General features: G+C 44.0%; 1 protein-coding gene across 1 annotated transcript; it reads right to left on the reverse strand.

Annotated features, from left to right (window-relative positions):
- Positions 1–2,091: 2,091 nt before the first annotated feature.
- Positions 2,092–74,584, reverse strand: ITIH2 (inter-alpha-trypsin inhibitor heavy chain 2). The gene is made up of 21 exons (XM_073589033.1): positions 74,398–74,584; positions 65,169–65,222; positions 51,984–52,007; positions 49,938–50,110; positions 47,135–47,239; positions 42,685–42,847; positions 42,473–42,580; positions 40,989–41,114; positions 40,611–40,727; positions 40,200–40,368; positions 38,419–38,544; positions 36,467–36,648; positions 24,385–24,573; positions 23,770–23,909; positions 19,461–19,633; positions 18,000–18,170; positions 7,781–7,894; positions 6,141–6,339; positions 5,512–5,684; positions 5,051–5,162; positions 2,092–2,432 (listed from the first exon to the last, which is right to left on the reverse strand). Exons 1-21 carry the CDS (start codon positions 74,485–74,487, stop codon positions 2,285–2,287), a joined length of 2,856 nt encoding a protein of 951 aa, XP_073445134.1. The 5' UTR covers positions 74,488–74,584; the 3' UTR covers positions 2,092–2,284.
- Positions 74,585–144,179: the final 69,595 nt, after the last annotated feature.

The following is a 144,179-nucleotide window of genomic DNA, read 5'->3' on the forward strand; positions in this document are numbered from 1 at the left end:
AATCCATACTGGGCCTAACACCGTCTGAGCCTGCCTCCTGAGACATATATTTTGAATGTGTACGCTATTCATACATGTTATCCGGGGAAACGGTACCCTTTCTAACCTTTGTGCAATCACGTGCAATCCATACTGGGCCTAACACCGTCTGAGCCTGCCTCCTGATGTTTAGACATATATTTTGAATGTGTACGCTATCCATACATGTTATCTGGGGATACGGTACCCTTTCTCACCTTTGTGCAATCACGTGTAATCCATACTGGGCGTGCGAACGGCTGGCGAGCTGTTAAGCAAGCTACAGCACCTGTGGTTTGCACACGTAAGTTTTTCATTTTTTCAGGAATGACGGTTAGGCCTAATTCCGGAACTGCGGTTGACCTGCACTTACTGGGAAATCATTGTTAGCGGGTAATAATTGTAATCAGTGATCCCCATCACTAACGTTGTTCAGCGGATTATCTGCACCTGTAAGCGACAAACGCTGGCCTTTTCAGTGTAGCGCACATGCAGCCACGGACATGTAAGGGCATGACACACCAGTTATTGGCCAATCTCGTGGGAATAACGCCGCCCAATCAGTTAACCTGCTAGAGAGATCCTTCGTTGCTCCCAAGCATGACATCACACTCCCTAGGAAGAAGGTAATGCCACTGTGGCGACCGTAATCCTGGGGGCGACACAAGTGCACTGATGCCCAGCCACTGCTCGATGAATCTGCTGGTACATTGACCCAGACCACTACATTCCCCTCGCACGCTACACGACCTGAATCTGACCCTGATGAAACTCAGGTTACCCTTCCCATATACAATTCCATCTTACACGGTGACAAAGATGAAGCTGCAGATGAAAGTGCAGGTTCGGCCCACCCGCCATCAGACACACCACCGTACTATCAGGGGCCCTGTGCCAGTGCCATCGCCAACGAGTGGGCCCCCCCTGCTTGCCCAGGATCACAGCACTTGCAAAGTTGAAATACTGTGCAGTGAGATGGAAGATGGGGACGACGAGGAGTCCAGACAAGTACATGGATTCCCTAGCGAGGAGACTTATTTGATTGTTTTCAATGTTGGGACAGCAATTTTTGGGGAGCACTATACTCTGGAGAATGATAGATGGGGCCCACCATACACTGGAACATTCCAAAGGTGGACATCAGACACTGGAGCAGCATTTACAGGGCCCATTATACACTAGAGCATTAGAAATGGGGCCCATTATGTTTGGAGCATTATTTGGGCCCATAAGACAGTGGAGCTTCATCCATGGGGACCAACATATACTGTAGCATTATGTGGAGCTCATCATATACTGTTTCAAACATTATATGGGACCAATGATTCTGTATGGAGAAATAGATGGGCCTCGTCATGAGATGTAAAAAGTGAGGTATTTTTCATTGTACTTTACCGCTATTTCTCTGCCGTATCGGAGCATGATGAGTTGTGGTATGTGTTAAAGGGGCGCTCTTTCGCCCAGGGCACATGAAAACCTGCAGCCAGCCCTCCCCCCCCACAACTTTAGCCAAATAACCCCCATTTTTCAGTGCGTAACTTGTATTATGAAGTTAATTAAGGTTGACAAGCTTAAGTAAGAAGAATTGTTGCTTTTGGCATTCAAATGGGCACTGTAGGTGTGTTTCCTGTCCTCCTCTCACTGCCGACTTTTATTCCCCTTTGACTTACATTGGGTTTCGTGTTTTGGGACGACCCCGACTTTTCCCTATAATCGGACGATCTTGCTCGACCCGACTTTTGGAAAAGTCGGGTTTCACGAAACGAAACGCGACCCTAAAAAACCAAAAGTCGCTCAACTCTAGTGACGAGTGATCAGGGTGGTATTTATATATACAGGATTAAATTTACCTTTTTGAGAGCTTTAGATTTCATAATTTCTACATAGTAAAAGTATAACAATTAAATAAATGAATAAAAAATAAAATTACATGTTCTATTTGGTTGGTTAAATAGATTTCAATTGCCAAATTATTATCCTTATTTGCCAACCCAAAGATCAACTAAAGCCTTTAACATGACCATGATATATTGAGATTCACTAGGAAAAAACATGCATGAACAGTACAACAAATCCCCTGTAACATGTCCTTTATTTTACATCGATCTCATGCTTTGGGATGATGCCATCTGACGGAGATAAGAATATAATATAGCATATTGTCATATTGTCCACTTTTGATATTTTTTCTGTGTAACACCATGACTAACTTTATTTTATCGCATTTTTCTTAGCACAATTTGTCACTTTTTTATAACAACGTTCTTCAATGGAGTTTTAGGAAGCTGTAGAGCTGTGGCACCATGTAGTCTTTATAGTGTCCATCGATGAAACCCTTTCCGCTGTTGTGCACAAACCAGCAGGTCACTTTTGTTCCATCAATTCTGTTGTGGTGGAACTCCTTCTGTACACCTCTGCATAGAGAAAAGTAGTCAGATCATACTCCGCGGCACCAGTTATTCATTTTTTGTCGTATTTGCTAGGAATATGTATTTTTTAGATAACTTATCTGCGATTGCCTCTAAAACTTTCTTGCCTAACCCAATATTGTTAAAGGGGTTTTTACCAAGTTTGGAAGTTATCCTTTACCCATAGGATAGGGGGTAATTTCCCTGTCACTGGAAGTTGAGCTGCTGAGACCCCCACTCATCCCGAGAATGTGGCTCAGAAGAGCCATGTTTGAATGTAGTGGAGATCAAGCATGTAAACCTTCATTCAATTCATTACCAATTGAACCTCCAAAAGTAGGCGAGCGCTGTGTTCGACTGGTCTTTGGCACTCCCTTTTAGAATGAATGGCTCAGTGGTCACATGCTTGATATCTCAGAATCGACGCTGTGCAATGGTCCAAGCGATCAAACCCTTTCTAACAGTTTCTCAGTAAAATCTGTGACTTATGCCATTGTATAGTTATACAGTAGCATAAATCAGTTATAGGTTCCATGCATAAAGAAAAAAGAACACATGTTTTGCTATGGCCTTCACCATAGGAAAGTGAAGGTTTTCTTAATTTCTTTTATATAGTGAAAAAAGGCACGCTAACACATAATATCCCAGCTGAGGTTAAAAAGACCAAGATAAATGGAACCTATCGTGATGTTTGAAGCTTTTGTCTCAAGCTTTTCCTGGAATATATTTAAGACGTGCACCTCAAACATAGCAGAAATCTACTGTCAGGTTCCCTTTTAAGATGTTCCAAATGTATAGACAAGGACAGAATATTGACAAGTAGAGATGCGCGAACCCAAACAGTAGGTATTTTTGATAACCAGTTCAGGCAAAACTGTCAGCTGTGGGCTGCAACCCCCAGCTTTCATCTTTATTATGGCTGGTTATCAAGAATAGAGGGGTCCTACACCATGTTTTTTAATTAAATAAAAATAAAAAAATTAGTTCCCCCCCACTATATTTCATAACCAGACAAGCTAAAGCAGAGAGCTGGGGGCTGGTATTCTCAGACTGGTAAGAGTCCATGGATATTGCCCTCACCCAGCCTAGAAATTGCAGCGTGCAGCCACCCCAGAATAGGCACATCTATTAGATGAACTTTCTCACGCAGCGGGCGGTTTCATAAGTGAGGACACAGTTGTTCATCAGCTATGGACTTCGGTGACCGTTCTCATGTCACCGCTACACACTGCAGGAGCATAATAGCTCTTCTGTCTCAGTCTGAGCCGGCTGGCATGGATAGCAGTCGCATCATTGATGTGACCGCTGTCTAAATCATCCGGCTCTTCTTAGGACTGATATGGATTATCTTCAACAGATAGGCGAGGGATATGGTTATTATTTTTCTTCTTTTACGGGGGACATGTGCATTTGTCAAATAGGCGTAAAGGTGAGTATTATGGTTGTTTATTTTGTGTCTTTTTCAGGTGACAAGAGCTTCAGTTGATTAGATGTAAAGGTGAGTTATAACTGCTTTTTTATTTCAAATAAAGGAGTCTGTCATTATTTCAATTAAAGCATTTTATTCTGGCTGTGTTTTTTTTTTGCAATCTAACTATGGGGATGATAACACTAACCGGCGGGCATGATGTCAGCTGACAATATAAACCTCACAAATATTACCCCACTTGCCACCGATCAGGGCAAGTGGGAAGAGCCGGGCAAAGCACCAGAATTGGCGCTTCTAATAGATGCGCCTCTCTTGAGGTGGCTGCGGGCTACTATTTTTAGGCTTGGGAGGTGGGGGGGCAATATCATTGGCCCCGTACCAGTCTGAGAATACCAGCCTTCAGCTGTCTGCTTTAGCTTGGCTGGTTGTCATAAATGGGGGTGACCCCACATGTTTTTTTTTTAAATTATTTAAATCATTTAAAAAAATGGCATGGGACCCCTCTATACTTGAATACCAGCCATGATAAAGCTGACAGCTAAGGGTTGCAGACTGCAGCTGCCAGTTTTGTCTGTACTTGTTATCAAAACTAAAAGAGGCCCCACGTAATTTATAAAGAAAAAAAAGGATTTGTAGCACAGATGCCGGCTGATGAATACTCCCATCAGCAGAGTCTTAACGACAGCAGGCATACGCTGATGACAGTAGTACCCACTGATCAGCCAATGGCAGTGACCGGCAGTAACCTTTGCTGGCTCACGCTGTCAGTAATGATCTTACTGACAATCAGAGCCCATGTTTGCCGTGCTGTGACGCAGATGACAGCATGACAAACTGGATGTTCAGGCCCCCATTCATCTGAATGGGGTCTGGGATTGGGTGCCATTCTTGTACCCAAACCAAACTTTTTTTTTAGATGTTCAGCCGAACCCAGCGGACCCGAACATCCACGGGTTCGCCCATTACTCTTGAGAAGCTAATCACTGAAGCTGGATTAGATAATGTAGTGCAGAATTGATGTATACCATGCAAAGTGTCCCTATACTGTAGTCCAAATGATAGATGATCCCAGCAAAACATAGAAGAGAAGGATGAGACTCTTCTAGATTAATCGTGTGATGTACGTTGACTAGATATGTATATTCTTGGATTAAATGACGTACAGTGTATATAGCTTATGTGTTCTTATACAAACCTTGTTACAGTCAGCTGCTTTCCTTTAACATTCATTGTAGCGATTGGTTTCTCAGGATCGGTTCCAGGTCGCAGATCATAGACACTGACTTCAGGATCCTTCATAAACTGGCCTAGATAAAGGTGTAGAGCGCAAATTTTATGTGTATTGATATCCTTCCATTATTTATGCTATTTAACAGTTTTTTTTTAATTTTTTCTGAAATTTTTGAGCCTGCAAACAGAACCCGAGATGGCAAAAATAATTTTGTAATGTCACGTTGCTTTATGCTTTAAACTTATTCTGTATGAAAGCGTCAAAATTCAGCTATAACTACTTATAATCTACAGTCATCCGTGTAATTTTTAATTTCTTAAAACATTGTCTCATATGTAAATAGTAATAATCACCAAACAGAAGATAATGATGAAAATTTGGGTGGTTTACCAGTAAGTTATCAAAAACTCTAAGTAATATACTACCTATCAGACCGTGTGCTGTATCGGAGAATGTGTCACTGGAAGGAAAGTATAAACCAAGGAAGTCCACGTTGACAGGGTGATCCTTCCACACACGATGCAGAATAATAAGGAATGACAAGTCATTGTCCACAGTGATGGTGATATTGCTTTCCTTCTTCATTGATACAACCAGTCTGCAATAGCAACAAATTCAGAATGAGCAAGTGTTGCCTTTACTAATTGCTCAGAATGCTATGGAGTGATGTTTATTTACAATGCTTAACACTGAAATGCATCTTGAAATAATTTTTTTATGCTGTGATTGTCTAGTGTGCGTATTGGCAATCTGTGGGGGTCCCAGTAGATCGACCCCACAAAACTAGAAGTTATTCTCACTTATCTCCAATGGACACCACTTTGAATATATACTATATATTGTATATATTGTATATATTCAATCACATGTGACAGACCCCAGAATATTTCGTACTTGTATACATACTATTGTGCACTTCAAAGCTGGGGGTCCCCCTATGCCATCATTCATCATTTTAACTGGTAGTAAATAAATTACTTGCAATGCAAAAAAGCATTTAGGAAATGTTTGCCGTTTTCAGTCCACATAACAAACTATGTAATGATTCACCCACCTATTATATGTCAGAGTACTGGACTCGGACCACTTCATCACTCTCATGTGAGATGGATCTTTCACTGTTATTTGCTCAGTGCTTACTTCTATCTTCATGTTCAGCTGCTGGAAATACAAGCCAAACGTGCCAAAGTAGGTGTTTAGCTTGCCATCCTTTGCTTTCTTAGCAGTCACAATTTTCCCATTAATTGTAATACCTAGAGTAAAAGGAAGCAGATATAGTCACAGTGTTCATGGAGAGTTGACAGTTTACTGAGATCCTTTCTTGTATTCCTTCTGTTACATATACTTGAAGAAAAAATGCCAGCAAGACTTCAGTATGATTACACCATAGTGGGCAAACACGGCATCCACAGGGCTCAATACGCTATCAGTTGTGTCCAGGTCCAGCTCAATGCAACTTTCAGGACTGCTGATAGATGTGAGTCCAAGTGTAAAGGTGTCAATTTTGAAAGTTACTGTATCCGCATCCACAAGTTAGTGATATTTTGGGTTGCTGGTACCCCTACCAATGCTGAATGTGAATGGAGCCATGGTTGATCAAGCACACTGCCACTTTAGGCCGGCTTCACATTTGCGGTTTAGTCCTCTGCGTTTGATGAGGATGTATCCGCATGCGTCCTGCGTACCTATCTTTAACATGGGGTACGTAGGGACATGCGCTTGTATGCGTTCGTTAGCATACGGTTGCACCATTTTGTGGTATGCGGCGGGGTGTGCCAAACGCATCATGTTGCATTTTTTGCGGCGTCAAATATCCACAGTCATCCGCAATGTGGGTTACTGCGGATGACTTGCGTAAAAAACTGCATTACTGGCTATGTAAGCGCAAGCGTATGCAAGAATTTACATAAGATAGGCTCATTGGGCGTGGCTTATGTAAATTAAAAAATGGCACTTGCCTATCGTCCGCAACCGCATGCATGCATTTGCATGCGTTTCCAGTTGCGGACTCAACCGCAAATGTGAACCTAGCCTTATTTGGCTATCTTCAGCCGTCTCTTTAAAAATGAATAGAGTGGCAGTAAGCATAACTGACCTCTGGTCCATTCACACAGGGCTCTTCAGAGTTCTCAGGATCAGTGGGGTCCAGGCGATTGGCAAGTTCAGCCCTATCCCATGGATAGGGAATAGCTTTCAAACTTGGAAGCTATACGCTCATTGAGTGGTTGAAATGATTTTTAAGATTGCTTAAAAATCATGGTTCTTGGCAGCACGTCATCCTGTGTAAATATGTGCTTCAAAGAACAATGTTTTATCCACACAGAATATCAATCATATAACCAAGGATCTGTAACTTTGGGTACCTTGTCTATCTGTCTAAACAGACTATTAAACAACCACCGATCAGCTTGCATGTAGCGGTCGACTAGGATCACACTTCTGGAGAATAAAGTGCAACTTGCCGCTTTTTTTTTAAATAGAATTATGGCCTCCCAAACGTAAACCAAATGGACACCATTATTATAAATGGGGTCTGCCTTGAGACATCTTTATCCATTATAGAATGGATGAGATTTTTACAACAGTTACATTTTTCTGTTTCTACAAAAAACAGAAAAACTAACTCTAGTGTGAACCTAGCTGTAAAGGCATAAGGTAAGGCACATGTGTATTACCAGCGTACAATTTCCTTACCTAATTTTGGATCTGACATCATGTTCAGGATACTTCCAGCCTGTGCATCAATATTGAAGCAGACATCTGTCTGACTCTTTGGTAAATTTATAATGAAATGGGGATCGTTGTCAACTGGAAATACATAAGTATCAGCAATCTATTATACATAGTCCTGCAAATTTGGGAACGGCAAGGCTAAAATTAAAGCTGCTACTAAATAACGCCTAGCGACGCTAATGGTTATAATACTACATAAAATACACTTTTTCATAACTTTTGAATGACAGTTTAGGTTACTCAATGGCTGCGGATTTTAATTCACATTGCAGAAGTTAAAAAGAACCTGTTACATTGTACAGTACTGATCCGTGGACAGCATGTCATAGAGAAGGAGAAGCTAAGGAGAAAGAAATATAGGTTTATGGGAAAAGATTCAGTATAACTTGTATTTTTGTATTCTATTCATTGAAATCAATGGAGTCTATGTATAGGAGACCACTGGGTGGTCCTACAAGTGATTGACAGCTATCTCTTCATGCACAGTCATAGAGAGAAGACCGATAATCACTGAGTAGCACCACTCTTTGGATTCGCATGCATATAAACACCATGATGAAATATGTCTTACGAAATCCTTTACCACAAAATGTATATTAATCTTGGACAGGTTCTCTTAAACCCTTTAGGACCGAGCTACTTTGTACATTAATGACCAGGACTCATTTTTTAAATCAGACAAATATAATTTTATGCGGTAATAACTTTGGAACGCATCACCGTATACCAGTGATTCTGAGAATGTTCTTAGGATATGTTGTTCTTCATGTTAGTGGTAAATTTTGGTCATATTTATTGCATTTATTTATGAAAATATTGAAAATTTTGCCCCAAAAAAGTGAAAATTTCACAATTTTCAGACTTTGAATTTGTATGCCCTTAAACCAGATATACCACAGAAGATAGTTAATAAATGACATTTCCCACATGTCAACTTTACATCAGCATCATTTTTTAACCAATTTTTTTTGTTAGGAAGATAGAAGGGTTAAAATTTTATCAGCAATTTCTCATTTTGCCAACAAAATTTATATAACTATTTTCTTAGGGACCTCATCACATTTGAAGTGACTTTGAGAGTCCTATGAGACAGAAAACACCCTAAAGTGACACCCTTCTAAAGATTGCACCCCCAAGCTGGCCAAAACCACATTCAAGAAGTTTATTAACCCTTCAGTTGCTTCACAGGAACTAAAGCAATGTGAACGGAAAAAATGAAAATGTTACTTTTTCCCACAAAAATGTTACTTTAGCCCCAAATTTTGCATTTTCACAAGGTTAACAGGAGAAAATGAACCATACAATATTGTTGTAAGATTTCTCCTGAGTACACCAATACCACATATGTGGTGGAATAACTGCTGTGTTGGCACTCAGAAGGGAAGGAGCACCATTCGACCTATGGAAAACAAAATTGGCTGGAATTGGGCACCATGTTGCATTTGGAGAGCCCCTGATGTGCCTAAACAGTGAAAATAACCCACAATTGACCCCATTTTGGAGGCTAGACACCTCAAGGAATTTATCTTGATTGTGATTTTCCCACAAAAATGTTACTATAGCCCCAAATTATGCATTTTTACAAGGGTAAAATGAGGAAATACACAGTCCAATTTGTTGTGCAATTTCACCTGAGAACGTCAGTATCCCATATATGGCGAACAATACTGTTTGGGCACGGTATTATTTATTTATGCTTTGCTTATAGAGCGCTATCTTATTCTGCAGCGCTTTACATACATTATCATTACTGTTCCCAGTGGGGCTCACGGTCTAAATTCCCTATCAGTAAGAGTACCGTTACACATAACGATGTCCCAGCGATCCCACCAATGATCCGACGTGGATGAGATCGCTGGGACATTGTTAGCTGATCGCTGGTGAGCTGTCACATAGCCCCTCCAGCGATCAGGACCAGCGAGCACGCTGGTTACCAACGTAAACATCGGGTTTCTAAGGGCCGCGGCGCCCCTAGAAACCCGATGTTTACCCTAGATACCAGCGTGCACTGCAGGCAGAGCGACGCAGACAGACCAGCGTAGCTCTGCTATCTGCTACTCCGGTCTGACAGACTGGAGTAGCAGATAGCAGAGCTACTCCGGTCTGTGCGCCGCTCTGCCTCCACCTGGCACCTCCCGCCCTGCCTGCAGTGCACACTGGTATCTAGGGTAAACATCGGGTTTCTAAGGGTCCCGCGGACCTTAGAAACCCGATGTTTACGTTGTAACCAGCGTGCAGCATCGCTCATCGCTGGCTCCTGCTGCCACACGCAGCGATGCGCGCTGGCTAGCAGGAGACCAGCGATGAAAAAACGGGCCAGGACGATCCAGCACGATCAGCGATACCCCGCGGGGGGGCCAATCACCGCTGGATGTCACACCCAGTGATCTCGCTGGAGAGATCGATGATGTGTCACAAAATCAGCGATCTGGCCAGCGAGATCACTGTGTGTAACGGGCCCTTAAGTCTTTTGGAGTGTGGGAGGAAATCGGAGAACCTGAAGGAAACCCACGCAGACATGGAGAGAACATACAAACTCCTTGCAGATGTTGTCCTTGGTGGGAATTGAACCCAGCACTGCAAGGCTGCAGTGCTAACCACTGAGCCACCATGGGGTAGTCCTTGGAAGGGAAGGAGCACCATTCAACTTGGAAAGCAAAATTGGCTGGAATTGGTAGCAGAAGCCATGCTACATTTGGAGAGCCCCTTATGTGCCTAAACGGTGGAAACCTCCCATAAGTGACCCCATTTTGGAAACTAGACCCCTCAAAGAATAGAAATATTTAAATTTTTTCATGAAAATGTTGTTTTAGCTACAATTTTTTAACTTTTGCAAGAAGTAACATGAAAATATGGACCAATCAGTTTGTTACCCACTTTCTTCTGAGCGTAGCGATGTCCCACATATTGTCAAAAACCTCTGTTTGGACAATTGGAAGGGCTCTTAATGGAAGGAGCACTATTTGAATTTTAGAACCCAAATTTGACTGATCTAGAGTTCTTAACATGCCAAAACAGTAGAAACTCCACAACTGATCCCACTTTCTAAACTGCACCCCCTAAAGAATTCTTGGCTCTTCCCACTTGCCCTGGTGTGGTGGCAAGTGGGGTAATAGGTTTTGGGGTTGATGTCAGCTGTTTTATGGTTGCTGATATCAAGCCCAGGAATTTGTAATGAAGAGGCATCTATAAGATACCCGCATTACTAAGGGCCCCGTCACACACAGCGAGATCACTGATGCGTCACAGAATCAGCAATCTTTCCAGCGATATCGCTGTGTGTGATGGGGATCAGCGACCGGCCCCCCTGCCGGGTATCGCTGATTGTGCAGGATCATCCTGGGCCATTTTTTGATCGTTGGTCTCCCACTGGCCAGCACGCATCGTGTGGCAGCGAGAGACCAGCGATCAGCGACACTGGATGCTGGTATCCAACATAAACATCGGGTAACTAAGAGCCACGCAGCTCTTGGATACCCGCTGTTTACATTGGAAACCAGCTTGCTCGCTGGTCCTGATCGCTGGAGGGGCTGTCTATGTGACAGCTCGCCAGCAATCAGCCTAACGATGTCCATTTATGTCGGATCTTTGGTGGGATCGCTGGGACATCGTTATGTGCAACGGGGCCTTAACTCCATAAGTTTAAGTAAAAAGACACACAGAAAAGTGTGTATGTATGTATGTATGTGTATATGTATGTGTGTGTGTATGTCCGGGATAGGCATCCTCACCGTCGCAGCTACAGCCACAAAATTTGGCACAGTCACACGTCTGGACCCCGATAGCGTCCTAAGCTATGTTGTGAGGCAAAATTTTAACCCTGCGCCTTCCAATTAACCAAACAATTTTGCCCCTATCTACATACTGGGGAAAAAGTGTGTGCGTGTCAAGCCCCGCCCCTCATTATGATGTCATAATGCCCCTATTTGCATACTGGGGAAACAGTGTGTGCGTATCAAGCCCCGCCCCTCATTATGATGTCACAATGGTTGCCATGGCGACGCTGATGTCATCATAGGTTGCAAGCCCCGCCACTCATTATAATGTCAGAATGGTTGACTATGAGATGGAGGATGTGTGATGGGTATATGGGCACTGGACTATGGGATGGTGGATTTGTATGACGGGTATATGGGCACGGGACTATGGGATGGAGGATGTGTGATGGGTATATGGGCACTGGACTATGGGATGGAGGATATGTATGACCGGTATATGGGCACGGGACTATGGGATGGAGGATGTGTGATGGGTATATGGGCACTGGACTATGGGATGGAGGATATGTATGATGGGTATATGGGCACTGGACTATGGGATGGAGGATATGTATGACCGGTATATGGGCACGGGACTATGGGATGGAAGATGTGTGATGGGTATATGGGCACTGGACTATGGGATGGCGAATATGTATGATGGTTATATGGGCATGGAACTATGGGATGGAGGATGTGTGATGGGTATATGGGCACGGGACTATGGGATGGAGGATGTGTGATGGGTATATGGGCACTGGACTATGGGATGGAGGATATGTATGACGGGTATATGGGCACGGGACTATGGGATGGACGATATGTATGATGGGTATATGGGCACGGGACTATTGGATGGAGGATGTGTGATGGGTATATGGGCACTGGACTATGGGATGGAGGATATGTATGATGGGTATATGGGCACTTGACTATGGGATGGCGAATATGTATGATGGGTATATGGGCATGGGACTATGAGATGGAGGATGTGTGATGGGTATATGGGCATGGGACTATGGGATGTAGGATGTGTGATGGATATATGGGCACGGGACTATGGGATGGAGGATAATTATAATTTGCTATAACTAATGACAGTTAGTTACTATGCCCGGGCAGCGCCGGGCTCTTCATCTAGTTTGAAATAAAACTCCTGATCCTCTTTTACCCATGTATTCAGTAAAAATAATAATCCATCCTATAATCCATTAGTCCCATGAAGAGCCCAACTCTACTACATCTGGATATATTGCTGAGAAGTGGCATGATGTGACCGCTCAGCCTGGCATCCAGGACACCCTGAGCTGAGTGTGGGATGGTGGCTGAGTGACCAGCAGTAACCACAAAGTTGTCACCGCTGGTCACTGAAGCTGTGTTCTCATGCTCCGCTCAGTGTATCCTGGATGCGAGGCTGAGTAGTCAAATCATGCCTCTGCTCAGCAATATATCCAGATGTAGCTGATTTGGGCTCTTTGTGGGATGAATGGATTATTGGCAGACAATGGGTGAAAAGGGTTGGGGAGTTTTTATTTCAAATAAAGGACTTTACTCTCTGTGTGTTTTTTAAATTAAATTTACGGGGTTAGTAATGGGGGAGTCTCATAGGCGCCTCCCCATTACTAATCCCTGGGCTTGATATCAGCTGACATCAAGCCTATAAATATTACCCCACTTGCTACCACGCCAGGGCAAGTGGGAAGATTGAGGCTAAGCACCAGATTTGGCTCATCTTATGGATTTGCCATTTTTAAGGCAGCTCTGGGCTAACTTTCTTATGACCATGGCTCCTTTCTAGGCTATTAGTATTCAGCCTCAGCTGTCTGTTTAGCCTTTGCTGGTTATGGAATATAGGAGGTACCCCATGTTTTCTTTTAGGGTTTCTTCCCTATAACAACCAGTAAATGCTAAGCAAACAGCTGTAAGCTGATATTAATAGTCTGAGAACCTTGACAGCTATTGGCTGCTTCCGAGAATATTGACATCATCCCTCAACTGTCGGCTTTCCCTCAGCTGGTTATGAAAACTACAGGGGACCCCACACCATTTTTTTTTCTTTCTTTATTTTTATTTAGCACATGTAGTATCTACATGGATGCTGTGGCAGAAGAAAATTCTGGCATTCATGGATTGTATGATTCTGTGGGCACCCGATCGCTCTCTTGCGCTGTCTGTTGTGAGTTCATTTTTCCCTTCACCAGTGAGGTCTGATGAACTCCCTCTTCTGGCGAAGGAAGGTAGTGAGGCTGATTACCAAACAGCTGAGCAGGTAGATGATGACTGGGTCACAGGAACTGATGACTGGATATAAGGCAGCCGACGCCCTGCTGCCTTGCCGGTGATTTTCCTGCTGGATTCTTGGAGACCAGTATGATTTCTGCTTCTCAAAGCTAAGTTTTGCTCTGCCTTTTGTACACTTTAGTTCTGGTTTTGTTTGCCTTGTTTTTTTGGAGTTCGGCCATCCCCGGCCGGGGGTGAGCTGAATTCCATTTTTGTCTCTGATCTGTTGATCTCTGGCTCTGTCTTCAGAATATACCTGAGTGCTGATATAGTCTTTTGAAGCCTAGCGACTTCAGGGCCTGTTTCTCTTATCAGTCTGTTGGTACATTTTTGGATAGGGTTTCTGCGGATTGCAGACAGCAGCTTTTCTATCCTGTCCTATTTAGTTAGCTTGGGCCCCATCATTTGCTCAACCTATCTTTCTATCAGTGTTAGTGTTTTTCATCTTGCTTCACAGTCATTATATGTTGGGGGCTGCCTATTGCTTTGGGGTCTGCTCTGGGGCAGTTTAGATTTCCCCTTTCTGTCTTTAGGCTAATTTAGTTCTCCGGCTGGGATCGAAGGGTCTAGGGCACCATAGGAACCCCCCACGGCTACTGCTAGTTGTTGTGGATAGGTTCAGGGGTCTGCAATCCGATAGCTGCCAACTTCTCTGGTTTTCTGGACTTAGCTATTATTTTTGTTTTTTCCTCCTTCGGTGACTCATCCATAACAGCTGTCTGTATCTGAACTGATCATGGTGTAAGCCTCATCTGCCCTATACAGAAGTGTAGCCATTGCAATATATATATATATATATATATATATATATATATATATATATATATACTAGCTGAAGAGCCCGGCGCTGCCCGGGCATAGTAACTGTGGTTAGTTATAGCAAATTATAATTATCCTCCATCCCATAGTCCCATGCCCATATACCCGTCATACATATCCTCCATCCCATAGTCCAGTGCCCATATACCCATTACACATCCTCCATCCCATAGTCCAGTGCCCATATACCCATCATACATATTCGCCATCCCATAGTCGAGTGCCCATATACCCATCATACATATCCTCCATCCCATAGTCCAGTGCCCATATACCCATCACACATCCTCCATCCCATAGTCCCGTGCCCATATACCCTTCATACATATCCACCATCCCATAGTCCAGTGCCCATATACCCATCACACATGCTCCATCTCATAGTCAACCATTCTGACATTATAATGAGTGTCGGGGCTTGCAACCTATGATATCAGCGTCGCCATGGCAACCATTGTGACATCATAATGAGGGGCGGGGCTTGATACGCACACACTGTTTCCCCAGTATGCAAATAGGGGCATTGTGGCATCATAATGAGGGGCGGGGCTTGACGCACACACACTTTTTCCCCAGTATGTAGATAGGGGCAAAATTGCTTGGTGAATTGGAACGCGCAGGGTTAAAATTTCGCCTCACAACATAGCTTAGGATGCTCTCGGGGTCCAGACGTGTGACTGTGCCAAATTTTGTGGCTGTAGCTGCGACGGTGCGGATGCCTATCCCGGACATACATACATACACACTTTGAGCTTTATATATTAGATATATATATACAGTGGGGAAAAAAAGTATTTAGTCAGTCAGCAGTAGTGCAAGTTCCACCACTTAAAAAGATGAGAGGCGTCTGTAATTTACATCATAGGTAGACCTCAACTATGGGAGACAAACTGAGAAAAAAAAATCCAGAAAATCACATTGTCTGTTTTTTTTTCATTTTATTTGCATATTATGGTGGAAAATAAGTATTTGGTCAGAAACAAGCAATCAAGATTTCTGGCTCTCACAGACCTGTAACTTCTTCTTTAAGAGTCTCCTCTTTCCTCCACTCATTACCTGTAGTAATGGCACCTGTTTAAACTTGTTATCAGTATAAAAAGACACCTGTGCACACCCTCAAACAGTCTGACTCCAAACTCCACTATGGTGAAGACCAAAGAGCTGTCAAAGGACACCAGAAACAAAATTGTAGCCCTGCACCAGGCTGGGAAGACTGAATCTGCAATAGCCAACCAGCTTGGAGTGAAGAAATCAACTGTGGGAGCAATAATTAGAAAATGGAAGACATACAAGACCACTGATAATCTCCATCGATCTGGTGCTCCACGCAAAATCCCACCCCGTGGGGTCAGAATGATCACAAGAACGGTGAGCAAAAAACCCAGAACCACGCGGGGGGACCTAGTGAATGAACTGCAGAGAGCTGGGACCAATGTAACAAGGCCTACCATAAGTAACACACTACGCCACCATGGACTCAGATCCTGCAGTGCCAGACGTGTCCCACTGCTTAAGCCTGTACATGTCCGGGCCCGTCTGAAGTTTGCTAGAGAGCATTTGGATGATCCAGAGGAGTTTTGGGAGAATGTCCTATGGTCTGATGAAACCAAACTGGAACTGTTTGGTAGAAACACAACTTGTCGTGTTTGGAGGAAAAAGAATACTGAGTTGCATCCATCAAACACCATACCTACTGTAAAGCATAGTGGTGGAAACATCATGCTTTGGGGCTGTTTCTCTGCACAGGGGCCAGGACGACTGATCCGGGTACATGAAAGAATGAATGGGGCCATGTATCGTGAGATTTTGAGTGCAAACCTCCTTCCATCAGCAAGGGCATTGAAGATGAAACGTGGCTGGGTCTTTCAACATGACAATGATCCAAAGCACACCGCCAGGGCAACGAAGGAGTGGCTTCGTAAGAAGCATTTCAAGGTCCTGGAGTGGCCTAGCCAGTCTCCAGATCTCAACCCTATAGAAAACCTTTGGAGGGAGTTGAAAGTCCGTGTTGCCAAGCGAAAAGCCAAAAACATCACTGCTCTAGAGGAGATCTGCATGGAGGAATGGGCCAACATACCAACAACAGTGTGTGGCAACCTTGTGAAGACTTACAGAAAACGTTTGACCTCTGTCATTGCCAACAAAGGATATATCACAAAGTATTGAGATGAAATTTTGTTTCTGACCAAATTCTTATTTTCCACCATAATATGCAAATAAAATGAAAAAAAAAACAGACAATGTGATTTTCTGGATTTTTTTTTCTCAGTTTGTCTCCCATAGTTGAGGTCTACCTATGATGTAAATTACAGACGCCTCTCATCTTTTTAAGTGGTGGAACTTGCACTATTGCTGACTGACTAAATACTTTTTTTCCCCACTGTATATATCTTACATTTTTTTTTTTTTTTTTTTAATAAAACACAAATTAACCCTAACCTAAACTGTAGCTAACTATGATGGATGGATGGAGAGACAGACAGACCAAAAAATTTAAAAAAAATAATGACATAGGTGATGGGAAGAAGGGTCAAGGAGACTAGAACACTAGGACAAATGGATGATTTATAGACTTTATAGAACTTTTCTTACAGCAGCACAGCGCCGATCACTGACACAGTCACTGACAGAGTGAGGAGAATTGGAGCTCAGTTGCTATTTCCCAAACTGGAAACATGCTGTGATTGGATAGTTGCATTTACTGTCCAATCACAGTCATCAGAGAGCAAGGGACGCTGTCATTGGTCACTGTATTCTTAACAACCTTCCAAATGTCACAATTGCTTTCGATCATGGCATCTGAAGGGATAATCAGCCAGGGGCATTGCTGGCACAGTCCCTGGCTGGTTCTGTAGGAGCTCAGTTGTTAGCTGCACCGAGCTCCTGTGGTGATCATGCTGGAAGTGCTGATACTTCAGCTGGTCCTGCATGATCATGCTGTGATCAGTCAGTCAGACTGATTGACCAATCAAAGCAATCTGAGTGCAGTGACTGATGGGTGTTGGCATGGAACTGTCACTGTGTGTTTACACACAGTGACAGTTTTAATCCTTGACGGACATAGCACATCATGATGCAAGAACAGACACCCGCTCATAACCTGCTATGTCCGTCATTTGTTGTAAAGGGGTTAAAGAGGTTATTAATCATTATGGAAACATATGACTGCTGTAGAGGAAAAATATCAGCCATCTACTACTAGCAGCTATCTATTCTAGTTTATAACAGTATGGTATATGGAATGGGGCGGTCCTCATGAGAGAATCCCTTCATGAACTTCAGGACAGGGTTATATATTTCTATACATAAGCAGGAATACATACCACAGTTTGGTGGAGCATTTGGATTGTTTCTGCAGTTTGGAGGAACAGTTATTGACTCAGTTGGGTTTGCTCTGAGCTCTAAACCAGGAGGAGCTTGTGGAGGACACTCAAGCTCCTTTGTTACTGTTGGTGCAGGAGGTGCTGGAGTAGTCTTCATAGATACAGCCAATGCTGATTTAAAGCAAAAGTTAAAATATTACTATACAGGTATATATTATAAAACAACTGACAAACTTTCTATCTCTTTGCCTGGATGTCGGTGTAATGTAGCATTCATGTCGTAGTAAGCGCTTTTCACTACATGCTTGTCTCTACTTATCAGGGCCGGACTGGCCATCTGGCAATTCTGGCAAATGCCAGAAGGGCCTGTCTGGTTGTGATCCGCCTTGTCTGCTACGTTGCTAACAGAATCTGTGTTCTCAAGACACTCATACTGTTAAGAATTGTGACGGAGAACAAAGTTGCCACCGGTATAATTAGAAATATTGGTCTTGTAGAAAATCTTTCCTTCTTCCATCCAGGGTAATATTAGTAATATATCCCATCTGGTTCATGGGGACAACATGGGCCTGTGTGATTTCAAATGCCAGGACTGAATTTCAGCCCCAGTCCGTACCTCCTACTTATATATGATATATGGTAGACTCACATATTACTGTTTCCTTGACTTTCTCTAACTTTAGACAGAGGTGTATCATTTTTCAGGTGACAAGGATTAAGTGAGAAGACATTTTGTACACCAAAAATGAAGTCTGTGCTGAATAGAGTCTGGCAGGGTTGGATTATAGTAGGTAGTAGTGACCATTATTCTATTTCTACATTCTCAACCCTACCTCGTCCACTATGCCTCGCCTGTACTTCTCTATTTCCACTCCGGTGACAGATATGTCCTTAGACTTCAGTCAAGAGGATGACTTGTAGGATACAAGCTAATTCTAGCTGCTTGTGACTCAATTGTATGCCCTTTAATTTTTTTTTTTGTCAGATGTGGTTCTCCTTTAAGCAACTAGATTATAAAAGGAATGATCTAGTGTGAGTGGTGAAGGACCCGAGTGGTGTTGGTTTCCCATGTGCCTTTCCTATAATCCAGCTTTGCAGCCAGCCATCCTGATGCCATCACTGACATTTGCCGATATTAAGTGTTATAGGCAGTGCAGAGATGTATACAAAAATGTCATTTTACTTAGTCACAATAGTCCAATTAAGTACTTAATTTTGCCTTTCAACCAGGTATTCACACATTTGCGAACAAGCCCTGCAAACTAGAATGCAAAGAGAGCAGAGCTTAGCAAAACCATGCCCAAAGGCGGGTGTTTTGTGGGTGTTCCTGGTCATTAGGAAAGCTTCCCAGAACAATACTACAGGTGGGGTCTGAAATATAGTTAAACAGTCATACATGGACTGAAAGTCTGAAATATTATCCTGTTGCAAAGAAAATGTATGTAAAGTCATTACACTGACTTTGACAGCAAGCTCCTTTGAGGGTATTTGGGGAATCTGCCAACATTTTCTCTTTTCCATCTTCACTCTCGATCAACAAGGATGTAAAAGGGGTCACAAAATGGTGCGTTATGGACAACTGCATAATTCTCTTAGTTAGGTTGCGTTTGGCTTCAGCTGTGGTCGCCAAGTTCCTGCACAAGAAATCAGCATTGGTAAAAATACACTTTTATTTCCAAGGTCACACACAATTTGAAAACTGAAAAATATTATTTTGTGGGATTTCAGATCTAGATTGTGTCAAGTACCTATGTTAAGTCATTCTCAAGCCTATTTTTTTTTATTTAACTGAATTTTTATTGAATTTTTCAAAAACAAAGTTAAGAGTGAAAAGAGTTAAAGAGTAAGACATGAAAGTCAAGGTATTAGCAAACAATACTACATAGTTTAACTTAATAATCTATCAGCAACAATGCATGAACTCACCACAGAAGAATTCATCTTGTACAGTAATTACATTTGAACATGACCAATGACAAACTAAGACAAGACAATGACACGGAAAGAAGCAGGGAAGGAATTAAAGAAAAGTTCTAATTTGACACCTACTGTAAAAACTACTATACATAACCATGTTCATTAACAGTTCTTTGTACCCAATATGTGTTCCAAGGAGTCCAGGGCGCTTCAAAGTGCTCAATTGTGTTATTTAAAAAAGCTCTTCTATCAAAGTTTGTATCCTCGTAACATATTGCAATCATCATAATATATAGCACTGTGTACTTACAATTGCTCCTTTTCCCTTTCTACCCAGCTAATTTTTCCCTTTGCTCTATGTAGAAACAGGAAGTCTTTTTTCCGAGAGTAAATCAGTTTAAGGTTATGTTCACACATTGCATTTTGGCTGAGGGTTTTTTTTCACAGGTAATGTCTGCTCTCTTGGCAGCAAAGAAACTGCTTACAAAATGCTGCAAAAACGCAATGTGTAAACATATAAAGCTAGATTGTAATGTATCAAAAGGTAGTAAAACCCGGCCTAGAGTACATATCAATTCTATCTGCAAAGCAAAAAAGTTGCTTATTTAACCATGGTCAGGTAAAGTTGTTTTTCAGGCTATTGGGTATTGTAGGATTAAATAGGAAGGAGGTCATTGGAGGGTGTTCAGATATTAATGGGAATTTTTTCGAACATGTATCCCATGTCGTTTACTGAAAGTCATTGGGTGGAAAATGGGAGAACCTATTTTAGTTGAGGTGGTCGCAAAAAGGTAATAATTTGGGTGGGTTAGGGCTGGGCATAATTTACCATCCATCCAGAGCAGTGGTTCCCAAACTCCAGTCCTCGCGGACCCCAACAGGTCATGTTTTCAGGATTTCCATAGTGTTACACATGTGAGAGAATTCCTGATGCCTTGATGATACTTCCATCACCTGTGAAATACTAAGGAAATCCTGAAAACATGACCTGTTGGAGTCCACGAGGACTGGAGTTTGGGAAACGCTGATCTAGAGAATGCTCTAAGAGTAGGCCAGGCTGGAATGTGGAGAAGATGGGTTGCCCAATAATATTTAATAACATTCAGTATACCCAGCCCACCTCTCACTTTACTCGTTAACAATATTTTATTCTTAATTCTATGCCTTTTATAAGCCCAAATGAATTGGAAAATAGATGACTGAACGCTTAACTCCCTGTAGGGAACAGAAAGTGGTAAAGTTGTAAACAAGTCTTGAAGTTTAGTTATTTTGACTGCTAAAATACCACCAAACATAGAGGAAGACTGATCCATTTATTAAGTAATCATTTGAGTTCATTAAATAACTGAGGATAATTATGATGATATAATTATTTATATCTGGAAGTCAGTAGCACCCCCAAATATTTCAGAGAAGCGTCTTTCCAATTATAGTTAAAGTTTTTTATTGACGAGCATAATTAGTAATTGTGTTAGAGACATTGAGAATGAAGGCTTCAGTTTTTCTATTGTTAACCTTATAGCCTGACAAATAACTAAATAGACCTAAGAGAGCCTGTAGAATAGGAAGGGTAATATATAATTGTGTTACTGTCCATAAAACATAATCTCCAAATAAAGACAGTTTAAATTTCTTGTCTGTGAATATTGGATTTGGGTTTAGGTACATGGCAGTGGCAAGGGGCTCTATACACATTGTTAAAAGCAAGGGTGATGAAGGACAGCCCTAGTGGGTACCATTATGAATTTGAAAGGGTTCAGTTAATGTGTGCTGTCAAGCCTATTTTATTAATTGACCAAATACAACTCAAATGAGAAATTAAAGGGAACCTGTCAATATGTTTTTACCGTATAAAGCAGGGTTCCCCAACTCCAGTCCTCAAGGCCCACCAACAGATCATGTGTTCAGGATTTCCTTTGTATTGCACAGGTGAAGCAATTATCACCTGAGCAATATTAAGGAAATCCTGAACACATGATCTGTTGGTGGGCCTTGAGGACTGGAGTTGGGGAACCCTGGTATAAAGTACGGCCAGCACCTGTAAGACCTCTGTTACACCATTTTAGAAAGCTGTATATAAGTCCCCAAGGCGCTCTACATAAAAAGAAAAAAAAGCTTTTATTATCCTCACCTATGGCGCAGTATGGTCTGATGGTCATCGCTATTCTTGATCCGGCGCCTCTTCTCTTCTTGTAGTTGCAGTCCTCCTCATCTGCTTTGTGTGGATGACGCATTCTACATCATTCACACAGTGTCCTCTGCTTGTGTTTCTGAGCAAAGTATTGTAGTGTGCATGCGCCAACGCTATTTGGCCTTTCCCCGCGTATGTAGAAAACATCATGCACATGAAGGAAAAAGAGAAGAGGCGCCGGATTAAGAAATCGGACCAGACCGCCCCATAAGTGAGTATAATAAAAGCTATATTTTGTTTTCTGGAGAGTGGATTGGGGGGTTTAATACAGCATTGGAAAATGCTGTATATGAGGATGTATACATACTGGCTCTACTTTATATGGATGTCCAATCACCCCCGGGATCTCTGCTTGCTGGGGAACGGTGTGCTCCTTAGATATTGACCATTCAGGTCAGCAGTGCTTCTTTTTCTAGGAAACTTGCTTATTCCTGATACACTGTAGAGGTTCCCAAGTTTTCAGGCATACTTGATAAGATAGGCCAACATAGCGATTTAGAACGCAGATTTGCGATTAACAACAATCTCATCCACAAATATACAAAAAAATGGAAGACTTGGAACAACAAATTCCATATCAAATAGACCTATTAAGAGGTATTATATTTTGAGGCCTAAGCATGGCTGTTGTAGTACCGGGATGTTGTATCTCCTTCCAAGAATGTAACTCCATAATAAGGATTGGCAATTTTCTTTTCCTTTTATGTTGTTATTCGCTATATGCTATTTAATGCCTATTTGTGGGTTCTCTAGTTTTAAATTTTTTCCGTACCTGTACGAGGTTCTTTATTTCCCATTCCCTTTCCTCAATTCCTACCTTACTTCCCTTACCCTGTTTTAATTACTAAAAACCAATAAAATTATTTGAAAAGGAAACATAGGCAATGAGCAATGCACAACAGATTTAAAAATCCTTCTGTTCTTTAGAACAGAGAGAAATTTAAAAGAAGTAAATTGCATATTTTTACAAGCACTTTGCACTTTAAAGGGTTATTCCTAGAACTTTGTAATGGCTGTATCTGATCACACCACAGCTGCTGGGTGGGGCAGAATGCAAAAGAGTATACAGACAGGACAGCAGGGGATCGCAGCTGATTCTTTCCTTGAGGTAAAATGTCCTGTCTGTATAATCTCTTTTGCTTCCTCCCCTGCCCAGGAGCTGTGGTATGATCAGACCATGTTCCTGTACAGTCAGACACAGCCATTACATAGCACACAGCAGGGGCACATTTATAAGATTATCTCGGCACAGGAACATTTTTTTAACAAATTAAATTTTGGAAATTATTATTATTACAAGATCTATAGATTAAAATGTAGTTTGTGGAAATCCCTGTAAACAGATCTGAAGTTGTCTTTGGGACCGAGAAAAGTAGCCGAGTAGAGGATGCTGCTATTTCCAACAGTCCTGTAGACAATGAATGGAGCGGAGGCTGAGCATGCGCATCTCCACTATATTTAAGATGGAGCTCTGGGAATGTGAGTGAGTAAGGGGGGTCTATATATTATATTGTTCAGCGATTTTTATTTCAATGTAAAGGCCCGGCATCATATACAATATTGGGACTGGGGCACTTTTATATGCTTTTCCATCTGAATATCAATGAATTAAACTGAATAGCGATTCATTCATAAAGTATGGGATATCGGTATTGTCCTCACCTCTCGGCTAGAAGCTGGTTAATGGTTAGCTGGGCCCAATATTGCTTGGCAAAATCAGGAAATGCGTGTTTACTCTGGGCAAAGAAGTCATTCAATGCTTCAATTTCTGAAATGGTTTCTAGCAGGAAGTTAACGTCATCCTGAATAAAAATATTTTAAAACATAACATAAAAAAATGTTCATTACATTCCATTATTGTTGAAGTTTTTTTTATATCTTCCCTAAAAACTAAAATAAGTAATAAAGAACAGCTATGAAATCTGTCAATGATTATGACTGAGATAGCCATAAACCTCTATGGAACAGATGCAGTATATAGATGCCAACAGACTTGTTGCAGTCACTTTCCATTACAAAGGCTTCCTGTATATTGTGCTAGAAACATTGTTTATGATGAGTGTCAGTGGCCCACTATGGCTACGGTTGCATACCTCTGGGCCGTGAGTTCAGGATATACACACAGAATAATAGAACAAAGCTTAATAAATACCTTATTGTCAATATATACTGCAGTATACAGGAAGAAAAACTATATTTGTTTCAGATATTAATAATATATTAAAAAATAATATATGTATTTTGCAAGAAATCCCAAAAGGTTATTTGAAGACTTACAGCAGATGTTGCAGTGATGAAGCTTTCTATGGGTGTTTTCTTTTCAGGGTCAACTTTACCAGCTACAACAATTTCATCACCTCCAAAATAATGGTGGAAACGATTATTCGTCATATCAGAGACTCCATTTGATGGGTACTCAAACACAATGTCTTTGAGAAGAGGTGTGGAGACCTTCTTATAAAATTCCTGTAAAATAAGATCAGTTAGAGTAACTCTTGCTGAGATATATACACATAAAGTATACATATGTATATACAGTTGTGCTCAAAAGTTTACATACCCCTGCAGAATTTTTGCTTTCTTAGCCTTTTTTCAGAGCATATGAATTATAACACCAAAACTTTTTCTCCACTCATGGTTAGTGGTTGGGTGAAGCCATTTATTGGCAAACTACTGTGTTTTCTCTTTTTAAATCATAATGACAACCCAAAACAGCCAAATGACCCTGATCAAATGTTCACATACCCTGGTGATTTTGGCCTGATAACATGCACAGAAGTTGACACAAATGGGTTTGAATTGCTACTAAAGGCCCCGTCACACTAAGCGATGCACCAGCAATCCCGACAACGATATGACCCAGTCAGGATCGCTGGTGCATCGCTAAGTGGTCGCTAGTGAGCTGCCAAACAGGCAGATCTCACTAGCGATGTAGAGACGCAGCAGCGGTCGCTACTTACCTGTCAGGCGCGGCGATGAAGACGTCCTCTCGCCCGCTTCCACGCGTCGCTCGTCGGCGCCAGCAGGAAGCCCAGCAGGAAGCGGCCGACGAGAAATGGCCCAGGACGTTCTCGCGTGATTAGCAATAATCAGCGGGGGAGCCGGTCGGAGGTAAGTATCACACATAGCGATATCGCTAGCAATATCGCTGCTGCGTCACAAAATCGGTGACGCTTTAGCAATATTGCTAGCGATATCGCTTAGTGTGACGGGGCCTTAAAGGTAACATCCTCACATGTGACGAATGCCAGGAAAGCCAAGAAAGCAAAAATTCTGTCAGGGTATGTAAACTTTTGAGCACAACTGTATACAGCAGGTGTATATGTATTTTCTAAGTAAATATATTTCTGAAGGTGCTATAGATATGAAATTCTCAACAAATATGAGTAACAGCCCACAACTCATCCAATCGACACAGGCAAAAAAAAAAAAAATTTAACCATACATGTCCATAAACTAAGTCTTGTGTAATAATTAGAGTTGAGCGATACCGTCCGATACTTCAAAGTATCGTATCGGATGGTATCGGCCGATCTTTAAAAAAAGTATCGGTATCGCCGATTCCGATACCGGAAGTCCCATTCAAGTCTATGGGACTTCCGGTATCGGAATAAGAAAAACCCTTTCCTGCCCTTGTACAGCCTCTCTGGGGTCTGTACGGGCCTTTCGGGGGGCTGTGCCGGCCTGCCAGGGGGTCTGTGCAGGCTCCGGTGGTCTGTGCCGGCCTGCCGGTGGTCTGTGCAGGCTCCGGGGGGCTGTGCCGGCCTGCCGGGGGGCTGTGCCGGCCTGCCGGGGGGCTGTGCCGGCCTGCCGGTGGTCTGTGCAGGCTCCGGGGGTCTGTGCAGGCATCGTCCGATGGGACTACAAGTCCCATCGGGCGATGCCTGCTACCATGACAGTGATTGACACATTAGCCAATGATGGGACAGTAGTAGTCCCATCATCCGGCTAATGTGTTAAATGTAAAAAAAAAAAATAAAAAAAAATTACATGCTACATACATACAACATGCATACTACATACATGCTACATTCATACTACATACTACATACATGCTACATACATACTACATACATACTACATGCAACATACATACTACATATATACTACATGCATGCTACATACATACTGCATGCTACATACATACCACATATATACTACATACATACTACATGCATGCTACATGCTACATACATACCACATACATACTACATACATACTACATACATACTACATGCTACATACATAACACATATATACTACATGCATGCTACATACATACTACATGCTACATACTACATACATGCTACATACATACTACATACTACATATATACTACATGCATGCTACATACATACTACATGCTACATACATACTACATATATACTACATGCATGCTACATACATACTACATATATACTACATACATACTACATGCATGCTACATACATACCACATACATAACACATATATACTACATGCATGCTACATACATACTACATGCTACATACATACCATATACATACTACATGCATGCTACATACATACTACATGCATGCTACATACATACTACATGCTACATACATACTACATATATACTACATGCATGCTACATACATACTACATGCTACATACATACTACATATATACTACATGCATGCTACATACTACATGCTACATACATACTACATATATACTACATGCATGCTACATACATACTACATGCTACATACATACTACATATATACTACATGCATGCTACATACTACATGCTACATACATACTACATATATACTACATACATGCTACATACATACTACATGCTACATACATACCACATACATACTACATATATACTACATGCATGCTACATACATACTGCATGCTACATGCATGCTACATACATACTACATACATACTACATGCTACATACATACCACATATATACTACATACATACAATACATTCATACAATACATACATAGACATACAGTACATATAACATAGAGTAACATACTTACCAATACTTGTCACATTGTTCCCCGAAGCCATTGTCTTTTCCGGAATAAATATTAACATAACAAACCACAAAAATACTCACCCACGATCCGAAGCAGTCCACGAGTGTGTCCCACGACGATCTTGGGTAGAGAACTGCAGCATCAGCTGTTGCTGCCGTTCTCTACGGGCTGCAGGAATCCAATGACGGAAGGTAGGTATCCTTCCGCACTGTATTCCTCCGCCACTTAAAAAAAAAAAAAAAGTCCCTAGTCTCACTTTATGCCATTGCTGTGTGGGAATTTCCCACGCAGCAATGGCATAAAGTGAGACTAGGGACTTTTTTTTTTTTAAGTGGCGGAGGAATACAGTGCGGAAGGATACCTACCTTCCGTCATTGGATTCCTGCAGCCCGTAGAGAACGGCAGCATCATCTGATGCTGCAGTTCTCTACCCAAGATCGTCGTGGGACACACTCGTGGACTGCTTCGGATCGTGGGTGAGTATTTTTGTGGTTTGTTATGTTAATATTTATTCCGGAAAAGACAATGGCTTCGGGGAACAATGTGACAAGTATTGGTAAGTATGTTACTCTATGTTATATGTACTGTATGTCTATGTATGTATTGTATGAATGTATTGTATGTATGTAGTATATATGTGGTATGTATGTAGCATGTAGTATGTATGTAGTATGTATGTAGCATGCATGTAGTATGTATGTAGCATGCATGTAGTATATATGTAGTATGTATGTAGCATGCATGTAGTATATATGTAGTATGTATGTAGCATGTATGTAGTATGTATGTGGTATGTATGTAGCATGTAGTATGTATGTAGCATGCATGTAGTATATATGTAGTATGTATGTAGCATGTAGTATGTATGTAGTATGTATGTAGTATGTATGTGGCATGTAGTATGTATGTAGCATGCATGTAGTATGTATGTAGCATGCATGTAGTATGTATGTAGTATGTATGTAGTATGTATGTAGCATGCATGTAGTATGTATGTAGCATGCATGTAGTATGTATGTAGCATGCATGTAGTATGTATGTAGTATGTATGTAGTATGTAGCATGTATGTAGTATGTATGTGGTATGTATGTAGCATGTAGTATGTATGTAGCATGCATGTAGTATATATGTAGTATGTATGTAGTATGTATGTGGTATGTATGTAGCATGTAGTATGTATGTAGCATGCATGTAGCATGCATGTAGTATGTATGTAGCATGCATGTAGTATGTATGTAGCATGCATGTAGTATGTATGTAGCATGCATGTAGTATGTATGTAGCATGTAGTATGTATGTAGCATGTAGTATGTATGTAGCATGTAGTATGTATGTAGCATGCATGTAGTATGTATGTAGTATGTATGTAGTATATATGTAGTATGTATGTAGCATGTAGTATGTATGTAGCATGCATGTAGTATGTATGTAGTATTTTTTTTTTTTTTTTTTAACATTTAACACATTAGCCGGATGATGGGACTACTACTGTCCCATCATTGGCTAATGTGTCAATCACTGTCATGGTAGCAGGCATCGCCCGATGGGACTTGTAGTCCCATCGGACGATGCTTGCACAGACCCCCGGACATCAGCACAGCCCCCCGGCAGGCCGGCACAGCCCCCCGGCAGGCCGGTACAGACCCCCACAGGGTGCACAGACCACCGGCAGGCCGGCACAGCCCCCCGGCAGGCCGGTACAGACCCCCACAGGGTGCACAGACCACCGGCAGGCCGGCACAGCCCCCCGGCAGGCCGGTACAGACCCCGGGCAGTCCACACAGCCCCCCGGCAGGCCGGCACAGCCCCCCGGCAGGCCGGCAGAGACCCCCGGAAGGCCCGAAATGACGGCGCATCATGATGCGCACACACCGCGCATCATGATGACGTCAGTCTGTCAATCAACTTTGAACTTCCGATTCCGATGCCGAATTCCGATATTGAAAAAATATCGGAAGTCGGTATCGGAATTCCGATACAGCAAGTATCGGCCGATACCCGATACTTGCGGTATCGGAATGCTCAACACTAGTAATAATGAGAAATGACACAGGGAAAAAGTATTGAACACACGAAGAAAGACAGGTGCAAATAGCCATGAAAAGTCATGACACTAGCTGCAATTTAACAGAAAGCAATCCTGCCACTTAGTGAAAAATGTCATGATCCCAGTGCAGGTTTTGACCTGCACATCAGGGGTTAATGTCTTGAGCTCAGTGCAGGCTTTGACCTGCACACCTGGGGTTAACTATTGTGGCCTCTCTTTGGTTCAGGCAGAGCTTTTTATTGCCCTGAGATACTCCAATCCCTGTCAGTTATACTTTTGCCTTTGGCCGAGTGTTGTGACCGATGTGTGCCTGTTGGTTGTCCTATAGCTTGCTTATATGGTTCTGATCCGTTCTGTCCCCCGTTGTGAGTTTGCCTGTTGATTCTGTACTGTATATCTGCTTCTCTGGTTTCTGACTTCTTGGCTACGTCTTGACTATCCGTTCTGTCTTGCCATTTGGTAATTGTCATGCTACCTCTGGGGATGAGAAACAGAGGGTGGGAGTAGTTATGTCCCTCCTTAGGGGGGTCCCCACAAGCCTGGGCATTTTCTCTTTCCTCTTCTGCCCCAGAGGATGACTGTGGATGCATTTTTTGAGGCCTTAGGGCTTATTTACGATGAGCCAGATAGAGTGAGTTTGGCTGAGGACAAGGTGATGAGTGTCTGTCAGGGGAAGCACTCGGCCGAGTGGTTCTGTTCTGAATTTAGGTGTTGGGCAGCTGAGGTTTCTTGGAGTGATGCCGCCCTTCGGGGGCTGTTCCGTAGAGGCTTGTATGAACGTCTGAAGGATGCCCTGGCACTCCATCCTCCACCTGACTCCCTGGAGGATGCCATGACCCAAGCGGTTTGCATGGATCGCAGACTGCGTGCAAGAGGTGTTATGCAACTTGAAACATTATTATTCTCCAGTGGAATTGAGACCCAGACTCCTCTGGTGGCTATGGAGCTGAGCGCTGTCACCTGTGATGAGAAGGAAAGAAGACGCCGCCGGGAGAAGCAGTTGTGCTTCTATTGTGGGGAATCTGGACATTGGAAGAAGGACTGCCCCTTCCTGTCCATCATCCTCCAAGGTGGCGGGAAACGACTAGGTCTGGGTAGTAGTCGAGGAGGCTACCCAGACCTTCAGGTACCTTTTTCCTCACTTGCAAAAATTGTGTTTCGGGTGGAACTGCAACTTGGTGATGGTCCTGTTCAGACTATCGCCTTTGTTGACTGTGGCTCTGCTGTTAACCTGATTGATGCCCGGATTATGACTCTTAATAAGATAGGGACAGTCAGGCTTCAGGATCCTGTTAAACTTGTGGCAATTAACTCGTCCTCTCTTACCCGGGACGGTATCTGTTTCAGGTCTGAACTTTTTTCTCTGAAAGTGGGTTCCATTCATGTGGAAAAATTAACTTGTCTTGTGTTAGATAACTTGCCTGCAGGACTGGTACTGGGGATGCCTTGGCTACAACGCCATAATCCTACCATTGATTGGGTGATGGGGGAGATCACTCAGTGGGGATGTAAAGATAAGTGTTGTAACCTGGGGCCTTTTTTTTTTAACTCTGTTAAAACCGTATCTGTGTCGTCTGTCGGTCTGGAAGGAATTCCGGAGTACCTGAAGGATTTCGAAGACGTATTTTCCGAAAGTGAGGCTGAGGCGCTGCCACCACATAGACCCTACGATTGTGCCATTGATTTAGTACCCGGAGCCAAGTTACCGAAGGCTCGATTGTTCAATTGTCCGGGCCTGAGCGCCAAGCCATGAAGGAGTACATAGCTGAGAGTCTCCGCAAAGGGCATATCAGGCCTTCTGTGTCACCCGTGGCAGCAGGATTCTTCTTTGTGAAGAAGAAAGATGGTGGTTTGCGGCCGTGCCTCGACTTTCGGGAACTTAACAAGATAGCGGTTAGGAACACTTATCCACTTCCCCTCATCCGAGACCTATGTAACCAGTTATCTGGGGCCCAATGGTTCTCCAAATTAGATCTCCGGGGGGCCTACAACCTGATAAGGGTTCGGGAAGGGGACGAGTGGAAAACTGCGTTCCTCACATCTGAGGGATTCTTTGAAAACCTGGTTTAACCCTTTGGGTTAACTAATGCCCCCGCTATTATCCAGAACTTTATCAATGTTGTGTTTTCTTACCTGATAGGCCATTTTGTTGTCATTTATTTGCATGACATTTTGGTGTATTCCCCGGACAGTCAGTCTCACTTACAACATCAACAGACAGTTCTCCAGAGACTCAGGGAGAACCACCTGTTTGCTAAATTGGAAAAATGTTCATTTTTTGTACAGGAACTGTCTTTTTTTGGGCTGATTGTATCTTGTGAGGGGTTTCGTATGGACCCTAAGAAGGTGCTGGCGATCGCAGACTGGGTTCAGCCTCATGATCTCAAGGGGCTCCAGCGCTTCTTGGGATTTGCAAACTATTACTGGAGATTCATTAAAGGTTTCTCTTAAGTGGTTAAACCACTCACAGATCTTACCCAGAAGGGGGCTGATGTAAAAAAATTGGTCGGAACTCTCGAAGGAGTCCTTCTCAGCTCTTAAGAAATGTTTCATGTCCGCCCCGATGTTGGTCCAGCCAGACCCGTCGAAACCATTTATTGTGGAGGTGGATGCTTCTGAAGTAGGGGTGGGGGCAGTGTTGTCCCAAGGTCCGGCCATGCTTACTAATCTCAAACCCTGTGCCTTCTTCTCCAAGAAGTTCTCATCCGCTGAGAGAAATTATGATGTAGGCAATAGAGAACTTCTTGCCGTCAAGCTGGCATTCGAAGAATGGAGGCACTTTTTGGAAGGGGCGGCTCACCCTATCACTGTTATCATGGATCACAAAAATTTGGCTTACCTTGAATCTGCTAAGAGGCTTACTCCAAGACAAGCCCGTTGGTCACTTTTTTTTTCACACTTTCAATTCTCCATTAATTTTCGACCAGGGTCCAAAAATGTTAAAGCGGATGCCCTGTCCAGAAGTTTTGACCCAGTGTCCCCCCCCCCCCCGAGCCGCCGTCCTCCATTCTTCCCCCAGGGGTGGTAGTGGCGGGGGTCTCATCAGAGTTGGAACAAGAAATTTTGAGGGCTCAGTTCCTAGCTCCGACGACCAGGCCAGGGGATAAATTGTTCCGGATTTATTGCGGCCTAGACTTCTGCAGGAGTTTAATGAGTCTAGGCTGAGTGCTCATCCTGGTATCACGGCCACTAGAGAGGCAGTAGCCAGGATTTTTTGGTGGCCTTCACTGGGGTCCGATGTCAAGAAATTCATTGCTGCTTGTGGAGTTTGTGCCCGTTCCAAAAGCTCGCATAACCGGCCGGCTGGGGAACTCATACCTTTACCGGTCCCTGATAGAACATGGACTCATCTCTTCATGGATTTTATTACCGGTCTTCCACCTTCCAGGGGCAATACAGTGATCTGGGTGGTGGTGGATAGGTTTTCAAAACAGGCCCATTTCATTCCCTTGGCAGCACTACCCTCAGCAGAAACATTGTCAAGGTTGTTCGTGCAGCATGTGGTCCGATTGCATGGGGTACCCCTGAATGTGGTGTCTGACAGAGGTGTGCAGTTTGTGGCCAAATTTTGGAGGGCATTCTGTATGAAATTGGGCATCTCACTCTCCTTCTCGTCGGCATATCACCCGGAGAGTAATGGTCAGATGGAACGCGCCAATCAATCCCTGGAACAAATTCTCAGGTGTCTGACCTCCGCCAGACAGGAGGATTGGTGTGATGCGTTACCGTTGGTGGAATTCGCTTTTAACAACCGGGTGAGTCAGTCCACCAACATGTCCCCATTCCTAATCAATTATGGGTTTAATCCTCATTTTGGGGAGTTTTCACGGGTGGATTCCGGTTGTCCAGGGGCAGAGGGGTCCGCCCAACGGTTAAAAAACCTCTGGGCTGAAGTCCAGCGTAATATCTCTCGGGCCCAGGGGAGGTACAAATATTTTGCTGACAAAAAGAGGGCCCTGGGACACATGTTTCAGGTGGAGGAGAAGGTTTGGCTTTCCACACGTAACATAAACTTGAAGGTACCGTCAGCTAAATTGGGACCAAAGTTCATTGGTCCGTACGAGATTGTGGAGCTAGTCAACCCAGTGGCATATAGGTTGCGTATCCCCGCCTCCTTAAAGATATCCAATGTGTTCCATAAATCTCTGTTGAAACCCGTGGGGTCTGTCAAGGAGGACTCCGAGTCTGTTGTTCCTCCAGTGTTGGTGGAGGGTCACTTGGAGTATGAGGTTGGACATATTTTGGACTCTCGGCGGGTGCGCCGCTCTTTGCAGTACCTGGTCCATTGGAAGGGATATGGACCGGAGGATCGCTCGTGGGTCCCTGCTCACTCTGTACATGCAGGTCGCCTGGCTCGGGCTTTCCATGCCAAGTACCCGGGGAAGCCTGGGGGTGCAGAGGCCCCCCGTTGAGAGGGGGGTACTGTCATGATCCCAGTGCAGGTTTTGACCTGCACGACAGAGGTAAATGTCTTGAGCTCAGTGCAGGCTTTGACCTGCACACCTGGGGTTAATTATTGTGGCCTCTCTTTGGTTCAGGCAGAGTTTTTTATTGCCCTGAGATACTCCAATCCCTGTCAGTTATACTTTTGCCTTTGGCCGAGGGTTGTGACCCCTGTGTGCCTGTTCGTTGTCCTATAGCTTGCTTATATGGTTCTGATCTGGTTCTGTCCCCCGTTGTGAGTTTGCCTGTTGATTCTGTACTGTATATCTGCTTCTCTGGTTTCTGACTTCTTGGCTACGTCTTGACTATCCATTCTGTCTTGCCCTTTGGTAATTGTCGTGCTATCTCGTGCTTTGACCCCGGCCTGATCTGGTTTATTTCCCTGTCTATGCCTATTAGTAACTTTGTTCCGTAGTTACCATTGTAGGAGTTTTCCTGCAGCTCCTAACTCTCGGGAGTTTAGGCCACGCCCCCAGCAGTCACATGCTTCAGGTCCTGTGGGTCTGAAGCACGCATCTTCTCTGCTGCTGCCCGCTCCACAGGTATCTCTGAGCACAGGTTGTCTTACTCAGGACACGTGCACTGGCTCAGTGAGCAAGTGCAGTGCGGTGTTCCTGGCAAATAATATCAGCTAGTTCAACTGCTGGCCTATGAAAAGGTGTCTCTTTACCAAAGTGCCACGCAAGAAACATCTCATGATGGGTAAAATCAGTGAGCTGTCTCAAGACCTTCACAATCTTCTTGTTGCAAAACATACTTATGGCATATTCAAGCACGTTAAGTTTGCCCAACAAGATTTAGGGTACCATTACACCTAGCGACTCACCAGCGATCCCGACCAGCGATATGACGCGGTCAGGATCGCTGGTGAATCGCTAGGTGGTCGCTAGTGAGCTGCCACTCAGGCAGATCTCACTAGCGGCATCGCTGGGGACGGGGGTCGCTACTTACCTGTCAGACGCGGCGATCCTGCGTCCTCCCGCCCGGCTCCACGCGCCGCTCGTCATCACAGCAGGAAGCGCCGCAGGAAGTGGACGACGAGAAATGGTCCAGCAGCTTCTCGCGCGATCAGCGATAACCAGCGGGGGAGCCGGTCAGAGGTAAGTATCACATGCAGCGATATCGCTAGCAATATCGCTGCAACGTCACAAAATCGGTGACTTTACAGCGATATTGCTAGCGATATCGCAGTGTGTAACGGGGGCTTTAGACAAGCCTGTGCAATACTGGGAGAACATAGTCTTGTCAGATGAGACCAAAATCAAACTCTTTGGATGCCATAATGCACAACATGTTTGGAGGCCAAAAGGTACTGCATATCACTCAAAACAACATACCAAAAGTATTGTTTAGAGGGGGGAACATCATGGTGTTTTTCAGCATACAACACTGACTAGCTCATGTAATTGAAGGAAAGATGAATGGACAAATGAACCTATACATTCTTGATAAAAATCCGCTGCTATCTACCAGGATGATGAAGATGGAACGAAGGTGAACATTTCAACAAGGCAATGATCCCAAACACACAGCCAAAGAAACTCTCAATTGGTTTCAGAGAAAGAAAATAAAGCTGCTAGAATGGCTCAGCTAATCACCTAACCTGAATCCTGTAGAACATTTATGGAAGGAGCTAAAGCTCAAAGTTCATAAACGGAGCACACAGAACCTTCTGGATTTGAAAAGTGTTTATGTGGAAAAATAGAACAAAATCACACCTGAGAAATGCATGTAACTAGTAGAAACTATATACAAGTGGCTTCTTGAAGCTGTAATCTCCAACAAAGGCATTTGTATGAAGTATTAAAGGGAACCTGTCACCAGGTTTGGCCGATACAAGATGCGGACACTGCCTTTCAGGGCTTATCTACAGCATTCTATAAAGCTGTAGATAAGCCCCAGATCTGACCTGCAAGATGAGAAAAATAAGTTTTATTATACTCACCCGGGGGGTAGTCCGATGCGGTCCGGTCCGATGGGTGTCTTGCAATGCTGCCCTCCTGCTTGCTTCACAGGCTCCCCGATATCACGCTCTTGCGCAGGAGTATTTATGTGCCCTGTTGAGGACAGAGCAAATTCCTGCATTGCGCAGGTGCTGGGCCTCTCTGACCTTTCCCGACCCCTGTGCACTGTAGTACTTTGCTCTGCCCTCAACAGGGCAGAGAAGTACACCTGCGCAGGAGTGCGATGCCTGGGAGCCATGAATCAAGCATGAGGGCGGCATCGCAAGAAGATGGGAGGTGCCGGACCCGGACCTGCGACACCCATCGGAACGGATCGCCCCCAACAAATCTTATTTTTTTTTTATCTTTCAGGTGGGATCGGTGGCTTATCTACAGCATTATAGAATGCTGTATATCAGCCCTGAAAGCCTGTGGCCATATCTTATATCGGCCAAAACTACTGACAGGTTCGCTTTAAATACATTTCAGTAAGTGCGTTCAATACTTTTTCTCGGAGTAATTTCTTATTATTACTACATATAGCTTAATTTATGAACATCTAGGGCTTGATTTCCTTGCCTGTGTGGATTGGATGGGTTGCTATCGACATCTGGTGAGAATTCCATGCCAATAACACCTTTAGAAATATATTTATTTAGAAAATTGGTGACGTGTTCAATACTTTTCACCTGCTCTATATATATAGTTTATGATCTATAAATCAATATATGAGATGCAACACTAATCTGTTAATAAATTATATAAGTTTAAAGTGGATTTCTAGAAAAAAAAATTCTTTAGAAAACTATTTTGTATTTCATTATAAACCAAACAGCTTAGACTTTTGCAAATGTTATTTATATACCTGGCTATGAACGTAAATAATTAGTTAAAGATAGAAAACCTTGAGTTGAGCAGCTGTATCTTGGTTTCCAAAAATCCTCTGAGCCAGCCCATGGTTCTCCTGGGCCAGTCTTTCTAAGAAGTCATAGTCCACATCAAACCCAATGCCAAGGGAGTGAACAGAGAACTCATCGCGATTATTTGCTTTAACGTTCTTAAGAATTTTAGACAGTTTTAATTCACCTGGAAGAACACGACAATAAATGAAATTATTTGAAAATAACTACCTATTTATCATAAAAAAGGAAAATGTACTGCTTAGAGAGTGCAAACAGATCCCAAGCCCCATCTCCTTCTAAGTAGTAGATATAAAAAATGTCAGCAGAACTCCAAAATGTAAAAAAAGTGCAGTACTTCATTCACCCATATCAAATATGACATGTCATTTGGAGCCTATCTCAAGTTGAGGCGTTGAGCTATGTGAACAATTAGTGTAGTCCATTGCTTGCATTTCTACTTAGTAACAGGCCGAGATCTCAATCTGAGCATGCGCCGCCCCGGCGGCCATTTTCCCGGAGGCCACCGCATCGCAGTAATGGATGTGTGATTGGGGGGGCTTCGGGCTTTCACAAAATGTCGGCGGAGCCCCCTGTTTCACAGAGCACTGCAGCCATTTTCACCCACAGTGGCACACATCAGAACATCCCCTCATCCCAGCCTGCGGCCTGCAGCAATGCGCCACTCTTGCCTCCTCCACCAGCGACCCTGGGACCCCACTTTACCGCAGCCACCACCCTCGGTAAGCAATAAGACGCATGGATTATAAGAGGCTCCACCATTTTATTGAAAAAAGTTTTTTTCCTATTTTTCGCCTCAAAATTTGGGGTGCGTCTTATAATCCGCAAAATATTTCTTGACCTTTCTGTAACATCAGTATGGGTCGCCCGAGTATGGGGTACTCGGTACCGGGCCGGTGTCAGAGGGATGTGTCACAGCAGCAGTAACCCGGTCCGTGGCCCTGGGCGCCCAAGTAATGGTGGTTTGGTGTAATGGTTTATATGAATAGTTTGTGACGCCACCTGTGGTGTTCGGCAAGGGAGGTGTTAAGCCGATGTTGCATACAGATCCGCTGGGACTGATGGTGTGGTGCAGCAGGGTTGTAAAAGCTTCCCACAGGTGAAGCTATAGTCCCAGGGCAGTGTAGATGTAGTGGGCACAGGGATGTAGCAGTGCCGGAAGGGTAGGAAGCAGACAAGATACAGCGGGTGCAATTTCTGTACCTTTACTTGAGAACTGCAGTCCAGGGTCCTGATTACAGATGGTACCGGAGCAGGCTAGCCTGGAAGCAACTCAGGGTTCTCTCTCAGCAGACGGGCTGTGCAGTCTCCTTTCCTAGCGCCTTTAAGTGTGAAGTACTCCAGTCATAAGTTACTCTGAAGTTCCTCCTGTCAACTGTTCCCAAGAACCTCACTTGCACAGCAGACAGCTGTAGCCTATTTAGGGACTCCTCTATCTCTGCTGAATCCCGGCTCTCTATCCAAACTGCTGTTGTGCCCTCAAGTCTTTGATGGGAGCAGGGCATTTACAGCCTCCTACTCCTCTGGTATCTGTGGCAGGACCGTCAGTATCCGTACCACCATGGGAGACCAGGCTCCAGTTCTTGTGCTCTAGCCGTGAGGGAGCTCTCTTCCTTCAGTTCAACCTCCACGCTTCTCTCACCACATCTGCACACTTCACCCTCCGCAGACTAACTGACCACTCTCCTCACTTGGCCCTCAGGGAGCACTCCTCCCTCCTACTCTGGTTCAGAGTTCCCCCTGTTGGCCTGGAGTGGAACTGTGTTGCATGTGTAGGTAAACTGCTGGAGAGACCCTTCATTGCCTCCAAGCCTGGCATTACCCTCCCCTGGAGGAAGGCAAAGCCAGTGTGGCGACCATACTCCTGGGGGCGCCACAAGTAAAAAATATCAGCACCAGAGATTTTAGTTTTACCAGGTGCAGATGTCTAACTTACCCACAGTTGGGTCGCCATCTGAGACTAGCACAATCAATGAGACGGAGTTTGGATCCAGCAGTTTTTGCTCACTAGCTTCTTTCAGAATAAAGACTGCTCTCAGGAGTGCTTCATTGATGTTTGTACCTGTTAATAATTAAATCACATTGAATAAAATTGTCTTTATATTTGACAGATGTAGAGTGCATTTTCTGTATTATAGCTCAATATTTCATGTCCAATGTAAATGTGAAGCACATTTGAAAAATAAGTCCTTTTACCTAATAGGAGACATAAAAAATGCACTAGACTCATAGTTATGAGTTCACCATATTCACGGAGGAGCGCACTCGACTGTTAAAAGTGACCGATGGCTGACTGCTGTGTACGTCCATCAATCATTGGGGACATTATCTCAGACCCCTCACACAAATGATTGACCGATGTGTTTACCAAGGCAGGATAAGTGACGCCAATGCTGATTGAGTGCCGGGCTCACGTGTCATAACAACAGCCCGGGAGCCCCAGGGAGAGCGAGTGCCGATGCTCAGAGAACGATGCCGGCACGGGAGGTGAGTATAAGCTTTTTTATTTTATCGGGGCCAAGTGAGGGGTATGACAAGGAGTTGTCAAAGTAATGGACAACTTCTTTAAGTTGACTCCACATACAGCAGTGCGATTTACTTCATATTCAAAATTCTCTCCGTTCTTAAAAATTGAATTATTTTTTATTTTATAGTTTACAGCTTATTGCCTAGTTTACCAACCACCTCTGCAGTGACTGGTTTCCTAGTCAAGGAGCATGTACTTGCTAGATGTTTGTTAAACAGCCTGTATATGTGAAATTGCCACTATTTACAGCAGAGAGAGCCCAGTTTGGGCCAATGGCTCAGCCATGTCAGTGGTGTGAATTGTCAATCTTCAGGAGATGTGCGCTCCTGAGGAACAAACATGAGACCACCCCTTTAATATATTATTTATGGAAAAAATTCAGTATAATTTTTACTTAATTTATATACCGTAATCTTTGCGCATATTGGGCTTAAGTGGTCCTATTAGTGATTGACAACTACCTCTGCATGTACAAAATTCAAGGGAAAGCTGTAAATCATTGAGTGAGACCTTCTAATGGACTTCTAAATGTAAAAAGAAAGATCAGACAAGTCAATTTAATACAAGATATGATGAATCTCTTATCCTAAAGTTACCTTTAGAGGAACCCGTCAGGTGAAAAAACACTATTAACCTACAAATATGGGGTTAATCTGCAGGTTAATAGCATTCTGAACCTGACCTGCTTCAACACTTAGATCCTCGCTGTGAGAAATTGAACTTTATTCCTCCCATCAGCTTTCGGCTTCTAGTTGTAGGGGCGACGCCGTGGATTCAGTGACCACTCTGTGTGTAGAAAGCAGTGGCTTTAACCATCTCCCGGCACTGACTGACAGCTGCTCCTAATGCTGAGCGAGTTGTCAGTCAGTGATGGGGGTGCGGTTACAGCCTCCCGCTCTTTATACACAGAGCGCACCGATGACTGAAACCGGAATGGTGCCAGAATAAAGTTAATTTATTAGACCGGGTGGTCTAAGTGACGGAGCAGGGCAGGTTCAGAATGCTATTAACCTGCAGATTAACCCTATATCTGCAGGTTAATAGTGTTTTTTTTTTCAAGTGAAAGGGTCCCTTTAAATAATTTTTGTTCTAAATAAAAGGATATGAAATGGATTTTTACATTGATTTTTTTTGTAGCTAGAAATTATTAATTGTTTGATACTATGAAAGGCACATATTTTTTAGTTTACCTCCTATAGGTTGTATATTCTGTACATATTTCTTGGCACTTTGTACTTCAATGGGGGATGCAAAAACAAGCTCGTCTTTCCAGCACCGAACATTATGGTTGAAGTCTACAATGCCGAACTGATCATCATGACGAAGGTCTTCTAAGATAGCTTTCATGGCTTCGATTGTCTAGAAGAAAAAAACAGCATCATAATGTGTGAGATTTCTCAGAATGATCCGACATGATTATTATGGCAACTGTTGTGAGGATTATTATTTTATGCACTTTTTGGAAGCAACTTAAAAAAAAAAGCAAAAAGCACAAGTGTTCAAAGAATGCGAAGGATAATCTGTCATAAATGATAATCTGTCCTAAACCTCTGTATTCCCAGATCGGAGGAACTATATAACTATTTCAATTTAACACTTACCTGTCTCATTTTAATCCCCCACATGGAACCACTGACATCAATCACAAATAAAATATTCTTTGGAAGTGGTGGCTGATTTTCTGGAGCAAAGAAATGGAGGAAGTATCCATTGAACACCTGAAATTCACAGAATAACCTCTTATACGTGCTGAATATAGTGAGATTCAGTTTCATGATTATCTTTGTGCCACATACATTCAAAAGTCATGTTAAATACTGTAGTTTTCCAAAAATGACATTCACACTTCTGTCATCCTTTCTGTTTTTGATATCTCGCTAACTGGTATGACAGATCCATTTTCACACCGATCTCAACTGCTCCTGATGAGCCCCTATGACATATAATGGAACCTGTCAAGTTTCTGTCTGGTATTTTACCTGGAGTTGACTGGACCTATCCCTCTTTACGTCATATTTTATACTTAGTCTTCCATTCACCGCAGATGTCACACAGGAGGAGCACTCACGCTGTTGATCCACAGTTGGTCTGAAAGATATATGGGCCTGAAAAAAAGATTAAATATTGAAAAGCAAATGAAAACAGTATGATAATCAAAAAAACAAAATTAATGATATTTTGTATATTTATTTTTACAGATTATTCATTACAAAATACTATGGCCTTGATTCATCAAGACCGTCTTGATAAGACTAGTAGTGGATATACAGCACTGGGCAAGGGTTCCACTCCATGAAAGAATAAATATAGCGAGATACTCGGCACTCCGAAATTTGTGATATGTATTTTTATTTGTACTTAGGCAATCCAAAAGAATACATTTGTGACGTTTTGGCCCTAAGGTATGGGTCTTCATTAAACTCGGATTCCTGGGAATATGGCAACCTTGAAAGTAGCAGTGCAAACAAAAGGCAATATAAAATTGCGAGGTATTGAGCACTCAATACAACGTAATTTCATGCAGTCTTTTACTGATAAATCTAGATAGTGAGAGAACATCACAGTTTATAGTTTGGCTTAGAGATAAGGATAAAAAAAGCAAAAACATTGAAGAAGCTGCACAGATAGTGTGTGACAGTCAAGCAGTGAAGGCGATCAATGTATAAAGAATAAACTGTTGGTTAACATCTGCTTACCTAAAGCCATATATTAAAGAAGTTGTCCACTACTTGGACAACTTCTTCTCATACCCCTCGCAAAATAATAAAGCTTATGCCCACCTCCTGTGCTAGTCCTGTTCCCACGGTGTCTGCACTCGCTCTCCCCAAGGTGCTCGTGCGATGTTGTGACACGTGAAGCTGGAGCTCAATCAGCCTTCGTAGGAATTGAGCATGAAGAGGAAGTCAGCTGCAGCCTGGACTTCCTCTTCATGTTTGATTTGTCCGAAAGTGGGGATAGTTATGCCAGTGCTGATTGGACGCCGGGGTCATGTGTCACAACACCGCTTGAGAGTCCCAGGAGCGCGAGTGCCGACAACGCTGGTACGGCGCCAGCAAGGGAGGGAAGTATAGGATTTATTATTTTATCGGAACTAAGCATTTTGATCCTGAAGGGGTTGTCCTAGTAGTGGGAAACCCCTTTAAGGTTACTTTGACAATTTCTTGAAATGGGTTTGATAACATTTTAGGAGATCCAAAGTGTTATCCAGGTATTTTCAGGGCAATTGGAGGCTTTACAGTACTTGCTATTCGCAATGAATTGACATGCCTTGATTCAGATTTTTGAGAAATTTCAAAAGATTCACACATCCCTAATATTTACCCTTTAAGGTTCAAGAGTTTCAGGTTTCATAAATCTGAATGTGGTTATGACAATCTCAGAGTTATTTTTTTTTTTTTGTCTCTGGTTTCTTTACATAACCTGTCTTCATACACGTATAACATAAAATTAATTTTCTTTTTACCTTTTGGTCTCCCAGGTCAACATTAATGATGTCAGCAAATTGTTTTGCAACTGGGTTAACAACAGTGAGACTACTGATTCCTTCAGGCTCCAAGACATAGATGTCCACCTGGAAACATAAATGTACTATTATGGTAAACAGGGTGAATTATGTATGTAGTCATTTTAAAAGCTTGATATTCTGTTTCCTGTTAAATGCCCTCCACTTCTTACCTCAAAATGTTTAGCCAACCGGCCTGGCTGGAGATAGAGAACATGTTCATAGGCACCTAGTTTCCTCTGAAGGGCTTCCTGGTAATGAAGTTCAAATTGAACTTTTGTTCCTCCGGGAACATTTAATTCAGCTTTGAAATTTTCCATGTCTAGGGAATTAGTTCTATACCGGAAAAAAGGAGATATTAAGATATTGTCATTTATCATATATATGGAAAAGGTGGTAAGACTCTGCTAAATCGTTTTGGCAGCAACCAATTCCCCTGGCTCAATAGAAGTAATCATGCACGCTTGCGAGATAGCTTTATCTCTGGATTAACTGTGGCCTGTTGGCTAGACAGGAACAGCTGAAAACAGCGGAGTACTGCCTGCAAGCTGGGGGAGCCTGTTGCCGAATGGCATTGCAATCCCTTCAACGTGCTTATTGATTTCGGCATGATGGACTAGAGAGCCATTGGCTCCTTGTTCCACCATTTAGCCTGTACACTTGCGTCTCGGCATAGCAGGTGCAATGATGTCACTCGATAGGGTATATCGTGTAGAGCCTCAGTGCATACACTGCACAGTGCGTCCATGAAACGGCACAAGGTGAGTAGTATTTGTGTGTTTTTTCATTGGCAGTCAGTACTTGTGGGGTGAAACTGTGGAGGCATCATACTGTGTATGGGGGCAGGCAGATATCATACTGTATGGGGAGATGTGGGGCCATCATTCTCTGTTGGGGGAGTGTGAGGGCCATCATACTGTGTATAGGGCTGGCAGATATCATACTTTGTGGGGAGATGTGGAGCCATCATACTATGTTGGGGGGAGTGTGAGGGCCATCATTCTGTGTATGGGGCAGGCAGATATCATACTGTGGGGGAAGATGTGGGGCCATCATTCTCTGTAGGGTGGAGTGGACCATTATACTGTATGTGGGAGGTCTGTGGGGATGTTATACATTTGGGGAGGCGCTGTTGGGTTATTATACTGTGTAGGAAACTGTAAGTGCCATTACATGTTGTAGGTGAGATACTGCTTTTTGTGTTATACTGCTTTTTATAAACGTTATAAAACAGAGGGAATTATATTGTTTTTTTATTAGTTGATACTGATAATGATACATGCTACAATAAGCCATAGCGTATCATGTATTAGGAGAAATAGCTCCTCAATATTAACCCTTTTGCGCCTGAGCCTGCTTTTGCCTTCGTGACCAGGCCAATTTTTTCAATTCTGACCAGTGTCACTTTATGAGGCCATAACTCTAGAACGCTTCAACAGATCCTGCTGATTCTGACATTGTTTTCTCATGACATATTGTACTTCAGGATAGTGGTAAAATTTCTTAGATATGAACTGCGCTTATATGTTAAAAAAATCGAAATTTGGCAAAAATTTTGAACATTTTGCAATTTTCAAACTTTTAATTTTTATGCCCTTAAATCAGAGAGTGATATCGCACAAAATAGTTAATAAATAACATTTCCCACATGTCTACTTTACATCTGCACAATTTTGGAAACATAATTTTTTTTTTTTTTGGAAGTTATAAGGGTTAAAAGTTGACCAGCGATTTCTCATTTTTACAACAAAATTTACAAAACCATTTTTTTTAGGGACCACCTCACATTTGAAGTGAGTTTGGGGGGTCAATATGACAGAAAATACCCAAAAGTGACACCATTCTAAAAACTGCACCTCTCAATGTACTCAAAACCACATTCAAGAAGTTTATTAACCCTTCAGGTGCTTCACATGAATGAATGGAATGTGGAAGGAAAAAATAAACATTTAACTTTTTTTCACAAACATTTTACTTCAGAACCATTTTTTTTATTTTCACAAGTGTAAAAACAGAAAATGAACCACAAAATTTTTTGTGCAATTTCTCCCAAATACGCCGATACCCCGTATGTGGGGCTAAACCACTGTTTGAGCACACGGCAGAGCTCAGAAAGGAAGGAGCGCCGTTTGACTTTTTCAATGCAGAATTGGCTGGAATTGAGATAGGACGCCATGTCGCATTTGGAGAGCCCCTAATGTGCCTAAACAGTGGAAACCCCCACAAGTGACCCCATTTTGGAAACTAGACCCCTTAAAGAACTTATCTAGATGTGTCGTGAGCACTTTGAACCCCCAAGTGCTTCACAGAAGTTTATAACGTAGAGCCATGAAAATAAAAAATCATTTTTGTTCCACAAACATGATCTTTTAGCCCCCAATTTTTTATTTTCACAAGGGTAACAGGAGAAATTGGACCCCAAAAGTGGTTGTCCAATTTGTCCTGAGTACACTGGTACCCCATATGTGGAAGAAAACTACTGTTTGGGCACACGGTGGGGATCGGAAGGGAAGTAGTGACGTTTTGGAATACAGACTTTGATGGAATGGTCTGCGGGTGTCATGTCGCATTTGCAGAGCCCCTGATGTGCCTAAACAGTGGAAATCCTCCACAAGTGACCCCTTTTTGGAAACTAGACCCCCCCAAGGAACTTATCTAGATGTGTGGTGAGCACTTTGAACCCCCAAGTGTTTCACTAAAGTTTATAATGTAGAGCCGTGAAAATAAAAAAATCATTTTTTTTCCACAAAAATGATCTTTTAGCTCCCAATTTGTATTTTCACAAGGGTAACAGGAGAAATTGGACCCTAAGAGTTGTTGTCCAATTTGTCCTGAGTACGCTGGTACCCCACATGTGGGGGGGGGACCACTGTTTGGGCACACGGTGGGGCTCGGAAGGGAAGTAGTGACGTTCTGGAATGCAGACTTTGATGGAATGGTCTGCGGGCGTCATATTGCATTTACAGAGCCCCTGATGTACCTAAACAGTGGAAACCCTCAATTCGAATTCCAACCCTAACCCCAACACACCCCTAACTCTAGCCCTAGCCCTAGCCCTAACCCTAGCCCTAACCCTAGCCCTAACCCTAGCCCTAACCCTAACCCTAGCCCTAGCCCTAACCCTAGCCCTAACCCTAACCCTAGCCCTAAACCTAGCCCTAACCCTAGACATAGCCCTAGCCTGCCTACCTGCTTTTTTTTTCTTTACTTTTTTTTTATTTTTGTGTTTTTTATTTTTTGTATTTTTGACTCATAGTAACGCCACTTCTCCTCTGATCTCACACTGGCAGATGATCAGAGGAGAAGCAGCGTTACTATGTGACAAGATCGCTTCCCGGCACATAGTAACGCCACTTCTCCTCTGATCTCACACTGACAGATGATCAGAGGAGAAGCAGCGTTACTGTGTGACAAGATCGCTGCCTGACACAGCTGTGCCAGGCAGCGATCTAGTCACACTGTAACGCTGCTTCACCTCTGCTCATCTGTCAGCATGAGCTCAGAGGAGAAGTCGCGTTATAATGAGGGAGATCGCCGGGAAACAAGCAGCTTTCCCAGCGAGCTCTCTCATTGGCTGCTGTGACGCGACGTCATCAGGACCTGAACCGATCAGGTCTCGATGACGTCGGGGGTCCCAGCATGCATTGTGCACCGGGATCCCCGCGTTATAAGGTATGAGGGGGTCCTGGGGGGCACAAAACCGCCGACAGTAGATAAACGTCGGCGCTGCACAAAGCCCAGCAAGCGCCAACGTTTATCTACTGTGGGCGGTCGCGAAGAGGTTAAACAATAAAATTAATAAATATGTTAATAATAATATTTCTATTAAGCAGCATTAATTTCAGTCTATTGATTCAGCCCTCCACAACAGATACAATCTCTTACATGGCCACTCAGGAAAATACATTTCCCACCACTGGTCTATGGCACATTGTGTAATGCACCTTTCATTGATTTGTATCTCTCACTATCACCATCTCTCCCAACTCCACCACACACAGGAGCGCTCGACTGAGCCTAATGTGTATGTGGGACATAAAGGGAATTGGTCAGCAGGTTTTGCTATGTAATCTGAAAGCATCATGATGTAGGGGCAGAGAGCCTGATTCCAGAGACATGCCATGTGTTGTTGTTTCAATAAAGTCGGTGTTATAACAGCATGAGATTATCACTAGTTTTCTCTTGCAATGTACTCCTCCTGCTCTGTAAGACCCTGCCACTGATTGACAGCTTTCTGCCTATGCACAGCATACTCAGAAAGTTGCCATTCAGACGTGTGTGCGCGGTTATACACAGCTCATAATAAAGAGAACTGCTAGATCTGTAGCAGAGATAACAGTGATTTTATCAAAATGACAGCAAGCAGCTCAGTAAATTATCCATGTATACACCATGGAACCAGAGCCTTTGTTTCATCTAGATTTGGAGTTAAACAATTGCATGGTTGAAGAAACCATCATGTTCTATACACTATGGGACATCTGGGTACATGAGCGTTGCTTTTCTTAATTTTTGAGGGTTTTGAATATTTTTTAGATTGTATGCTTAAGAAAATATTACATTGATAAGACTTGAATGCATATCTACATAAAAAATGGCATTGTGCAATAATGTTCCTCTGACCTTAACAGTCCGGCTGATTTGCCTCTTGCTCTTGCTTTGGAGTACAAGCTTCTAGCCTCTGACTTTTCTCTTATTGAGCCACTAAATGTAATGCCATTGACATTCCTGAAAGAAAGTTTTATACAAAATAAATATTACATTAGAAAGTTACATGGGTTGAGAAGAAACCTAGGTTCAATCTTTCTTCATTAATTATAAATTCTTTGTCACTAAATTATCTATAACCCACAATGTTATGTGTACTAAGGAAATCATCCATCCTTTTTTTAAAAGCTGTTATAGTGTCTGCCAATACTACCTCCTGTGGTAGGGCATTCCACATTCTAAGTGATCTAACTGTAAAGAACACTTTACTGTTTAGCTATCGGAATCACTTTTTTTCCACCCGTAATGAGTGCCCCCTGGTCCTTTGTATGGTCTTTGGATGGAATAAGTTATGCGCCAGACCTTTGTACAGACCACACATTTATTTATTCATATTAATGAGAACTTCTCTAAAGCGTCTTTTTTTCTAAGCTAAGCAAGCCCAACTTTTCCAACCTCTTCTCATATGAGAGGCCTTCCATACCTTGTAATAATCTACTTGCCCGCTTTTGAACTTACTCTAACATCTGAATGTCCTTTTTAAAATGTACAACCAAAATTGCATCCCGTATTCTAGATGTCGCCTCACAAGTGATTTATAAAGGGGTAATAATACATTGGGATCGGGGATTTTATCTCTCTTTTTATACACCCAAAAATCTTGTTTGCTTTTGTGGCTGCTGCTTGACATTGAGTACTGCTGCTCAGCTTACTTGTAATCAGAATACCCAAGTCCTTCTCCTGTTCTGTAGTCCCAAGGATACTCCCATTTAATGTATATGCAGCAATAGAATTACTCCGTCCTAGGTGCATTACTCTACGTTTATCTACATTAAACCTCATTTGACAAGTGTTTGCCCATTCAGACATCTTATCCAGATCGTTTTGCAATATTGTACTGTCAAGTATCCTACATAGTTTGGTGTCATCAGCAAAGACTGACACTTTACTCTTAATCCCATCCAAAAGGTCATTAATAAAGAGGTTAAAAATAATCGGTTCTAGCACAGATCCCTGCTGTCTCCACTGCTCCCAGTACAGATATGTGCAGTCCCCACTGCTCCCAGTACAGATCCCTGCAGTCCCCACTGCTCCCAGTCAGTACAAATCCCTGCAGTCCCTACAGCTCCCAGTACAGATCCCTGCAGTCCCCACTGCTCCCAGTACAGATCCCTGTGGTCCCCACTGCTCCCAGTACAGATCCGTGCAGTCCCCACTGCTCCCAGTACAGATCCCTGCAGTCCCCACTGCTCCCAGTACAGATCCCTGCGGTTCCCACTGCTCCCAATAGCAAAAAATAAAAAGAGGCGGAGCGCACTAAGGAGGAAAATGAGGGACACCAGCGTGTTTAACAAAGGTAATCAACTCACCTGATGTGGTTGTGAAGGGTCACAACCACCTAAGGAAGTTTTGGCCGCTGCAGATCCCAGGATGCAGATAAAACAGTAAAGAAGAGAAAAGCCGGGGTTCGTCCGCGCTAGACCACAAGGAATCAACCGAAGATGCAAGCAAACCTTTATTCACATTCAAGCCAACACGTTTCATGGCCTCCTGGCCACTTCATCAGGGCAGCAATGTAGAGAAGAGAAAAGCCAGGGTTCGTCCGCGCTAGACCACCAGGAACCAACCGAAGATGCAAGCAAACCTTTATTCACATTCAAGCCAACACGTTTCATGGCCTCCTGGCCACTTCATCGGGGCAGCAATGTAGAGAAGAGAAAAGCCAGGGTTCGTCCGCGCTAGACCACCAGGAACCAACCGAAGATGCAAGCAAACCTTTATTCACATTCAAGCCAACACGTTTCATGGCCTCCTGGCCACTTCATCAGGGCAGCAATGTAGAGAAGAGAAAAGCCAGGGTTCGTCCGTGCTAGACCACCAGGAACCAACCGAAGATGCAAGCAAACCTTTATTCACATTCAAGCCAACGCGTTTCATGGCCTCCTGGCCACTTCATCAGGGCAGCAATGTAGAGAAGAGAAAAGCCGGGGTTCGTCCACGCTAGACCACAAGGAATCAACCGAAGATGCAAGCAAACCTTTATTCACATTCAAGCCAACACGTTTCATGGCCTCCTGGCCACTTCATCAGGGCAGCAATGTAGAGAAGAGAAAAGCCAGGGTTCGTCCGCGCTAGACCACCAGGAACCAACCGAAGATGCAAGCAAACCTTTATTCACATTCAAGCCAACGCGTTTCATGGCCTCCTGGCCACTTCATCAGGGCAGCAATGTAGAGAAGAGAAAAGCCAGGGTTCGTCCGCGCTAGACCACCAGGAACCAAACGAAGATGCAAGCAAACCTTTATTCACATTCAAGCCAACGGGTTTCATGGCCTCCTGGCCACTTCAGCAGGGCAGCATTGCCCTGATGAAGTGGCCAGGAGGCCATGAAACGCGTTTTCTTGAATGTGAATAAAGGTTTGCTTGCATCTTCGGTTGGTTCCTTGTGGTCTAGCGCGGACGAACCCCGGCTTTTCTCTTCTCTACTGTTTTAACTGCTCCCAATACAGATCCTTGCAGTACCCACTGCTCCCAGTACAGATCCCTGTGGTACCCCACTGCTGACTATATCCCATTTAGAGAACGCACCATTTATGACACTTATTTTATTACGAACCACAAATCTGTATGAAAAATAAACCTTTAAATAATTGACAATATATTTTAAAAATCTAAAAGTCGTATCACAGCATGAGAAACAGATTGAAATTATGCTTACATCGTGAAGTTATTGATCAATGCACCTTTTGGTATCTGGATATCAAATGAGAGACTCTGCCCGTGTTTGGCATTGTTTTCCACTTTGCTTTGTATCATGGTATTAACAAAGTGTGACGTGATGGATGATTTCACCTTGTAGCTGTACAGGGAGATTGAGTCATGGGACGGCGCCTGGTAGGAGGAATTATGGACACACTATTGTCACTCAATTGTTGCATTATATATGGAGACATTTTAATTAAACAGTAATCAAGAAATACATAGGGAGTTTTAAGAATATTAAAGGGAGACCATCATGTCCAGAAGCAATATTTACATTCAGATAAGGGGTTCATCTGGGGCTAAATAGCGTTAATATTGTGTTAGACCCCCATAAGTGAAAGCAGCGTGTACAGGGAGAAAATTAAGTTGGATTTTCCTTGTAGCTGCTCACTTCACGTCATCAAGGCAATGCAGGGAGCCGTTATAGTCTTTGGTTACTGAGTAACGTGGCTTGGGGCAGTAGCTGAGGGTGAGGTACTTGTCTCTTACGCCTCAGCATATTACATGAAGGTAGAATTCCTGGCTGGGTGTGTGGACTTGTGTCAGGACGCTTTGTCCTTGCAGGTCGCATGTTGCCAATAAATTTGGCTGGCCAGGACCAGATAATTGACAGTTCAATGAGCGAGACCACCAGTCAAAAATTACTCAACAATAACTGGAGGTGAATTATATACTTTAGATAGAGGGGACACAAATTGATGAACATTTCCTTCACAATACGTAGAATTTTCCACACATGGTTTCAATTCTATTTCTCTTTGTCTCTGTGTTTACCGGTCCTCTTTACTTCACTACAGTCCAGCTCAGTACTACAGTCCAATTAGCAAGACTCCTATTCTCAACCCATGGTTCGATGTCTTCCTCTCCTTTAAAAAACTATAATGCCAGTATGGCCGGTACTGATCTCTCTATTCCTGATGGTCTGGAACTCCCACCCAGGGTACTCTCTGCGATTTACGTACTCTGTCCCGTCTAGGTCTATTACCTCTAAGTCATTAACTCTGGGCCAAAAAGCTTAGGCGTACTGACCCAGGACCTGTCTCCGATCGATCACTCTGTTTCTTTGGTTACTTCTCCTCTACTCTCCACTAAGATGTTGCTATCTGTCTCAGTCTCCTCACGTTCTGGACACCCACGTCACTGCTCACATTAGACCTTAGGTCTGCTTTTTAGGTACATTGGGCCCTGTCTGATGTTCTGACAAGAAACTGTTTCTGTCCCTTCAACTTAGTTCCCCCCATTCTGGGCTAGTCTCAAACTGAACTTAACTCTCTCTATGGTTGGGTAGCACACAATATTAACACTATTAATGCATGTCACTGTACACATTACACAACATAACATTACACATGTTCTTCAAGAGGGGAGCGTGGGCAATATGTCCATTTCTCCACAAGTGCATGGGGCATTTTCATTGATGACTAGTTCTGCAGCATTTGTGTGCAGTATATGTATGCACAGTAGGCTGTCAATCAAACTGATGTGGAGTGATAATAGTGCACTCACAGTATAGTGCCAGGAGACTGTAACCGCTCCCTGCACTGCCTCAATGACTTTAAGCAAGCATACACAGCGATGATATAAGTTCATTTTCTCTCTTAGCCACTGTTCCAGTAAGGCAGGCATGGTTTTAACGCTATATTTGCAAGAAAATAGCATTTCTGGATGTGACAGGTTCCCTTTATACTATGAAATAGCTCTAGCGAGACCTATGATATAAAATAAATGTAAAGTAAAATATATAAAAAAAATGTTACCATCTATTTCTACTCAAATACACAACATTTCTAGTAGCATTTATGAAACCATTAACTCTTCTTTTTTATCTTTACTTTAATACAATTCTTCTACTAAATGGCTTACACAATTATCCTATAAGCCCTCCTTAGCCTCTCTCGCCTGCGTTCTTTTACATGGTCCATGTCATTGACCTTGCAGTTAAAGAAACAGTCAACATTCAGTTATCTATCTCTGACCTTGTGGGTTCAGCAGAAACACCTACCTTTTCACTACTATCTTCAGATCGCTATAAAACAAGAATATAGAAAATATTTGTCATTATAGGGTTAACAGTTCACAAAGTAAGCAAGGAGCATCAAATGTTCATTTTCAGATCAGGTTATTATTTTATTATAACAGCACAGACCATATCTCCCACGGTCCACCACAAGTAGAATTTCCTTATGCCAGAAACTTTTTATAATGGAATTTAAATTATTTAAATAATAATTTAACATTTATTTATATATTGGGGAAATTAAAAAATGATTTATTGGGAAAAGTTTGACATTTTACTGCGTGTCATATTTGCTTTAAAGCGTAATCGTTTTAGATGTGTAAATTATAGCTTGAATTTAATCCTGCTCAAATCAGTAATAGAATTGTATTTCTGGAGATTTATTAAAATGCGTACATCCCCAAATAAATTTGGAATGTACATTGATTACAAAAGCCCTCCCATCTATACATTTTTTAAATTAAATGTAACTGTGTATATATGTATGTAATAGTGGGAGAGGATTAATATATTCATTTACCACTGTATTCTCCGTTATCCAGCGTCGTTCTGCTCCTTTTCTCAGTGATGTCACCGCTATTGCGACTTTATAGTCACTTTATACTCTATGTGTGGAAGCCTCTTTTCTATTTTAAGCCTATGGAGCCGCGTTCTGATGCTTCACAGACTGACATATACAGTACATTACTTACATATATATTAATACACTCACACTACATTACATGCATATATATACACACATACAATAAATAAATGGTAGTGCTTCTTTAAGGGTCTTGGTTTGGGTAATATACCGTTCTGGCTACGATTTGTGTGCCTCCCCATATGTCTTTACATCCAGCGTATGGTTATTGAGCATGGAGCAATGCTGGTAGTACTTGAGGTGGCTGCTGTCCATTAGAGGTCTAATTAATCAGCACTGAGCACTTTATTACACATCACTATTGGGTAAGCCACTTCCCTCTTTTTGGCATCATACTAAGAAACAAATTTTATTTTCATAATTTTTTACCTAAGTTGTTACATTTCTCGTTGCTCCTATACAGTCATATGTTAAAGTTTGGGCACCCCTATTAATGTTAACCTTTTTTCTTTATAACAATTTTGGTTTTTGCAACAGCTATTTCAGTTTCATATATCTAATAACTGATGGACCCAGTTATATTTCAGGATTCAAATGAGGTTTATTGTACTAACAGAAAATGTGCAATCTGCATTTAAACAAAATTTGACCGGTGCAAAAGTATGGGCACCCTTATCATTTTCTTGATTTGAACACTCCTAACTACTTTTTACTGACTTCCTGAAGCACTAAATTGGTTTTGTAACCTCATTGAGCTTTGAACTTCATAGTCAGGCGTATCAAATCATGAGAAAGGGTATTTAAGGTGGCCACTTGCAAGTAGTTCTCCTATTTGATTCTCCTATGAAGAGTGGCATCATGGGCTCCTCAAAACAACTCAAATGATCTGAAAACAAAGATTAGTCAACATAGCTTTTCAGGGGAAGGATGCAAAAAGTTGTCTCAGAGATTTAACCTGTCAGTTTCCACTGTGAGGAACATAGTAAGGAAATGGAAGAACACAGGTACAGTTCTTGTTAAGCCCAGAAGTGGCAGGCCAAGAAAAATATCAGAAAGGCAGAGAAGAAGAATGGTGAGAACAGTCAAGGACAATCCACAGACCACCTCCAAAGACCTGCAGCATCATCTTGCTGCAGATGGTGTCACTGTGCATCGGTCAACAATACAGCGCACTTTGCACAAGCAGAAGCTGTATGGGAGAGTGATGCGAAATAAGCCGTTTCTGCAAGCACGCCACAAACAGAGTCGCCTGAGGTTTGTAAAAGCACATTTGGACAAGCCAGTTACATTTTGGAAGAAGGTCCTGTGGACTGATGAAACAAAGATTGAGTTGTTTGGTCATACAAAAAGGCATTATGCAGCATTCCAAGAAAAACACTTGCTACCCACAGTAAAATTTGGTGGAGGTTCCATCATGCTTTGGGGCTGTGTGGCCAATGCCGGCACCGGGAATCTTGATAAAGTTGAGGGTCGCATGGATTCAACTCAGTATCAGCAGATTCTTGACAGTAATGTGCAAGAATCAGTGACGAAGTTGAAGTTACACAGGGGATGGATATTTCAGCAAGACAATGATCCAAAACACCGCTCCAAATCTACTCAGGCATTCATGCAGAGGAACAATTACAATGTTCTGGAATGGCCATCCCAGTCCCCAGACCTGAATATCATTGAACATCTGTGGGATGATCTGAAGCGGGCTGTCCATGCTCGGCGACCATCAAACTTAACTGAACTGGAATTGTTTTGTAAACAGGAATGGTCACAAATACCTTCATCCAGGATCCAGGAACTCATTAATAGCTACAGGAAGCAACTAGAGGCTGTTATTTTTGCAAAAGGAGGATCTACGAAATATTAATGTCACTTTTATGTTGAGGTGCCCATACTTTTGCACCGGTCAAATTTTGTTTAAATGCAGATTGCACATTTTCTGTTAGTACAATAAACCTCATTTGAATCCAGAAATATAACTGAGTCCATCAGTTATTAGATATATGAAACTGAAATAGCTGTTGCAAAAACCAAAATTGTTATAAAGAAAAAAGTTTAACATTAATAGGGGTGCCCAAACTTTAACATATGACTGTATGCCTAATTTAGCTAGTGTCTATATATGTAGCAATTCTGTACAATAAGGGACACTATGTGCCTCCTTTCTTGCACCCCTGCTGTTTACTTGCTGATCCATGGGTATGCACTCATACTGATGTGTACTGAGGTAGTTACTTTCGGCAAGGACCAACTGATTATGCACTAAGCACATTACAGGAGATATTAACCCTGTTGTATCTACCTCAATTCATACTGTATGAACGTACCTTAACACCACTTGGTACAATGTTGGTTCTTTAGGCATCAAGTGTTCCTTCTTAGGTGCTTCATGGGTACCATATTGAAATGCTACAATTTCTGGCACACTCTCGTCAGTTTTCTACTTTTTGTCCTATGTATTGACATCATCTCCATTTTTAATTATTTTATGTCATTTATGTGTTCAATGAAGTTTGCTATTATTCTGAAATTACATTTGTAAAAGGTCCTTTATTTTTTAGGAATCTAACTTTTCATTGTCACAGCTGTCTATATAAAGAAATAATCATATTTAATAAGTAACAGAGACCACATGAGGAAATTAGCCACTATTTATTTACTCAGCCTGATTTTGGCAATGTCCATGTTTTTTTATTTGATCTAAAAATACTGCGCAATATCACAGAACAGAATGTAATTGGCTGTCTGTGAAAACTCTGTGCCGGTTACCACTTTCCTGCAAACTAATCATGTGGAAACTATTGAGATATGTGGTCCTTTTATATTCTTATCTATCATTATGTATATATTATTATTATTTATTTATATAGCACCATTGATTCCATGGTGCTGTACATGAGAAGGGGTTACATACAAATTACAGATATCACTTACAGTAAACAAACTAACAATGACAGACTGATACAGAGGGGAGAGAGGATCCTGCCCTTTCAGGCTTACATGCTACAGGATGGTGGGGAAGGAGACAGTAGGTTGGTAGGTTGCAGCAGTTGAGGTCTTGGTTGAGGTGATATCACCGGTAGTGGTGAGATAGATGGAGGTAGCGGGGTCATTGCAGGCGGTAGGCTTTCTTGAAGAATATATATAGTAACACAACTCCACTATCTATGGACGGGGAGTACTCACTTAGCCGGTCGTTGAGGCATACGCTGTGACACTCTCAGGGTTAAAGCAAAAAGTCCATTCAGATTATTATCACACATCATAAACTGAATCTCAGGTACTTGGTAACGTGCAACAGCCCGTGCACCGTCCGGCAGCCATTCGGATCTACAGTACCCACGGTCCTCGCTGAGCCTTGGTGTGGCTAACATGGATTAGTGTCTGTTAACTGTCCGTGACGACCCCACAGGTTCCTGGATACCTCTTATCCTAGAGGTGTCCTCCCTGGAGGTATTCCACAGACCTCCTCTCTCTTGCTCAGCCTAGCCAGCACTGCCCGTGCACACACAGACTCCATCTTGGATGTTCAGACACACCCCCTTGGGTGGTGTATGTAGGTGACTAGACCCACCCATCTCTCCAAGTCGCCTGGAAGCCTTCCCAATGTATAGCAAAACCCTCAGCATTAGATCTGCTGAGCAAAACAAGCCCAGGCTTCCATCACAGGGCCACCCATCTCTGTGATACATACTGCCCCTTAACCGCAAGACCAGTCGCAATACCACATTTTGCCCCCGTTCCTAAAGCCGCAGGGCTTGTCAATTTTCGTTATCCAACCAGAGACCCTTCTCTGTCGCCTTTGAGAGTCAAACTGTCAACATCGGGCCCTGTCACTGAACCCTTTTGGAACCAGTCACCATCTGACTCCGTCACCTCCTCTGATAGGGTTGCCCCTTTGTCAGACCACCCCCAACCGAGGCAGTCAGTACGGTGTTGTGATTCCCTGGGAACCAGGCCTTCTGTCTGGTCTGACTCTTTGTCCCTATGTCCGCTACAGGTTCTCCCGCTTAGGCCACTATGCACAACAGAAGAGCTAACAGCTAACAGAGCTAACAGAAGAGTCACCACCTCTACCTCTTCCTTCAGACCAACTTCGGTTGTCTCTCTGTTGGCACTTTCTCCTATTGTTTTTATTCCCCAGAGAGCAGTCATTCCATTTAGCTTCAGGTTGAGCACTTCCACCCTTTAGAGAACCCCTCTGTCTCTCCATACCTCGGGTTGAAGGTGGCCGCCATCTTCTTCCTGCAACTGTTTATTAATTTGCAATCTCTCAAGTCTTAGCTGCTCTAAGGAGTATTCGGATATTCTTAAGGCTCTCCACTGATCTGACAGCGAAGAATGGGACCATCTCATCTTCAACTACCTGGGCTTCGACTTCAGCCAGAATCCTCACTCTCGCCACACCCGACTTATCTACAATATCCTGCATGACTCTTCCAAGTCTCCCAATAACCTTTCTCACCAAATTTCTGGGCACTTGAACTATATCCTCCACCAAATCCAACCGACTTTGAGCTTTCTTTGCATGCTCCAGCTGTTGAGCGGCTTCCTCATTCCTCAACAGGATCATCCATTTGATGCGAAGACATCTCCAGTGCATGTCACTCAGGACAGCTACTCTCTAAGCTGTGACATCAGTTGTGGACAGTATAACTAACAGTTTAGTTTCTGGGGTTCAGTACACCTTACACACCCCCACCACCTTCCTAAAACCTTCATGCACCCCCTCACTGGCACAAGCTTCTCGCATGTCCTCGGGTGCCTCAACTATGCATTTGAAGAGCGAAGTCTCATTCTCTTCATGGACAGACGGCTCCTGTTTTGCCTTGGACATTTCCATCAAGTCATCTGCCACGACCAGGTGATTGTCTTGTTCAGCTTTTAGCGCAGGCTCTCCCTGTGCTTCACACTCTTAAGACCCCTCGCCAATGTGGGCATTTGCAGCTCTGCTGCTTTACTACTCTGGCACTGCTGTTGTAAGTCTGCGACCACCATCTCCTTCTCCTGTAGAAGTCCTCTTAATGCTTCTCTGAGCACCTCCATATTTTCCAATATGGCCTTGTTCACAGATTGACACGTTGACAGGTGACATCTGAGCTCAGAGACTTCCTTCTTTAGCTCATCCACTCTGTACTCAGCCGCTTGTCTCAGGACCTTTTCTCACTCCATATGGTCTCTTATTGTCTCTTTAAGCATCTCCACTTCATGATCCTGTTCCCTTTTGGCTAGCACGTGTCTCACCATAAATTTTTTAATTAAATTTTCAGATGGGGCAGCTTGGCCACCCACTCTCTGCCGCTTCAGAGTTCTACCTATTCCTTCATCAGCAGGTTCAGTTTTCTTTTGGGTCTTCGCTCCATTACCTTCAACCACCTCTAGGCTCTCTGCTGCTGGGCTCTCTGAAGAGTCACTGTTCTCGCTCCCAGACTCCATCATTCCAGCCTTGTGATCTCTGGAGTTCTCCCCCACTTCCAGAGTTTTGGCGCAGTTGTCATCTTCTGCCACCTTGGAGGCAAATTAACCACTAGTCCGCTCTCCATGACCTTTGTGGGTCTTCACTCCACCTGCGCTCTCTGGGATTTCGCCTCCTACCGCGATCTTTGCTGATGGATCTCCACCGTCACAAAGTGTCAGTTTTATTTTCAGCACATCAGCAGCTACCTCTGTGCTGGGGTTTGTCAGTGGCAATGTGACCTCCTTATCTAGGACATTAAGTTTGTTTGCAACTGACTCCATCTCTTCTTCAGAGGGCTCAGCCTGGCCTGCCTTCCTGCGGCCGCCGTTTCCCCGGTGACAAGGGGAACCCTTGCCATTTTTACTTGGGTCCACCTTACCGCACTCTCTTTCCCTTGCATTAGTGTCAAAGTCCGAATTGGAGTCACCACTACTCACTTATGTCCCCCTGGAACAACAATTCCCCACTTAAACAGGGGTCAGACCCCTTTCTTAGAGCTACCCCGTTTTTAATGGTCACACTGTTGGTCATCTCTGCTAAGTCCCAGAGCTGGTCAGACCCACACTTTTCCCCGGTCACCCCTAACTCTGGGACGTTGACCTTAGGAGTGCTACTGCCTTCTCCCACAAGTCTCAAAACCATTTAAAGTCCCGGCCTATTACAATAGAGAATGACAAGTCCGGGACTACAGGGACATCCTGGCTGGTAATAATAGTGGGCATCTCAATGATTACCCTGGACACGGATAATCCCTAGTGACCTCATGGACGCAGAGGACTTCCATCTTGTTTCCATCCATTTCTGGGTTCTTTTTGAATTATGTGTGACCCGTGACCTAGGACACAAACGCAGCTTTCTGACACTGGGCACTACATTGTGACCCAAAATCCTTTGGTAATTTTCAGATTTCATGATGAATTGCACACAGTCAAGGCACTCAGTGCCAGAGGGAGAAAGACAACCCCAAAACATTTTTGAGCCTCCACCATGTTTGACTGTAGGTACTACGTTCTTTTCTCTGTAGCCGTCATTATGCTTTCAGTAAACAGTAGAATGATGTGCTATATGAAAATGCTCTATCTTGTTCTTATCTGTTCACAAGACACTTACCCAGAAGGATTTTGGATTACTCACGTACATTTTGGCAAACTGCAGGCTATTATGTCTCTGTGACAGCAGTGTGGTCCTCCTGGGTCTCTTGCCATAGCGTTTAATTTCATTCAAATGTCGACGGATAGTTCGTGCTAACACTGGTGCAGGACAGCTTGGATTTCTTTGAAACTTGATTGTGGTTGCTTAACCACTATTTGAACTATTCTACCTTTCATCAATTTTGCTCTGCTGTCCACGTCCAGGGAGATTAGCTACAGCGCCATGGGTTGTAAACTTCTTGACTATGTTGCGCACCATATACAAAGGAACATCAAGATCTCTGGAGATATACTTGCAACCTTGAGATTGTTGATATTGTTCAATAATTTTGTTTTTCAAGTTCTGAGGCATTTTTCTTCTCCTCTTTCAGTTCTCTATGCTTAGTATGGCGCACACACAGACACACAATGCAACGACTGAGTAAACTTCACGCCTTTTTATCTGGTTTCAGGTGTGATTTTCATATTGGCCACACCTATTACTTGCCACAGGTGAGTTTGAACGATCATCACATGCTTGAAACAAAGTTGTTTACCCACAATTTTGGAATGGTCATTTTTGGGTTTTGTGTGAAATTATGTCCAATAAGCCCTTTTTTCTTTGCTTTTTTTGTGTTGCTCTAATACACACAAAGGAAATAAACGTGTGTATAACAAAACATGTGTAATTCCAATAATTTTCTATGAGAAATACTTCATTTTCTGGAACAATTTCAAGGGTGCCAACACTTTCGAACATGACTATATACAGCTCTGGCCAAAACTAAGAGACTACCACATCAAATCCCTGTCATGGGCAGCCCATTCTCCAGACCTGAACCCCATTGAAAAACCTCTGGAATGTAATCAAGAGGATGATGGATAGTCACAAGCCATCAAACAAAGAACTGCTTAAATTTTTTTGCCAGAAGCAGCGTGAAAGACTGATGGAAAGCATGCCAAGACGCATGAAAGCTGTTTTTAAAAATCATGGTTATTCCACAAAATATTGATTTCAGAACTCTTCCTGAGTTAAAACCATTTTTCTTTGTCGGAAAAAAAAATACAAAATTTATTGCTTGGAAATTTGGAGACATGTTGTAAGAAGCTTATAGCCTAACTAAAAGAACAATTGACTAAAATATATACCTATAAAGAGAAAAATCAGACAACATGAACATTTGAAAGTGGTCTCTTAATTTTTGCCAGAGCTGTATATATTTATATAACACACTATACAATCATGGACAAAAGTTTTAAGAATTACACAAATATTATATTTTCACATGATCTGCTGGCCTCTGGTTTTTATGTGTGTTTGTCAGATGTTTTTATCACATACAGAAATATAATTGCAATCATATTATGAGTAGCAAAAGGTTATATTGATAGTTAGAATGAGTTAATGCAGCAAGTCAATATTTGCAGTGTTGACCCTTCTTCTTCAGGACCTCAGCAATTCTCCCTGGCATGCTCTCAATCAACTTCAGGATCAAATCCTGACTGATAGCAGTCCATTCTTGCAAAATCAATGCTTTTATTTTGTCTGAATTTGAAGGTTTTTGTTTGTCCACCCGTCTCTTGATGATTGACCACAAGTTCTCAATGGGATTAAGACCTGGGGAGTTTCCAGGCCATGGTCCCAAAATCTCTATGTTTTGTTCCTTGAGCCATTTAGTTATCACCTTTGCTTTATGGCAAGGTGCTCCATCATGTTGAAAAAGGCATTGTTGATCGCCAAACTGCTCTTGGACGGTTGGGAGAAGTTGCTCTTGGAGGACATTCTGGCACCATTCTTTATTCATGGCTGTGTTTTTAGGCAAGACTGAGAGAGAGCCCATTCCCTTGGCTGAGAAGCAACCCCACACATGAATGGTTTCAGGATGCTTGACAGTTGGCATGAGACAAGACTGGTGGTAGCGCTCACCTGGTCTTCTCCGAATAAGCCGTTTTCCAGATGTCCCAAACAATCGAAAAGGGGATTCATCAGAGAAAATGACTTTACCCCAGTCCTCAGCAGTCCACTCCCTGTACCTCTTGCAGAATATCAGTCTGTCCATGATGTTTTTCCTGGATAAAAGTGGCTTCTTTGCTGCCCTCCTTGAGACCAGGCCTTGCTCCAAGAGTCTCCACCTCACAGCGCGTGCAGATGCACTCACACCTGCCTGCTGCCATTCCTGAGCAAGCTCTGCACTGCTGGTAGCCCGATCCCACAGCTGAAACACTTTTAAGAGACGGTCCTGGCGCTTGCTGGTCTTTCTTGGGCGCCCTGGAGCCTTTTTGGCAACACGGGAACCTCTCTCCTTGAAGTTGTTGATGATGCGATAGATTGTTGACTGAGGTGCAATCTTTCTAGCTGCGATACACTTCCCTGTTAGGCCATTTTTGTGCAGTGCAATGATGACTGCACATGTTTCTTTACAGATAACCATGGTTAACAGAAGAGAAACAATGATGCCAAGCACCAGCCTCCTTTTAAAGTGTCCAGTGGTGTCATTCTTATTTAATCATGACAGATTGATCTCCAGCCCTGTCCTCATCAACACCCACGCCTGTGTTAATGGAGCAATCACTGAAACGATGTTAGCTGGTCCTTTTAAGGCAGGGCTGCAATGATGTTGAAATGTGTTTTGGGGGATAAAGTTCATTTTCTAGGCAAATATTGACTTTGCAAGTAATTGCTGTTAAGCTGATCACTCTTTATAACATTCTGGAGTATATGCAAATTGCCACTAGAAAAAATGAAGCAGTAGACTTTGTAAAAATTAATATTTGTGTCATTCTCAAAACTTTTGGTCATGACTGTACATAAACTGCTCAAAAAAATAAAGGGAACACTAGGCACTCTTACTGAGCAGACACATGGATGTTCGTGACCTTCCTCTCATTTCTACCTGTTGTTTACTCCATTGGCACAACAGCAGGAGAAACTGAATCACAATCAGGCTAAGTGCACACGTACCGGAACTCTCGCGGAAATTACCGCGAGAATTCTGGAATTCCATTCCGCGGGAAAATCGCATTTTAAATTCCCGCGATTTTCCCGTGGAAAAACTAGCATTTTGCAAGCGTAATTAGCTTGCAAAATGCTAGCGTTTTCCAAGCGATCTGGAGCATCGCTTGGAGAACTGATTGACAGGTTGGTCACACTCGTCAAACATAGTGTTTGACGAGTGTGACCAACTTTTTACTACTGAGGCCGCCTATGCGGCCTCAGGAGTAAAAGATAGAATGTAAAAAAAAAAAAAAATGGTGTTATTCTCACCTTCCGACGTCCCGCGCAGGCGTTCCCAGTAATCCTTTGCGAAAATGCTCGCGATGACGTCCGTTCTCGCGGGATCGCGATGTCTCGCGGTAATTCGCGATGACGTCGCGCGAATGACCGCGAGACTTCGCGATCCCGCGAGAACGGATGCCATCGCGGGCATTTTCGCAAAGGCTTACTGGGACCGGAAGCGTGGAGAGAGGCGGGAAGCCTGCGCGGGACGCCGGAAGGTAAGAATAACAATATTTTTTATTTTAAATTCTATTTTTTACAGGGATATGGTACCCAAAGCCCGGAGGACAGTCTCCTCTCCTCCAGACCGTGGGTACCATCCGCAATTGTTCTGCTTACTTTCCGCTTGGTGTGCACAGCCACATGCGGGAAGTAAGCGGAGCAATGCATTCCTATGGGTGCGGGATCGCCGCGATACCGCAAATTAATGAGCATGCTGCAGTTTTTACCGCGAAGCGATTCCGCCGCGGTACAAAACGCAGCATTAGCACAGCATTGCGGAATCCCATAGGAATGCATGGGATGTTTATTTTTTGCGTTTTCGCGGCAAAATCGCGCGGTTAAAACCGCCGCGGAAATGCGAAAAAAACGCCACGTGTGAACTCAGCCTCAATGTTGATTTCACAGAAGTGTGACTGACTTGGAGTGACATTTTGTTGTTTAAGTGTTCCCTTTATTTTTTTTGAGCAGTATATATATTGACACAGTTGAAACTAGAAGTTTACATACACTATATAAAAAGACACATATGCATGTTTTTTCTCAATATCTGACATGAAATCAGAATAAACTTTTCCCGCTGTAGGTCAATTAGCTTTATCGTAATTATTAATATTTGCCAAAGGCCAAAATAATGAGAGACAGAGAGAGAGAATGTTTTAAGGCATTTTTATTACTTACTGCAAAGTCAAAAGTTACATACACTGTTTTCTATGTCTTTAAACAATTCTGGACTGCCCATATGATGATGTCATGTGGTTGTAAGCTTCTAAGTTAATTAGAGACACACCTGTGGATGTATTTTAATGCACACAATTAAACCAAAGTAAAAACAAGATAGGAATTTCCAACTATCATACCGCTCAGGAAGGAGACGGGTTCTATGTCCCAGAGATTAACGTGCTTTGGTCCGACATGTGGATATCAACCCAAGGACAAAAGCAAAAGTCCTTGTGAAGATGATGGCGGAAGCTGGTAAGATTGTGTCAATATCCACAGTGAAACAAGTACTGTATAAACATGGGCTGAAAGACCACTCTGCCAGGAAGAAGCTATTACTCCAAAAGAAACATATAAAAGCCGTATTAATGTTTGCAATTGCACACAGGAACAAAGGCCTTAATTTTTGGAGACATGTCCTGTGTCTGATGAAACTAAAATTGAACTTTTGGGTATAATGACCATTGTTACGTGTGGAGGTAAAAGGGAGAGGTTTCGAAACCTAAGAACACCATCCCAGCTGTGAAACACGGGGGTGGCAGCATCATGTTGTGGGATTGTTTTGCTACAGGAGGTACTTGTGCACTTCACAAAATAGATAGCATCTTTGAGAAAATAAGATTATGTGACAATACTGACGCAACATCTCAAACCATCAGCCAGGAAGTTAAAGCTTGGTCTTCCAAATGGACAATGACCTGAAGCATAATGTCAAAATGGTGACAAAGTGGCTTAAGGATAACAAAGTCAATGTTTTGGAGTGGCCATCACAAAGCCCTGATCTCAATCCCATTTAAAATTTATGGGCAAAGCTGAAAAGGCAGGTGCGAGCAAGGTGACCTACAAACGTGGACCAGTTACATCAGTTTTGTCAGGAGGAATGGGCCCAAATTCCGACCAACTATTATGAAAAGCTTGTGGAAGGAAATCCCAAACGTTTGACCCAAGTCATTAAGTTTAATTTAATTGCAATGGTACCAAATACTAATGAAATGTATTTAAAGTTTTGACTCTGCAGTAAGTAATAAAAATGCCTTAAAACATTCTTTCTCTCTCATTATTCTGGCTTTTGGCAAATATTAATAATTATTGTAATCCTAATTGATCTTAAACGGGAAAGGTTTATTCTGATTTCATGTGAAAAACTGAGAAAAACATGCAGATGTGTCTTGTTATATAGTGTATGTAAACTTCTGGTTTCAACTGTATACACACTCACATACACACACACACATACTGTATATACTGTGTATCAACCATCTTTGCCTAACTAATTGTTATCTATCTATCTTAGTCCATTGCATCTGGACTATATTACTAGTAAGGTTCTAGATTATAATAATGTGATAATTCGGCAGATAGGAATTTAGATAACGATCAATTGATTTATTGATCAGCTTAAATAATATACAGTTTACCCATTTGTAAAGTGGATGGTGTTCCCGTTCTTCCTGCTTTTGCCCATTACCTAGCATATTAGTGACCCTAGCGACACCTTGGACTGTGCACCCTGACAGTGGTGCATTACATGACCTTGTGTAGGTTGCTTTATCTACTTGGTAAACATATAGCACATATCAGAACATTATGTTATTTATAAGCTGGAGTTACAGTTAATGTTTGTGCCCTTGAAGTACATGCTATGGCTATATAATATATGGTCTGAGTGTGCTTAATTACCGAAGTGAACGGCTGTTAACGATTTTTAATTACCATAGCAATCTGTAATGTGTCTTTTTTATGAAGGTTACTATAAGTTTGCAGTGTATATTGGAAAACACGTCCATACCTTAAATCTTTCACCATGATTACTTTCAAGCCCTGGGATGAGATCACCAAGATCCTAAAAAGTAAATTTACAATCAGAAGTGTAACTTAACTGCTATGTACATGGCCCTTCACATATCATATCACGCTATATGATTTACATACACTGTGAAATGGATGAACTGCTTAGTATAATGGATTCATGCCATCACATGAAATGATACTCTATAGTTATTAAGTCATCACAACTCTGTACTGGCTACTTATGGTGTCACATTTTATGTATCAGGATGGACAATAGTCCTCCAGGCTTTATAGCAGGTGATACTTGCCAAATGAAAAGTACTGGCTTACAAAATATTTTGCATAGATTATTGGACCAAGGCATTTAGGCATACTTAAAGTGGTTTTACAGACGTTCAATATTGATGAACTATTGACAGCATATATATATATATATATATATATATATATATATATATATATTGCCAGTTCCCTATTGCCAGTTTGCTATTACCAGGGATGATGGCAATACATGACATACCAACTGCAGTGGTCATGTGGCTAAGGACTATGGGTTGGGGAAAGATCTGGTGACATAGCCCATAAAACCTTCTCCATGAAACTCTATGCATCAGAATCAATATCAAACTGGCCTACAGAGTACCCAAGGGTCGGACATGACTAATGGATAGAGGATTTACATAGGTTCCCATACAGATGAAGACTTTAGTCTAAGTGAAGATTGGCATTAGGATAGGGTCCTGGAAAATGAGAAACGCCTTAACGTGGCTTCCAGGAACATATAAATTGGCTATTTTATGCGCTAAGCTTTCTCAATTTTTCATATTTCTAATGCAGTAATGCAATTCATTTTCATATTTCATGTTTGCATGCTATGGCACAACAGAGTGCTTCCTTTTTTGTTTGAGTGTATATGAGTTGGTGACTCTAGGTTAAGCACCTGTTCACATTTAGTTTATGCTTGGATTTGATGGTCAGTTTTTTAAAATGGGTTGGGGAAAGACTTGGGGACATAGCCTATAAAACCTTCTCCATGAAACTCTATGCATTAGAATCAATATCAAACTGGCCTACAGAGTACCCAAGGGTTGGACATGACTAATGGATAGAATCAGTTGAAAGGTTAGATCACCATTATCAAATTGGGTCCTCAGTTCATATTCAGTTAAATCGGAGGTGAGCTGCAGCACCTGATCATGTCCACTGAACAGCAAACTAAGATACGCTCTTCTGGCTACATACCCCGCAGCAACTGAACACTGCTGATTGTGGGGGTGCTGGATCTTATACTCACCGATCTGACATTGCTGAACTATTACAAGAAGAAATCAATACCTTAACATCACAGAAAAAAATAGGCCACACTTATTAACACCTGGTTAAAACACCAATATACTGCAGGACACAGACAGGTCCCGATAATATTAGGTGCACATGGCATAGGTGCAACTACCTCCACTGGACATCACTGGGGCCTGTATGCATCTTACAACATATTGGTATTATAACCAGGTTTTGATAAGTATGTTTGTTTGGATTTGCTGTCTTTTTCCATAAAAAGCCATCAATACCATAAGGATGAAAACCCTTTTCTATTGCAAAGTTTTAAATTATTTTTTAAGAGATATATAAACAATGGCATAACATCAGCAGTAATTGTAAATCTTAGCAGCCTGGAGAGATTAATATTTTCTAACTGCAGAAATAGGAAATGAGATAGATGAAGAGAGTATTACAAAAACTAAAGCAAGGTGTATTTGAGCTCCTAAAGATTCTATGTGTGCTCAATAGTGGAGTCAGATATAATGAGATGTAACTGGGGAATAAAGGAAGGATTAAGAAGAGAAAGATGAGTAACTGAACTTTCACAAATCTTTTGACATCTCATGGAGACATGCCAAAAGTTTAGATTGTGGGAGCCTGTATGCTAAGACCCCCACTGATTGATAGCATAGAGGGGCAAAAGTTCTCAGTTGAGTGCTACTCTCCTCAAAGACCAAAGGTGGGCTATGCAGAGAGTCTATAAGCTCATCTTCAGTCTCAGAGGCTGAGATCTTCGGCCCTTTGTCTTAGCAATTGTTGGGGGTCTCAGTAACTGGTCACCAACCAATTACTACTTCTAAATGTCTCTATGACATGTCAAACGTTTTATGACAATGCAGCTGCACTTCAAAAAACTAATTCCTGATTGCATTATTTCACAAATTACCTTCCAAATCAATATTCCATAACCAGTAGCTGAAGAGCAAAATGTGGCTCCGAGACCTTCTCCATGTGACTTCCTAACTGGTGGCAGATCTAAATAATGCTGTGCATCATTGGCACCAGGCATATCATATAGAGACTATATCTATAGCAAACAGCACTAAAATTACCACCATATGACTCCTAATAGACTTTTAGCCTATCATATCTAATGTGGCTGAACATGATATGTCATAATTGAAAGTATATTTGTTCTGTAGTGATCAAGAGCCACTAGTTATGGTTTGCATGCGTTCACATGTAATTCTATATTGAAAATGTATTGAAGGAAATAATTTGTTTAGACATATTAGAAGGCCTTCATAAAGAGAACCTGTCACTAGATTCATTCTGCCTGAATGTAAATCCAAACGAATATAAACGTCATATCATCATAAATAATGATCCCTTCAAACTCAAATCATAACACCAAAAGAGAAAACGAAGGAGCAAAAGATCCAAAAATACCAAATTTTATTAAACTATGAATAAAAAGCATATTTCATAGCAACACCATGTACTAAGTTATAAGATACAGAGTACATAAGGGGAGGAAAATACCTATCCCTAAATACAAAAGGTCATAGTTGTGAATAAAGGAAGAACTGTAAAAGGGTCACAATAGCCAGATCCAAAAGCAGCAATGGCCCATAATCTTAATGGCCCTCGATGTGCACCATATAAAAGGATTAAATATCCCATATAATGAGAAGTAGGCAAGTTCCAAAGTGCAACATATCACCATACCGTGTGGCACATAGAAGAAAATCACCATATATATGCTGCCAGTATACCTGTAGTCATGCTGCCGCCTGGTTATGTGAGCCTGTAACACACCTGTTCACCGCCTCTGCAGTTTCATCAGGAGGTAAGTAAGCACCATATCTGGCCTCTTATATAGCCCCCACATAAGTCTCTGACCACCCACAGCTGTGTACGGCGCGTCACCACCATGTTGTGACGCGGTGAGGAAGGAGGCGCTCAAGACGCGTGCCACAGAGTCACATGGTCCGGTCATGTGACCGGGCATGTTGCCATGCACTGCGACGCCCTCTAGAACACCGGACGCCTCACCGCAGCACAGCGCATGCGTGGTGCGCGCTCAAGCCTGTGGTATCAGGAAGTATCTAAGTCCGTTCTAAAAGGAAATCCTGGTGGGAAATGGCTGAACCTAATATCGCACCCATATATCAACAACGGAATGCAATAAAAGGGCTAATATTAACATATATAAACATACATATTGCCCCATCTTAATTGACATACATAATCTATATTTAGATCTAAATCCATAATGGACAATTACTTCGTTTATTAGTACATTATAAGTGCATAGACAATGCAACTAACTACCACATCACCAGTGGTTCCAACATTGTATTTGACACCAAAAGTTCATAAAGATATGAATAACTCACCGGGCCGCCCCATCGTCTCGGGAATAGGTAGCCTTAATGAGAAAGTTTGTAGGTTCATCGACTTTTATTTACAACGATGTGTGGAAACCCTGCCTTCGTATATTAAAGATACGACTGATATCTTGACACGACTCAATGGTATACAATTAGAACATGACATGTTCTTAGTAACATGTGATGTAGAGTCGTTATATACATCGATATACCATGACCATAGGATCGCGGCATCGAGGTCCTTCCTAAATATGACTGATTTGGGTATTGATTTGGTTAATTTTATTTTGGATTTGTTAAAATATAGTTTGACACACAATTTCTTTACTTTTAAGGACAGGTTTTTCCTACAGCTCCAGGGCACAGCTATGGGGGCGACTTGTGCGCCCTCATATGCTAATCTGTTCCTGGGGCTGTGGGAAAGAGAAACTGTCTATAATATGGAGGACTTCCCTGCCGTGATCTCATGGTCTCGCTATATCGATGATATATTGTTTATATGGCAGGGTTCCGAAACATCCCTAAATTCATTCATAGAGAAATTGAATGATGACCAGCTAAACAGCAAATTAACTTTCAAATATAGCAAAAAGAAAATTGAATTTTTGGATGTCATGTTGGAGATCAATGAATCTAATTTCATCACTACTGATGTATTTCGGAAAATTACAGCAACAAACTCTCTCCTGCATGCCACTTCGGCACATCACCCGCAGACGGTGAGGGCGGTACCGGTGGGTCAATTCTTGCGCATGAAGCGAATATGCTCGGATGATGACAAATTTCAGAAACAAGCTAAGACTCTTTCTTCTAACCTTAAACAAAGGGGGGGTAACCATAGAACAATTAGGGCTGGATACAGGAGGGCCCAATTTACATCTAGAAGTCAGCTATTAGTGCAAAAACAAAAGACAAGAACAGCAGAACAACCAGTGCGTCTTATAACGACATTTAACTCTAGGTGGACAGATATTATGGATATACTTAGAAAACATTGGTCGATCCTCAGGGCTGATGAAGACCTGTGTAAATTTCTACCAGCTTATCTGAGCGTTACTTGGAGATGATCCAAAAACTTGAAAGACCTTTTGACACTGAGCCATTATGTGGCCCCACAGAAATCATTCTTTTCAGAACGAACTGGTCCCAAATGGGGAAATTTTCAATGCGGGAATTGCTCGGCATGCAAATATGTTAAGAGGGCATTCACCTTCAGCAATAGTGAGGCTACAAGGACATATACCATCACACACCATATCACGTGTACCACAGATATGGTTGTATATTATGCTTCTTGTCCTTGTGGGCTCATGTTGGAATGACAACTAGGCAACTGAAAACAAGGATTTTGGAACATGTCAGGGATATTAAGAATGCAGCAATGGTGGAAGATTTGACTATCCTGAAAACCATACCGAGACACTTTCGTGCGTGTCATAAAAGTAACACTAAATGGCTAAAGGTTAAAGGGATAGCTGGGTACAACTAGGTGTCCGTGGGGGGCCACTATAAGAAGGAACTACTTAAAAAAGAAACCAAATGGATGGTTGTGCTTGATACATGTGCTTCTAAGGGCCTTAATGAAACATTGAGCTTCAAGTCCTTTATATAGTAAGCGCAAATTTTAATTTTTGTGTGAGTTAATCATTGACTGTGTGTTTTTAAATCCTTTTTAATAATATCAGCACAATGAGGTTCTGATTTCTGTGCCGTGCATGGGTGTTTAGGGCCTGTCACACTAAGCGATATCGCTAACAATATCGCTATAACGTCACTGGTTTTGTGACGTTATAGCGATATTGCTAGCGATATCGCTATGTCTGATACTTACCTCCGACCGGCTCCCCCGCTGGTTATCGCTGATCGCGAGAACGTCCTGGACCGTTTCTCGTCGTCAGCTTCCTGCTGGGCTTTCTGTGGCGCCGACGAGCGGCGCGTGGACGCGGGCGGGAGGGCATCTTCATCTCCTCGTCTGACAGGTAAGTAACGACCCCCGACCACTGCTATGTCGCTGGTGAGATCTGCCTGTGTGGCAGCTCACTAGCGACCACTTAGCGATGCCCCAGCGATCCTGACCGCGTCATATCGCTGGTCGGGATCACTGGTGCATCGCTAAGTGTGACAATACCTTTTGTTTACCACCTACTTATCTACTAGAGATACTGTCCTGTGGACTCAGATGATGGGGAATGGCTTCGGATGAAAAGAGAAAAATATTGAGTGAATTTACGTACCGTTTACCCTCTAGAATACCAGACATGGAAGAAGCTTGATGAATTTGCTGTTTGCCTTTTTTGGAATATGTACAATAATCTATGTATCCCATTACTAATGTATTATTAAGGATTTAATTGTGGATGTTAACATAGATTAATGTCAGGTATTCTTTTGCAATAGGGTAGATTTGACATATTGATGTACATTATATATCTAGTTATTATAAATATTATATTTGAAGCTTATTGACTGCATTTTTTATTGATCTATTGATATCATTATATATAGCTGCAGTACGTTTAGACTATTGTATATTTAGGTGTTTAATTGTCTATGCACTTATAATGTACTTATAAACAAAGTAATTGTCCATTATGGATTTAGATCTAAATATAGATTATGTATGTCAATTAAGATGGGGTAATATGTATGTTTATATATGTTAATATTAGCCCTTTTGTTGCACTCCGTTGTTGATATATGAGTGCGATATTAGGTTCAGCCATTTCCCACCAGGATATCCATTTAGAACAGACTTAGATACTTCCTGATACCACAGGCTTGAGCGCGCACCACGCATGCGCTGTGCTGCGGTGAGGCGTCCGGTGTTCTAGAGGGCGTCGTGTTGCATGGCAACATGCCCGGTCACATGACCAGACCATGTGACTCTGTAACGCGTGTCTTGAGCGCCGCCTTCCTCACCACGTCACAACATGGCAGTGACGCGCCGTACACAGCTGTGGGTGGTCAGAGACTTATGTGGGGGCTATATAAGAGGCCAGATATGGTGCTTACTTACCTCCTGATGAAACTGCAGAGGCTGTGAAACGCGCGTTGGGGTGTGTTACAGGCTCACATAACCAGGTGGCAGCATGACTACAGGTATACTGGCAGCATATATCTGGTGATTTTCTTCTATGTGCACACGGTATGGTGATATGTTGCACTTTGGAACTTGCCTACTTCTCATTATATGGGATATTTAATCCTTTTATATGGTGCACATCGAGGGCCATTAAGATTATGGGCCATTGCTGCTTTTGGATCTGGCTATTGTGACCCTTTTACAGTTCTTCCTTTATTCACAACCATGACCTTTTGTATTTAGGGATAGGTATTTTCCTCCCCTTATGTACTCTGTATCTTATAAATTAGTACATGGTGTTGCTATGAAATATGCTTTTTATTCATAGTTTAATAAAATTTGGTATTTTTTGGATCTTTTGCTCCTTCGTTTTCTCTTTTGGTGTTATCATTCTGCCTGAATGACTGGCAACATTAATCAGAGCCCAGCTGTTCTATCTTTCAAGAAAACATAGTTTGAAAATCCATAAAAAGAGATGTGACTCGTCCAGCTTCTGCCCCCGGCAAGCTTCTCCTGCCCCATTCCAGGTGATTGACAGGTCTCTTTCTATGTACACATAAGGGAGAAAACATCGGTGGCTGCGTCAGACTAGTCTGATCTCTCCCTGGAGTCCCTGGCGACAATTGAAACTATGTTTTCTCTGAAATGCCGCAGTTTCAGAGAAAGTCATTCTTGGCTGCAATCACACAGCCAGGTTTGGGTTCATGCTGCCCGTGCATCCAACAGCCTGAATCTGGTGACAGGTTCCCTTTAACAAGGTTCTACCATAAATGAATGTTACACTTCTCAGGCAAAACATGTCCAAGCTGTACCTTGCAGACGTAGGGTAAAGGAGGAAATAATGTTACAGAAAACACATAAAGGCTAAATAGAATTGTTATTATAACGTAGATTAAAAGGGTTCATAGATTTAATAGACTATATTCAATTTTTACAGTGGGATTACCTGTTAAGGCAGTATATAAAGTAGCATTTGTTCAATATTTCTTTACCTTTTTATATACTTACTAAGAAATACTATCTCAAAGAACAAAAGCTAACATATTGCAAAATCTTGCCAAAACTGTCTCCCATGTCACTCACTTACAAAATGTAGCCATTTTTTACCTTTGGTTTGAAGCCTAATCTCACTCAAAGCCCAATATTGTACAGATGGGTGCAGGGTGCATGTACTGAATGGCTGCATGAAAAGGTGCCGACAATCATCAATCTCTGATAATAACATATATGCTGGGTCTAGGTAACGGGTTTACGTGTACTTGGGGACCAGTGATCATAGCTGTTCACTGGATGATTAGCAGCCATCAGCTATTCCATGTCTGCGGTCATGTTTAGTCTTTAAGATAAATCAGAGTAAATAGCTGCTGTACAAAAGTGAAAATCATAATGCAGTGTGGGAACCTTGTCAAATAGAGGGGCACAGATTGATAGAGTCAGGAGTGGGACCTATTAATGTGTGCACCACATTATTCCTTTAATTAACAGATGAAAAGGTTTTGCAACCCTGAAAATTTGCATTCATAGAGCAAAATTTACAATGCGTAAAGATGCATAATTGTATCCATTAATTGGTCAACTACATTTCAGACCCATTGTAAGGCTACATTCACACATGTCTATTTTTAAAATGGTATAAAACAGACTAATTTTTATGTGCCGTCCCCAATGCCTTTGGTTTGCATCCATTTTTTTCCATCCGTTTTTAAAAACTGAAGGAGGTAACCTGTCTCCACTTTAATTAACAGTAGATCATTGGAAAATGGATTAAACGTGAATAACTTCAGATTTTCATCCATTTTTAAGACTTTAATGGTCGAATTTGATCCGCAAGGCGGATGAGAATGGGACCTTCTTTGAGTCTCACGGATCAGAAAAATTAATACATATTTTAAAACGGATATGGCTATTGAGCTACGAAACTCTATGGTCAGTACGCTGTCAGTAAAAAAAGCAAATAGCACTTAGAAGTTTACAACAGATGTGTGAATGTAGCCTTAGCTGCCGGTACGATCCTCCATGATGCAGTGCCACATTCAGGATGTGCAAAACATTGGATGAATGCCAGTAGGAATTAGCCATTATTGCTTTCCATCAACATTTCTTACACATGTAGAAGATACAACAAATAATAGCCAACTAAATAAATGTATTAAATGCCAAGTAATAGGTAATTTTAGTATTTTAGAGGGACATGGGAATCATAGAGTTATGCATTATTATTATTATTATTTATTTATATAGCACCATTGATTCCATGGTGCTGTACATAAGAAGGGGTTACATACAAATTACAGATATCACTTACAGTAAGCAAACTAACAGTCACAGACTGATATAGAGGGGAGAGGACTTGCAGGCTTACATTGTACAGCATGGTGGGGAAGGAGACAGTAGGTTGCATGAAAACTTTTCATCCTAAAAAGCTCGTCAATGTGATTTATGCTCTTAAAATTATAGCAACTATATAATAAAGTATATAAAACACTCACCGCAGAATCAGGGAACTCTTCTATGAACAGATCAAATCCTCGTATTTCAGCAGTAAATAGTAATAACAGGAGATATAATATACGCTTCATGATTTCAAATTTTCATCCAGAGAAATCCTCTGGCCTCAGGTTGGTCTTTAATGAGATGAAACCTAGTTTTCTGTGGAGTTTATAACTTCTCTTTTTGGAAAATCTAAAATAACAAACTTTGTTCTTACCCAACGCAAATATTTGCCAGGTAGTACAAGTCACAGGTAGGACACAGACTGAGAGGTTGTGCAAACATACAGTTTTCATGTTATCATCGGTTGATAACCATGAAGCTTCAGCTAGGATGGATGTTGTCTTTCTATCTTTCACTCTTACTTTGAAGTTGATTTCTCTTCTTAAGCTTGAGATTGAAGGTCAAAATTATAAAGAACCAGAACCTGAATACAGTACATCTGGAGAAACATGTCAAACCATGCGTTTAAAATGATAATTTCTTGAACTGCAATAAAAGTAAAAATATACATAAATTATCAGATTCTTTGAATCTTATGTGAACATTATACACAGATATTTTTTTATAATGTTGTTTGCTTGTCTTCTAGAATGTACCAGGATTGAAGCTTTATGGAGTGTAGATGTAGCAGGCACATCCAGTTCAAATTTCCTGAGGAGGCCCATGGGTCCTATTTCGAAATTAGTGGGAGCCTGTCGTGTGATATATATATATATATATATATATATATATATATATAGATTTATATATAGATATATATATAAATTAAAAGACCACTGCAAAATGTTCAGTTTGTCTGATTTTTCTCTTTAAATGTATATTTTTAAGTAAAATGTAAATGCTCTTTTATTCTATAAACTACTGACAACATGTCTTTGAATTTCCAAGCACTAAATTTGGTATTTATTTTCAGAAAATGAGAAATGGTCAAAAGAACAAAAAAAAATGTAGTGCTTGCAGACCTCAAATAATACTAAGAAAACAAGCTCAAATCATTTAGAAACAACAATACTAAGGCCTCTTTCACACATCAGGTTTTCGCCGTCAGGCGCGATCCGGCGCTTTTGACAGAAACCGGATCCGGCGAAATGCAATGCCGGATCCGGTTTCCCCCCCATTGACTTGCATTTGCGCCGGATCGCGCCGGATGGCCATGCGTTTCATCCGGTTTTCGCCGGATCCGGCAATGTGTCGCGATCCGGCGTCTGGAAAAAACGGCTACTGTAACGTTTTTTGTCTCCGGCGAAAAAGCCGGACACGCCGGATCCGGCGCGTCCGGCTTTTTCACACAATGAAAGCCTATGAGCGCCGCAATGCGCCTGATCCGGCGAAAGCCGGATCTGGTGGCCGGATCCGGTTTTTTGGTCTGAGCATGCTCAGTAGCTCTGCCCACAAGACATATATAAAAGCAAGACAGTGGGACCCACAGCCACACCCAACATGCCACCCAAGAAAGCAACCAAGCGCAGCAGGAGAAGGCAGGAGACCACTGCAGCACCATCAGCACCACCACCACCCCAAATGGAGCAGCAAATGGAACATGCTGAGGAGGGGAGGCCAGCAGCAGATGAGAGACGGTAATTATCAAATCCCCCATTCCTCCTAACTAGGGCTATTGAATATCAAGATATTCATTGGCCCTTTGTTTCTCTTTATTCAACAGCCGCCCAATAGATGCAGCAGCAGCAGCAGCAATGGCAGCAGCTGGAACACCACCCACAGGCATGGAGTGTGGCCACCAGGAAGACAGCACATCATCTTCTGGGAGCCCTCCCTCGCATCGTCAGCGTTTGACGGTAAGTTTTTATTTCCAAAATCCATCATCTCTGTAATATATGTCTATTCATTGCCTTTTATTTCAAAACAGGATTCACAAGATGAAGAGGAGCTCCCAGAAGAAGAAGGAGGGGGTGGACAGACACTTGGAGTGGGCTCACAATTGGTAAGTTTTTTGCATCAAACGCAGAAACACAACATCACACTACACACAACACATAGAAAACAATGTTCTGCAGACCACACACAGCAAACAAATGCCTACATCCAAAGACATAACATTTTTTGTTTTCTTCTCTAGTCTTCCCAATCTGGTGCTCGGCCAAGAGGTCCTCGCAGTGCCTCCCAGGGTCGTCGGCGACAGCAACGCGGCGGTCACCAGCGTGTAAGTATAAATATTTTTGCTTTGTTTTTTTTGCACTTTTTATTTCATTTCTTTTGTGGAGGCTAATTATGTTATTTTTGTCTTTTTCTTTAACAGCCTTCACAGCGTGCTCCCGACTCTGACGGTGAGGATGGAGGACTCGATGTGGACCACCTCATCGATCTCGTCAGAGAAAGGGAGCCGCTCTGGAATATGGCTGACCGCCGCCACACTGACCTTATCGTTACCCGACGACTCTGGGAGGAAATCTGTTCGCTCCTTGTGGGCAGCTGGGAGGACCTCGATGTTCGGGCCCAGATTAAAGAGCGTAAGTATATACAGTACCGGTTGCTTGATGTAAACCAGTGTTTCCCGAACTCCAGTCCTCGTGGTCCCCACGGATCATGTGTTCAGGATTTCTATTTACTATGGAAATCCTGAAAACATGACCCCTGGGGACCATGAGGACTGGAGTTTGTGAAACACTGATGTTGTATACTAACCACTCCTTTCTCGTTTCAGGGAACAGAATTGTGAATCGGTGGCGGTCTGTGAGGGATCGTTTCAAGAAGGAGTTCAATAAAGAGATGCGGGCCCCGAGTGGATCTGGAGGACGCAGGAGCAAGTACAAGTACGCACAAGCCCTGTCGTTCCTCCGGGAAACAATGGTCACTAGAAGGTAAATATTACACACCACATGTGAAAAAAAATGTTAGATGTAACTTTTTTTTTTCAGCCAGGGCCATACCATGTCAGTATTTTAATTGTTTTTTTTTCTCTTTATTCCACAGCACGGTGAGCAGCACTCGGGAGCCTGCACGATTGGACCCTTCTGAGGCGATCCCTGAGGAGACCGGCACCGAGGGACACTTCGACCGCCCCGGTACATCTGCACCTTCCCAGCCTTCCCACACATTCGACCCATCTGTCCCATCCACCAGCACAGGAGCATCGTGGCCGCCTACATTACATGAAGCTGCTGGTGAGGAGATCGCTTTCCCTTTACCCCACCCTTCTGCCCCTGCCACCTCTAGTACACCTGCGGGTACTGGGCGGCAGCGGCAGAGGGGTCAGGAAAAGAGTTATGCGCCAGAGTTCTTGCATCTGAATGCATCTTTCCAGAACTGTCTAAAAGTCTTGTCAGAGCAAATCTCCGCAGGCTTTCAGCAGATCAACTCCAGCATTCTGGAGGTGAAGACACTTCTGCAAACCATGCATTCAGAAGCAAGATCTTCGCCAAACCACACCTTTTTCAGGTCTGTTGTGGAGCGCATGGCAACACTATCTCCTACCCAGCAGATGCATGTAATGCATTCGTGCCACGGTGCTCTACAGCAGGTTACCTCCCAACCTCCACCTCCCACCACTGTAGTTCCTCCACCTGCACCCCCTCCAGCCACTTTCCATCCTCCCCCTCCTATTACATCTGCACCCTCTCCAGCCACTTTCCATCCTCCCCCTCCTATTACATCTGCACCCCCTCCAGCCACTTTCCATCCTCCCCCTCCTATTACATACCAGCAACCTCACCAGTACCAGCAACCTTCCCAGTACCAGCAACCTCCCCAGTACCAGACATCTCCCCACTTCCAGCAACCTGCCCCGTACCAAACTCCTTCCCCGTACCAAACTCCTTCCCCGTACCAAACTCCTTCCCCATACAACTTTCCATCAACATCATCTGCTCCTACAGTCCCTGCCCAACCCTCCACTCCACCGCCCACCACCTCTTCTGCCTCCCACATGTCCACCCATTCTGTAGCTTTTTCCACACCATCACCTCTAACTGTTCCTTCCCCACCACGATCCCAGTCCTCTCTCCACACTCCCATTGTCGAAGTGTCCCGCAGCCCCTCCAGCAGTATTTCCACCCCACACTACACCGAGTTATAATGTTTTTTTTGTAATAAAAATGCCCATTTGGTTGGTTTAAAACCTTTATTAAAAAAGTTTTTTTAACTTTAAAAACAGTTTACACAAAAAAAAATATTTTAAATAAAAGTTAAATTATTGTTTACACTGGTTGTCTGTCATTTCTTTCTGCGGCGAAATATGTTTAAAAAAAAGGTTAAATACAGGGTATTTAAAAGGTAAAAAGGTATTCAAAACCAGGTATATAACTGTGGGTAAATTTTAGCTTTTTGCCACAGTTGTGTTCCTGGTTGTGTTTGAAGCAAAGTATTTCACCTGAAAAGTTGTGTTTATTGTTGGTGATTTCCTAACAATGTACACAACTTTTGTTAAAAGGCGAAATACTTTGCATAAAACACAACCAGGTACACACCTGTGGCCTAAAGCTAAAAATAGTAAGACCATGACAAGATAGCCAACTTTGGTTGGCAAAGGTATATACTGTTGGTCCAGAAGGTACACAAGTTTGGTTAGGGCACAAATCTTTCACACTCTGTCATCCTGCCAGTGTACTCTGCCTTGAGGTGACATAAAGTATAGTGCAAAATTGTCCCTCATTACTGAAACCGTCACAGAACTTCTAGTGGTAATATTTCCAATGACAACATCCATCTTCGCCAGTAACTTGCTCTTCTCTCCAACCTGCACTTTCTCCTCTACAACCTGTCAAAGAAGGGCTGTAGGAACATGCTATATATAGTTTTCCAGTAGCCAATCCCGTTCGGAAGGCCACAAGGGTCAATTTTAAAAACCAGATCCGGCGTAATCCGTCGAAAAACGGATAGAAAAACGGATGAACCGGATGAGACGGATCCGGTTTTGTCTGTCAAGAACAAGACGGATCCGGCAGAAAACCAGATCCGGCACATCAGGTTTTACAAAACATTTGCCGGATCCGGCATTCCGGCACGACGCCGGATCGCGCCTGACGCCGAAAACCTGATGTGTGAAAGTAGCCTTATGTTTTAACTCCGGAAAAGTTCAAAAATCAATATTTTGTGGAATAAGCATGATTTTTAATCACAGCTTTCATGCTTCTTGGCATGCTTTCCACCAGTATTTCACACTGCTTTTGGCTGTCCTTTTGCCACTCCTGGTACAAAAATTTAAGCTGTTCTTTGTTTGATGGCTTGTGACTTTCCATCTTCCAGAGGTTTTCAAAGGGGTTCAGTGTTATGAATGGGTCACCGAGGAGGAGAGCGCAATAGGCTCTGCCACCAGAACACCATAGAGGTTGGTCGCCGAGCGGATTGCAGACCCCCGATCTTAACAACACAACTAGCAGTAGCCGTGGAGCGTTCCTACTATGCCCTAACGCTTTGTCACAGCCGGAGGACTAACTAAGCCTAAAGACAGAAAGGTGAAATCTAAACTGCCCCGGAGCAGATCCCCAAAGGAATAGACAGCCCCCAAACATATATTGTCGGTGAGACAAGATGAAGCACAAACACAGACAAAAATAGACTGAGCAAATGATGGGGCCCACACTGACTAGATCACGCAAAAACCCTAACAATTCCAACACGACTGATGTACAAAAATACTGAGGTTTGCACAAACCTCGCCCTCACTATATCAGCACTCAGGTGTGAACTGGCGGCTAGCAACAGGCTAATACAGCATGGGACTGAGCAAACAAACACAAGATACAAAAATACAGGGCAGGAGCCAGCAGCCCCTGGGGGAGCAAGCTGACCCCTGACAGCAAGGCAAAATCAGATGCAAAGGGTTTAGCAAATGACACTGAAAAATGCAGGATCAGGCAGGAGACAGAAATCCTCAATAAGCAAAGAAAGGAGTATCACTGGCAGCCACTGAGAGAAGTCTGCTTGCTTATGTAGTCCCAGTCACTACCCCCACTCCTCCAATTATCTTCTGCAGTTGTTGGGTTAACATCATGTTGACCAGCTCCACTACCAGCAGTATCCACCAGAGGGAGCCTTGCCTCAAAAATCGGATTAAGAGAGTTCACAACAGTTCAGGTCTGGAGATTGGGCTGGTCATGACAGAGATTTGATGTGTTGGACCTTCATCCACACATTGATTGACCTAGTTGTGTGGCATGGCGCATTGTCCTGCTGGAAAATCAAGTCCTCAGTGTTGGGGAACATTGCCTGAGCAGAAGGAATAAACTGTTTTTCCAGGATAACCTTGTATGCGGCTTGATTCATACATCCTTCGCAAAGATTGACCTGCCCAATTCCAGCCTTGCTGAAGCATCCCCAGATCATCACCAATCCTCCACCAAATTTCACAATGGATGCAAGACACTGTGGCTTGTACACCTCTATAGGTCTTCGTCTAACCATTAGACGACCAGGTGTTGGGCAAAGCTGAAAATTAGACTCATCAGAGAAGATTACCCTACTCCAGTCCTCTATGCTCCAATCCTTATTGTCTCTGGAAACCATCAGCCTGGCTCTCCTTTGCTTCTCATTGATGAAAGGCTTTTTTTGAGCCCTGCCTCTATGAGCCTGTTATGAACTGTGCTTGCCATGCACTTCCCCCCAGCTGCCATTTCTTTTGTAGGTCCACTTGATGTCATCCTGCTGTTGCTGAGTGACATTCGAATAAGATTGCATCATCCCGGTCAGTGGAGAGTTGTTTTCGCCCTCTGCCGGTCTGTAGCTTCATTGTCCCCAATGTCAGCTGCTTGCCTTCTTGTAATGGACTGCCATCTTTGAAATTTTAAGGATGGAGGCAACATGATGCTCACTGTATCCCTCTGCTAGTATAGCCAGAATTGAGCCCTTCTTTTCCTCACTCAAGACTTTTCTTTTCAACTCCTTTGGCATGGTTAAAAGTTATTTTTTCATTCCTATTGCTTTTGGGATATTACTAGCACTTGTTTTGCCATCCAACTTATTGCAAGATTATTGTAAACACCACAGCAGGGTTTTTTTTTTATACTTTCCTTTGTTAAATAAGATTTGGTTCAGGTGATCACCTAATCAGAAGCACATTAAATAGAATGAGGTGTACACTGGTTGGAATTCAACTGACATGGGAATGGAATGGCTGTCAGACATGTAGAGAAGCTGATTTTTATAAAGCTGTGCAGTGATCTCTTAATTTTTGCCAGAGCTGTATATGTATGTATGTGTATATATATATATATATATATATATATATATATATTCCTGACCTGAAACCATGGGCAGCATGAATCGGTGACCATGCTGCTTTATTACAAACATGTATGTTTTACTTTGAAATGCCGTAGCATTTCAGAGCAAAATCTAGTTGAAAATGGGGCCTGGGAGAAAGTAACTAGTCAAGGCGGTATAACAGCATCTACTTCTCCACACCTCAGCCTAATTGGTCTCTCCCTAAACACATACAGTTGTGCTCAAAAGTTTACATACCCCGGCAGAATTTTTGCTTTCTTGGCCATTTTTTCAGGGAATAGGAATGATAACACCAAAACTTTTTCTCCACTCATGGTTAGTGGTTGAGTTTAGCCATTAAACTACTGTGTTTTCTCTTTTTAAATCATAATGACAACCCAGAACTTCCAAATTACCCTGATCAAAAGTTCACATACCCCATTTGTTAATACCATGTATTGCTCCCTCTAACATCAATGGCAGCTTAAATTCTTTTGTGGTAGTTATGGAAGAGGTTCTTTATTTTCTCAGATGGTAAAGCTGCCCACTCTTCTTGGCAAAATGCCTCCAGTTCCTGTAAATTCCTGGGCTGTCTGGCGTGAACTACGTGCTTGAGATGTCCCCAGAGTAGCTGAATGATATTGAGGTCAGGAGACTGAGATGGCCACCCAGAAAATTCACTTTGTTCTGCTGTAGCCAATGACAGGTCGACTTGGCCTTGTGTTTTGGATCGTTGTCATGTTGAAACGTCCAGGTACGTCCCATGCATAGCTTCCGGGCTGATGATTTCAAATTTTCCTCCAATATTTGCTGATAACGTGCTGCATTCATCTTTCCTTCTGTTTTGACCAAGCTTCCTGTGCCTTTGTAGCTCACACATCCCCAAAATATCAGCGATCCACCTCTGTGCTTTGCAGTAAGAATGGTGTTCCTTTCATCATAGGCCTTGTTGACCTGTCTCCAAATGTAACGTTTATGGTTGTTGCCAAAAAGTTCAATTTTGGTCTCATCACTCCAAATTACCTTGTTGCAGAAGTTTTGAGACTTGTCTCTCTGCTGTTTTGTGTATTGTAGGCAAGATTCTTTGCGGCATTTGCGCAGTAATGGCTTTCTTTTGGCGACTCAACCATGCAGCCCATTTTTCTTCAAGTGCCTCCTTATTGTGCATCTTGAAACAGCCTCACCGCTAGTCCTGTATTTCAGCTGATGTTATTTGTGGGTTTTTCTTTGTATCCTGAACAATTTTCCTGGCAGTTGTGGACGAAATTTTTGTTGGTCTACCTGATCGTGGTTTTGTCTTTACAGAGCCCCTGATTTTTAATTTGTTAATCGCAGTTTGAACGCTGCTGATTGGCATTATCAATTCCTTGGATATCTTTTTGTATCCCTTTCCTGTTTTATACAGTTCAACTACCTTTTCCTGTAGATCCATTCACAATTCTTTTGCTTTCCCCATGACTCACAATCCAGAAACATCAATGGCTGGAAGAAAGATGCAAGAGTCTGTCTGGATCCCAGAAACTCACTCAGCTTTTATACACACCCCTGATTACAAGCAAACACGTCACAGGTGAGGATATTAGCTTTAATAGCCATTCAAACCCATTTGTGTCAAGGTCTGTGCATGTTATCAGGCTAAAATCACCAGGTATGTGAACTTTTATATATAAGTCCATGGTGGCTTATTAATTTTTATTTATTTATTCTTTTTCCTGTTGCCTGGTGGGTTGTGATAATTTGACAATGATCGATGATGTTACATGACTTACGGCCATGGGATGAAAGTGTAATTTGATCTTGCAAGATGACTCGCGGTCACATGTCTCGGTGATGATCCTTTTCCTGTAGGACCAATGGTCAGGTGATGTCTCTGATTACCTTTGTCTCTCTTTCAGAACCTGCCGTCACGTGATATCATGTGACTTTCTGACACAGCCTTTCTCCTCCCTTTTACAGTTCATGTCATTTCTGGTTATTTCATCCTTTTACCTTTAATTGCATTTGCACAGCTGCCCATGTTCAGCGCCATATTTCTTTATATTATGTCCTTCTCATAACCACTATAGTGGATTAATTCATTCTTTCACCTGTATTTCCTTCCTGTAGCTTGGTGCTTACTTACTTAAATAGCTGTACTCTCACTCCCATGTTATGCCCCGGATGAAGCTCAGGTGAAACGTGCGTCGGATGTGCTTTTGTGTTTCGGTCTGCTCCTTTTATGCAATCTGGCTTTATACCTTTATTTGGTTACTTTGACAGCTGGTATGTCCATGACTCATACTCTTTTTTACCTGGTCCATTTACAAGGTCTGTCTCTAAGTATGTAGTTTTCATCTTTAGCAATCCTTATTACACATATGAATTACACAAATGAATATTATAGTGCTCATCACTTTCAGCTAGCTGAAATCGTGCTTATTTATTCTTTTATATATACTGTTTATTCTGGCAATGTTGCCCCTACTTAGGATTATTCTTACTTCCTAGTATAACTTTATACATATATTTTATATCTTTCAGCTATTGAAATTAATTGTCATGTCCCTTCGTGTATTACTGGCTATTCACTTATAGCCCTCTATTATTGTGACCATTAATTGAACTCTTGTTTGGTTCTCCTTTTATCTTATGTATGTTTTAATAGTTTTTCAATAAAGATTCATTACATTTTATTTGCTCACCGTCAGTCATTTTTTCCTTTATGTATAATTCTTTAAAGAAGAAGAAAGCCAAATTGGGCTGAACGTTTCCCTTAGCACAATAAAGCGTACAATGACATACATGGGTGTCATCCATGAAGGATGTTTTTCCTAAAACCCATCCACATAAAGGCCCACCTACAATTTGCCAGGGCCCATGCTGAAAAATATGAAGACTACTGGGACTCTATACTCTGGAGTGATGAGACCAAGATAAATGTTTTGGGAACTGATTTCCTCAAAACTGTATGTCGTTGCACAGGTAAGGGCAAAGAAAAAATGAATGGTGCCTACAGTGAAACATGGTGGTGGCAGTGTCATTATGTAGGGCTTCATGAGTGCTGCCGGTGTTGGGGAGCTATATTTTATTGATGGCATGATGAATTCCCAGATGTACTGCTCTATATTTAAAGAAGAGATGCTCTCATCACTTCGTGCCTGTGCACTTTCCAACATGACAATGATCCAAAGCAAGGTCACTGTTACATTTCTGAAAAAGAACAGGGTGAAAGTGATTCAATGGCCAAGTTTGTCTCCTGATCTGAACCCAATCAACGATTCTGAAGAGAAAAATTTAGCATCACCCTCCATCCAGAATCCAGACTTTAAAAGAGGTTTTTCTTGACTTAAGGAAAAAAGATAAACTTTGCAATATGTCACCAACTTATTCATTGCATGCCCAGAAGACTTGGTGATGTCCTTGAAAATCATGGAGGTAATACAATTACTAGATGTAAACTGAACAAAAAAAAAAAAAAAAAAAGTTTTTATCTAAAAAATGTGTACTTTCTTGCACAGTGGCTATTAATTCACCTTCATGGGTTTTTACCTATTTTGTTACACTACAACCTGTGTTTAAATAATTTTGTATTCCAATTTGTGTGTGATATATATTCTAAGTAAATATATTTCTAAAGGTGTTATTGATATGAAATTCTCACCAGATGTCGGTATCAACCAATCCAATCCACACAGGCAAAGAAATCAAACCATAGATTTCCATAAATTAAGTAATGTGTAATAATGAAAAATGACATAGTTACTGAAATTTATTTAATCTGTTGTACAAAAGCCTTTGTTGGTGATGAAGCTTCAAGATTCCTCCTGCATGGATAAACTAGTTGCATGCATTGCTCACGTGTGATTTTGTCCTATTCTTCCATACAAGCACCCTTCAAATCGTGAAGGTTCCGTGGGCTCCTTCTATGAACTCTGAACTTTAGTTCCTTCCATAAATTTTCTGTTGGTGATCATTGGATTTACCTGTACACTTACACTGTGTACAGCTATCACCACTGGTAATATTAGTGTTATCACTGTGGCTTTTATTAATAATCAGTATCAGTCACTATCTTGGTGGTAATATGTGGTCTGGTCATGGTTTGGCGGTATTTGTGCATGGTATTTAGTGTTATTGGTATGTTGGTCTTGGTATAATGAATTTTGTTTAGTGGGTTGGTATAGTGGATTGTACTAGGCTACGTGCTCTAATTCAGTATTTGGTCAGTATTTTTCCTCAGTATTTGTAAGCCAAAACCAGGAGTCGAACAATCAAAGGAAAAGTATAAAAGAAACACGTCACCACTTCTGTATTTATCACCCACTCCTGGTTTTGACTTAAGGGGGTTTTACACATAGCGATATCGCTAGCAATATCGCTAAAGTGTCACCGATTTTGTGACACAGCAGCGATATTGCTAGCGATATCGCTATGTGTAATACTTACCTCCGACCGGGTCCCCCTGCTGTCTGTCGCTGATCGCGCGAGATCGGCCGGGTCCATTTCTCGTCGGGCGCTTCCTGCTGGGCTTCCTGCTGGCGCCAGCAAGTGACGTGTGGACGCGGGCAGGAGGACGTCAGTATCGCTGCGTGTGAAAGGTAAGTAACGACCGCTGCTGCGTCGCTACATCGCTAGTGAGATCTGCCTGTTTGGCAGCTCACTAGCGACCATTTAGCGATGCACCAGCGATCCTGACCGGGTCGTATCGTGGTCGGATCGCTGGTGCATCGCTAAATGTAAAGGGGCCTTTACAAATACGGAGGTAAGAAACTCACCAAATGCTGAATGTGTCCACGTGGCCTTATGTATAGGGATAACCTGTTCTCTCCGCTATCAATAAGGTGAAGATTCTTTATTGACATTGGAGATTAAATACTTTCAAATGTAACCTCTCCCTGTCCTGTGGCATGTAATTACACAATAGCAGAGAACCCCTTTCTTACTTATCCACAGGGTTATCTCTTTTAGAATGCAATGGCATGTACAGCCACCGCTCCAGTCATTCTCTAAGGCCACGTGCACACGTTGCTTATTTCATGAGTTTTTACATCAGTATTTGGAAGCCAAAACCAGAAGTGTAACAATCAGAGGTAAAGTGTAATAGAAACACGTCACCACTTCTGTATTTTTTACTCACTCCTTATTTTGGCTTACAAATACTGAGGTAAAAGACTCACCAAATACTCAACGCGTGCATGTGGCCTTAGAGTATGTGCCCACAATCAGTAACTGGCCAGCTGTGACAGCATAGTGGATGGGATTTCAAGAAATCTCATGTCCACTTTTGCGTCCAGAGACGCTTGTGGCTCACCTGCAGAGACGGACATGCGGCGCGTCTTTCCAGACACCAGCATATAAATTTCTCTTGCGGAGACACTAGTCTCCGCAAGAGAAATTATATTGATAGAAATGTATTGGATGCAGTAAATCTGCATGGCCTTCTAACCAAGGAACCTGGCTTAATGCCAAAGGTTTTTTTTTTTTAAATGCGGAGCAAACCGCTGGAAAGCTTGTGAACATGCACATGAGGCCAATCATTTCTGTTCCACACACAACTCATCCACTTATCTGATACATGACTTTATTAACTGCAACACCTCTAATGTAATATACCTAACTGAGTGCACAGAATGTAAACTACAGTATGCAGGATGTACATCGTGACCACTAAAAGTCAGTATCAGACGTCATCTTTCTGATGCAGCCAGTTCTATGGCAATGTCGATATTTGCAGCTTCAAAACACTTTGCAAATTTTCATAGAGGCAGTGTAGCCAACTTTAAATTTCTAGGAATAGAAAAAATTTACAAACCGTCTAGGGGCGGGAACTATAAACGCAAGCTGTTAAACAGAGAATCGTATTGGATGTTCCCGTTAGACACTGGTATTCCAAACAGTATTGAGTCTATCTTTTACAAACAAAGTTCTTTTAAATTTCATTCGTATATAATCGAGTATAAGTTGACCCGAGTATAAGCCGAGGCACCTAATTTTGCCACGAAAAACTGGGTAAAATTATTGACTTGAGAATAATCCGGGTATGCATTGTCCCTTCATCCCTATCCTGGTATGCATGGCTCCCCCGTCGCTGTCCTGGTATGCATGGCTCCCCCGTCCTGTCGTTGTATGTATGGCTCCTTATTCCCATTCTTGTATGAATGGCTCCTTATCCCCTATCCTTGTATGCATAGTTCCTATTAAAAAGAAAAAAAAAATCCTACTTACCTTGCCTGCGTACCCTTGCTGCATCTCATTCGTTCTGGCATCAGCAGCTCTTCCGGCTGAGCAATCACGTGGCCCCACTCATTAAGGTAATGAATATTCACTCAACGCCTATGGGAGTAGAGAAGCGTGAATATTCATTACCTTAATGAGCGGGGCCACATGATTGCTCGGTCGGAAAAGCTGCTGGCGTCGGAATGAGCGAGATGCTGCAAGGGCGAGCAGGAAAGTAAGTAGGATGTGTGCTGGAAGCCAAGGGCTGCGGCTGTCAGAGTGCTATTACAGAGAAATGAATATTCATTTCTCTTTAGCAGCGGCACAGGCTTTAGCCACAGTTACCGACTCCTGTCTCTGTAAAACGCTGCTCCGCCGCTCTTTTAAGAGCTGAAGAGGGTGAAGATTAGTTCTTTGTTAGGTGGAGATAGCGTAGGGAGAAATTTAATTGGAGGAGAGTGAAAGGCAAGCACCTGGGTGTTATTGGGCCGCCCTCCCAGGGCCGTGGGGTACGCGGTACCGGGCCCGATGAGCTTCAATGGGAGATGTCACGGCAGCTGGGACCCGGCCCGTGGCCCTGGGCGCCCATTGTAAAAAGGGGGGAATGTTCAGTGTGCTTATGATGATTAGAATGAATGAGTCGTGACACCACCTGTGGTGTTCGGCAATGAAGGTGTTAAGCCGACGCTGCAGACAGATGCTCTGGGACAGATGGTGTGGTGCAGAAATGATGTTATAGCCCTCCACAGGCAGGGCTGTAGTCCCAGGGCAGTGTAGACGAAGAGACACGTAGATGGTGTAGTGTCGGGCACAGGGGAGGTAGCAGTGCCGGGCAGGTTGACGCAGGAATAAGTGGAGGACACCAGGGCATGTAGTTCCAAAGCTTTACTCACAGTCTGTTGTGGCACAAGAGCCCGCATCCGTGCAGTGTCCTCCAGGTCAGGAGCTCAGCCAACCTCCAGGCAAGATGAAGTACTCCTTTCCAACACTCCGCCAACTTATATGCCTTTTCTGAATGTCTCCCTCGTAGCGCCTTTAGTGAAGTACTCACAGTACTGAGTTACACTGGAGTTCCTCCTGTCCGATGTTCCTATGAACTCTACTTGTACGGCAGACAGCTGTAGCCTGCTTCGGGGACTCCTTACTACCTAGTTCCGGCTCACTATAGATGCTGTTGTGCCCCCAAGTCTTGCATGGGAATAAAGTGGTGACAACTTCTATTCCTCCGGTGTCTGCTGCAGGACCATTAGTATCCATACAACCTCGGGGGACAGGACCCCGGCCTTGCACTTAGAAATTGGGAAGGGTTCTCCTCTAACCCTAATCCTTAGTTCTCTTCTTCTCCTCCCGTTCCGTACTAATCCTTTACTTCTTATGGAGAGTCAGGCTTTCTATCAAAGATCCTTTCCTGTGCCAGCGGACCCAGGTCACTGAGGTCGGCTGCAGCACTTCCTTCATCCATCCCACTCAGGGGATCTCCTTTCACAGACTGACCTCGTCAGACTCCTGTGACAAACTGATTAAATCCTATCCTCTTCCCGCTCTTTTAGTGCAGACTCAACTCCACCCGCCTCCCAGCCACCAAAGGATGCTTTGCTACACTACTATGTTGTGTGGGATGCAGGTGTTGGAGCGTGGTCAGGTGTCTCCACCTTACCTGGATGGTGGGGTACTACACCTCAGGAGGAGGTGCAGTACCTCTGTGGCGACTGAACCCTCAGGGGCGCCACATACCCCCCTGTTAAACACAGCATGTCCGCGAGCTGTAAAAGAAGCAAAGAAGGACAAATACAGGAACATACAAAATTTTTATAATGCTTATTAATCAGTTCTTATCTAAACTTCCCAATGTGGGAGGCACTCATTCTTGAATGTTACAAACATTTTAACTACCTATCTATATCTTACTACGATTCCTAATTCAAAGTGGTATTAGCAGTAAACACACTACCACTTTCAAATGTTATTTCTTCATCATCTCTTCTTTCACATTTTCTACTTTCTTTTATTAACCTTAAGTGACAACCGCTGATGCCTGGTTCGTCACCTGCATTTTTCAAATCTTTATCTTTATTCAAATCCTTCATCTCTTTATTAAAACATTCCTAATAGTTATTACTATTAACTAGATTCTATATAAAAGCTATTCTCTAACTATTAAGACTTTCATAAGGCACATTATAAAATACTTCACATCAAAACTTCAATAATTCTTGTAAGTGCTGGACACCACTCCCAGCCGGCATCTCTTGCAGTGTCCTTTTGGTAGGAGCCATGCTCCAAGTGAGGTAGTCCTTATTCCAAAAAAAGCTATGTAAAACCAAGAGAGGGCACCTAAAGAGGTGCAACTATATACATTAAAGTTCTGGATCATTCAGTGTCCATGATCTCCACAGTTCAGTAAGAAAAACACTGCCAATAAAACTGGGCAACAAAACTGGAAAAACATGATGAATAAACAAAGATAACTTTAAAGCACAACAGTGCAAATACCCTCCTGGGTAACAAAGTTAGTTATCTTTAGTGTTAGTGGTCCCATCCTGTGGTGCTGGAAGCTGTTGACTTGGGCTGTTTCCAGGGAAGAACTTCTGGACATCTTCCTGCTGACTGGCCACAAATTGCAGATACCCCTTTTCTCCTGGAGTGATATTGGCATCTGTCTGTGTAGGTAGCACATCAACTGCTGCTGGTGATATCTCTGCTGCCTGTACTTCTGCAGAAGTTGTAGCTGGTGCCGATGGATGTGGTCCCTCAATTTCAGGCGGTACTGCAGTTAGCGGTACTACTATCTGTTGCTGCCGGTATAGCGCCGTTTGGGTGCTGTCGCTTGATGCCGGTGCAATCATTGGACCGTTTCTGTCCACAGGCGCCGTCCCTAGCACCAGGATCATGGTCGGGGCCGCTACCGTACCTGGTGCTTCTCGATGAAGCTCCGGTTCCTGCGCGGGTACAGGGGGGCGAATGATTGCGGCCATAACCCCTGAGGCTGCCTGGTAGACGGATGGCAGCAGGGCCTGTACTGGGGCAGGGTTGACATCCGCCAAGACCTCCGGGGTGGACATGCGCGGCCGCGCCAGGTCCGGGTAGGGCCTCAGCCCCTGCTCCAACGTTTGCTCCGGAACTCGCATGCATCTCTTTCTGGCAGGTCGCATCCAGTGGTAGCACCGGTTTTTCTGGTGGAGGTGGGCGCTGTAGATGGTATCGCAGCAGTAGTATGCCCCGCAGGGGCTGCCTGGGAGCAAATGTTTTTTCTCCATTGTGTTCTCCTGGACTCCGCCCGTCTTCCATGATGGCATTCTCTCTACCTTCTTCTTCCTGTCTCGACTCTTTTCCCGCCACCGGCCCTCGCTCCTCCTTCTGAGGGCGGCATCTTCTTCCTACTCCTCCATACCAGGCCAGTATATGAACCCCTCGGGTGGTGGGCCATGTTGCAGTTGCATAGAAGTTCAGACAGGGGAGGCCCAGGACAGTTCGCTGTCTTTTCTTAGGACCACCCATATTGTCACGCCGTTCTTCTCCGTGCCGGTGGCCATTTTTAGAGTCCATTTTACAGTCTATGAATTTGGTTATTCTGCACATTTTCAACAATGTTTAAGTCCAATAAATCTTAAGCACACAGAACCCGGTGGCACCGGGCTTCGTCATCCTGTTCATGACGCCAAGTTGGGTCGCCCTGCCAGGGCCGTGGGGTACTCGGTACCGGGCCCGATGAGCTTCAATGGGAGATGTCACGGCAGCTGGGACCCGGCCCGTGGCCCTGGGCGCCCATTGTAAAAAGGGGGGAATGTTCAGTGTGCTTATGATGATTAGAATGAATGAGTCGTGACGCCACCTATGGTGTTCGGCAATGAAGGTGTTAAGCCAACGCTGCAGACAGATGCTCTGGGACAGATGGTGTGGTGCAGCAATGATGTTATAGCCCTCCACAGGCAGGGCTGTAGTCCCAGGGCAGTGTAGACGAAGAGACACGTAGATGGTGTAGTGTCGGGCGCAGGGGAGGTAGCAGTGCCGGGCAGGTTGACGCAGGAATAAGTGGAGGACACCAGGGCATGTAGTTCCAAAGCTTTACTCACAGTCTGTTGTGGTACAAGAGCCTGCATCCGTGCCATGTCCTCCGGGTCAGGAGCTCAGCCAACCTCCAAGCAAGATGAAGTACTCCTTTCCAACACTCCGCCAACTTATATGCTTTTTCTGAACGTCTCCCTCGTAGCACCTTTAGTGAAGTACTCACAGTACTGAGTTACACTGGAGTTCCTCCTGTCCGATGTTCCAATGAACTCTACTTGTATGGCAGACAGCTGTAGCCTGCTTCGGGGACTCCATACTACCTAGTCCCGGCTCACTATAGATGCTATTGTGCCCCCAAGTCTTGCGTGGGAATAAAGTGGTGACAACTTCTATTCCTCCGGTGTCTGCTGCAGGACCATTAGTATCCATACAACCTCGGGGACCGGACCCCGGCCTTGCGCTTAGAACTTGGGAAGGGTTCTCCTCTAACCCTAATCCTTAGTTCTCTTCTTCTTCTCCCATTCTGTACTAATCCTTTCCTTCTTATGGAGAGTCAGGCTTTCTATCAAAGATCTTTTCCTGTGCCAGCGGACCCAGGTCACTGAGGTCGGCTGCAGCACTTCCTTCATCCATCCCACTCAGGGGATCTCCTTTCACAGACTGACCTCGTCAGACTCCTGTGACAAACTGACTAAATCCTATCCTCTTCCCGCTCTCTTAGTGCAGACTCAACTCCACCCGCCTCCCAGCACGCTTCGTGTTCCAAGCAGGGAGCCACCAAAGGATGCTTTGCTACACTACTATGTTGTGTGGGATGCAGGTGTTGGAGCGTGGTCAGGTGTCTCCACCTTACCTGGATGGTGGGGTACCACACCTCAGGAGGAGGTGCAGTACCTCTGTGCCGACTGAACCCTCAGGGGCGCCACATTATCATCATTGCAAGTACATGCTGCAGATCTTTTCTATTTTCCATTGTGTTGTATAGTTTAGTATTAGGAACAGACTGTGGGAGTAGGAGGAAATAGGGAGGGTTTTATCCACTACCATAATATACAATCAGCTTTTTTTTAGAGGCAAATAATATTAGGTAGCACCAGCATATACAAAGCCAATTTTTTTGTAGCTACATAATATTCCTGTGTTGCTGTAAGGAGGAAGACTGGGCTGCGGGTACCTGCGCTGAGCCGGGTCCGGAACTGTCAGGGCTGCGTCTTATGTTTTCTGGGGGAAGGAATAGGGGACTGAACAAACCCCATGACCCGGGGAGAGGTGGCGTGTACACAGGAAACTCAGAGCAGAAAGTACGCAAAGGAGCAGTGAGTTGCCAGCCGCTAGAGAGAGAACAGCAGGGTGAGCAGCGCTCTCCGCACCCAGTGCAGCAGTGCAGATTCGGGTAGCATCGAGACTTACCCGCATGTTATAGCAGGACTGGGACTAAGGAAAGCGCCGTGCGCCCGGATAAGCGTTGGATAGTGTTCATACACAGGAGTGTGTGTCAGCTGCAGGACTCTGGGGCACGTCTTCTGCTCACGTGTATCAGCTCACATGAGTTGCTGAGACTTCTGCTACTTCTTTGGCCCTCACTGAGCGAGCTCATGGACTAGGGGCTCAGTGAGTAAAGCAGGAGACCGCCCACTGGCCCCAGAAGACAGATCGCTATTCTTGGACCCCAACGGAGGACTCTACATCGGCTGCTGCTAGCACTACTACCCCCATTGGACTGTGGCTTAAGGAGCATCAGTGGGAGCCATGATAAATGTTGTTTGAATATAGGACTTTTGCTTTAATTCTGCCTGTTCCTTTAACTCTGATTCATTGTTTATTAACTCCCTGCAAGGAGATCACCCCTTAATTTGACATTTGTTACATTAAATAATTTTGTTATACTGTACTGCTCTGCAATCCGTTGTTTCAGATGTTGCACATCTCGTATCTTCACAGCATAAACATTTGCCTTCAGATGACCCCAAAGATAAAAGTCTAAGGGGGTCAGATCGGGAGACCTTGGTGGCCATTTAACTGGCCCACAACGACCAATCCTCTTTCCAGGAAACTTCATGTACGGATGCTCAGACCTGATAATAATTGATGGTATAGTGTGGTATATGGGGTACAAAGATAGTGGGGCCATTCTTCATCAATGGAAACCTCAATGCTACTGGATATCTGAAATTTCTACATGATGATGTGTTGCCCTCTTTATGCACTGAAGATGGCACTTCCCCTGAATTTTTCCAGCAAGATAGAGCACCACCACATTATGGGTGTCAGGTCCGAGCATTCCTGCAAGGAATCTGACCCCCTTAGTCTAGCATTTTTTCTGCGGTGTTGCTATCAGTGTGTCAAGAGTGGGAGAAGAAGGTTACGTTGACAATCCAACACCATGGACTGCACTTTGAACACATTTTATAAGTGGTCATAAACTTGTAAATAACTCATGAAAGAATAAAGTTACTTTAAAACCAAGCACACCATTGTTTTTCTTGTGAAATTCTCAATGAGTTTGATGTGTCACATGACCCTCTTCCCATTGGAAAAATAAAGTTGGATCCAAAATGGCCGATTTCAAAATGGCCGCCATGGTCACTACCTAACTTGAAAAGTGTCCCCTCCTATATACTAATTTGCCAGAAACAGGAAGTTTAGGTGTATCCCATTTTGTTTAGGTGTATCCATATAAATGGCCCACCCTGTATTGTGAGGTCCCCATCACGTTCTCTTTCAGAGTGTATGATACAGACCCCTTGGTAATGTTTTGAAAAATTTGCACATTGTGCAATGGTGAAACTTGTACTATGTCTATCTATTGTAATAACTGCAAAATGTATCGTGAGGTCCACATCACGGCCTCTTTCAGCGTGAATGATACAGACACCTTGGGGTAATTTTTGGAAACCTTTGAACATTGTGCAATGGTCAAATTTCTACTCTCAATCTCTATATTTTCTATTATTATAATTTATTATATTGTATTGCCCTTCTCACGCTCTTTTTAAGTGTGTATCTGGTGTCAGGATCCTGTCAGTGTCGGAAACTGCCACGGCTGAGCAGGGTGACTTACCCACACTGTGGGAGAGCACGGGGCCCAATACGGTAGTGAAGGTTTAAGCAGACAGGACCTGAGGCACGGAAAATAGTAAGGAGTACCAGGACCTACGATCATGTGACTGCAGGGGGCGGAGCTTAGCATCCTACTACTGCAGATGATGTAATGTACCTACTGCAGGAATACTGTAGTAGAGGAGAGGAAAATGCAGGTCACACAAGCAGAGGTCATACACGAGAGGGCGGTGCGGTACCAAAGGGACGAGCAGAGAATAGTCAAGTTACAAGCAGAGAGTCATACACGAGAGGGCGGTGCGGTACAAGAGGGACAGGCAGAACTCGTAACAGGGACAAAACCGGATCAAAACCAAATAAGCAACAAGTTATCAGGCACAAAGCACGCGTACACAAGAGGTCAACTAACTCAGCCGAAGGCAGGAGTATAACTGACACCGGACCTAGGTCCAGTGAGCATTAAATAGCCGCCCTCTGCCAGAGAGAGGCAGAAACAATTAACCCCCTGTCTGACCAGGATGGGCCAAAGTGAAACCCTGTCCTGGATCATGACATCTGTTGATTTTTGGGTCTGCACTTGGACATTTTGGAACATCAATGCATTAATATGCTCCAACACAATTGTTCAGGTTTCAGCCTTACACAGAATAATAATATTAGTAATGAAATATGCTCTATGTAGATGCTGCTAGTTCAAAAATCTTACCCACACATCCCTTTATAAAGGGAAAATTGACATAATACCTCTGTTAGCATATGAAAGGAGGAAGACCGGGCCGCGGGTACCTGTTCTGTGCCGGGTCCGGAACTATCAGAGCTGTCTCCTTTGTTGTCTGGGGGAAAGCATAAGGGAGCGGATAAACCTTTGCATCCGGAAGTAGTGGATGTGGCTAAGCTGCAGCAGCCACAGTACGTCAGGAAGCAGAGATTCTTGGCGGGAACAGGCAGTGCGTGGCAGGTAGAGAAGTGTGTGTCGTCCCTGGAGTACCGCTACCGCCCAGGCCCATGTCCATTTACCTCTGCCGCCACTAGCAGAGGCATGAGAGAGACACGTGCAGTGTGTCCTGTGGTGACTAGAAAACAAGGTGACATATGCTGTGAGACTGTGAGTACAGCATACGTGCCACCTAAGAGAGACTGAGTGCGGGACAGACTTTTGCGCCCTGACCTGCCAATATACATTTGCCGGGCTATGTTGGACCCGGACAGTGCTGTGGCCTGCCCAATCTCAGCTGCATCAATTAATGGACTAGGGGCTCAGCGGAAAAAGAACCATGGTTGCCCACAGAACCTTATCAGACAAGCATCACTCCAGCCGTTGTTGGCGCCATAGTCTGTTCAGCAACACCCATGGACTGAGAAACAACTGACAAGATACTTAAACGAACTGCCGTTAGTGAAACCATTGTTCTTCCACACTGCATATCCTTTGTCATTGAACTGTGCATTCTACCATTTAACTGAACATTTCCCCATTTAACTGTTTAACTCCCTGCATGGAGTATCCCCCTGTTAAAGTAAAATTGTTAATTCTTACTCTGCCTTCTGTCTGTCACTGCATCTCGCAACCTGCTCACACATACACCATATATGTCACGTCGCCATCGGATACAGGGACTGCTGTTCCTGCTTCGGCCACTAGGAGGCACCAGACTGGCACGTCGCCGTCAGACCCGAGCTCTGCTATTCCAGTCTCGGCCTCTGGGAGGCGCCGGACTGTCATGTCATGGTCAAACTTGGGGACGGCTGTTCCTGCCTCGGCCACTGGGAGGCGCCGTGGTCCGCCCGTCGGTACTGCTAACAGGGAGGAGCCTCCTCCGCAGGCATCTGGCGGCCGCAGGATGCGCTCCCCTGTCGGTCATGAAGGGGTTGGTGCATCACCATCTGGCCTGGTCCTGTGGGCGGTCCTAATGATGTCATCAGACCGTGAACCTGTGAGGGATGATCTGATCCCTCAAATACCTTGGGGCTGGGCTTGCAGGCCGCCAGATATAGTCTTGGTTTCCCCAGTGTGCTAGTTTGTTATTTGCTGTCTTTGATTCTGACCTTTGCCTGGATTTCTGACTCTGCTCCTGCCTGACGATTTTGTACATCTGCCTCCCTCCCGGTTTAGGACTCTGACCTTGGCCTGGATTTGACTCTGCTCCTGCCTGACGATTTTGTACTTCTGCCTCCGTTACGGTTTATGACTCTGACCTTGGCCTGGATTTGACTCTGCTACTGTCTGCCGTTTTTGTACCTCTGCTGCCCGCCTGGTTTAGACTTGGATTTCTGACTATGCTTTTGGTCCCGTTTTTTACCCCTTTCTGGCGACCGTCCTGCTCTGGTTCGCTGCTCTTATCCAGACAGCTACCTCCTGGGCTCTGCTGTAAATCCAGATCCCTGTATAGGGGTAAAGGGTATCAGGGTAGCTCGGGGTGCTGTCTTACTGCAGACCAGACTCGCAGACTGACGTCACAATATCCTGCTCCGCAGCACCTCAGTAGGTGGACAGAACACCTGGGTACAAAATCTGTGTCTGATGTTGAAAACAATGGCCCTTCCCCTGTGTTACATCTTTCCCAACCTGCTGTCCAGGAGCGAGGCGCTGATGTCTCCTGTCCACAACCTACAGTTGCACAGACACAAAAGTCAGCAATCACGTCCAGTTCATTATACCAGCGCAGCGGTTCATTTGGCCCTTTTCAGCATATATGTCTGTTCATAAATTGTTAGATAGGGCATACATATTCGTTAGCACTTTACATTGTCCGGTGCTGGACAAAGACCATTGCTGACTTTTTCAGGCTCCTAAATGAGACTTGTGTCCCTTTATTAGGCTGGGGTCACACTTGCGAGAAACTCGCACGAGTCTCGCATCTCAATACCCGGCACTGCCACCGGCACTCGGACCGGAGCACTCTGCTACATAGAAATACATGCAGCCGTACACTCTGGTCCCGAGTGCCGGCGGCAGTGTCGGGTATTGAGATGCGAGACTCAGGCGAGTTTCTCACAAGTGTGACCCCGGCCTTAAACTGTCTCTCCCCTTACATTTTATACATTTGGGTCCTTAAAAAAAACGGTGGTGGGTTATTGACTAGTTTCTGTACATTTTAAGCATGTCTAAAAGACTGGGTTAATACGCTCCACAGACCTATTCAGGTCACAGCCTTACACATATTGGAACATAGTCAATGCCACGCTAACGCCTTTATCTGAGCTCTGTAGCACTGCCTGTCACCTGAGTAATACACTCCACAGACCTCGACACTCTCTGGGACATATCCTGTAATTAGGAAAAAAAAAAAAGTACTGTGAAGTCAGCTCACCACTGTGTAGACTCCTTGCTATACAACTGGCACTCAACACGGTTCCATTGAAGCAAACATATGTAAAAACAGGAGGGAAGGATCCAGCGAGAAAATAGCAGTCTAAAAAATAACTTTTAATCCATTATTTAAAAACATGGACGGCACAAAGTTGTCAGGCAAAAAAACACATTGTTGTCAGATCAACGCGTTTCGACTTTGCAGTCTTCGTCATGATCTTGACGAATGTGGTTTTTTGCCTGACAACTTTGTGCCATCCATGTTTTTAAATAATGGATTAAAAGTTATTTTTTTTGCCTGAGAACTTGGTGCCGTCCATGTTTTTAAATAATGGATTAAAAGTTATTTTTTAGACTGCTATTTTCTAGCTGGATCCTTCCCTCCTGTTGTTACATATCCTGTAATTACTCCATTGTTGCTCCAAACCATGCAAAAGATACTTTCTGCCTGGTTGGGTAGTTTCCAGAAGTGCTTGGTCTTGTGCAGATTGGTCAATGGCACTCCTGTCTCTTTCCCTTGACGAGGCTGCTTCCAAGTGAAATGAGGCTTGTACATGTTCCTGACATGGGTTTCAGGCCTGACAAAGTGAGCACAATACAGGCTCTCACTTGCATACACTGTATTCAGAAGTTAATTCAAATGCTTCTGGTGTCTGGTAGAATCCAAGATCTAAGAGGTAAGGTTTCTCCTTGCGGAGAGTGACATGCCAGCTGTGGCTTGTCAAGGTAAGGAGGCTTATTCGCCGTGCAATGCTCCTCTGGGAAAATAATATGCAAATTGCCTCTTCAGAAAGAAAGAGGACTTTTACTCTACAGCGCCACCTATTGGTAGTAGCGATCCTACAAGTCACCATCAACCCTTTAACGAGTCTTCCAATATGACTTAGGATACAAGCCAAATCAGAATCTCAATTTGCAGACACGGTGTTTCGAGCTATTGGCTCTCGTCAGTGCAAAGTATGAGATCTGATTTGGCTAGGTGAGAGGCTCTGGACTGAGGTCTAAGAGGTAAGGTTTCTCCTTGCGGAGAGTGACATGCCAGCTGTGGCTTGTCAAGGTAAGGAGACTTATTCGCCGTGCAATGCTCCTCTGGGAAAATAATATGCAAATTGCCTCTTCAGAGCCACCTATTGGTAGTAGCGATCCTACAAGTCACAATCAACCCTTTAACGAGTCTTCCAATATGACTTAGGATACAAGCCAAATCAGAATCTCAATTTGCAGACACAGTGTTTTGAGCTATTGGCTCTCGTCAGTGCAAAGTATGAGATCTGATTTGGCTAGGTGAGAGGCTCTGGACTGAGGTCTAAGAGATAAGGTTTCTCCTTGCGGAGAGTGACATGCCAGCTGTGGCTTGTCAAGGTAAGGAGGCTTATTCGCCGTGCAATGCTCCTCTGGGAAAATAATATGCAAATTGCCTCTTCAGAAAGAAAGAGGACTTTTACTCTACAGCGCCACCTATTGGTAGTAGCGATCCTACAAGTCACAATCAACCCTTTAACGAGTCTTGCAATATGACTTAGGATACAAGCCAAATCAGAATCTCAATTTGCAGACACGGTGTTTCGAGCTATTGGCTCTCGTCAGTGCAAAGTATGAGATCTGATTTGGCTAGGTGAGAGGCTCTGGACTGAGGTCTAAGAGGTAAGGTTTCTTGCTACACTTGTAAGGAGAGCTTTAAACTAGAACAACATGGGAAGGGAAGCAAAAGACCAGAAAAAGCCATACACCTGACAAATTCTATTGAGAACTCTGCTATTAGAAGTGGAAAGGAAGAACAAATACGAAAGAATCTAATTAATAAAAATATTGGGGAAAGAGAAACCAATCACAAACTAAAATGTTTCTATACTAATGCACAAAGCATGGGCAACAAACAAGGAGAATTGGAACTACTAACACAGGAAAAGAAATATGATGTCATTGGAATCACTGAAACTTGGTGGGACAATACACATGATTGGAATACAAGACTAGAAGGATACAACTTATTTGCAAGAAACAGACTTGATAAACGAGGAGGGGGTGTCACATTGTATGTTAAAAACACGTATATCTGCACAGAGATTGAAGCTTCAGAGACTGGGAGATCTGTGGAAACTGTTTGGGTAAGAATACAAGGACAGAACAATGGAAAGGACACCATTGTAGGCATTTACTACAGGCCGCCTGTGCAAGCTGAAGATATGGATGAACTCTTTCTGCATCAAATGGCCAAGTTCTCCAAAAAATATGACATAGTTGTCATGGGAGATTTCAACTATCCAGACATTTGTTGGGAATCTCTCTCAGGCAAAACTAACAGGTCAAGGAAATTCTTATCCTCTCTTGCTGACAACTTTATCTTCCAAAAGGTAAGGGAGAAAACAAGGGGAACTGCTACCTTGGATCTAATCCTTATAAACAGGGAGGAAATGGTTGAGGAGGTAAAAGTGGCTGGGACCCTAGGAGGTAGCGACCATGCTATTTTAGAATTTTGGATAACTAGAGGCGGAAGACCTGTGAAGACTCAGACGTCAAGGTTAGATTTCAGAAAGGCAGATTTTAAGGGATTCAGAAAGAGAATTGGAGGGATCCAATGGCTGGATATCCTAAAAGACAAAAATGTCCAGGAGGGATGGGAAATCTTGAAAAATGAAATTCTCAAAGCACAGTTGTTAACAATTCCGAAAAGAGGGAAGAATAGGAAGCATTTAAGGAAACCAGGATGGATGAACACAGAACTTAAACACATGCTAAAAAGGAAGAAAAAAATGTTTATAAAATGGAAAGAGGGAGGCATATCTAAAGAAGAATATAATGCTGTCTGCAGAACCTGCAGGGCACAAATCAGATTAACTAAAGCTGAAAATGAATTGAGGCTTGCAAGAGATGTCAAAAGCAATAATAAAGGATTTTGGGGATATGTCAAAAGTAAAAGAAAAGTCAAAGATGCTATAGGATTTTTACAGGATGAAAATGATGAAATGGTAAGACAGGATGTTGAGAAGGCTGAACTTTTAAATTCCTATTTTGCATCTGTTTTCTCTCAGAAAGGAAATGTAACATCAACTGTTATTCACTGTCCTATTAAGGGAATAGAAGAATCCAGGATATCTATAAACAGAAAGATAGTAAGGAAACACTTAGCTAACCTAAATGAATTCAAGTCTCCAGGTCCAGATGAATTACACCCCAGAGTACTGAAGGAGATAGCAGAAGAAATTTTTGAACCCCTCTCCATAATCTTTGAAAATTCTTGGAGAACAGGAGAAGTGCCAGAAGACTGGAGAAGAGCAAATGTTGTTCCTATCTTCAAAAAGGGGAAGAAGGTGGACCCAGGCAACTATAGGCCGGTGAGTCTGACTTCTATACCAGGAAAGATCTTTGAACAAATTATTAAACAACATGTATGTCAATACCTGGATAAGAATGAAGTGATTAAACAGAGTCAGCATGGGTTTGTAACTAATAAGTCATGTCAGACTAACTTAATTTCCTTCTATGACGGTATCACTGATTGGGTGGATCAAGGAAATGCTGTAGATATAGTATATCTTGATTTCAGCAAAGCATTTGACAAAGTCTCTCATACAATCCTTATTGAAAAAATGACTAAGTATGGAATGGACAAGGCAACTGTTAGGTGGATTCATAACTGGCTTAGTGATCGGACCCAAAGAGTGGTCGTAAATGGCTACACATCCAGTTGGAAGAATGTCTCAAGTGGGGTACCACAGGGCTCTGTCCTGGGCCCTGTATTGCTCAACATCTTTATCAACGATTTAGATGAAGGAATTGAGGGTAAACTGATTAAATTTGCTGATGACACAAAGCTAGGAGGGATAGCTAATACTAGAGAAGAGAGAGAGAGGATTCAAAAAGATTTAAATAAACTGGAGAAGTGGGCTGCAACTAACAGAATGGTTTTTAACAGGGAGAAATGCAAAGTACTACATCTGGGCAATAAAAATGAAAAAAGCATATACAGAATGGGAGGAATAGGGCTAAGTGACAGCACATGTGAAAAAGACTTGGGTATACTAATAGATCACAGACTGAATATGAGTCAACAGTGTGATGCAGCAGCAAAAAAGGCAAATGCAATTCTAGGATGTATTAACAGAAGCATACAGTCTAGATCACGTGAAGTCATTATTTCCCTCTACTCCTCTTTGGTCAGACCTCATCTGGAATATTGTGTCCAGTTTTGGGCACCACATTTTAAAAAAGACATCAACAAACTGGAGCAAGTTCAGAAAAGAGCGACCTGAATGGTGACCGGTCTGCAAACCCTGTCTTATGAGGAAAGGTTGCAGGATTTGGGAATGTTTAGTTTGCAAAAGAGAAGACTGAGAGGAGACTTAATAGCTGTCTACAAATATCTAAAGGGCTGTCACATTGTAGAAGGATCAACTTTATTCTCATTTGCACATGGAAAGACTAGAAGCAATGGGATGAAACTGAATGGGAGGAGACACAGATTAGATATTAGAAAAAACTTTTTGACAGTTAGAGTGATCAATGAGTGGAACAGGCTGCCACGAGAAGTGGCGAGTTCTCCTTCAATGGAAGTCTTCAAACAGAGGCTGGACAGACATCTGACTGGGATGATTTAGCGAATCCTGCTTTGAGCAGGGGGTTGGACCAGATGGCCCAGGAGGTCCCTTCCAACTCTACGATTCTATGATTCTATGATTCTCCTTGCGGAGAGTGACATGCCAGCTGTGGCTTGTCAAGGTAAGGAGGCTTATTTGCCGTGCAATGCTCCTCTGGGAAAATAATATGCAAATTGCCTCTTCAGAAAGAAAGAGGACTTTTACTCTACAGCGCCACCTATTGGTAGTAGCGATCCTACAAGTCACAATCAACCCTTTAACGAGTCTTCCAATATGACTTAGGATACAAGCCAAATCAGAATCTCAATTTGCAGACACGGTGTTTCAAACTATTGGCTCTCGTCAGTGCAAAGTATGAGATCTGATTTGGCTAGGTGAGAGGCTCTGGACTGAGGTCTAAGAGGTAAGGTTTCTCCTTGCAGAGAGTGACATGCCAGCTGTGGCTTGTCAAGGTAAGGAGGCTTATTCGCCATGCAATGCTCCTCTGGGAAAATAATATGCAAATTGCCTCTTCAGAAAGAAAGAGGACTTTTACTCTACAGCGCCACCTATTGGTAGCAGCAATCCTACAAGTCACAATGAACCCTTTAACGAGTCTTGCAATATGACTTAGGGTACAAGCCAAATCAGAATCTCAATTTGCAGACACGGTGTTTCGAGCTATTGGCTCTCGTCAGTGCAAAGTATGAGATCTGATTTGGCTAGGTGAGAGGCTCTGGACTGAGGTCTAAGAGGTAAGGTTTCTCCTTGCAGAGAGTGACATGCCAGCTGTGGCTTGTCAAGGTAAGGAGGCTTATTCGCCGTGCAATGCTCCTCTGGGAAAATAATATGCAAATTGCCTCTTCTGAAAGAAAGAGGACTTTTACTCTACAGCGCCACCTATTGGTAGTAGCGATCCTACAAGTCACAATCAACCCTTTAACGAGTCACTCTCCGCAAGGAGAAACCTTACCTCTTAGACCTCAGTTCAGAGCCTCTAACCTAGCCAAATCAGATCTCATACTTTGCACTGACGAGAGCCAATAGCTCAAAACACCGTGTCTGCAAATTGAGATTCTGATTTGGCTTGTATCCTAAGTCATATTGCAAGACTCGTTAAAGGGTTGATTGTGACTTGTAGGATCGCTACTACCAATAGGTGGCGCTGTAGAGTAAAAGTCCTCTTTCTTTCTGAAGAGGCAATTTGCATGGTAGAATCCAATTTACTGACATTGATCATACAGCTCCCTCAACTCCTTTATTATATTCACCTTATAGCGGCTTCACCCACTGGACATGGTGGTGGACAAAGACTAAAAAAAGGGCATGTTTGAAATGGCATTGTAATGGGATGGGGAATATGTATTTCACTATCTTGCTATTTAGAATGAGGGAGGGACCTCCTAAATGTAGGGCTCTCACAAATGTTAAAGGAAAAACTAAAGCCAAAACACTCCGTGTGAACAAATGCTAAAGGGAAGGTATCATTCTTTTTTATTTTTATTCTTTTTTTGCATTATACACATGTAATTATGAAGGAAAAAAATGTTTCTTAGCATTGTTCCCTTAAAAAAAAAAATAGGTTTGGTAGGTCTTTTTATAAATCCGTAAAACCGGCTCAATAGTCTGACAACATTATTCCCAGATATCATATGTGAGTCAGAAAGGCATGCAGGCATCTTCTCCATGCTGTTCCCATTTAGATTTAGCTCTTTCCCATCCATTTTCAGTTTTTTTTCACAGGGCCCCAGACCTGTTTGTTGGGTCCGGCAGAAAAATATTCAGCTTTCCCATTGACTTGCATTGGATTCGTTATTCAGTATGAAAACACGGATATTAGAAATTCGTGCCGATTTTCCTGAATCCGAATATTTCACTATTCGTTCATCACTAAATAAAAGTTATTTTTTAGTAACCTTCGCACTTTGCTGTGGATAACTCCCTTTTGGACTATAAATCAGCACGGTTCATGCGGATTCACCTGCGTTCAATAGAAGGCAGCGCTTTTGACGCAGCGAACGTGCTCTGCGTCCAAAGCGTTGCTAGTTCTGGATCATGGGCACGTGGCCTTAGCGTATGCTAAGTGCTGCACTCGTTTTATTCCTGCGGTCCTAACAGAATGAATGGAACAGGAATTGTTTAACTGAACTTTTGCTCTATTTGAAACGGCGATAAAAAATGTCAGTATGGGATGATTTCCCATCATTCTGATCGTTGGGGTTCCAGTCGTCTGACACCCATCAATCATGATCAATAAGTTATCACCTATACTATTGAAAGCTGGTAACTTGTATAATTGGCAAACCTCTGTAATACAAACCAAAAAAACTCTCCATCACAGTTATGGTGTGGGCACAATACATATAATGATTAGTAGTAGAGATGAGCGACTTTGCCTTTTTTCGGGTCGAGTCGGGTTTCATGAAACCCGACTTTCTTAAAAGCCGGGTCGAACGAAATCAGCCGACTATAGGGAAAAGTCGGGGTCTAACTGAAACACGAAACCCAATGCAAGTCAATGGGGAAGCAAAGTCGGCAGGGAGTGGAGGACAGTAAACACACCTACAGTGCCCATCTCAATGCCAACTACATCAATTCTTGTTACTTAAGCTTGTCAACCTTAATTTACTTTATAATAATAGTTACACATTAAAAACTGGGGGTTATTTGGCTAAAGTTGTGGGGGGGTAGGGCTGGCGCCAGTTTTTCGTGTGCCTTGGGCCAAAGAGTGTCAGTGCGCCCTTTTAACACATACCACAATTCATAATGCTCCGATACGGCACAGAAATATAGGTATAGTATAATGACAAATACTTCACAATATACATGACATGACTGATATCTATTTTAAATTCTACAATAGCTCAAAAAACGGACAGTATATTACTTCATACAGTATTATGGCCACCACCTAGTGAGCCATACAGAATAATGAGCCCCATATATTTCCCCATACAGAATAATTGGTCCCATATAATGTTCCATACAGTATATGATGAGCTCCACATAATGCTACAGTACATGATGTTCTCCATGGATGATGCTCCAGTGTGTTATGGGCCCAAATAATGCTCTATATATAATGGGCCCCATTTCTAATGCTCCAGTGTATAATGGGCACAATAGATGCTGCTCCAGTGTCTGATCTGCCCCATTTAGAATGCTCCAGTATATGATGGGCCTCATGAATGATGCGCCAGTGTATGATGGGCACAAATTGTGCTCCATATATAATGGGCCCCATTTCTAATGCTCCAGTGTATAATGAGCCCTGTAAATGCTGATCCAGTGTCTGATGTCCCCAATTTGGAATGCTCCAGTATTTGATGGGCCAAATGAATGATGCTCCAGTGTATGATGGGCCCCATATATCATTCTCCAGTGTATATTGCTCCCCAAAAAATGCTCCCAATATTTAAAAAAATTAAATACCTCTCCTCGCTGGGCACTGCTCTACTCTGGTCTCCTCAGCATTGCCATCTTCAAGCTCTCTGCACTTGTACTGTTTCGATAGAGGGCATACAGATGTGATGTCATTGCGCTCTGTAACCTGAATGTCACTGTCAGGAAAGGTGGAAGATATCACGGCGGTGGAGCAGGGAGATGTAAGTATTGAAAGTGCTGTGGCCCTGAGCAAGCATGGGGGGCCCACTCTTGGGCGACGGCACTGGCACAGGGCCCCGCATAGTACGACGGTGTGTCTGACGGCGAGTGGGCCCTCCCACCGGCAGAGACACTTTTGCGGACTATGATGGGCCCTGTGCCACTGCCATCGCCCATGAGTAGGAACCCCCACCTGCTCAGGGAACCGGCACTTTCATCTGCACCTTCCTCTGTGTCACCGAGTAAGGTGGTATAGTATGCGGGAAGGGGCACCATAGTTTCATCAGTGTCACATTCTGGCCCTGTAGAGTGCGAGGGGAATGTAGTGCTGTGGGTCAATGTACCAGCAGAATCATCTAGCAGTGGCTGTGCATCAGTGCACTCCATCTCTGATTCATGTTGGACTGGGGAATTCTGAAGTGTGGGCTGCCGCATCCTTCACTTTTAGTTGGGGTGAAGGAGACAAGGAAAGGGGTGGTTCCTGACCACAAGTCTGCACTGACGACTCTGTGCTTGCATTTTTTTAAACTTCAGAAGAGGAGGCGATAGAGCTGGAGGCTTTTTCAGCAATGTAAGACAAGACCAGTTCCTGATGCTCCGGCTTTAAAAGCAGCTTACCTACTCCCAGAAAAGGGAGCCTTAAAGGCCTTCTTGTGCCAGACAATGACACAGGCTCAGCACCTCCTGCTATTTTGCTTTGGGCACTACCAACAGATGCACCATCACCACCACCATCAGTACCAGCTGGCCCCCCCACACCCACGTCCGCGGCCTCTTCCACCATACTTAATAATTTTTTTGAAAATGTACTCAAAATACCAGAAGATATATGGTACTGTTTCAGAAGTGGACAGCTCTATACAGTCTAGGGATAATTGTAAATCTCCGTATATATATTTCATGAGTCAGACACAGATGGTCACAGGCTCAGTATGGATTAGACAATAATATAAAAATTTGCAAAAGGGTACAGTATCACTAGATACAAGGTGTATATATAGTATAGTTTAAACATACTGAATCTCCGTATACATTTCAGGAGGCAAACACTGACACTCTCAGGCCCAGTATGGATCTGACAACAATATAGAAAGTTGAGAAAGGGTACTATGGCACCGCTGAGGGTACGGTCGCTACAGAGGTACTGCACCTCATCCAAAGATGTGGTATCCCACCCTCAGGTAAGGAGGGATCACAACTCAGGACTCCTAACCCTGCACTCAACACACACACTAGTTAGTCAATGCTTTCTGGTTGTAACCGGTGGGAGGATGACCTCATCCCACACTAACTAGGAAAGGGTGTTGGGGGTTAGTGTGGAAGGTAGGTACAGTGGGAGGAGCTTAGGTTTTGGAGTGATTGTGGGCATCCAATCAGAGAGCAAGGTGACAGTTGGTGGGTGGAGCTAGTCTGAGGTAAATGGATCTTTCTAGAGAGTTGTCAGTCGGTGACACGACAGAGTAAGAGCAGGATTGCTGTGAGAGGGCTGAGGGTCAGAGAAGAGAGAAAAATCTTGTCCAAGCATCTAGACTGGAAGGAAGGGGTCCTTGGGGCACGGGAAGTGCAATAAGCCACCTTTGAAGCCCGTTTCTGGAGAAGGAAGGACCAGGCCTCGTTGGTGAAGGTGGCTCCTGAAGGTAGTGGAGAAATACAGGGCTCAGTTAGAAAGACGGAGGCTGAGGTAACTTTAAGTGCCTCAGTCACAGCCGCATTCAATACTCAAAAAGGCAGCAGTTGGAAAAAAGGACCCCGGAGCCTAACCCACGTCGCCCGGTGTGATCCGTGGCTGCCGGCTTGGGACACTGTTTGCGAAGGCACGCAGCAGGAAGGAAAGGAGAGATCAGTGCAGAGACACGGCCTAGAAAGGATACACAAGGAGGAGTCTTGAACAGGTGTTCCTGATCTACCTTGGAGTTTGCCGGACCCCTCCCTCGGATGACACAGTACCAATCAGGTCATCTTGTGCACAAATCTTTTGAGGAAAAACTCAGAAACTGCACCCAACTGTGTCCTTGGTGTCTTTTACAACTCGCCTGCTACACACGCTACACTCACCATCACCGTCTACGGCTCACAAACACCATCTCAACTGCCCTGGGATACAGCTCTGCCCGTAGAGAGCTTCATCATCTTGGCTGCTTTAACACCGGCCCAAAGGATCTGCATTGCAGCGTCGGCTACCCTAGTTGAGTACCATGGGTGGCGTCACGATCCCCCTTTTCCAAATTAATTATCATACCATCTTCCCCCTCATCTGAACTGTCATCTTCTTTATTGGACACCCAGGGCCACGTACCGGGTCCCAAAAAGCACCGTGACATACTTCCCCCTTAAAAGAGCCTGAAAGGCCCGGTACTGAGTAACCCCCGGCCCTGCGTGACGTTTCATTTTAACACCAGATAACAGGGATATATTGTGTAGTTTCAACATTATAAATCTACATATACTGTATATTTGAGGAGGCAGACACAGACGCTGTCATGGCCAGTATGGATTCAACAACGATCTAAAAAGTGAAAAAAGGGTACAGTATCACCAGATACAAGGTATCTATAGTATAGTTTCAACATTCAAAATCTCCGTATTTATTTCAGGCGGCAGACAAAGACGCTCTGAGGCCCAGTATGGATTACACAACAATATAAAAAGCAGTAAAAGGGGAATGGATCACAAGCGTACTGTTGTATACAATGTTGGGGTCATTTGGCGACCTACATATATATTTCAAGAGTAACACACAGCCTCTCACAGGCTCAGTATGGATCACACTATAATATAAAAAGAAGATCCACAAGAAATAATCACACATGTGGGCCAATGTTCCAGGTGTCAATGATGCACTTTGAGTGGTGGGTGGAGGATTAATTTCTGGCACAAAGGGTACTGGATCAACAGATACAAGGTATATATAGTATACTTAAAATACAAAAAATCTCCGTATGTATTTCAGGAGGCAGACACATATGCTCACAGGCTCAGTATGGATTTGACAATAATGTAAAAAGTTGAAAAAGGGTACAGTATCACCAGATACAAGGTATATATATAGTATAGTTTAAGCATTCTAAATCTCCGTAGACATTTCATGAGGCAGACACAGATGCTCTCAGTCCCAGTATGCATTAGCAAAGAATATAAAAAGTATAAAAAGGTTACTGTATCACCAGATACAAGGTACATATAGTATTGATTAAACATTATAAATCTCCTTATTTTTTTCAGGAGGCAGACACAGACATTAAAAGGGTAATGGATCAGAAGTGTACAGTGTAGGGGTCATTGTAAATCTCAGTATATATCTTCAGAGTCAGAAACAGACTCTCACTGGCTCAGTATGGATTAGACCACTATATAAAAAGCAGTAAATGGGTAAGGTATCACAAGCGTTCAGCTGTATACATGTATATGTTGGAGTAATCTTAAATCTACCAATATATTTCTGGAGTTACAGACAGACGTTCACAGGCCCAGTATGGATTACACCAGAATCTAAATAGCAAAAAAGGGTACTGTATCATTAGCATAGAGCTTTTTTCAGTGTTGATCAAATTTTACATCTTGGGATCTATTTCCGTAGTTACCCTCAGATGCTCACTCACTATGGATTTGACCGTAATACAAAATGTGGATCAAAGGTACTGTATCACAAGATAGGAGGTGTATATAGTATAGGGTAAACTTTTTATCTATTTATATATTGAATGACTAAACCACAAACGCTCACTCACTATGGATTATACCGTATTAAAAAATTTAGAACAAAGGTACTGTATCATCAGATACCAGATGTATATAGTATAAGTGAAAATGTAAATCGCCCTATATATTTCCAGAGTCACATACAGATAGTCAGCATGTGTTTCTCTGTGATACCAGCCGGGATCCGGTACTGTGTGAGGAGCGTACAGCTGTATACGGTGTGGGAAATAATGAACGTTCGTTTACTGTGCAGAAACAAAAAATAAAAGTATCAGTGCTGTGTAAAAAGCTGTCTGCACAGCAGTGTACACACAGCAATACTGCTATAAGGCAGGCTAATAATCGTCGCTGCTGCACACAAGAAAATCCTCCCCTGTGACTGCACCCTAACAGTACCGAACAATTGCGTTCAGTACAAGCACATAAGAACTTCTGTTTACAGGCCTAAGCGTCTCCCTAAAGACAGGGGCTAGAGTGAGCCAAACCCCCCCATCCCCAAAGGCGTAAGTGGAGACCCACATGACAGTGGGTTGGAGGGAGAGGGTTAACTGTCCCTGGGGGGGTGGAGTATGGAAATAACGGGGGGGGTATTTGAAGTCGGCTTATGGGGCGGTTACCTCAGTTTCCGCTACAGAGCCGCAGAGACTGTCCCACGCCCAGACAGCATGGAGTCCATATCAGCTGGATTGTAGATGCTGCAGGCTGCAGCGTAGTTGCAGCCTGCCGGCGTGGATTGAGGAGCAGGTTGCGGGGATCATTGGTGGAAGCAGCGGGTCGTCCGCTGGTGTCTCTTCCCATGCGAGGCGGTGGTCAAGGGCCACAGAACGTTTATCCCCCAACGCAGATCCCAGGACCCAGCGCTGCCGATGGAACCCCTTCCAGGGACCCTCCGGGTCGGGTGCCTGCTGGTAAGCGTGTGGGCAGGCCCCGGGCTGGGAGGAATCCATGAGCTGGACTGAGTGCAGTGGCGGTTGCAAGTCCTTCTCCCCAAGCAGAGCGGGAGGTGGGGCCTGCATTCGCCGGGTCGGCGATGAACAATGACGTCACGGCAGGCTGTCATGGAGCCGGGTGGTCTGCCTCCTCATCTTGGGGCGGCGGTGGGAGTTACCTGGAGGGGGGTCATCGGGCAGCAGCCCCCGTCGCCCGAGACTGTCAGCTATGCTCAGTACCTTGGGCACCCTGACCAGAACAACGGCGGTTGATCAGCATGGACGGTGCGTCAGACAGTCGGTGGGGGTTGCGGGGGGTGGGTGTCTGCTGGCAGAAGCCCCCATGGTTGTGCAGCCCGGTTGCCTCAGCGGGGGCCGGAGAAGCAAACAGCCCCGAACAGAGTTCCCCGTGAGGGCGTCGTCATCGAGAAAGCCTGTTTCACAAGGTGGCGGACCTCTGGGGACAGAGGGTCTGAGGGGAAGCTTCGTAGTTGACGCCCAGCGGGATACAGGATTGGCGGCTGGAGGAGTCACAGCATCATCGCAGCCCATTGAGTATGGCTCCATGTCTTGTTTGTCCTCATCTCTAGTAAGGTCCCCTGCGGTCGGGAGTGGGTTGGGGGGCCGGCCGATGGCTTTAGGTCAGGGAGTTGTGGACCAAGTTCCTTCATGGATTGGGGGCTGGGGGAGATGTTGACTTCCATGTGGGAGTTGTCGCGGATGGAGGGATTTGGAGCGCACCCGGCGCATTTAGCCGCTTGGGTGGGGACGCAGGAGCGAGGGAGCAGTTTGTTGGGGGCGGTTACCGGGGTGTCAGTTGGCCAAGCTGACCCTGTGTCTGTTTCGGTTCAGACTGAGAAGGTAAAGGAATGTCGGATCAATGTAGATGACAGGGTGCATGGGGAGGTATATGTATGCTTTGAGGGCCCACTGGGTGCTCATCGTTAGAAGGAGGTGCGGGAAAAGATATAGAAGGACGAATCTGTCGCGATTTTGTCCCTACTTCTTTTGGAAAAGTTGAACTTGGACAAAGGGAAGAAGAATGATAGCCAAAAAGAGGAGGAAAAACGGAGATGGCGTTTGATTCCTCACAGATTATTTAATTGGTTACAGGCATTCGATATTTGGGCTAGTGTGGTTGGAGAAAAGGTGCCTGAGAATTGTTCTCCTCTTTTTGGGTTTTTGGATTCGATTTGGGAGGCTTATAGGGTGTAGAGCGTTCAGGCTTGGCTCCGTTACAACAAACAGTTTAGGCATAGGAAGGCGTTTCGTCCTGCAATTCAGTGGGAAAAGAAAGACATACGTCTGTGGTTGAAGGTTATGATGCCGACTAAGTTTGGCCATTTCTTTCCTGGGGGTGCTGGGGGGTCAGTGGGGGCAATCTGTCAGCCAGAAGCAGGGTCTCTGCTGGCAATTGAATGATGGCCAGAGTAAATTTGGGGCTACATTGCTGCAAATTCAAGCACCTTTGATCCCATTGCAAAGGAACCTGGTGTCAATGACACACTTAGAGTGGGGGGTGGAGGAGGACTTCCGGACAGAGAGGGTACAGTATCACCAGATACCAGATATATATAGCATAGTTTAAACATTAAAAATGTATGTCTATATATCAGAAGTAGTGTTGAGCCACCCCGCTAGAGTTCGGTTCGGTTCGTCGAACAGGAGGCAAGTTCGTCGAATGTTCGTCGAACGTTCGACGAACACCGTAGAGCCCCATTGAAAACAATGGCAGGCAAACACAAACACATACAAACACATAGAAAACAATTACAAAACACCTTAAAAAGGTGTCCCAAAGCAGACACAATGCTCAGAAGACAAAAAAAAGTATGGAAACGGGCAACTACATATAGAAAAGAGGTGGAGGAGTAAAAGGAGGAGGAGGAGACACAGATATAGGCATGTCATGCCCTTATAAAGTCAAGAAAAGCTGGACTAAAAATCTAAAATAAAAAAATCTAAAATTCTAAAATCGAAGACGATCATATACCGTTGGACTTCCCACCATAAATTATGCCAACTGCCGATCGGGCGGCGTTATTCCCACGACCCTCCGAACAGCGTCCATGAAGGCAAAGTGTTTGGTTTCCGGGGGCAGTATGGTTGCAAAGTGCGAACTTTAAAGGAATGTCCAGAAGGGCACCACCAGGAGTGGAGCCTGTGGCTTAATTGGACTCCACATGGGCAACCTCAACCATGCCAGCTGCGGAAAAGATGGACAGATTGCAAGTTTTGTCGATTCTGTGGGTGATGGTGCATGGCCTTTTTTCGTTGTGCTAGCGATTTGTCAGCTTAATTCCGTTAATGAACGAGACTCTGGCATGACCCCGCGGTCCGCGTCCAGCTTACTTGAGGGACACGCGAGGCTCTGGCACGCGAGATCGAGCAATAACAGGTCTGTCATGCCCTTACATGTCCGGGGCTGCATGCGTGCTACACTGAAAGGACCAGCGTGTGTCGCTTACAGGTGCGGATAACCCGCTGAACCCAGTTAGTGATGGTGATCTGGGATTCCAATTCTTCCCCGCGAACGAGGATCTCCCAGAAAGAGCAGGTCAACTGGAATTCCGGAGTTAGGCCTAACCGCCATTCCAGAAAGAATGTGAAAAAATTAATTGTCCAAACCACAGGTGCTGTAGCTTGCTTAACAGCTGGGCTCCTCTGCTGAGTAGCACGCGGTTCTTACATAAACAGGCAGCATAGCTTGGTTCACGGGTGGGCAACTCTGCTGAGTAGCAGACAGTGCTTACATAAACAGGCGGCATAGCTAGGTTCACGGGTGGGCTCCTCTGCTGAGCAGTAGACACAGGTACTAGGCCCAAAGTATTCACTGGGCTAAATGGAGTTAAAAAATGGTTCTTACATTAACAGGCGGCACAGCTTGGTTCACTGGTGGGCTCCTCTGCTGACTAGCAGACACAGTTACTAGGCCCAAAGTATTAACTGGGCTAAATGCAGTCAAAAACTAGTTCTTTCATAAACAGGTGGCATAGCTAGGTTCACAGGTGGGCTCCTCTGCTGAGTAGCAGACAGTGCTACAAGGCCCAAAAGGATTTTCTGGACAAGATACAGTAAAAAATTATTAGAAACACACATGGTGTAGCTCCTTGACAGGTGCACTACACCGCTGACTACCAGACACCGCTACTATGCCATGAAACTGTCTATTAACATTTAAAACCATTATTAATGTGAAAATAAAGTTACGCTTTTGATGAACAAACCGTTCTCGAATGGAACCTCGAACAGCCGAATTTTAAGCAAAGTGTTCGAGTTCGACGAACGGCTCGAACACCGCCCAAAACAGCTCGAATTTGAACTTGGCGAACAGGTCGACTCGAACACCGCTCATCTCTAATCAGGAGGCAGACTCAGACGGTCTCAGGCCCAGTATGGATTCAACAAGATTTTAGAAAGTTGAGAAAGGGTACAGTATCACCGGATAACAGGTATATATGTAGCATAGTTTACACATTAAAAATTTATGTCTACATATCAGGCGGCAGACTCAGACGGTCTCAGGCCCAGTATGGATTCGACAAGATTGTGGAAAGTTGAGAAAGGGTACAGTATCACTGGATACCATGTATACGGTGGGGCAAAAAAGTATTTAGTCAGTCAGCAATAGTGCAAGTTCCACCACTTAAAAAGATGAGAGGCGTCTGTAATTTACATCATAGGTAGACCTCAACTATGGGAGACAAACTGAGAAAAAAAAATCCAGAAAATCACATTGTCTGTTTTTTTTTTCATTTTATTTGCATATGCTGCAAATGGAGGAATTGGAGAAGTCTGAGGAAGAGGAGGACAAAAGCGAGCCATTTTTCTGGCAACCTACGAGTCAGCAGGGGAAGGTGGGACAAAATCCTTTGAAACCCATGCATGGTTCATTTCAATGAAGGTTAGATCATCAATATTTTGGATCGACAAATGGGTCCTTTTTTCTGTCAGGATTGATCCAACAGCAGTGAAGACTCTTTCGGATAGCACACTAGCAGCAGGGCAAGCGAGCTCCTGTAAGGCATATTGTGCCAATTCGGGCCAGGTGTCCAGTTTACAGGCCCAATAGTCAAAGGGGAATGACCTGTGAGGGAGAACATCGATATGGGTGGAGAAGTAGTTTGTAACCATCGTTGACAACTGCTGTCTCCTGTCACTTTCAATCGATGCAGTATTACCAGTCGTGTGAGCACAACTTGAAGAATTAGTCCACAACATGGTCATGAAACCCCTGTGTCCAACGCCACCTCAGCTGTGTGCACCACGAACACCTCTTCCATGTTGCCCCCTACGGCTCGTGGGAGAACCATCACCGCCGCTGTGTGCTGGGAATGCCTCAAACAAACGGTTTACCAGAGTTGCTTGTTTATTAGCCAATATTAGCTCTAGGTTCTCCTGTGGCATGATGTTTTGGAATTTGCCTTTATAGCGTGGATCCAGGATGCTGGCCAACCAGTAGTCATAGAATCAAAGAATCGTAGAGTTGGAAGGGGCCTCCTGGGCCATCTGGTCCAACCCCGTGCTCAAAGCAGGATTCGCTAAATCATCCCAGTCAGATGTCTGTCCAGCCTCTGTTTGAAGATTTCCATTGAAGGAGAACTCACCACTTCTCGTGGCAGCTTGTTCCACTCATTGATCACTCTAACTGTCAAAAAGTTTTTTCTAATATCTAATCTGTGTCTCCTCCCATTCAGTTTCATCCCATTGCTTCTAGTCTTTCCTTGTGCAAATGAGAATAAAGTTGATCCTTCTACAATGTGACAGCCCTTTAGATATTTGTAGACAGCTATTAAGTCTCCTCTCAGTCTTCTCTTTTGCAAACTAAACATTCCCAAATCCTGCAACCCTTCCTCATAAGACAGGGTTTGCAGACCGGTCACCATTCAGGTTGCTCTTTTCTGTACTTGCTCCAGTTTGTTGATGTCTTTTTTAAAATGTGGTGCCCAAAACTCGACACAATATTCCAGATGAGGTCTGACCAAAGAGGAGTAGAGGGAAATAATGACTTCACATGATCTAGACTGTATGCTTCTATTAATACATCCTAGAATTGCATTTGCCTTTTTTGCTGCTGCATCACACTGTTGACTCATATTCAGTCTGTGATCTATTAGTATACCCAAGTCTTTTTCACATGTGCTGTTGCTTAGCCCTATTACTCCCATTCTGTATATGCTTTTTTCATTTTTATTGCCCAGATATAGTACTTTGCATTTTTCCCTGTTAAAAATCATTCTGTTAGTTGCTGCCCACTGCTCCAGTTTATTTATATCTTTTTGAATCCTCTCTCTTTCTTCTCTAGTATTAGCTATCCCTCCTAGTTTTGTGTCATCAGCAAATTTAATCAGTTTACTCTCAATTCCTTCATCTAAATCGTTGATAAAGATGTTGAACAATACAGGGCCCAGGACAGAGCCCTGTGGTACCCCACTTGAGACATTCTTCCAACTGGATGTGCAGCCATTTACGACCACTCTTTGGGTCCGATCACTAAGCCAGTTATGAATCCACCTAACAGTTGCCTTGTCCATTCCATACTTAGTCATTTTTTCAATAAGGATTGTATGAGAGACTTTGTCAAATGCTTTGCTGAAGTCAAGATATACTATATCTACAGCATTTCCTTGATCCACCCAATCAGTGATTCCATCATAGAAGGAAATTAAGTTAGTGTGACATGACTTATTAATTACAAACCCATGCTGGCTCTGTTTAGTCACTTCATTCTTATCCAGGTACTGACATACATGTTGCTTAATTATTTGTTCAAAGATCTTTCCTTGTATAGAAGTCAGACTCACCGGCCTATAGTTGCCTGGGTCCACCTTCTTCCCCTTTTTGAAGATAGGAACAACATTTGCTCTTCTCCAGTCTTCTGGCACTTCTCCTGTTCTCCAAGAATTTTCAAAGATTATGGAGAGGGGTTCAAAAATTTCTTCTGCTATCTCCTTCAGTACTCTGGGGTGTAATTCATCTGGACCTGGAGACTTGAATTCATTTAGGTTAGCTAAGTGTTTCCTCACTATCTTTCTGTTTATAGATATCCTTGATTCTTCTATTCCCTTAATAGGACAGTGAAGAACAGTTGATGTTACATTTCCTTTCTGAGAGAAAACAGATGCAAAATAGGAATTTAAAAGTTCGGCCTTCTCAACATCCTGTCTTATCATTTCATCATTTTCATCGTCATCGTCATTTCATTTTCATAGTCGTCATCGCTCATCATTTTGGCAATGCGGGGGTCCCTTTTTAGGATCTGCAAGGCATAATCACACATGTGGGCCAATGTTCCAGGTGTCAATGATGCACTGCAAGTGCTGGGTGGAGGAACACTTTCTGGCAAATCAACATCCCTCCAGTCACGCACAAACCCTATACCTGACCTTGCCACGCCAACATTTTCTCTTTCCCCTGAGAAGCATCCTCCTCCACTAAATAATCATCCCCATCATCCTCCTCCTCTTCCTCTTCTTCCTCCACCCCGTCCAGGTGAGTTCCCTGAGCAGACAATGGCTGACTGTCATCAAGGCTTCCCTCCTCCTCTTCCTCCTCGGCTGCAGACACCTGCTCCTTAATGTGCATCAAAGTTTGCATGAGCAGACGCATAAGTGGGATGCTCATGCTTATGATGGCATCGTCTGCGCTTACCAGCCGTGTGCATTCCTCAAAACACTGAAGAACTTTACAGAGGTCTTTCAGCTTCGACCACTGCACACCAGAAAACTCCTTGTCTGCCCTCAAACTGCCTGCCCGTGTATCCTCCCACAAATGCATTACAGCCTGCCTCTGTTCGCACAGCCTCTGAACCATGTGCAGGGTGGAGTTCCACCTTGTTGCAACGTCGATAATTAGGCGGTGCTTGGGAAGGTGGAGCAATCGCTGCAGCTTCTGCATACGACTGGAGTGTACGGGCGACCGGCGGATGTGCGAGCAGTCTTCGCACCTTATGAAGCAGGGCTGGTAACTCCAGATACTTATTGAGGAAGCACTGCACCACCAGTCTCAAGATGTGAGCCAGGCAAGGTATGTGTCTGAGTTTTGAAAGGGCTATGGCTGCCACAAAATTCCGGCCGTTATCACTAACTACCTTGCCTGCCTCAAGATGTAGACTGCCCAGCCATGACTCAGTTTGTCGCTGCAAGTAGTCGGCCAGTACCTCCGTGGTGTGTCTGTTGTTGCCCAAACACATCATCCTCAACACAGCCTGCTGACGCTTACCACTAGCTGTTCGACAGTGGGACACCTCGTGTGCAACACTGGCAGCTGCGGATGGAGTGCTCGTGCGACTGCGCTCTGTGGACGAGCTTTCGCTTCTGGAGGAGGAGGAGGAGGGTCGAACGCCTACAGCCAACTGTTTCCTATACCGTGGGCTAGACAGCACTGTCCCATCGCCGCTGTCCCCTGTGGACCCTGCATCCACCACATTAACCCAGTACAACTATGAAGGAAAGACGTACATCCATAAAGGGGAACTCCAGCACAAAATATCATAGAAAAAATACACAAATTTTATTGAGGATTGAGAGTCCTCAGTAGTTGATACCTTTTAATGGCTAACTGAAAAGATGGTAACACATTGCAAGCTTTCGAGACTACTCAGGTCTCTTCATCAGGCTAGACTAATACAAAATCTGAAGTCACATATTTATGCACAATACAGCCTAGAAAAAATGCAATAGATAAGACAAATGACGTGAAGCAGAACTATCAATATGGGAGAGGGAGAAACATAAATATAAACATTGGACCAGTTCATAGATAAGGAGTCCGGATGTTTTATGGTCCTCTGATTGGGGTCTAGTTCTGTGTTGTGATGCCCCCACACGGTTTTAAAAGGAAATTCCTTAAATGATGTAAAAAGACATAAATCCATGCAACACATTCATTCCAGCACTGAGAGTGTCAAAGTTCTTCATAAATTTGTACTCCCAAACTCGTCTCTCTCTCTGAGAATTGAAGTTACCTTTCAATACCAGTAATTTCATATCCACGCTGCTGTGATCAGGGATACAGAAATGTTTTGCCACAGGTAGATCCATTCTTTTTTCTCTTATTGTGTGACGATGAGCATTCATCCTTGTTCTAAGCTTTTGCCCTGTCTCCCCCACATACAGACCCCCAGTTGGACATTTAGTACATTTTGTATTAGTCTAGCCTGATGAAGAGACCTGAGTAGTCTCGAAAGCTTGCAATGTGTTACCATCTTTTCAGTTAGCCATTAAAAGGTATCAACTACTGAGGACTCTCAATCCTGAATATTTTTCTATCTACTGGCTAACACGGTACAAAGATATACATCTTTCCTGTATCAAATTTTATTGGTTACATGTACACAACACTGCAAGATAAAAACATTTAAAACACACAAAAAAGCATGTCACAGTTATGCAATACTAACATGGTGACTCTCCCATAGGAAATACCCCTATTTCATATTGATAACATAAATATGAGAAAAGGTGTAGCAGGCTACTGGACAAACAACAACTGGAGCGCTTAATATATAAGCACTAACCATGCTAAGATGAAACAGGGCCTACAAATAAAAGGCAATACATTAAACACAGCACCATGCAAAGTAGAGGATATGCAAATTGTTCAAGACAGCTAACAATGTTAAGTTAGTCAGTGGGGAGTCAATGATCCCTAAATTGAAAAAAGAACTCTATGCATATCTAAAAATGAAATGCTGAGCAAAAAAGTGACCCAGAAATAATACCGGTAACCTGCGGGGTATATCATGGAGGGGAAGCACACCCCACGGGTATCGCCACGTCCAGTGTGGCTTTCTCAAGGGAGGATGAAGCTCTAGGCGTGTACACGCATATCACCATTATACAGTTGTGGCCAAAAGTATTGACACCCCTGCAATTCTGTCAGATAATACTCAGTTTCTTCCTGAAAATGATTGCAAACACAAATTTTTTGATATTATTATCTTCCTTTAATTTGTCTTAAATGAAAAAACACAAAAAGTATGTCCTAAAGCCAAATTGGATATAATTCCACACCAAACATAAAAAAGAGGGTGGACAAAAGTATTGGAACGGTTCGAAAAATCATGTGATGCTTCTCTAATTTGTGTAATTAACAGCACCTGTAACTTACCTGTGGCACCTAACAGGTGTTGGCAATAACTAAATCACACTTGCAGCCAGTTGACATGGATTAAAGTTGACTCAACCTCTGTCCTGTGTCCTTGTGTGTATCACATTGAGCATGGAGAAAAGAAAGAAGACCAAAGAACTGTCTGAGGACTTGAGAAACCAAATTGTGAGGAAGCATGAGCAATCTCAAAGCTACAAGTCCATCTCCAAAGACCTGAATGTTCCTGTGTCTACCGTGCGCAGTGTCATCAAGAAGTTTAAAGCCCATGGCACTGTGGCTAACCTCCCTAGATGTGGACGGAAAAGAAAAATTGACAAGAGATTTCAACGCAAGATTGTGCGGATGTTGGATAAAGAACCTCGACTAACATCCAAACAAGTTCAAGCTGCCCTGCAGTCCGAGGGTACAACAATATCAACCCGTACTATCCATTGGCATCTGAATGAAAAGGGACTGTATGGTAGGAGACCCAGGAAGACCCCACTTCTTACCCCGAGACATAAAAAAGCCAGGCTGGAGTTTGCCAAAACGTACCTGAAAAAGCCTAAAACGTTTTGGAAGAATGTTTTCTGGTCAGATGAGACAAAAGTAGAGCTTTTTGGGCAAAGGCATCAACATAGAGTTTACAGGAGAAAAAAAAGAGGCATTCAAAGAAAAGAACACGGTCCCTACAGTCAAACATGGCGGAGGTTCCCTGTTGTTTTGGGGTTGCTTTGCTGCCTCTGGCACTGGACTGCTTGACCGTGTCAGAAGACTACCAACAAATTTTGCAGCATAATGTAGGGCCCAGTGTGAGAAAGCTGGGTCTCCCTCAGAGGTCATGGGTCTTCCAGCAGGACAATGACCCAAAACACACTTCAAAAAGCACTAGAAAATGGTTTGAGAGAATGCACTGGAGACTTCTAAGGTGGCCAGCAATGAGACCAGACCTGAATCCCATAGAACACCTGTGGAGAGATCTAAAAATGGCAGTTTGGAGAAGGCACCCTTCAAATATCAGGGACCTGGAGCAGTTTGCCAAAGAAGAATGGTCTAAAATTCCAGCAGAGCATTGTAAGAAACTCATTGATGGTTACCGGAAGCGGTTGGTCGCAGTTATTTTGGCTAAAGGTTGTGCAACCAAGTATTAGGCTGAGGGTGCCAATACTTCTGTCTGGCCCATTTTTGGAGTTTTGTGTGAAATGATCAATGTTTTGCTTTTTGCTTCATTCTCTTTTGTGTTTTTTCTTTTAAGACAAATTAAATGAAGATAATAATACCAAAGAATCTGTGTTTGCAATCATTTTCAGGAAGAAACTGAGTATTATCTGACAGAATTACAGGGGTGTCAATACTTTTGGCCACAACTGTATATACAAGAAACACCTGGTGAATGATTAATTAAATGACAGAGTACTGACCTATGAGGCAAAAAGACGAGGCAAAAAGACGCAGCATGGCGGCGGCCATCTTGTCAGCGTTTGAGGCATATAAATAAAGTTGTTTGCACACATTAAGGATACCATTAGATACATTTGCGCATGCGCAATATGGCGGCGGCCATCTTGTCCATGACAAATAAAGTGCTGACCTATGAGGAAGAGAAATGCCACATGGCAGTGGCCATCTTGTCGACATTTAGAGCATGTAAATAAAGTTGTACAGTATGCACACATTGAGAACACTATTAGATGCATTTGCGCATGCACGATAGCGACGGCCATCTTGTCCATATTTCTCAGACAAATAAAGTTATACACAGCAAAAATGATAATAATAGATAAATATTGCTGCACACACAGTGTAACTCTAACTGTCTTAAGAGGAATCAGAATAAATAGACTGAATCCCCGTACAGGGCAATGATAATAGCGCCACTAAATAAACAAAAAATATATATATTTGAATATGCGCGGTAAACTATTTAACAAGAGATGGTGAGTATTCTTCGCACATACACAGAGTACCAACAATTGTCTTGTGAAAAATCATACTGGATAGACAGAGTCCGTTTTTAGAGCAAGATAGGAATGTCACTTAATGGACATGTATGTAATAAATTTGGGCATGCGCAATAATATAGTAACCATCTAAACCGCATATAAAAGCAGACAGATAAGATTGATACAATAAAGAGGTACTAAATATTCCTGCCCATACCCAAAATAACAATAACACTCTTCAAGGGTCAAAGTGAATGAATAGTGACCATTTTGAAAAAAGGAAACGCCGTTTAATGGATATATCAAATACATTTGCACATGCGCAATACGGCAGCAACCATCCTATCCGCATTTTAAAACAGAAATGTGAAATTGCTATATCAACATGGTAGATATTTCTAAACCACATTAACTCAGTGCGCAGTGATGGACACATAATGGCCCTGGCCATGCCTACTGGCCCATGCATCTGTTGTGAGGTGCACCTTTCCACTCACTGATTGCTTGAGTGCATGGACAATGCGGTCTTTCACATGCAAGTGGAGGGCTGGGATGGCTTTTCGAGAAAAGAAGTGCCGACTGGGTAGGTCATAGTGTGGTACTGCGTAGGCCATGAGCTCGCGGAAAGCTTCGCATTCAACCAACCGGTAGGGCATCATCTCTAACGAGATTAATTTGGCAATGTGGGCGTTCAAACACTGTGTACGCGGATGAGAGGATGAGTATTTTCTTGTCCTACTGAGAGTCTCTGGTAGGGTGAGCTGGACTTGAGAGCTGCAAATGGTGGAACTAGCGGTGGACATGGCGGACTGAGAGAGGGTTGGTGATAGTGATGGTGTTGGTGGTCTTTCTGATGGCCTAGATTCAGTTTTTCGTAGCAATAACATCATTGTGATTCCCTGACTGCTTTGGCCTTGCGATGACACCTCGACATTTGCTGCTGGTGGTGTGCTAACCGGTGGGCTTACAGTGGGGGAAGGGATGTAGCGTTGCTGACTACCTTCATTCGGAGCAGGTGCACATGTGGTACGTGAGGTTTGGTAGTCCGTCCATGCTTGCAAGTGCATGATGGTTAAATGTCTAAGCATGCAACTGGTATTCAAATTTCTCAGATTTTTCCCTCGGCTAAAGGTCTTTGCGCCCTTCTGACAGATAACCTTAGCCTGATCATTAGGATTTTGTTAAAAAAAAGTGCCACACTGCTCTCTTCCTACTATGGAAGACATTTTTATTTAAATATTTTTTATTAACGTTTCAGAATTTTTAACAGGAAAGGAAAGAAAGTGGGAAAAGGTTAGGTGAGAAAAGGATACCCCCTGTAAGTACAGGGAGACCCCCAGATGGGGGATAGACAGGTATACAAACATAAAGTACCATATTACGTCATATGTACAAAAAGCTATAGTTGCATGTTACCTGTCCCGTCCGTAACCACTAAGTGGTCTAGGACCTGTTTGGAGGCTTTACCCCCCCATCCTAAACCACACAAGGTGGCTCTAGGACCGATTGGGGTAAATAAGGTTCAAACAAAGCTACAAAGCAGATACCTGCTTATTCTACATAAATATAATATATATATATATAATTATACTTCTTAATCTTCCTAGTTGTAATCTGTTAAACACAAATAATTTGCCCTGTTAAAACGTACTACTATTATTAGTGCCCGAATCTTTGTAGATTTAAAAACATGAATAATTTTACTCCTAAAAAAAAAAAAAAAAAATAATATAAAGAAGAACAAGTCTGCCACCATCTTAAAGTTTTGTAATCTTTAGACATCTTCACGGAGGGTTGATGTCTGCTTTAAGAAGTTTCGAGATCCCAGGTGAGTCCGCCGAGGGCAATCTTCCAATATTTTTCAAAAATTTCATACCCTCTTCCAAGGAAGAAATGAGAAACATCTTTGCTGCAAACTTTATCTGGAGGGAGGAATTTTGGGTCCAAGTATAAGAAATATTAGCACAACGAAGTTCCTTCGTTATTGCTTGGAATGATCTTCTTTTCTTCCATGTGTATGGAAGATATTTTGAGGCCTTGCACACTGTGCTAATTTGACCCTCTGGCCAAGCTGTCCTGCAACTCTTTGGATTTTTGTATAACATTTTTGGACTGCTACGGGCCTGCCAGTTAACAGCTGTTGCGATGTCGATGCCTGCTGCGGATCCTCCTCCTCCTCTTCTGAGCTATTGGCAGCGGCACCCTCTTCCCCCAATGGATGCCAATCTGGGTCAACAACTGGGTCATCCATCACCTCCTCTTCAATTTCATGTGCACCTTCCTCTGTGTCACCGTGTAAGGTGGTATAGTATGCGGGAAGGGGCATCTGAGTTTCATCAGGGTCCGATTCTGGCTCAGTACACTGCGAGGACAATGTAGTGCTCTGAGTGAATGTACCAGCAGAAAAATCTAGCAGTGGCTGTGCATCAGTGCACTCCATGTCCGATTCATCTTGGACTGGGGAATTCACGATTTGACTTGATAACCCAGGCATGGTATGTGAAAAGAGCTCCATGGAGTAATCTGTAGTGTGGCCTGCTGCATCCTTCACTTTTGGTAGGGGTGAAGGACACAAGAAAAGGTGTTGTTCCTGACCAGGAGCCTCCACTGACGACTCAGTGATTTTATTTTTTGAAACTTCAGAAGAGGAGGCGATAGAGCTGGAGGCTGTGTCAGCAATGTGAGCCAAAACTTGTTCCTGAAGCTCCGGCTTTAAAAGCGGTTTACCTACTCCCAGAAAAGGGAGCCTTCGAGGCCTTGTGGAGCCAGACGATGACGCAGGCTCAACACCTCCTGCCTTAGGTGTTATTGTGCTTTTGCCACTACCAGCAGATGCACCACCAACCCCACCACCATCAGTACCAGCTGGCAACCCCAGCCCACTTCCACGGCCTCTTCCACCATACTTCCTCATTTTTGGAAGAATGTACCCAAAATACCACTAGCTATATGGTACTTTAAAACAAGGTACAAGATGTATATAGTATTGTGGAGAATTGGAAGCTCCCTAGAGATTTTAGGAGGCTGAACTATTATCTCAGGCCCACTATAGATTACACCTCAATTTAACAGGCTGAAATAGGCAGGTGTATGACCATGCACAAGGTGTGTATATAGTATTGGGGAGAATTGGAAGCTTCCTAGAGATTTTAGGAGGCGGAACTATTATCTCAGGCCCACTATAGATTACACCTCAATTTAACAGGCTGAAATAGGCAGGTGTATGACCATGCACAAGGTGTGTATATAGTATTGGGTAGATTTGGAAGCTCCCTAGAGATTTTGGGAGGCTGAACTATTATCTCAGGCCCACTATAGATTACACCTCAATTTAACAGGTTGAAATAGGCAGGTGTATGACCATGTGTGGTGGGAGCCGAGATTGGGGGGTGGACCACTGCTTACCCTGTCCGGATGACACAGACACCAGGCTGTTGTGAGTTCATTTTCCCCTTCGTCACTGAGGTCTGGTGAACTCCCTATTCTGGTAAAGGAAGGTAATGAGCCTGATTATCAGGCACCTGAGCCTAATGAGGATGACTGGCTGAGTGGAGTCACGGACTGGATATAAGGCTGCCGACGCCCTTCTGCCCTGCGGGTGATTTCTCTGTGGACTTCTAGGACACCAGTCTGATTCCTGCTCCTCTAAAGCTAAGTTTTCTGCTTTGCCTGTTAGCATTTGTTTTTTGTTTTTGTTTTCCTTGCTTTTCTGGATTCTGCCATCCCCTGCTGGGGTGAGCTGAATCTCCTTTTGCCTGTAGCTCTGTCTTCAGAATATTCCTGAGCACTGACATAGCTTTTTTGAAGCCTAGCGTCTTCAGGGCCTTTTTCACTGTCAGTCTGTTGGCTCTTATTTTCATAGGGTTTTTCACGGATTGCAGACAGCAGCCTTCCTGTCCTTTTCTATCTAGTTAGCTTGGGCCCCGTCCTTGCTCAGTCTTTCTTTCTGCCTGTGTTAGTGTTTTCATCTTGCTTCACCGTCATTACATGTTGGGGGCTGCCTATTGCTTTGGGGTCTGCTCTGGGGCAGTTTAGATTTCCCCTTTCTTTCTTTAGGCCTATTTAATTCTCTGGCTGTGATCGAGGGGTCTAGGGCATCGTAGGAACCCCCACGGCTACTGCTAGTTGTGTTGATAGGTTCAGGGGTCTGCAATCCGATAGCTGCCAACTTCTCTGGTTTTCTGGACTTAGCTAGCATTTCTGTTTTTGCCTCCTACGGTGACTCAATCATAACACCAGGCTATGCAAGGACGAGGCAGAGACAGATTTCAATAGTAACAGTTCCGGATTTATTCGTCGTCCTCCTGATGACCACAACCACGCACCGCAGTTCGTTATAGTTCTCCGTCTCCAGGCCCGGGTACCTGCACCTTTTCTCCAGTCGAAGTTACCTTCCTCGTGGATCTTTCGCTGGGGCTGTCCTAGACCAATCTACCGCCAGCGCTTCACCTGCCCGAGGTCGTCATCCAATCGGTACCCCCGGGGCCTCACTTGTCCTGCGGTACGTCGTGTCCGACCCACCGCCTCGTCTGTCCTGCTGTACGTCATGTCAGGGCCACCCTCCTGACTGTCTTCTCCAGTCAGTCCCCCGGTCAAGCTCTTCTCCGTTTCTGACTTCCGTTCCAAGTCTTCTGTCGAGCTCCTCCCAGGACTGACCAAACCCGAGCCCCCCCTCTTCTATTTATCCCCTCCCTTACAGGGGAATTTCCCTCTGGGGCTCCTATCTCCCCGCCCCACATGACTGTGCATTTCTCGAGCAATAAGCCGTTGTAAAGTCCAAAACTACTCTCCCCTGGCATCTTGTGGTCATTTCTCGGTACTGCACTCTCCTATCCACCTTTCTCAGCTGTCACCCTTCTAACCTATCAATCTCCGTCTCTAGTGCACATACCATCCCCTCCTTCTACCAGTCAAGTCTGCCCATCAAGTCACCTTCCCCACACTCCCCCTTCCTTTGTCCATTGTTGTCCCGACAATCTTACTCCCTACCTAGGTCGTCCTGAAGCTTGTCCACAGTCTGTGGTCGGACCGGTCGTTCGGCCAAACCCGCTGCCCATGGGGGTCCGAACCAAACCAGGAGCACCATGCTCAGAGCAGCCTACTGCTACTCGCCGGCGCGCACGGGTTGGCGAGGTCCACCCGGACTACTCTACGGAGTGTACCTCCCACTACTCTCCCCTTCTACTACCTTCAGCTGTCCGGAACGCCATGACCGAGGCCTTTTGCCTACCGGGTCATTATTGGCGCCCGCCCGTCCTTTGGGTTGTCCGTGGTGTCGGGGACCTGACTGACGGACCATTGTCTGGTTCGATACCTCTCCTCTCTTCGTCCTTCACTTAAAAGAGTCACGGTCGGCGTCTTCGTTTCATCTACCTCGTACCCGGAACCTGTTACACACATTTTTTTCTTTTTGTTGCACACACATTTTTTCTATACATACTACACATTAATTCAACTTTTAGTCTACCATTACCTCTACTTTAATAACAATAGGAGTTACTCAACCTGAGTAACCCCCCCTTTTTTGTTTGTTTTTTCCCCGTTTTTTTCTTTTCATTCAATATAACATTTTCTCACAGCATCTTTAAAACAAAATATAACTACTCCCCCTTCCTTTAGCATTAGTACCTCCTCCTTCACACCCCTGCTATATCAGGAGAAAACAATAACCATTACAACATTTCCTTAACTTGGACGCATAACTGTCCTTTTAGGCCTGCACAACGGTGCAGCGATATCCCGGTAGTCCGGGCCATCTCCTGACGGCCGCTGTTACGCCAATTCAGCAGGGAACTCCACAGCCGTGGAGCTCCCGGGATGCAGGGAGTGTCTCTAGGAGTCCTTTTTATGGGGGCTCATGGTATTCGGGTTCAGCGATTACGGCTACCGCATAGTAGCCGCGGGGACAGTACTCCTTGTAGTCCGAAACCAGGTCCCCCTCCCGCAACGCCCGGCCGTGACGGATGGAGGTCACGTTGATGTACACCTTCTGGCCGGTTGCAAGGTCCCGAATGAACCCGTATCCCTTCTCCAGGTTGGTGTACACGAGCCGCCCCGTAGATCGTGAAGCCGCCATGCCAGCCTCCCCTATCTCATGGAGCAGGTTCCAGACCTCCTGCTCCCTGGCCTTTTTCTTCCGTATAACCTCCGCGACCCAGACGGAGGGTCCGGTGTAGGCCCCAGAGTCCGGTGGGCGGGACACGGCCAGGGTTGACAGCGGGGCAGAGTCGGCCGCAGATTCTGGCAACCCAGCAGCCGCTGGGGCCGGGCGGCGGGCAGGGGCAGCCCTGTGTCCCGGTGGATAGGCCGCGGCCGACTCCGGGGGTGACGCAGATGCGGCCGCAGGGCAGGCCGCAAGCGGAGTCGTGGACGGGGCCGGAGTGGCGGCCGGCTTCAGGGGATAGGCCGCTGCTGGCAGGTGTACCGCAGCAGCGTCGGCCGCAGGCTGGTCCCGCACAGCAACACTGGTCGTGGCGCCTCCGGGCGAGGTGGCTCGGGGACATGGGCAGAGGCGTCGCTCAGCCCGGCGGAGGCTACAGAGCCCTCCGCAGCCGGGTCTACAGCAATGCAGGAGGCCGCACCGGGAGATCGGGTGGTGGGGGCCGGGGGAGCCGGGGGACCTCTCACCTTCCCTGGCGCAGCGGCCTCCGAGAGGCCACCCCGCGACTCCTCCCGCAACCTCCGATCTTCACCCCGCCATCCGGCAGGGCTAGCCTCCAGGCTCGTGGGTCCCGCTCGTGGGTGGACCACTGCTTACCCTGTTCGGATGACACAGACACCAGGCGATGCAAGGACGAGGCAGAGACAGATTTCAATAGTAACAGTTCCGGATTTATTTGTCATCCTCCTGACGACCACAACAACGCACCACAGTTCTTTATAGTTCTCCGTCTCCAGGCCCGGGTACCTGCACCTTTCCTCCAGTCGAAGTGACGTCCCTCGCGGATCTTTCGCTGGGGCTGTCCTAGACCAATCTACCGCCAGCGCTTCACCTGCCCGAGGTCGTCATCCAATTGGTACCCCCGGGGCCTCACTTGTCCTGCGGTACGTCGTGTCCGACCCACCGCCTCGTCTGTCCTGCAGTACGTCGTGTCAGGGCCACCCTCCTGACTGTCTTCTCCCGTCAGTCCCCCGGTCAAGCTCTTCTCCGTTTCTGACTTCAGTTCCAAGTCTTCTGTCGAGCTCCTCCCAGGACTGACCAAACCCGAGCCCCGCCTTCTTCTATTTATCCCCTCCCTTACAGGGGAATTTCCATCCCGGGCTCCTATCTCCCTGCCCCCATGTTTTTGCCTCCTACGGTGACTCAATCATAACACCAGGCTATGCAAGGACGAGGCGGAGACAGATTTCAATAGTAACAGTTCCGGATTTATTCGTCGTCCTCCTGATGACCACAACCACGCACCGCAGTTCGTTATAGTTCTCCGTCTCCAGGCCCGGGTACCTGCACCTTTTCTCCAGTCGAAGTTACCTTCCTTGTGGATCTTTCGCTGGGGCTGTCCTAGACCAATCTACCGCCAGCGCTTCACCTGCCCGAGGTCGTCATCCAATCGGTACCCCCGGGGCCTCACTTGTCCTGCGGTACGTCGTGTCCGACCCACCGCCTCGTCTGTCCTGCAGTACGTCATGTCAGGGCCACCCTCCTGACTGTCTTCTCCCGTCAGTCCCCCGGTCAAGCTCTTCTCCGTTTCTGACTTCCGTTCCAAGTCTTCTGTCGAGCTCCTCCCAGGACTGACCAAACCCGAGCCCCCCCTCTTCTATTTATCCCCTCCCTTACAGGGGAATTTCCCTCTGGGGCTCCTATCTCCCCGCCCCACATGACTGTGCATTTCTCAAGCAATAAGCCGTTGTAAAGTCCAAAACTACTCTCCCCTGGCATCTTGTGGTCATTTCTCGGTACTGCACTCTCCTATCCATGTTTCTCAGCTGTCACCCTTCTAACCTGTCAATCTTCGTCTCTAGTGCACATACCGTCCCCTCGTACTACCAGTCAAGTTGGCACGTCAAGTCACCTTCCCCACACATGCACAAGGTGTGTATATAGTATTGGGGAGAATTGGAAGCTCCCTAGAGATTTTAGGAGGCTGAACTATTATCTCAGGCCCACTATAGATTACACCTCAATTTAACAGGCTGAAAAAGGCAGGTGTATGACCATGCACAAGGTGTGTATAGAGTATTGGAGAGAATTGGAAGCTCCCTAGAGATTTTAGAAGGCTGACAATGATGCTCTCAGTCCAAGTATGGCAGCAGGCAGCCTAATAAGCAGGACTGCTGCACACAAAAGTGTGGAAAAATGAATGTTTGGTAACTGTGCAGAAAAGAGGAAGAAAAGTATTTTTGCTTTTAAAAAAGCAGTTTGCACAGCAGTGTGCAAACAGCAATGCAGCTATCAGGGAGCCTTATAAGGCAGCCTAATAACCAACAGAGCTGATGCACAAAAAATATAGCCTCCCCTGTCACTGCACACAAACTGTTGTGTTGTACAGTGGAAATCGCTAACAGTTTTTTTGTTCTTCTTCTCTGCCTAACGCTCTCCCTTATTCAGAATCAGCAGCTGCAACCTGTCCCTAATGCTAATATCAGCAGAAGTAGAATGGCGGTCGGCGTGCACGCCCTTTTATAGCTCCTGTGACGCCACACAAAGCAAGCCAATCATAGAATCATAGAATCATAGAATCATAGAATCGTAGAGTTGGAAGGGACCTCCTGGGCCATCTGGTCCAACCCCCTGCTCAAAGCAGGATTCGCTAAATCATCCCAGTCAGATGTCTGTCCAGCCTCTGTTTGAAGACTTCCATTGAAGGAGAACTCACCACTTCTCGTGGCAGCCTGTTCCACTCATTGATCACTCTAACTGTCAAAAAGTTTTTTCTAATATCTAATCTGTGTCTCCTCCCATTCAGTTTCATCCCATTGCTTCTAGTCTTTCCTTGTGCAAATGAGAATAAAGTTGATCCTTCTACAATGTGACAGCCCTTTAGATATTTGTAGACAGCAATTAAGTCTCCTCTCAGTCTTCTCTTTTGCAAACTAAACATTCCCAAATCCTGCAACCTTTCCTCATAAGACAGGGTTTGCAGACCGGTCACCATTCTGGTCGCTCTTTTCTGAACTTGCTCCAGTTTGTTGATGTCTTTTTTAAAATGTGGTGCCCAAAACTGGACACAATATTCCAGATGAGGTCTGACCAAAGAGGAGTAGAGGGAAATAATGACTTCACGTGATCTAGACTGTATGCTTCTGTTAATACATCCTAGAACTGCATTTGCCTTTTTTGCTGCTGCATCACACTGTTGACTCATATTCAGTCTGTGATCTATTAGTATACCCAAGTCTTTTTCACATGTGCTGTCACTTAGCCCTATTCCTCCCATTCTATATATGCTTTTTTCATTTTTATTGCCCAGATGTAGTACTTTGCATTTCTCCCTGTTAAAAACCATTCTGTTAGTTACTGCCCACTTCTCCAGTTTATTTAAATCTTTTTGAATCCTCTCTCTCTCTTCTCTAGTATTAGCTATCCCTCCTAGCTTTGTGTCATCAGCAAATTTAATCAGTTTACCCTCAATTCCTTCATCTAAATCGTTGATAAAGATGTTGAACAATACAGGGCCCAGGACAGAGCCCTGTGGTACCCCACTTGAGACATTCTTCCAACTGGATGTGCAGCCATTTACGACCACTCTTTGGGTCCGATCACTAAGCCAGCTATGAATCCACCTAACAGTTGCCTTGTCCATTCCATACTTAGTCATTTTTTCAATAAGGATTGTATGAGGGACTTTGTCAAATGCTTTGCTGAAGTCAAGATATACTATATCTACAGCATTTCCTTGATCCGCCCAATCAGTGATACCGTCATAGAAGGAAATTAAGTTAGTCTGACATGACTTATTAGTTACAAACCCATGCTGACTCTGTTTGATCACTTCATTCTTATCCAGGTATTGACTTACATGTTGTTTAATAATTTGTTCAAAGATCTTTCCTGGTATAGAAGTCAGACTCACCGGCCTATAGTTGCCTGGGTCCACCTTCTTCCCCTTTTTGAAGATAGGAACAACATTTGCTCTTCTCCAGTCTTCTGGCACTTCTCCTGTTCTCCAAGAATTTTCAAAGATTATGGAGAGTGGTTCAGAAATTTCTTCTGCTATCTCCTTCAGTACTCTGGGGTGTAATTCATCTGGACCTGGAGACTTGAATTCATTTAGATTAGCTAAGTGTTTCCTCACTATCTTTCTGTTTATAGATATCCTGGATTCTTCTATTCCCTTAATAGGACAGTGAATAACAGTTGGTGTTACATTTCCTTTCTGAGAGAAAACAGATGCAAAATAGGAATTTAAAAGTTCAGCCTTCTCAACATCCTGTCTTACCATTTCATCATTTTCATCCTGTAAAAATCCTATAGCATCTTTGACTTTTCTTTTACTTTTGACATATCCCCAAAATCCTTTATTATTGCTTTTGACATCTCTTGCAAGCCTCAATTCATTTTCAGCTTTAGCTAATCTGATTTGTGCCCTGCAGATTCTGCAGACAGCATTATATTCTTCTTTAGATATGCCTCCCTCTTTCCATTTTATAAACATTTTTTTCTTCCTTTTTAGCATGTGCTTAAGTTCTGTGTTCACCCATCCTGGTTTCCTTAAATGCTTCCTATTCTTCCCTCTTTTCGGAATTGTTAACAACTGTGCTTTGAGAATTTCATTTTTCAAGATTTCCCATCCTTCCTGGACATTTTTGTCTTTAAGGATATCCAGCCATTGGATCCCTCCAATTATCTTTCTGAATCCCTTAAAATCTGCCTTTCTGAAATCTAACCTTGACGTCTGAGTCTTCACAGGTCTTCCGCCTCTAGTTATCCAAAATTCTAAAATAGCATGGTCGCTACCTCCTAGGGTTCCAGCCACTTTTACCTCCTCAACCATTTCCTCCCTGTTTATAAGGATTAGATCCAAGGTAGCAGTTCCCCTTGTTTTCTCCCCTACCTTTTGGAAGATAAAGTTGTCAGCAAGAGAGGATAAGAATTTCCTTGACCTGTTAGTTTTGCCTGAGAGAGATTCCCAACAAATGTCTGGATAGTTGAAATCTCCCTTGACAACTATGTCATATTTTTTGGAGAACTTGGCCATTTGATGCATAAAGAGTTCATCTATATCTTCAGCTTGCACAGGCGGCCTGTAGTAAATGCCTACAATGGTGTCCTTTCCATTGTTCTGTCCTTGTATTCTTACCCAAACAGTTTCCACAGAACTCCCAGTCTCTGAAGCTTCAATCTCTGTGCAGATATACGCTTTTCTAACATACAATGCAACACCCCCTCCTCGTTTATCAAGTCTGTTTCTTGCAAATAAGTTGTATCCTTCTAGTCTTGTATTCCAACCATGTGTATCGTCCCACCAAGTTTCAGTGATTCCAATGACATCATATTTCTTTTCCTGTGTTAGTAGTTCCAATTCTCCTTGTTTGTTGCCCATGCTTTGTACATTAGTATAGAAACATTTTAGTTTGTGATTGGTTTCTCTTTCTCCAATATTTTTATTAATTAGATTCTTTCGTCTTTGTTCTTCCTTTCCACTTCTATTAGCAGAGTTCTCAATAGAATTTGTCAGGTGTATGGCTTTTTCTGGTCTTTTGCTTCCCTTCCCATGTTGTTCTAGTTTAAAGCTCTCCTTACAAGTGTAGCAAGGCGACTTCCAAATACATGCTTTCCAGTCTTCTTAAGGTGCACCCCATCTCTAGCAAGTAGTCCATCGTATAAGTAGTTCACTCCGTGATCCAGAAATCCAAATCGTTGCTGACGGCACCATCGACGTAGCCAGTTGTTCACCTGCAGAATCTTATTCCACCTCATTGTTCCATGGCCATCCACTGGGAGGATGGAAGAGAAGACCACCTGCGCTCCCAGTTCTTTCACTTTCTTGCCTAAGTCTTCAAAGTCTCTGCAGATGGTTTCCAGGTCGTTGCATGCCCTTCTCAAAGATGGTGGTGACTGATGCCCATGTCATCGCATTGCCCACAGTGTGCGTCATCCATCATTGGCTGAAAAAGGGCGCTGGAAGCATAATTTGAAACGCGACTTTGGCGCTCTGGTCGCCGACATGATGGCCGACCTCAAGCTATGGTCGATTTTCGTTTCATGAAACCCGACTTCAGCGAAAGTCGGCGACTTATGAAATTGAGCGACCTGTTTCGCTCAACTCTACTTGTGAGGGAGAACCTCGATATGGGAGGAGAAGTAGTTTGTAATCATAGTTGACAACTGCTGTCTCCTGTCACTTGCAATCGATTCTGTATTAGCTGTCGTGTGCGTGGGACTTGCAAAATCAGACCACAACATGGTCAGGAAACCCCTGTCTCCAATGCCAGTTCGGCTCTGTGCACCACGAACACCTCTTCCATTTTGCCCACTACGGCTCGTGGGAGAACCAGCTCCGCTGCTGAGTGCTGGGAATGCCTCAAACAACAGGTTTACCAGAGTTGCTTGTTTGTTAGCCAAGATTAGCTCTAGGTTTCCCTGTGGCATGATGTTGTGTAATTTGCCTTTATAGCGTGGATCGAGGAAGCTGGCCAACCAGTAGTCGTCATCCCTCATCATTTTGGCAATGCGGGGGTCCCTTTTTAGGATCCACAAGGCATAGTCACACATGTGGGCCAATGTTCCAGGTGTCAATGCTGCACTGCCAGTGGTGGGTGGAGGAGCACTTTCTGGCAAATCCACATCCCTCCAGTCACGCACAAATCCTGTACCTGACCTTGGCACGCCCACATTTTCTCTTGCCCCCTGAGAAGCATCCTCCTCCCCAAAATAATCATCCCCCTCCTCATCTTCCTCCACCTCGTCCACGCCAGTTCCCTGACCAGACAATGGCTGACTGTACTCAAGGCTTCCCTCCTCCTCCTGTTGCTCCTCAGCTGCAGACGCTTGATCCTTAATTTGCATCAAAGTTTGCATGAGTAGATGCATAAGTGGTATGCTCATGCTTATGATGGCGTCATCTGCGCTTACCAGCCGTGTGCATTCCTCAAAACACTGAAGGACTTTACAGAGGTCTTTCAGCTTTGACCACTGCACACCCGACAATTCCATGTCTGCCCTCAAACTGCCTGCCCGTGTATCCTCCCACAAATGCATTACAGCCTGCCTCTGTTCGCACAGCCTCTCAACCATGTGCATGGTGGAGTTCCATCTTGTAGCAATGTCTATGATTAGGCGGTGCTTGGGGAAGTTGAGTGATCGCTGCAGCTTCTGCATACGAATGGAGTGGATGGTTGAGCCACGGATGTGCGAGCACAGTCTTCGCACCTTATGGAGCAGGGCTGTTAACTCCGGTTAATTATTTAAGAAGCACTGCCCCACCAGGTTCAAGGTGTGAGCCAGGCAAGGTATGTGTGTGAGTTTTGAAAGGGCTATGGCTGCCACAAAATTCCACCCATTATCACTGAACACCTTGCCTGGCTCAAGATGTAGACTGCCCAGCCATGACTCAGTTTGTCGATGCAAGTAGTCGGCCAGTACCTCCGCGGTGTGTCTGCTGTCGCCCAAAGACATCATTTTTAAAACAGCCTGCTGCCGCTTACCACTAGCTGTTCGATAGTGGGACACCTCGTGTGCAAAACTGACCGATGTGGATGGAGTGCTCGTGCGACTGCGCTCTGACGACGAGCTTTCGCTTCTGGAGGAGGAGGAGGAGTTGGAGGGTCGAACGCCTACAGCCAACTGTTTCCTATACCGTGGGCTAGGCAGCACTGTTCCACCGCCGCTGTCCCCTGTGGAGCCTGCATCCACCACATTAACCCAGTGCGTAGTGATGGACACGTAATGGCCCTGGCCATGCCTACTGGCCCATGCATCTGTTGTGAGGTGCACATTTCCACTCACTGATTGTTTTAGTGCATGGACAATGCGGTCTTTCACATGCCGGTGGAGGGCAAGGATGTGTCATGGTTAGAACATGGTTAATGTCCTGTTCTCACAGGGCTAACTTTTGCCGGCCTCTCTTTGGATCTGGGGGGTATTTATACTCACTCCAAACTAGGATTCCCTGTCAGCTATACTGTTATTCTGGCTGTGTGTCTGACCCCCCTGGTGTGCGTGGATACTGCATTGCTTGTTTGATTCCCATGTATGACCCGGTCTGTCCCCTCACTCTGTACTCCATCTCTCATTTTGGTACCATTGTCTTCTCCGGTTCTGACCTCCTAGCATGGCTATTGTTACTCTGTTACAGTTTGTGCCTATTGTACCGTCCATTGCCCGTTCTGGTTTTCTGATCTATTGCTACGTCCTGACTATTCGCTCTGTCTAACCCTTTGGTACTGTCCTGCTATCTCGTGCTTTGACCCTGGCTTGATCTGGTTTCTGTCTCTGTCTATGCCCCTTGGTAACTTGTCCCGTAGTTACCTTTCTAGGAGTTTCCCTGCTGCTCCTAGCTCTGTGGAGCTTAGGTCACGACCCCAGCAGTCACGTGCTTCTGGTCATGATAGTCTGAAGCACGTATCGTCCCCGCTGCTGTCCCGCTCCACAGGTATCTTTGAGCACTGTTTTTGTACTCAGGACAAGCGTACTGGCTCAGTGAGCAAGTGCAGTGCGGTGTTCCTGACATTATAGCTGACCATTTCAGTTTTTTGTTTTTTTTTCCCTCTGAAGCAAAAAAAAGTGTGTTATCCTCATGGATCCCATACAAGCTTTGGCTGATCAGGTCAAGCACCTGACCCAAATGTTCCACAAACTTAATGTGGAACAGTGCACGATGGCCCATACCCAGCAACAGTTGGTGGATACTGTGCAGGGGGCTGTCGCTGCAGGGGCTCCAAGTGCTGGGGATAGAGATGTGTCATTGGCATCCCCCGAATCTCCGGTCAAATTGCCAGACCCTTTCTCAGGGGATAAAAGGGATTTCAGGTCGTTCAGAGAAGGATGCAAGCTTTTTTTTTCTCTGAGGCCCCGCTCCTCCGGGGATGAGTTCCAGAGGGTGGGGGTCGTCATTTCCCTACTTCGGGGGGCTCCACAGGCATGGGATTTCTCTGTCTCTTCCTCTGCTCCTGAACGTATGTCTGTGAATTTGTTCTTTGAGGCTCTGGGGCACATTTATGATGAGCCTGATAGACTGCGTCTGGCAGAGGATATGGTGATGTGTGACACAGGGGAGGCACTCTGCTGAATGGTTCTGCTCAGAGTTTAGACATAGGACGTCCGAAGTATCATGGAACAACGCCGCCCTAAGGGGGTTGTTCCGCAGGGGCCTGTCTGACCGTCTGCAGGATGCTCTGGCATTACATCCTCCTCCTGATACCCTGGAGGACGCCATGATGCAGGCGGTCCGTATGGACCAGAGACTCTGCGCTAGAGGAATGATGCAACAAGAGTCTCCCTTGTACCCCAAATTGTGTGATACTGCACCTGTATCTGAGCCCATGGAGGTTGGGTCATTCTTGATTAAGGAGAAAGAGAGAAGGCACCGTAGAGACAATCTACTATGCTTTTACTGTGGAGTCTCTGGACATTGGAAAAGGAATTGCCCCTCCTGCCCTTCTTCAGAGAAACGACTGAGTCTGGGCAACAATCGTGGAGATTGTCCAGACTCCCATGTACATTTTTTCTCATGTACAAAAATGGTGCTCCAGGTTGAATTGGAACTTGCTGACGGTCCTGTTATGACCACCGCCTTTGTTGACTGTGGTTCCTCCATTAATCTGATTGATGCCCAAGTTGTGACTCTTAATAAGATAGGGACAGTCAGGTTAAAAGACCCTGTTAAAATTGTGGCTGTGGATTCATCCCTTCTTACCCGGGATGTAATTTGTTTTATGCTTGAAGTTTTTTCTATGAAAGTGGGTTCCACTCATGTGGAAAATTTAAGTTGTTTCATTATGAATAATCTGACTGCAGGACTGGTATTGGGAATGCCCTGGTTGCAACGCCACAATCCTCTTATTGATTGGGTGAAGGGGGAGATCACCCGATGGGGATGTAATGATAAGGGTCTGTGTTGTAACCCGGTTCCTTTTGTCAATCCGATAAAATCTGTATCTGTGTCATCTGTTGGTCTGGAGGGTATTCCGGAGTACCTGAGAGACTTTGAAGACGTATTTTCCGAAAGCGAGGCTGAGGTGCTCCCACCACATAGACCATATGATTGTGCTATCGATTTAGTACCTGGAGCCAAATTACCCAAGGCTCGTTTGTTTAATTTGTTCGGGCCTGAGCGCCAAGCTATGAAAGAGTACATCAAAGAAAGCCTTCGCAAGGGGCATATTCGGCCCTCCGTCTCACCCGTGGCAGCCGGGTTTTTCTTTGTAAAGAAAAAGGATGGTGGGTTGCGATCGTGCCTCGACTTTCGGGAACTGAACAAAATTACTGTTAAGAACACGTACCCTCTCCCGTTGACTCCTGATCTATGTAACCAACTCATGGGGGCTAAATGGTTTTCTAAGCTCGATCTACGAGGGGCTTATAACCTTATAAGGATCCGGGAGGGGGACGAATGGAAAACAGCGCTCCTGACAACTGAGGGGCTGTTTGAAAACCTGGTTATGCCCTTCGGCCTCACTAATGCTCCTGCTGTTTTTCAGAACTTTATTAATGTTGTTTTTTCTGACTTGATTGGACGTTATGTAGTCATTTACTTGGATGACATCTTGATTTACTCTGAAGACAGTCAGTCACACTTACACCATCTACGTATGGTTCTTATGAGACTCCGGGAGAACCATTTGTATGCTAAGCTGGAGAAGTGCTCATTTTTTATGCAAGAACTATCTTTTCTGGGTGTAATTGTTTCCGGGGAGGGATTCCGCATGGATCCAGGGAAGGTTCAGGCCATTATAGATTGGGTGCAGCCTCATGACCTGAATGGGTTGCAGCGATTTCTGGGCTTCGCTAATTATAGGAAGTTCATTAAAGGGTTCTCGCAGGTGGTGAAACCCTTGACGGACCTCACTCTTAAAGGGGCAGATGTAAAAAATTGGTCCGTGGCCGCAAAAAATTCCTTCCTTACATTAAAGAAGTGTTTTACTACAGCCCGTGTTGGTACAACCCGATTCGTCAAGACCTTTTATCGTCGAGGTCGACACTTCGGAAGTGGGGATGGGGGCAGTATTGTCAAAGGGCCCCCCTACCCTGACTAACCTCAAACCCTGTGCCTTTTTCTCTAAGAAGTTCTCTTCGGCCGAGAGAAACTATGATGTCGGTAACAGGGAATTGTTAGCAGTTAAATTGGCCTTCGAGGAATGGAGACATTTTTTGGAGGGGGCCGCTCATCCCATTACGGTCATCACTGATCATAAAAACCTGGCCTATATCAAGTCTGCTAAGAGATTGACCCCCATACAGGCTCAGTGGGCACTTTTTTTTTCTCGATTTCATTTTACCATCATGTTCCGACCAGGGTCTAAAAATGTAAAGGCGGATGCCTTATCCCGAAGTTTTGATTCTGTGTCACCTCCAGAATCTCCTTCCTCCATTCTTCAACCTGGAGTGGTTGTAGAAGAAATCTCCTCTGAGCTACAGAGAGAGATTCTGAGAAAACAAAAAGCAAAAAGCACAAATATCCTGAAATAAAAAGTAAAAAATAAACTGCAAAAATGCATAAAGGTAATAATAAGGGTATTTAGTAAACATAACTTTGATCAAAATAATGTACAAGCCATCCCGCCACGTCACGGCAACCCTTGTGGGACAGTCCTACTCTAGTATTTAAAACCTTTTCACTTGCCAAGTGATGTGAATGTGAACAAGGATCGAGGGACTGACCCACTAGTAAAAAGTATAGGCCAGACTGAATGGCTTTCCCAGCTCAGAAAGAGAGCGGTCACACCCTTGTATGCACAGAATGCACAATGAAATGCATTAAAAAGAGATTCTGGAAGCACAAGCACAAGCTCCCAGGAATAAACCCACAGGTAAATTGTTTGTACCCAAACAATTCCGTCTCACACTCCTTCAAGAATTTCATGATTCTGTGTTAAGTGCACACCCTGGTATTGCAGCTACCCGGGGGGCAGTAGCTAGGGGTTTTTGGTGGCCCTCTATGGGTACTGATATAAAAAGGTTTGTGAATATTGTGGGGTGTGCGCTCACTCTAAAAGCTCTCAGGTCCGTTCGGCCGGGGAATTGGTGCCTTTGCCAATTCCGGATAAACCATGGACACATCTGTCCATGGACTTTATCACTAATCTTCAGTCTTCCAAGGGCAACTCAGTGGTATGGGTAGTGGTTGATAGATTTTCTAAGCAAGCCCACTTTGTGCCATTACCTGCATTACCATCTGCTGAAACCTTGGCCCGCTTGTTTATACAGCACATTGTTCGGCTGCATGGAGTGCCTGTGAACGTGGTGTCGGACAGGGGTGTGCAATTTCTGGCCAGGTTTTGGAGAGCGTTTTGTATGAAGTTGGGGGTCACGTTGTCATTCTCCTCTGCCTATCACCCGGAATCCAACGGACAAACTGAACGCACCAACCAGTCATTGGAGCAGATTCTGAGATGCCTGGCCTCCTCCAGACAGGAAGACTGGTGTGAGGTATTACCCATGGCAGAATTTGCATTCAACTGTCGGATTAATCAGTCTACCGGAAAGTCTCCCTTTTTAGGTCAATTATGGGTTCGTTCCGCAGTTTGGGGAATTTTCCCATATGGATTCGGATTGCCCTGGTGCCGAGGGGATGGTACAACAGTTTAAAACCCTCTGGAAGGAGGTGCAGGGGAACATCTCCAAAGCCCAGAAGAAGTTCAAACATTTTGCGGACAGGAGGAGGGGGGTGGTTCCTACGTTGACAGTGGGGGAAAAAGTCTGGTTGTCCACCCGTAACATCAAACTTAAAATACCCTCTATGAAGTTGGGCCCCAAATTTATTGGCCCTTACAAGATTGTAGAGGTGATCAACCCGGCGGCATACAGATTACAGTTGCCCACCTCCTTCAAAATCTCTAACGTCTTCCACAGGTCCCTATTAAAACCTGTGGGGACAGTTAGAAAAGATCCCTCATCCGTGGCTCCACCAGTTTTGGTAGAGGGTCAATTGGAGTACGAGGTAGGGCGCATCGTTGATTCACGGTAGGTGCGCCGGAGACTTCAGTACCTTATTCATTGGAAGGGATATTCCGATGAGGATCGGTCATGGGTTCCGGCCTGTTCGGTGCACGCTGATCGACTGGTGTGGGCTTTTCATGCCAGATACCCTGAGAAACCTGGGGGTCCAGTGGCCCCCCATTAAGAGGGGGGACCTGTCATGGTTAGGACATGGATAATGTCCTGTTCTCACAGGGTTAACTTTTGCCGGCCTCTCTTTGGATCTGGGAGGGGTATTTATACTCACTCCAGACTAGTATTCCCTGTCAGCTATACTGTTATTCTGGCTGTGTGTCTGACCCCCCTGGTGTGCATGGATACTGCATTGCATGTTTGATTCTCGTGTAAGACTCGGTCTGTCCCCTCACTCTGTACTCCGTCTCTCGTTTTGGTACCATTGTCTTCTCCGGTTCTGACCTCCTGGCTTGGCTATTGTTACTCCGTTACAGTTTGTCCCTATTGTACCGTCCATTGCCTGTTCTGGTTTTCTGATCTATTGCTACGTCCTGACTATTCGCTCTGTCTAACTCTTTGGTACTGTCCTGCTATCTCGTGCTTTGAACCCGGCTTGATCTGGTTTCTGTCTCTGTCTATGCCCCTTGGTAACTTGTCCCGTAGTTACCTTTCTAGGAGTTTCCCTGTAGCTCCTAGCTCTGTGGAGCTTAGGTCACGCCCCCAGCAGTCACGTGCTTCTGGTCCTGATAGTCTGAAGCACGTATCGTCCCCGCTGCTGTCCTGCTCCACAGGTATCTTTGAGCACTGTTTTTGTACTCAGGACACGTGCACTGGCTCAGTGAGCAAGTGCAGTGCGGTGTTCCTGACAGGATGGCTTTTCGATAAAAGAGGTGCCGACTGGGTAGGTCATAGCATGGGACAGCGTAGGCCACGAGCTCTCGGAAAGCTTTGCTTTCTACCAAACGGATGGGCATAATCTCTAATGAGATCAGTTTGGCAATGTAGGCGTTCAAAGCCAGTGTACGCGGATGAGAGGATGAGTACTTTCTTGTCCTACTCAGAGTGTCTGGTAGGGTGAGCTGGACTTGAGAGCTGCATATGGGGGAACTAGCATTGGACATAACGGACTGCGAAGGGGTTGGTGATAGTGAGGGTGTTGATGTCCTAGATTCAGTGTTTCCTCGAGAAAATATTGTGATTGCCTGACTGATTTGGCCTAGCGACGACACCTCAACATTTCATGATGGTGGTGTGCTTAGCGGTGGCCTTATAGTGGGGGAAGTGATGGAGTGTTGCTGGCTAACTTCAGTCGGAGCAGGTGCACATGTGCTACCTGAGGTTTTGTAGTCCGTCCACGCTTGCAAGTGCATGTTGGTTAAATGTCTAAGCATGCAACTGGTATTCAAATTTCTTAGATTTTTCCCTCTGCTAAAGGTCCTTCAGCACTTCTTACAGATAACCTTTGCGTCATCAGTAGGATTTTGTTCAAAAAAGTGCCACACTGCACTCTTCCTACTATGGTACAAATTTTCAGGGCTTGCACGCTGTGCTAATTTGACTGTCTGGCCAAACTGTCCTGCAACTCTTTTAGTTTTCTTAGCAAGTTTTTTGCCAGCTACGGCTCTGCCGAATAACCGCTGCTGCGATGACGATGCCTGCTGCGGATCCTTCTCCTGTTCTGACCTATTGTCACCAGCACCCTCTTCCCCCAATGGATGCCAATCCGGGTCAACAACTGGGTCATTCATGACCTCATCTTCAATGTCATCTGTACCGTCTTCTGTACCTTCCTCTGTGTCACCGTGTAAGGTGGTATAGTATGCGGGAAGGGCACCTGAGTTTCATCAGGGTCTGATTCAGGCTCAGTAGACTGCGAGGGCAATGTAGTGCTGTGGGTGAATGTACCAGCAGAATCATCTAGCAGTGGCTGTGCATCATTGCACTCCATGTCAGATTCATCTTGGACTGGGGAATTCAGGATTTGACTTGATAACCCAGGAATGGAATGTGAAAAGAGCTCCATGGTGTAATCTGAAGTGTGTGCTGCAGCATCCTTCACTTTTGGTGTGGGTGAAGGACACAAGGAAAGGTGTTTCTCCTGACCAGAAGCCTGCACTGATGACTCTGAGCTTGCAGTTTTTGTAACTTCAGAAGAGGAGGCAATAGAGCTGGAGGCTGTTTCGGCAATGTAAGCCAAAACCTGTTCCTGATGCTCCGGCTTTAAAAGCGGTTTACCTACTCCCAGAAAAGGGAACCTTAAAGGCCTTCTTGTGCCAGATGATGACGCAGGCTCAACACCTCCTGCCTTAGCTGCTATTGTGCTTTTGCCAGAACCAGCAGATGCACCACCACCATCAGTACCAGCTGCGCCCCCCCACCCACGTCCGCGGCCTCTTCCACCATACTTCCTCATGTTTGGGAAAATGTACCAAAAATACCGGCAGAGAAATGGTACTGTATGAGTAGCGTACAGCTATGTAAGGTGTATGTAAAAAGTGAAATCTCCGTATATATTTTGTGAGTCACAGACGCTCACCTAGTATGTATTTCACCGTAATCCAACAAGCAGATATACGGTACTGTTTCAGAAGTGTACAGCTGTATACGTTGTTGGTGAAACTGTCAATCTCCGTATATGTATTTACGAGTGACACAAACACACGCGCTGACTCTGTATAGATGTGACCGTAATAAGAACAGCAGATATACAATACTGTTTGAGAATCGGACAGCTCAATACGGTGTATGGAGAAATGTTCGTTTATGTATTTACGGAATGTCACACACACGCTGACTCTGTGTAGATGTGACCGTAATAAGAACAGCAGATATCCGATACTGTTTGAGAATTGGACAGCTCAATACGGTGTATGGAGAAATGGAAATGTCTGTATATGTATTTACGTAATGTCACACACACATGCTGACTCTGTGTAGATGTGACCGTAATAAGAAAAGCAGATATCCGATACTGTTTGAGAATCGGACACCTCTGTACGGTGTATGTATGGAAAAATGTTAATCTCCGTGTATTTTTTACGGAGTCACACATATAGCATGTATTTGTCCGTGATGCCAGCCAGTACACGGTAGTGTGTGAGGAGCGTACACCTCTATACGGTGTGTGCAAAAATTTACGCTCAGTAACTACTGTGCAGAAGAAAGGAATAAAA

Source organism: Dendrobates tinctorius, unplaced genomic scaffold (genome assembly GCF_039654945.1).
Source record: "Dendrobates tinctorius isolate UK_male_01 unplaced genomic scaffold, ASM3965494v1 ptg000105l, whole genome shotgun sequence".
In the NCBI taxonomy this organism is placed as follows: Eukaryota; Metazoa; Chordata; class Amphibia; order Anura; family Dendrobatidae; genus Dendrobates; species Dendrobates tinctorius.

Coding starts and splice junctions, on each gene's coding strand:
- ITIH2 (XM_073589033.1), bottom strand. CDS start 74,487: ATGAAGCGTATATTATATCTCCTGTTATTACTATTTACTGCTGAAATA. Junction 38,545..40,199: donor GAATATACAACCTATAGGAG/GTAAACTAAAAA, acceptor AATTATTAACAG/GTACAAACATCAATGAAGCA. Junction 5,685..6,140: donor AGTACTCTGACATATAATAG/GTGGGTGAATCA, acceptor TTGCTATTGCAG/ACTGGTTGTATCAATGAAGA.